The sequence below is a fragment of the Nothobranchius furzeri genome, chromosome 5 (assembly GCF_043380555.1).
Source record: "Nothobranchius furzeri strain GRZ-AD chromosome 5, NfurGRZ-RIMD1, whole genome shotgun sequence".
Taxonomy (NCBI): domain Eukaryota; kingdom Metazoa; phylum Chordata; class Actinopteri; order Cyprinodontiformes; family Nothobranchiidae; genus Nothobranchius; species Nothobranchius furzeri.
Genome location: NC_091745.1, coordinates 61,777,798 through 61,921,976, shown reverse-complemented (window position 1 = coordinate 61,921,976; position 144,179 = coordinate 61,777,798). Strand labels below are relative to the sequence as shown.

The window sequence follows — 144,179 nt, the reverse complement described above, 5'->3', positions numbered from 1 at the left end:
CATATGCTGGATGATGCCCGCACTGCCCACTCACCACAGCCATGGAATACACCTCATGATCACACAACACTATATTGGAGCAGGCGGAGGGAGACTAGGGGTCTTAGCCACCTCTGTTGTTGCTAGGCTTCCTGGGGCTGGAGGCTAGGAGGGAGATCTGGCCGTCTGGTTGGGGTCTGGGGTGGTGGGTTGCTGTGCTCAGCGTTGGGCGGGGGAGCCTGCTCATCAGCACCCCAGCAGAAAGGGTCAAACTCTGGTTACCGGTGATGGTTGTACCCAATGTGCAGCAGTACCGGGACCAGAGTGAATAGGGTGTGTATGGGGAGCATGAGTGGGTGTCCGGCGTGCATTTTTGTAAGTCTTGGGTTGTATGTGCATGTGTGAGAATGAGGGAGGGAGCGTGTGACTGTGTTTGTGTATGACTGTATATGTCAGGTGGGGCCTTTGGGTCCTCCCCTCTCCTGGAACTTCTCTTGATGATATAGATCTCTGTCCCCCCTCCCCCTGCCACACCTGGTGTGGGGGCTTGTGCCTTGGTCTGCCTGAGTGTTCGTGGCAACCGGGTCTGTGGGTTTAAGATTTTGGCATCTGCCTGTTAGATCCCAGTGGCTGCCTGGTGGGGTCTGGGTCCCTGGGCTCTGCTGGGTCCCCGGCGGGGGTGGTCGCCCCTGGGTCCCGGGTCGCTGGGTCCCGGGCTCGGCTGGCTAGGAGGTGGGAGGCTGCGGGCGGGCCTGTGGGCTTGCCGCTGATATCTCCAGGGACTCTGCCGGCTGCTGGTTGTGCCCCCCCTGGAGAGATCCTCTGTGCCTCTCGAGGGGGGCGGGGGCCTTCCTGGTTGCAGTCTCCTTGGGGTTCCTGCGTTCTGGGACAGCGCCTGGATCTCTGGGACTTGGAGCTCCCCCCGTCTCCTGCGCATCTTTGGGGGGCGGATCTGTGGTCCCTCACACTCTCTGTTGGGCGCTCCTATAGAAAAACCTTAAATAAACAAGCGCGTGTACACACACAGGTGCTCACATGGTGCTCTCAAAAGTATGGGCTTGGGCACGTTAAACACAGGTCTTAAGACTATGGTGGGCACTTAATGCGTTGTGATGTATTATCGTGATTCTTCAGTTAAGCAATATTGATTATATATATATTTTTTTTCTTTTCATCAAGTTGACGAAGTGATAGGTAGATCTTGTTGTATTGTTGTTGTGTCCCTTTTTTTGTGTCCCTTTGTTTTTTTTTTTGTCTTTTTTTTCTGCAGGTCTAGAAGCAGACTCTTGTTCATTTTTGTTTATTTTTGTGGACCCCCCCCTCCCCACCTTTTCTTTTCCTTTCTCTTTCACCTCTGTCTCCGTGTCTAGTTGGAATTACAAAGCATTCAACAACAATAACAATAAAGTTTTAAGTATCAGGCGTGACATTAAAAGCAAATGCTTTGATGCTCCACCAGAGAATAAATCTGTAAGGCTTGTCACCAGCATTCAGACATCAATTCTGCTTGCTTCACAGCCAGACAGGACACGTTAATAAAAAAATAAAAAATAAAAAATAAAAGAAGTATATCAATATTGAGTTAAGTAAAACACATTCTGGACCACAAATTACTCCACATTCTATATTGCTCCATGATTGCACTGTATTTGTACTACTGTGCAGAGGTTTGGGGCAAGCAATACTTACAAATGTTCATTATCATCCATCTCTATATTACAAAAAAGGGCCATTAGAATAATTCATAAAGCTGGCTACAAAGATCATACCAATCCACTGTTCTTAAAATCTAAAATTTTAACATTTCCAGATCTGGTGCCTTTTTTCACGGCACAGATTATGTATAAAGCAATAAATAAACTACTTCCTAACAACATTCCAAATTTATTTTTTTTGAGGGGTGAATTTAACTTAAAATATTCTTGTATCCATACAACATTAAAACGTTTTTGGATTTCTGTGTGTGGAGTGAAGCTGTGGAACAGTTTTAGTGCAGATATGAAGCAATGTCCAAGCATGAGGCAATTTAAAAAGCAGTTTAAGGATTTGGTTTTTGCAGAGTACAAGGAGGTTGAGAATTGATGATATTGTACAATATTTTTGTTGACATAATTGTGCACGGGTATGTTGCGGTGGGTATCTCTATGTTCTTAAAAGTATACATGTCATATATACTGAAACTATAAGGCGGAATGTCTGTAGGGTATTGATTGTTAGAGTGGAAAGGGGGTGGGATTAAATATGTCATGAACTCCTCCTCTTAACCTCCTCTGCGGGCCGGGCTGGCGCTGTACTCCAGTTCCCAGCATGCCTGTCACCGACGCTTCCCGGTGACGTCATCCCGCTGAGCCTATTTAAGGACCTGTCACAGCGGAGCCGGCACTCAGTCATCATCTAACGATAGACGCCAAGCCATTCTAAGACCTAAGACACTAACTCTACAAACCATACGGGAAGAGAACTTCCCACGCTGCCACATATCAGTCTCCATCCACCACTCTCTCCGCGCCTGGGTCTCATAACCACTCCAGCTCAGCCCACCGAACCTGACAGGATGACTGAGTCCCGAGTAGACCCAGCGGAGATCGCACAGCTGCGAGCTGAGGTAGCGCAGCTGCTCAGCCGAGTAGAACGCCAGGAGGCGGACAACGCCCAACTCCGTGTGGAGAACAATCAGCTGCGTGCTGTTACTGATCGCCTCGCATCCAAACTCGATTCCGTCACCGAACTGGTAGTCCAACTCTCCTCAGCCCTCCAACGACAGTCATCTGCCACTCCTAACGTGGTGGAGCCGTATCTAAGTCTCCCAGAGAAATGGGATGGGATTAAAGGATCCCCGGAGAGCATGTTGGCCGTTCTGTCAATGACTTTTGAGTGTCAGCCGGCACGCTACCCGACTTCCTGCTCTCGCGTGGCTCTGTTAACCTCCCTGCTGACTGGGCGAGCCGGTGAATGGGCGGCTGCTCTGTACCATCAGAAGTCCCCAGTCTGCAACGACTATGAAGCCTTCGTGAAAGAACTGAAGAAGGCATTCGTTCATCCCAGCAGCGAGGTCGCAGATGAGACACGCCTGCTCCAGCTTCGACAAGGCTCTCAGACCGTGGCCGAATTCACCTCACGCTTCCGGACCACCGCTGCCCGTCTAACCTGGGGTGATGCCGCGGTGAAGGCTGTGTACTTGGAGGGATTGTCACCCCGCATCCGCGAGGGCATGATTGGTCACGAGGCTCCAACCACCCTGGACCAGGCGGTGGACCTGGCTCTCCAGCTGGACCGCTGCCTCCTCACCAGACCAGGAGTGAGGGCGGTTCCCGTACAATCCCGAACTTTCCCCCGCCGTCAGGAGAACCAACCCATGGAGGAACCCATGCAACTGGGTCATTTGCCCCCCGAGGAACGGGCGCGCCGTTTTCAGGAGGGACGATGCGCCTATTGTGGGGCTCTGGGTCATCCCCGTGCAACATGCCCCATACGCCCGGGAAACGGTCCCTCCGGGTCGGTGTAGGAGCTGCCTCACTCGGAGTTTCCACTCATGCAGCTCCTCATCACACCACCCTCTCGGTCTCCTTCCAGCTGAGCCAAGGACCGGTCCCCCTGGTGGCCCTCCTCGACACCGGAGCTGCAGAAAGCTTTATCGATCAGGGGTTGGTCAACCAGCTCAAGATTCCACTCACCCTCCTCGATCATCCCGTTCCCGTCACCTCAGTGGACGGGCGCCCTCTCATGCCATATCCGATCACGCACCGAACCCAGAACCTCCGGATGACCATCGGAGAACACGTAGAGACCCTTCATTTCTTGGTCATTCACGCCCCTACGACTCCTCTCATTCTGGGTCATTCCTGGTTCCGCCTCCACGACCCTCACATCTCCTGGTCCACCAGTAAAGTCATGGCATGGGGTGTTAACTGTCGCCTTCATCATCCGTCTCCAGGATCACAGCCTAGGGAGACACCACCCAAGGATGTGGATTTAACACTCCTTCCAGGATCACAGCCTAGGGAGACACCACCCAAGGACGTGGATTTAACACTCCTTCCACCCCAATACCACGATCTGGCTCGGGTCTTTGCAAAAGAGCCTACCACCAAGCTGCCTCCTCATCGCCCCTACGATCTGGAGATCAGGCTTCAGCCCGGAACCACCCCGCCTCGGGGTCGGCTGTTCTCGCTCTCCCCGGCAGAGACCCAGGCGATGGACGCTTACATCAATGAGGCTCTCCAGAAGGGGTTTATCCGACATTCCACGTCTCCTGGGGCGGCAGGGTTCTTCTTTGTGAAGAAGAAGGAAGGTGACCTCCGACCCTGTATAGACTATCGTGGATTGAATAAAATCACCATCAGGGACCGCCATCCTCTTCCCTTAATGAGCACGGCTCTGGACGCCACTGCCCAAGCCACACTGTTTACCAAGCTGGACCTCCGCAGTGCATACAACCTCATCCGCATAAAGGAAGGAGAGGAGTGGAAAACCGCTTTCATTACACCCACTGGATATTATGAGTACCTGGTCATGCCCTTCGGCCTCTGCAACAGCCCTGCCGTTTTCCAGCGTTTCATCACTGATGTCCTCCGTGACATGCTGGGTCGTTGGGTTTTTGTTTATTTGGACGACATCCTCATCTACTCCCGCACGGCCGAGGAACACACCCAGCATGTTCGAGCCGTTCTGTCACGCCTCCTGGAGCACGACTTATTCTGTAAACTGGAGAAGTGTGCTTTTCACCAGGAGTCCACCTCGTTTCTGGGATTCATCATCTCCTCCCAGGGCCTGCGCATGGACCCACAGAAGGTTCAGGCGGTCGCGCAGTGGCCTCTACCCAAGACCCTGAAGCAGTTGCAGAGTTTCCTGGGGTTCTGCAACTTCTACCGCCGGTTTATCCGCAACTTCAGCGCCCTGGCGTCACCATTAACTTCCCTGACGAAAACAACCAATCAGCCTCGCCCTTTCCGCCTCTCCCCGGAGGCTGTTGCTGCCTTCCATGAGCTGGTCCGCCGCTTTGTAAGCGAGCCCATCCTCCTCCACCCGGACCTAACCCGGCCTTTCGTTGTGGAGGTGGACGCCTCTGAGACGGGCGCGGGAGCCGTACTGTCACAACGTGGCCAGGACTCCAAACTCCATCCCTGCGCATTCTTTTCCCGGAAGTTCTCTCCTACCCAGCAGAACTATGGGGTCGGGGACCGGGAATTGTTGGCGATAAAGTGGGCCCTGGAGGAGTGGCGACAGTGGCTCCTGGGTACCCCCACTCCTTTTCTAATCTGGACTGATCATCAGAACCTCATCCATATTCAGACCGCTCGCCAACTCAACCCTCGTCAGGCCCGGTGGGCCCTCTTTTTCGAACCTTATAACTTTCACATCGCCTACCGCCCCGGCTCAAAGAACCTCAAGGCGGACGCCCTGTCCCGTCAACACACCCAGGATCCAAGGCCTCCTGAACCGAGGTCCATCCTCCCGACCGAACGGTTCTTGGCCGCCCTGCAATGGCCCCTGGAAGCCTCCATCCGGGCGGCTCTCCCGGCGGACCCGGCGCCCCCAGAGACGCCTCCTAACCGCCTTTACGTTCCGGCCGTGTGTCGACAGGAGGCCTTGAGGTGGGGGCATAGTTCACGGCTCGCGGGACACCAAGGCCAGGCTCGTACCTTCCAGTTCCTCCGCCGGGCCCTGTGGTGGCCCTCTATGAGAAAGGACGTGCGTGAATACACCGCTGCATGTGACACTTGCGCCCGGTCTAAGTCCACCACCCAACCTGGAGCCGGGGAATTGCAACCGCTCCCTGTGCCTAAAAGGCCGTGGTCGCACATAGGTGTGGACTTTGTCACGGGGCTTCCCGTTGCCGACCACCTGGACACCATCCTCACCATCACCGACCGCTTTTCGAAGGCTGTGCATTTAGTGGCTATGGCAGGGCTCCCCACGGCTAAGAAGACGGCGGAGCTCCTCCTCGATCATGTGGTGAGGCTCCACGGATTCCCCCAGGACGTGGTGTCTGACAGAGGGCCTCAGTTCATCTCACGTTTCTGGAAGGCTTTCTGTCGGTTGGTGGGCGCTTCTGCCAGTCTGTCGTCAGGCTATCATCCCCAGACTAATGGTCAGACGGAGAGAGCAAACCAGCAGCTTGGGCGTTACTTACGCTGCTTCGCCTCGTCTCAACCGTCCACCTGGCCTCGTTACCTCCTATGGGCGGAGCTCTCTCACAACCTCCAGACGTCCTCCGCCACGGGTCTATCGCCCTTCGAGACCTGCTACGGATACCAGCCCCCTCTTTTTGACCATCAGGTGCCGGAGGTGGAGGTTCCGGCGGCTCAGGATATGGTCCGCCGCTGCCATCTCGCTTGGATCAGGGCTCGCGCCGCCATCACCCGGGCTAATACGGAGTACTCCCGACAACACTGCCGCCGCCACCGGCCCGGCCCTGTGTTCCAGCCTGGTGACCGGGTTTGGCTCTCTACCGCAAACCTCCGGTTTCCGGCTGGTTCCAGGAAGCTGTCGCCTCGCTTTTTGGGGCCCTTCCCAGTCCGAGATGTCCTCGGTCCGGTCGCTTACCGGCTGCGCCTCCCTTCCACTCTTAAGGTGCACCCGGTATTCCACGTCTCACAGCTCAAGCCGGTGGTGTCTTCTCCTCTCCATCCGCCTCCGGCCCGGGTGCCGACGCCCCGAGATGTCGATGGGGACCCCGTCTACACCGTCCGCAAGATTCTGGACGCCCGCCGCCGGGGCCGTGGATGGCAGTATTTGGTGGACTGGCAGGGTTACGGTCCGGAGGAACGTAGCTGGGAGCCTGCCCGCTCGTTTCTGGATCCTTCCCTGTTGGCTGATTTCTGGTCTCGTCGCCCTGGGCCTTCTGGAGCCGTCCCTCGCGGGGGGGGTCCTGTCATGAACTCCTCCTCTTAACCTCCTCTGCGGGCCGGGCTGGCGCTGTACTCCAGTTCCCAGCATGCCTGTCACCGACGCTTCCCGGTGACGTCATCCCGCTGAGCCTATTTAAGGACCTGTCACAGCGGAGCCGGCACTCAGTCATCATCTAACGATAGACGCCAAGCCATTCTAAGACCTAAGACACTAACTCTACAAACCATACGGGAAGAGAACTTCCCACGCTGCCACATATCAGTCTCCATCCACCACTCTCTCCGCGCCTGGGTCTCATAACCACTCCAGCTCAGCCCACCGAACCTGACAAAATAAGCTTAAACTTCTTCCTGCTTCTTTATGAACATTATTGTAGTGTGTTTCTTCTTTTTTATTTTATATTTGTTTTTTTTCTCTGTCTATTTTCTTCCTTTATTTTAATGTACCGTTTTTTTTAATATGTTCAAAATAAAGATTCAATCAATCAATCAAACCATAGACACATTGCTTGGTGTGTGTGTGTGTGTGTGTGTGTGTGTGCGTGCGTGCGTGCGTGCCTGCGTGTGTGTGTGTGTGTGTGTGTGTGTTCTGTCTTCTCGATCCCCAGTGAGACGTGGTGGATGGCTGCTTATACTGAGCCAGGATCCTCTGGAGGTTTCTTCCTGTTAAAAGGGAGTTTTCCTCTCCACTGTCGCTACATGCTTGCTTAGTATGAGGATTGCTAGTGCAATTTGCTGGGTTCCTTATATAGGAAACTTATTTTCTGATTGGCTTAATGAACTCACCTGGATTGGAGTGTTTATTATGTGAGGTGCCTTGAGATGACTCTTGTCATGATTTGGCACTATATAAATAAACTTGAATCAAATTGAATTGAATTGAGAGAAAACTGGAGCGTGAGATCCATAGGCGGATTGGTGCTGCATCTGCAGTGATGCAGGCGTTGTACCGGTCTGTCGTGTGAAGAGAGAGCTGAGTCAGAAGACGAAGCTCTCGATTTACCGGTCGATCTACGTTCCTACCCTCACCTACGGTCATGAGCTTTGGGTAGTGACCGAAAGAATGAGATTGTGGATACAAGCGGCCAAAATGAGTTTTCTCCGCAGAGTGGCTGGGCTCTCCCTTAGAGAAAGGGTGAGAATCTCGGTCATTCGGGAGGGGCTCGGAGTAGACCCGCTGCTCCTCCACATCGAGAGGAGCCAGCTGAGGTGGCTCGGGCATCTGGTCAGGATGCCTCCTGGACGTCTCCATGGTGAGGTTTTCCGGGCACGTCCAACCGGGAGGAGACCTAAAGGTAGACCCAGGACATGTTGGAGGGACTATGTCTCTCACTTGGCCAGGGAACGCCTTGGGATTCCCCCGGAGGAACTGGCCCAAGTGGCTGGGGAGAGAGAAGTCTGGGCCTCTCGCCTTAGGCTACTGCCCCCGCGACCCGACTCCATGTACGCGGATGAAAATGGATGGATGGATGGATCTTCTTTTGCTAGAAGAAAACTAATATGTTTTTACAGTAAACGTTTTATTAATCACTAATTAAATCTTTATTCTCAATCTTAATTCCTTTTTAAAGGCATAAAATATAACTGCTTTTAACGAGGTCAATTAAACATGACATAGAATGAAAGAATTAAATAATCTACAAGTTTAAACTGAGATTTTGACATGTTATGAAGTAACAAACTGTTAAATTAACACCTGATCCTCCTTGTGGTTTTAAGGAAATTACAGTACTGTTTGATAATTTTTCAAAATGAAAGCTATCAACAGCTATTGACTGGGCAATGGCTGTTGACAAATTTAAAGGAAGCAGCATCCAAGTTGCATCCTCCGTCACTTTCGATAGATCGTTAAAAAATCGGGCGTGTCTCTGTACCCCTTTGCAAGCGTTGGAGATCTCTTGCACCGACGCATAATGGCGTTGCGTGTCTCTGCACCGACGCAGACAGAGAGTGACGGAGCTGTCCTTTTGTCCCACCCACCATTGCACCTCTCCACATCAGATGTGTCTTCAGCTCAAATCTCATAAATTTTCTGCTGACACTTTGATTTTGTTTAAAGCTCTTTGTGGTTTCCTCATCACAAACCCCCTTTACCTTAACCTTGATAAAACTACCTGCAGTAATGAGGTTTAGAGTACTGTACACACACACACACACACACACACACACACACACACACACACACACACAGAGAGAGAGAGAGAGAGAGAGAGAGAGAGAGAGAGAGAGAGAGAGAGAGAGAGAGAGAGAGAAGTTCTAATTTCTCATTTGAAGGGTTTTCGTTTGTTTGTTTGTTTGTTTGTTTGTTTGTTTGTTTGTTTGTTTGTTTGTTTAGGAAAGTGGAGGCCTTGTTCAACTGCCTTAAGGTTAAGTGAGCTTTTTCCAAACTAAACAAATCGCCCCGTTTCAGTCGGTCTTGAATTTTATTCAGTTTTATTTTATTAGACCTGAAGAGGCCCATGTCCCAGTTACATTCTAAGTACTCACTGCACATCATAAAGATGATAACTTCTTCTCAGTATTCCTGCTGTTAAACATTTCTGTGGAATCAACTGAATGATCTGTTTTATTTTGAGGATTCCACTTCTGGAGGTTTGTAACCTCTCAAATACTGCAGAGATGAAGTACATTTGGTCATTAATGCTGACTAAGATGTTGTGTGTCTGTTTAATTGGGCTGGAAGAACAATCTGCACCTGAATAGTTCAAAATCATCTCATGTGGAACACAGGAAACTTAATTCGCTTGAATGAAGTAAAATTCAGTCACCGTTTGAGCTGAGAATTTTTGTCTTTTTTGGGTAGTTTTCAGTTAATCAGAATTTTTCCTGAAAGCTTTGTTAAGTCATCCAATTAAATTCAGAAATAGTTCAGCTGGGCTGAATAGCACCTTTAATGATCATGTTTTTTCATTTATCATTTCTGTTTATTCTAAAATTCCACATCATCTCGTCTGTTTTGTTCACGTCTAAAATTACCTGCAAACTCGGAAGGTGTGAAAATGGTGGCAAATAAAATCATGACATCACATGGTTATTTGTATATTGATGGCATCATTGCATAACGCTGTACACCAGTCTGGCGTCAGTGAAGGAAATAACTGATGAGCCGCAGATCTGTGTGTGTTTGCGGGCCATTAGAGCTGAAACAAACTGACTTTGTTTTTCATCAAATCCAGTCAGGACCCAGGCAACTGCCGGCCCGACCGAGAAAGGTTTATGATGGGCCAGTCGATGCATCATGATCACGTAGCATGCACATGCTCGGAACATCTCTTTCCTCACATTTGGAAGGACGGTCCAGAAAGTAGGTTGGATTTTTGCTAACCTTCTGTGAATATCCAAGACAAAGCTGTACAGGAAAGACCTAAGGGTAATCTGAAATGACTCTAGGTTAGTCGCTAGGTGATTTTGGGAAAAATAGGTTTTTAAGAAGGTCTGAAAAGTCATTAGAAATAGCAGCAAAGCTGCTACATTGGCAGCAATGACTGTTGTACACGCTATGCGAAATGCGCTACCGTGTTGTGTAATTGCGTTTTTCACATGCTGCCTCATTTATTTCATAATTGGTCAAATGATGATGCGTGACACACTACAACAAAGATATTTTGCGAACAAGATGGATTCCCCTCCTTTCTCTGAAACTTGATCCTTATAGGGACCAACTGAACCTGATCTGAGCCTCCCTGGTGTTCCAGGTACGTCCAACCAGGAGGCAACAAGACCCAGGACACACTGGAGGGACTATGTGTCACGGCTGACTGGGGAACTCGTTAGGATTCCCCTGGAGGAGATGGCCTAAGTGGATGGGTAAAGGGAAGTCTGGGCCTCTCTACTTAGGCTGTGGACCCCGGTTAAGAGGACGAGAATGGATGGATGGATAGATTTGATACAAATAGACAATTCAATTATAGGTGCAAGAAAAAAAATTGTGCAAACATAAAACCATATGTTTTAAAATGTAATTTAAAAAACACAAATAAAATCTAAAGATAAAGACTGATAGTTAAAGTGCGGCCTAAGAAACAATCACTAAAAGACCGATGAATGATGTCATGTGAAAATGGCCCCTTTAAAGGCAAACTATGTAACTTTGTCATGTTTTTGAGTCATTTTCTTGAGCTAGTTGGTCCTAAAATGACCATTACAGGATAAATTAATTCTGTCAGCCCCCTCTGCTCTTTGTGGGCAGAATACCACTTTTGCAAATTGAACCTCTCTGGACCGGTGCTGAAGTCGTGCAAAGTTACACATCTCGCCTGAAGCAGTAATATTATTGTGTTTACACTACTAGAGATGGTTTCTTACCTACTTACAAGAGTTGGGACACATTTGAGATCATGAGGCAGCTGATTCCATCTCTGTGCAACGTGGTAGCAAAAAGCAGCTTCACCCAGTTTGGTTCTGACCCGGGGTTCTACCAGCTGACTACTTTCTAAAGATCACAGCCCTGCTGAGTACAAGAAGAATATCCAACATGCATTTTAGCCCAATGCAAATGAGTGATTTACAGTATTAACCAGCAGTAGCACTTTGAAATCGATTCTGTAGTTTACTTGTCAGATTTAAGAACCGGTGTGATGTGCTCAGTTCTCTTAGTTCTTGTTAAAACTCTAGCAACAGAATTCTGAATAAGCGGCAGTTACTTTAAAAGTTTTTGATGAAGACCAGTCAAAGGATCTCCTGCTGGAGATGAACGTATGAATGAGTTTCTCTAAATCTGTTCTGGATCTCTGAGTCTTGCTATTAGATGACCCAGTTAGCCGTAAGCCTATAACATGTTGCTCCAAAGCAGGTTTCCCGGTAATTAGGCAGGTTCTTCATGCTAAAGCCCAAATAACAGACACAGTGCTGTTTTTTTTTATTTTTATTTTTATTTTTTCAGATAAATGCAAATAAAACTATTTGAAAGCACATTAAAGAACAGTTGTAATTTAATTGAATCCTTGATTGCTCATTCTCTTTAGAATTCTGAGAAAAAACTGTCAGAACTCCAACAATTGATTGGACATTTTTCAGAGATTAGTGATCTCTTTTTTCCTTCTCTATGACATTTGTTGACATTTTTGAATAAACAAAAGTTTGTTTCTATTTGGTTGTAAAGTTAAGGAGAAAAATATTTTGCAAAAGGAGAACGAATATTTTTTTCAATAGGATGTTGATGTTAGTGGAAAATGAAGTAAAAACACACAAATAAATCCCAAAAGTATTACTAGTACCTTTAATCAGCTCTTATAAAACCGCAACAACCTGGACACATCCAAACAGGACTAGCTCATTTCCCTCTAATGCCACAGTTCCTGATATGTGGAACCGTTATCTGATTTGTGAAAATTAAAACGTTGATTTCAGTTTCATTTAGGCCTATTTGTTTTCCGTCTGAGCCACAGAAACCAGTATCTCCAACTCCCGATATCCCCTATCCTGGTATCCAGCATGTTTTAGTTGTTTCCCTAACCCTACACACTTGATTCACCTGTGCAGCACCTCATCAGAAGAAACAGGGTGGAGTCAAACACAGTTTCCATCATGGGAGAAGAAGTGGAGGTGGTTGAGGAATACAAATACCTTGGAGTTCTCCTGGACAACGGACTGGACTGGAGAAAGAACAGCAAAGCCATTTACAAGAAGGGACACAGCAGACTACACTTTTTGACGATGCTTAGGTCCTTCAATACTGTAGCAAGATGCTGCAGATCTTCTACAAGCCTGCTGTTGAGAGTGTAATCTCTTCAACCATCGTCTGTTGGGGTAGTAGCATCAGAAGCAGGGACCTGAAAAGGCTCAACAGCCTAATAAAAAAGGCTGGTTCTGTTCTGGGGATGACTGTGGAACCACTGGAGGAGATAATGCAAAGAATGATTCCCCAGAGAATCAAGAAAGTTATGGACAACCCTGAGCATTCTCTTCACTAGACTGTCCGACAATGGAAGAGTGTCTTCAGTCAGAGGCTTCTTCAGTTTCGCTGCAACACTGACCGCTACTGGAGATCCTTCCTGCCAACAGCCATTGTAATATACAACAACTCTTTGATGACTTGATTATTATTATTATTCTGAGTTACTACAGCAATCAGTTTCCCTCTGGGATTAATAAAGTATTTTTGAATTGAATTGAATTGAATCGGGCTAGCAGAGGCCTGCCAATCAACAGCTGATTAAAACCAGGTGTGTTGATGCAGGGAAACAGTAAAACAAGCTGGATGCTGGCCCTCGAGGAAGGGAGTTGGGGATCACTGACCTAGAGCCTTTGAACCTGGACTAGAATAATGTAAGAGCAGAACCCGTAAAGCACTGTTTGTGATTTGCGGAGAGTGTTTTGATTTTACTTTCCAATTGTGGAAATGAAATTGCGCTAAAATGTACAAAACTGAAACGAATCTTGCCTGGATGGGCAGCTGGGTGCTCAGCACCTCTACACATCTGACGCTGGAATCGCCTCTGTCGAGTGATCAAGGACTTCATGTTTTGTCTGATTAGAACATCCTGATGGAACAAGATACAGAGCAGAGACTCTGCATTTTATACACGTTAAAGCATCTTTATCTACACATCTGCACATCTCGGCCGCAGGCTCTCTCCAGACAATATTCTCCCCCTCCCTGATCAATACACCACCAAGAAACACAGCAGCCGTCTCAAATTTGTCGTCACTTTTCTTCTCGTATTATTTTACATTGCCCAACCCTCAGCTGTCTAGTTTTCCATTTGCATCTGGTTGGATCGTCAACACGCAGCCGGGAACGCCCGGATCCTTCTGAAACTGTAAACTATTATATAAGCCAAGAGCTGATTGATACACGTTTTCATATAAGTGAAGGTAAACAGGTATTTGATTGGTTTTTCTTTTATTGCATGTGTTTATATGCATGTGTGCAAATTATCGGGGCAAGCCCAGAATCGATGGTTGTAGTAAGAGCTGTGTGTGTGTGTGTGTGTGTGTGTGTGTGTGTGTGTGTGTGTGTGTGTGTGTGTGTGTGTGTGTGTGTGCGTGTGTGTGTGTAACAGGATCGGCCCGTCTCAGCCCCTCATTAGTATTCTGGCTGTGGACACCAGAAGCCTCGGAGAGGCTCATGCAGATGAGGAGAAACCGGAGAAGCTGTGCTGGGAGCTGGGGAGGAGGCTGAGACATCTCTGCTTTTTAGCTGCAAATTTACACCATCTGTGCTGAAGCATTTCTCTGTTCAGACATTTTTTTCCATTTGAAAGATAAGTGAATCCGTTGGTCATGTTCATTTATTTTTATTAGTTTTTGGGTCCTGGTCAGAATAACCAGATAATAAATCAATAATCTTTTGTATGAAACATCACCTTCTGCTATTCAAACATGAACTAGAACAAGATTTAGACTTCATAACAACCCTGAGTGAAACTGCAGAATGACACAGTTTTATAACAGCACATGAAAAACACAACTATTTCATTTTTTTAACGTTTTCATAAACACAACGGCCAGCCTTAGAGATCAGAGTATGGAGCAAAAGTTTATTTATATATTAGGTAGATGCATTCCATGCAAAGCCGGATGTTTCAAGCCTTTTATTTTTTGTTATAATTGTGAGGATTGTGGCTTAAAGCTTATGAAACCCATTCAAAATGTCAGACAGCTAGAATATTGTGAAAAGGTTCAATATTCTAGACTCAAAGTGTCACACTCTAATCAGCTAATGAATCCAAAACTGAACCTATGGTCTCTTAGTCTAATTAGATCTTCTGACATTAACAGACTTTAGCACCATATTCTAATTTTTAGAGTTTCATCTGTAAGGTGAGAAGCTCCACTGTTCTTGGAGCTCGGAGTTGTGCTTCAGCTCCTCTTCATCGAAAGAAGTCAGCTGAGGCAGTTCAGAAATGCGGTGCATCCTCGTCGCCTCTCTATGGAGATTTTCCAGGAACATCCCACTGGAGGGGATTTTGAATCATCTCTGGCTCTTGGTTTCCCTCCTGGATCAGTTCCCTCTTGGGTAGGTGGAAGAAAATGGACAAACTGAAATAATAATCCAAAATAAAGAGAATATTTCTTATGGCTTTAAAATAAGTTTTCGTGCTTTTTGTTGAAACACCCGAAGTTATGAGACTCTCCAACTTTTAGTTTGTGGGTCAAAAGCTGGAAGAAAAGTCCTCCAAAGATGTGATTGATTCTGAAGTAGGTGTTTTTCTACAGGGAAAGGCTCTGTTGGAGAAAAACAGTGTTCCTTCTTCTCTCTTACTAAAATAAAAATAAGTGTACCCTCAACATGTTTTCTACCACTATCTCCTGACATCCTGCATTCTGAAACGTCATTTGTATTCATTCATTTGGGCAAAAAGAAAACTACATTTGTGTCCAAGAAAATGACATTTTCTTGTTTGAGAAAGTCATTTCTGTCGCATGCCTTTGGAAAAACATGAACAAGTTGAGATGCATAAAGGATTAAGTTAATTCAAACAGCACAAAAAACATCAGGTTGTTGGTTTTTTACGAATGCGTAAGAATTTATTTCTTTGAATTACTCAGGGTTTTTATTAATGCTAGGTCTTTGCATGTCACAACCCCTTCCTTTGATGCCTTGTGATTCTAGTTTCTAACAAATGTGTGTAATAGCTGCTTTTACAGCTATTTGCTATACATATGTGGTAATCTTTGTGGTTAAGGAGAAAATGATGCATAAATAAAGAAGGAAGAGAGTAAAACACTAATCCTGGTACATTTTGTAGATGCATTTATCCAAAGTGAAAGAAGCAAGGCTGCAGTAAAGATGAGTCATGAGCTGGGATCAAGCCGGCAGCTCTCTGTTTACCAGACGATCTGCTCAACAGAAGATTATTAGTAGTTTATGTAAAAAACAAGACATAGAAGTTTATAATAATAATAATAATAATGACAATAATAATTATAATAATTTTAGCAGAAAAACTATTAAACTTTCCGTTTCTAATGTCAGTTTAACTGACAACATTCATTCACTCAAGTTCATTTTGATTTTGGTCAAAGGCTCCGAGGCTACAGGTTTCAAATCTCCGTGGGGCTGAAATGGGGAGCGATGTTTGGTGTGTGTGTGTGTGTGTGTGTGTGTGTGTGTGTGTGTGTGTGTGTGTGTGTGTGTGTGTGTGTGTGTGTGTGTGTGTGTGTGTGTGTGTGTCAGAATCTACATTTTTTTACTATTTAGTGAAAAATGTAAACAGAACATTTTTTATCATCAGGTGTCTTGTGTAGATAAAATTATGAAAGGTTTTTATCAGATTAAAATCATATTATTTTAGAGTAGAAACTGAAATGTTTCAAATCAAATGAAACATTGATGCAAGAAAAATAAATATTTATTTGTGAATCTTTAAGTTGCATAAAGCTCAAACAGAATTGAAACTTACCTAATGCTGCATTAGCCATAAAACACAGTCCATGTGCGTCTGTTCTATTTACTGTCATGCATATCATCCCACCAGACTAATGGGGCCAACACAGGGTCAAAGATAGAAGATTTCTTCCTCTTTTTTCTTCATCTTTCATCTCCTCTGTCCCCCTCTCCCTCCCAGCTGCCACGTCTGCAGCTCATATCCATGTTTATAAAGAGCTGCACTCCATTATCCTAATTGAAAAATGAGAGTAAAGTGCCACTTTATCCACAATACGTGGGCCATAACCCTTCTATTTATCTGCTGCTCTGTGGCTCGCTTAGAAGTAGCAAAGAAGGATTTGGGTTCAAGCGAAAACACAGCAAAGTTTTGTTTTTACCTTTCAAACATATGTTAAACGTCTCTCTCTCTCTCTCTCTCTCTCTCTCTCACACACACACACACACACACACACACACACACACACACACACACACACACACACACATTCACACACAAACAACAAATCACACCAGTTTGCAAAGTGAAGTCCGGATGAATCATCCGCCCAATTATTTCTATGGCTGGTCTCTCAACATAAACTTCCCAGAAGCACAAATTGTTCATAATATTAATACTGGGAGCATCCAGGTCCACTCTCGATAAGAGCTTTGTGGGACAAGCTTCTTAAATCACAGCAAAGAAAAATACCCTTAATAATCCAACATAACAGGAAGCAGGAACATGATAATTGTGCGCTGCTCTTATTCTGCATTGCTATGAGTGGAACATAAAGTACAAAGAAAAAAAACAAACAGGGATTATAAAAAACAGGCAAAGGACAAACAAGCCGAGGTGAATCATCATGTTTAGACGTTCAGAACTTCTTCACTTATTTTGAGTTCAGCTGACTGAGTCCTTCAGCCAAGAAGATTTCTAAACTCAAAAGATGGACTGTTATTCGTCCAACTTTTGTCCTCGAATCTTGTTCTTTCTGTGGTCAGAGTTGGAATGAAGATGGAAAAGTAAATAAAAACTTTTGGCTAAACTCATTTACAACCCTAACCCTAACGTCAACCTCTGGCTTCATCCCACCATCACTTACACGAACACTCTTCCACATGAGGTGGAGACCCACCCCAGCCCTAAAGACACATCCCACGTGTTTCTGGTGCAGTCATAAAGCATCCTTACCTCTGCAGCTTGCAGCATCTTCGTTTGGAGACAGGCCCTGAGACTGATGGCTAATGATTTAATTGTCCCGACCACCAAAAGGCCAAGTGACCCTTGGGCAACACATTAATCTATCCCAGCCAGATGTCTTCTTTTGTTTGCCCGCTTATTCAGACAAAGACTTGCATCAGATCACCAGCCAGAAATTTCTGGAGAGAGGTTGTAAAGCTGTCAGCTTTTACAGGAAGGATGGATGGATGGATGGATGGATGGGACTGGTGTCCCCCAGGAGGCTGCAGATTCTACAGGAAACTCAAGGTGAATGGTGTCAAAGGTCAAAGCTGCACACTGACCATAAATCCTTTTTAGCATAAGGAGCAGGAACAGGTGCAGTACTACATAAATTAATTAAAGGGCTTTCAGAATGTTCTTCACTTGCTCAGACTGGGGATTTTAGAGCTGTGCCGGCCAAGGTACGGAAGCCAAAAGAGGACAAGTCTTTTTCACTCTGAAAATCTGTAATACTTGTTAACATTTTCTTACAAACCCGATAACCTGCATTAGCCACAGAAAGAAAAGATGGAAAATGATCGGGTCAGAAAAAGCCAGTTTCTTCTAAGTGACGAAAACTTGGTATTATTGACCCCGCCCACCTTGGCTCAGGACCACCCACATCAAAGAAAAAGCAGAGCGTGTCTCAGCTAGTAGACCTTAAGCCTAGTTCATGCTTTTCTGTCTGCGGAGGTCAACAGAGACCACACACCTGTGATTGGTCAGGACTCAGATTCCTTTAACTTTGCCAACAGCACCGCCATTCCCCCTAAAAAAATAAGACGAGCGCTGAAGATATATCTAGCAGCAGAATGTAGAACGTCTCACAAAATAACATCAGACCATATAAATGTTAGTACAACTGTGACTGAAGGAGTACAAAGATACGCAGAAAACTTTTTATTCGTGGGTTTGGAGGTGATGACTGAATGAGTGACAAATTTGTCACACGTGATTTTGCCAGTTCACATAATAACAAGCTATTGACTTTGTATTAGGCTATTGACTTTGTATTAGGCTTCGCTAACGTGTGACGCTTACACATCAGGTGCGGGCCGAGAAAAGCCATGTTGTTATTAGTCGGAGGTGAGATATTTGCATATCATAGATGTTAATGGAATCCCTTGCTTTCAGCCTAATGGCAACAGTGGTCTAGGGGTTGGGAATTTGCCCCAAATCTGATGAGATGCCTGTTTGACCCAGAGTTCCATCTGTCAGTTGTTGTGTCCTTGAGCAAGACACCACTCGGAGGGACTGGTGGCACCATCACAAACAGTGTGTGAATGTGTTGTGAAGCCCTTTAGAATCTTCTGGCTCAGAAAGTCTGTAAACAAGTGCAGGTCATTCATCACTCCTTCAAATAACTTCTACTTCCTGAAACAAGAGCGCTAGAGCTATTTTTCCTCAGAAAATGAATCACAAGGCATCCATTCATACTAGAGACCAAAGCAAATTTATTGCAAACCCAAATGAGACCTTTAATTTGTATTTTTAAGATAATGTATATTTAACTAGTGAATTTATTTTTAAGCAAATGTTAAAGTTTTAACTCATGTTTTTAAAATGAACTATTTAAAACTTTTAAACTTCAAGTTTGTTTTGCTCAACAGAATTGAATATGTGCAAGTGGCCAAAATGGCCACTTGTAACAGAAGGCAAATTTTTTAACATAAGAGAAATAAAAAATGTTATCTTGAAACGTGTTTATTTTTCATTTTATAGCCAATACTTCGTTTTCTCCAAAACAACAACAATAAATGAGAAATTCATCAGAAATCAGAAATTTTACTCGAGTGGCTGATTTAAACTAAAACGTCACGGATCACCTCTGAGTGTGATGATCAACAGGAGTGACTCCTCTTTGCACCAGAATCTGTTTTTTCTTTCTTTCCTTTCTTTTTTTTGGGGGGGGGGGGGAATAGAACAATTAGTTCATGATTTTAAGTAAGCAACAATATTTATATGTTGTGACATTTTCACCCTTGAACTAGACTGAATCTCTTTTAAATGACATTTTTTGTACATTTAAAAGCATATTTGAATAAAATCAGCTTTTGTTGTAAATAAATGTCTAAAGATTTAACATTTTGTGATGTTGAATTACATCTGACCTGTTATTGTACAGAATTTACTTTATATTTCACACACTGGTCTCTCCGTTAATTTTTGGAGCAAGCAGAGTTGTATAAAAAACTTTTGAACAAGAATAAAATGGATTTTGGAAACCTGCATTTTTCCCCCTCTCACAAAAACACACGGAGAAGTGGTTACATGTAGGAAAGCCACAGTTTGAGATAAAAATAAGGGGGGAAAAAACCTTTTTGGGTTCCTGAGGGAACTGTTAAATTACCTGAAATGCCACTTGAGTCAGCACCAGGCGGAGCAGAAAAATAAAAGCTTACAACATTAAAAAAAAAGGTGGAGAGAAGTTAGAAAGAGGTGAGTCCGGCGGTCTGCTGAGCGCTTCTTATCGCTGCTTGAAGCAAACCGAACAATAAAAAATAACGGCTACTTACAAAAATGCTTCTGCAGCGTTTTGTGGGTGAAGCGGGCTCCAAGTTTGGGGGACAAAGAGAACGTTAACCACAAAGTGTTGTATCTCTGACAGTGGAGAAACATTTCTGCTGCTGCTTTTACTTTTGGTACCACATAACGGGATCGACACAAACAACTGAAGCTGTTGGTTTAACATCCTAAATCGAAGCCACTGGCTTCATAATAAACAAGTTTTGTTTTAATTTTTCAAATAAAACACAACATTAAGTTTATTATAATGTCTTCCCTATTAGCAACCGCTTTTATTTATATATTTGCCCCTCTATGTGGTACATGTAGTATTTCAAAGAGATAAAAATTAATTGAATGAAACTGAAAAAAAGACTTTATAAAAATATATTTAAACCACTAACTTCCACATAAACAAGAAATATTTCTTAGCATTTTAAAAATTATTTTGGGGTAACAAATGTTAAAACGTAATATGAATTCATTAATATCCAGGTTTTAATGATTTAACAGAGTAAAGTTAATTCTTTTGCTCATCATTATTATTTCTTTAAAGAGCAAATCACCCTCAAATAAAATTATTTTTGCTGATAAACTATATAAATGAGTGGCTGATCACGCTGTAAACACGAGTAGTCAATAATTTGGTACTTTAGTGCATCTAAGTTAAAATTCTAATATTATATCTAAAACTGTCAGTGTTGTGCCCTCTTCAGGTAAAAACTCTGCACTGCATTTGTATTTAAATCTGCCATTTCCAATGGCTAAGAAGTATCATATGACGTCACATGGTACCATATGATGTCACAATGTCATTGTGAGTCTGTATTTGTGTGTATTTGTTCGCAGCTCCGCCCTCTCGGTCTGCCAAGCAACAGAATTTCTTGCATTTTTCAAACAGGAAGTGGGAGTGGAGTAATGGGCCATTCCCATCTGTACCGGGTCGGCCCGGGCCGGGTAGCGTAGGTTGTTTACATATTTGGGTGGCCTGGTATTTTTCCGGGCCAACCAAGGCTCATTCTCAGCCCTCTTCTCGAGGGGGTCTGCTTCAGGCCGACCAGGGCCAACACACCCACTGCGGACAGCAAATTCACACCTTCCATTAGAGCAAGCCTCTGATTGGTGGGTAGAATCAGCCCACATGGGCTTAAGACAAGGATGTGTGGAATCAACCGGGCCAGGCTGGGGCCGACTGGGGCTACCCGGCCCGGGCCGACCCGGTACAGATGGGAATGGCCCATAAGATTCTGGTAGGGGGTGACTTGCTCTTTAATTTTGCAGGTTTATTTTTAGTGAAGCTAATTTTTCAGATAGATTTTAGAACTAAATAATTAACACTGAAAGGTTTGAGAGATTTAAACCAGTTTTTCATTGCTTTAATGATTTATTAAATTTTTCCAAACAAAAACCCTTATTTTCCTGGATATTAAATTCATAGGAAAAAGAAAAACAGGAATAAAAACTGAGACACAGTCATGCAACCATGACAATATATAACAAACTAAAGTGATCCGAAAAATTAACCCTAACAGAATATCTTCCATATAATAGATGTCTCATATAACTTTTGTTGGTGTTTGGGGATTCATTTGAGGGTTTTATCTCTTTATTTTTACATCCTGCCTTTTTTAAAGGCCCAGTGTGTAACAACATTTGACTTTTTAGCGCCATGCAGTGTAGAGTAGGTGTTGCATCTACGGTAGCCCACACAAATCAAAAAGGCAATATATCAACAACCTACAGCTTTCACTCTAGTGATCAGGTCTGTTCTTTATAAATAGCATGAGCTTGACAGTATAACCGTTTCCCAATCTCTCTGGCCTAAATCACACAAAACATTTTACTACTACAACCAACCAGTGGTCAACTGTCGAAGCGGCAACCCCCAAACCCACTGGTGGACACCGGCAGTTAGAGATGCTGTCAAGCTGAAGAAAGAGTCCTATCGGGTCTTTTTGGCCCGCGGGACTCCAGAGGCAGCAGATGGGTATCGGCAGTCCAAGTGGAATGCAGCTCAGATGGTCATGGAGGCAAAAACCCGGGGGTGTGGGAGGAGTTTTGTGAGACCATTGAGCAAGACTTCTGTACGGCTTTAGGGCGATTCTGGTCCACTATCCGGCGCCTCAGGAGGAGAAAGCAGTGTGTTACCAACACTGTTTATAGTGGGTGCTGCTGACCTCGACTCAGGACATAGTGAATGGGTGGGCGAAGTACCTCCCCAATCCCACCGGCAAGTCTTCCAGTGTGTAAACTGAGTCTGGGGTCTTTGGATTGGGCTTTTCAATCTCTGGAGTTGATGTCACTGAGGTGGTCAAAAAGCTCTTCAGTGGCAAGGCTCCAAGGGTGGAGTTTCTTAAGGCTCTTGACGTTGTGGGGCGTTTGTGGAAGAGGTTCATAGCTGTGTGTGAAGCGCCTGGGATAAGAATCAGCTCTTCTAAATCCGAGACCATGGTCTTGAGTTGGAAAATGACAGAAAGACTTCTGGTTAGAGACAAGGTCTTGCCTCAAGTGGAAGAGTTAAAGTATCTCGGGTTCTTGTTCATGAGTGAGGGATACATGGAGCACGAGATCGATAGGCAGATTAGTGCTGTATCTGCAGCGTTGTACGGATCTGTCATGGTAAAGAGAGAGCTGAGCCAGAAGGCAAAGTTCTTGACTTACCGGTCGATCTTCATGGTCACGAGCTTTGAGTAGTGACCAAAAAAAAATGAGATTGAGAAGCTTATTGATCCGGGAGGTTCTCAGAGTAGATCCACTGCTCCTCCACATCAAGGGAAACCAGTTGATGTGGCTCAGGCATCTGGTTAGGATGTCTCCCGGACGCCTCCCTGGTGAGGTTTTTCGGGCATGTACAAATGGGGGGAGACCCCAGGGAAGACCCAGGACACGCTGGAGGAACTATGTAACTTGATGGGCCATGGAATGCCTTGGGGTTCCCCTGGAGGAGCTGGTCCAAGAGGCTGTGGAGAGGGAAGCCTGGGCCTTTCTGATGTGGCTGCTGCCCTGCGACCCGATCCCCATTAGTGCAAATATCACCCATTGGTGCATCGTGAGTATAAGTGGCATTCCCATAGCTCCTTCTAGTGGATGCATAATTCTATTGGTCAATGCTAAAGGTTTGCTACGTGATTCATTTTGCTGTGGAGGCCAGGGGAGCAAAATATAAAAGATGAAAGATCACCACAGAATAGGGCCAGGTAGAAGTAACTTTATGTACCCCAGCTTTAATGTTGAATGTACAAAATTATAATCTGCACAAAACATGCGGACATCTTTAAGGTGAACAAGATTTATCAGAACATGTTTCTGATCATGGTTAAACTTTACAACAAGGGTCCCTTTAATAACATCACTTAGTGCAATAATAAGCATTAATAAACTAATGAATAAAGTATTAACAACGACATAATTTTAACATTAAGTAATACATTACTAAGCAGATCCTCCCCTCGGCCCTTTGTCCTATCCAAGTTGTTAACAATATTGAGAACGTTACTAGAGAGACCCCTTGTTTATGAATGCTTAATAATGCACTTCATAACATTAATAAAGGGATCCTTATTGTAAAATGTTACCCTGATGATGAATTGAGGAGTTGAAAAAACAAAGCTAATTATAATATATATATATATATATATATATATATATATATATATATATATATATATATATATATATATATATATATATATATATATATATATAAGAAAAAGAAGAATATGGTGACCTTCAGATTAAACTTGTGAGAAACAACGTTTAGGAATTTTTAAAGAATTCCAAGCTTTGTTTGGTCCTCCTTATTTTCCTGGACTATTATTTATGTGTGTTTTTGATTTGCGAGCTTGTAGAAGAGAAGATTTCAGTCATTGAGCCTAAATGCTCACAAATCAAAAGAAAGCACAAGAACAGAAAAGAGAACCTTTAGGACATGGTGCAAAACTTTAATTATGGTTGATGACATTTTGTTCATTGTCTAAGAGTTCCTGATTGGTGACATTTACCTTAATTGTAATTTGCACAAAAATAATTATGTTGTGCAGATGAATAATGGTTTTGGGCACACAAGAATTAAATATAAAATCCCGTAAAGGTCATGTTTCAGTTGTAGCGGAGGCAAATTGATGATTTTATCTGGTATGACCATGAAGATGTAATAGTCTATATAAATATAAAATATTAACCTGCAAGGTCTTTATCGTAATTAATCAGAATATTCTAGGATTAAATTCAGAAGATCTAGGTTATTTGCTTTTTCAGTGATCTACCACACTTTGTGTTACTCCAAGAAAGAGTCAAGTTTATAAAAGTAAGAATTTATTTTACAAACAAATTTAAACATGACAAATTGGTTAACTATTATTTACTGTGAATGGATGGAGCCAAAGGTGATGTAGGAACCTATGTGTAAATGCGGTGTTGGTCAGAAATTCTGAATCTCGGAAAGCGGCGTCTCCGGATGAAAAATAATTTGGTTTGCTCTAAACTAGGATGTTATCTTCAGAAGCACATTCAGATGCAATCTCTCTGTGTTCTACCTCACCCTTTTGATGACCCTCATCATGGTTCCGGATGTCAAAGATGTCAGATGACCACTGGGCACCCAGGTCCGTAGATTGACCGCAAGCACCAACTTCTCCAGTCCAAAAGATATCACCGGGCAGCACAGGTTAGAATCAGCTTGTGTCTCAGGAGTAACTCTTAAGGAGTTGAACAATATCAGCTTTGTTCTGCAGGAACTGTTTGCTCATCAGCTTAGCAGGTGCAAAAAGGTTTTGACTGCGTGTCAAAATCTTTGATGGTTAAAGAGATATGCTAAAGATGGCCGGTCTAAAGCTTTCTCTTGAACTGCAAATTACTCAAAGTGATTTGGTTTTAAAGAATTTATGTCATTATTTTCACAGCCAATCAGAGGCTGACAGGTTTTAGAGATGTTACCAAGACAACTCAGAAACACACCCTCTTTGATATGGAGGCTCTGATCTGGGTAAAAGGTTAGCTATGTGTAATGGATTTAACTTAACCGTACTTGTTATTGTGGATGTGCAGGTGTGAGGACCTTGTCGTCAAAACATGGTGAACACATTGCAGGTTCTATTAGACAAACATAACATCCATTCAATGAGAAAAGATTAATGAAGCATTTCATTATACTATGATTATTATAAGTAGTAATAAACAAATGTTTATTTAATGATTATCTAGATTATAAGTCATAGAAGTAGTTTATAATCATTCTTGAATTTAGCAACTGATTCGAGCTGGATCTTCTTTCTTCTGGGGGCAGACAGATGGGACCTTGGGAAAGAAAGTTATTGTTTATGATTCAGACTTGCAGAGTCTAAATCCCAGCTGTTGTGAAGGCTCATTAAAGGGAACACATGCAATATTGTGTCTCCTTTCTGACCAGATGTTGAATAGATGGTAAAAGGTCAGACTGTACCCAAACTGGCCATTGCTGGATGCTACACAGGTCTCTTTTGACAGATTTTTGAGTGAAGAACAGTGACATCGCCAGAAGGTGCATCGTGTTCCCAGATGTTTTTTTTTTTTTATCATTTTGTTTTGGATCTGCACTCATTTCTCTCATATTGAGCCTAAATCAGGATTTCCTTCTACCCAACAAATCAGATTCTTTAGTTTAATTTAACAAAAAGTCACAGTGACAGATCCAGTTTTCCTTGAGACGGAGAGATTGGATTTTTTTTTGTCTGACTTCCTCAAACTCAACCTATTTTGCACATTTATCATGTTACACTAAACAGAATTGTCACCTTTAGGTCTGAAACTCAAATTTGTTCATATTCAACAACCTTAATTTTCATCAGCTTGGCATGAAATGCTTATTTTTTGGCAGGTTTAACCTAAAGCAGCCCCACAGTGATAGAAACCCTAATGGATTTTTGCTTTGACGTTCCTCCAGGTGTCATGTTTTCATGTTTACCTGCTTCCTATTAACCTCTCCCGCTGGCGACAGATGACTGTGGCTAACTGTGGCCATGACCCATCTCACCCAGCTACCCTCTGTGGATCACAGAAGAATAAACCAGGTCCCAGAGCTTGACACAGATGGATCAATGACAGGTTCAGGCCTCCATCGATCTGCAGACTAACAGACTGTCACTCAATCAGCACAACAGGTCTTTTTAAAGCTATAAATAGGACGACGTGCATGCTTGAAGCATGTATGTTTCTGTGAAATGGAAGAAAAAAGGAAAAAAGTCTTGTTAATTGATGATAAAACGTGTAGATGTGTAAGGTGGCCGATCAATAGGAACAATTCAGCAGCTGCCCGAACCTCCTTTCTCACCTCGGAACAAAACCTCCACACCTACTCGTACCATTTCAGCCCCGAGTAGGAAGGGTTTTCTTTTTTCCTCAAAAGAGCCCGCTGTCCTTAAAAGCAAATCCATTTCTCCCTACAAAGCAGTGGAGAGGAGAACACAACTAACAGCTGGCACTCAGAGAGCGAAGCTAATGGGATGGACTTCCACTCCTCTATAATTAACACAAACTTTAGTTTTATTCAGGAATACTCAGAAAACTTGTGCATGTTTCTGCCCAAGTCCACCAGGTGTGTTTCTGGCATTAAAATCAATGTTTCTGCTAAAACAAAAACTCCACCCAAGCCGACATATGCTGCTCTAAAACAAAACTGTTATTTTAGTGTGACTTTGTGTGATTTTCAGTAAAAGTATGTTTAATAAATAAAAAGAAAATCTGCATTAGACAATCAAATGAAACTTTCCAGGGGCCTCCACAGGGCTCTGGAGCCTCATGTGGCCCCTCGCCCCTTCTAAAGTGGCTTTTTTGGGTTGCAGCTGTTAGGTATTTTCATTTTCCCATCCAGGGTTACCTGACGGGAAAGCTCACCACGCAGGGGTTTTATTATCAAGCTGATCAATTTAACCCATACCGATTTTATTAACAATAAACCATTTAGACTTTTAAAGTGGAGAGAGAGAGATAAAATGATACACACGAGTCGGTGGTCTCTGCTCTCTCGTCGGACCAAAGCCCTCTCAAGAGAATTTATTAAAAGACACACGGAAATGACAAAACGCACACACATTTAGGGAGACAAGCATGCGCTGGCACAGGGTGTTCTTACTGATAAGCTAGGACTGGGAAGAGGCAAGGTCAAGCGCCTGTCTGTTGCCAGGGAAGAAGAAGCTGGATGAGTTTCGTTTAAAATAATGTATCCATAATTTATCCAACAGCAGCCTATAAGGTTACAGCTTTGCATGAATCATCTGGCTCAGAAATCAAACAACTATCTTAGTTTAATACTCGGGTGTGCAGCTTCCTGCCATTCTACGGCCTGCACGAATTAAAAATATTTGCATTTTCACTAAAATGTCTTTTTTAATGTTGAACATTTAGTTTATCTTCCTGATGCAGGAAACAGCTCTGCACATTTTTACAGGAGAGAGGTGAAATATTTCATATTAGTAATCATCAAATAAAAGAATATTAATCATTATGCAACCTAAAGAGAGACAGAAAGATGCATTTTTGATTCAATCAAAGTCACTTTCATTTTTATTTTTGTTTTCTGCCTCATCCTTGTTTTAGTTTGTTTCCGTTTCTCTTCTGCAAAAGCGTTTTAACTCTTTCACTTCCTCATCACAAAAAAGGTGAATCGACGGGGCAACAAGGGCAATCAAAAGTCATTTTTTGCTTTTATTTACTCTGATTTCAGAGTCTTAAACTGTGTCTCTTAGAGCTTTGCAATACTTAAACGAGTTGACAGTCGGATCATAAAAACGGAGAGCAGGAAAAACATTGGTGGGATCAAGGTGTGTGTGTGTGTGTGTGTGTGTGTGTGTGTGTGTGTGTGTGTGTGTGTGTGTGTGTGTGTGTGTGTGTGTGTGTGTGTGTGTGTGTGTGTGTGTGTGTGTGTGTGTGTGTGTGTGTGTGTGTGTGTGTTTATAGGGCATAAAAGGAGAGAGAGAATAAAAAAGTGTTGTAGTGAGCCAAGCAGAGCAGAGATGATGATTTGTGACTCCCTCCTGTGAGCCGGCGTTACCCGAACGGCCCTCCAGGGCCGGGTGAAAAGCCTCCCGGTCGTTGTGAGAGGAAATCGGAGCTCTCAGCTTCTTGTCATCATAGTTTTATTTACATTTCAGCGCCCGGGCACCACTCAGGAAAAAATGATACATGGCAGCCAGAGCATCAATATTTTGTAGTAGTGATGATCACACACACACACACACACACACACACACACACACACACACACACACCATTCTATTGTCTCAGGATGATGCTGCTGCTGATGCTGCACAAGGCTCTGACTCTGATCTTCGGCTGCAGACCTGCACAGGCGAGCAGCAGATCCAGCGCTGAGACTTTATAATAACTTCATCACTAAGAGTCTCTTTCTCTCTAATTAACTCTAAAAACTTAATCAAGGATTATTTAATGAACATGATTGCATCATCGCGTCCAACTGAGCAGCCCACTCTTCTGGGCTGCTGCACCCCTCTGATTACTTTTAAATCCTTCCAGAAAAGCTTGGCCATCGTTTGATAAGGCTGCAAGAACACTCCCCCTGCTGGGACTAAAATTAGGCCAGATGTATGATCTAAAGTGATGAATGGTCCTTGAGGACTTAATTAGTGCCTGCTATGTAATTAGCTCAAATCTGCCACATTCCCTCACAGATTTTGGAGAGCTTTTCTGACTGTGTTGCAGCTATTTTTTAGTCGGACTTGAGTGCCCCCTTGCTGGACAGGACCCAGAGTAACTCTCATATGGGACCAGATCAATTCCAAATCATTCACATTTTCCAGGTGGTCAGGGGGAACACTGAGAACACAGCTGAACCCTTCAAACCGGTGACCTTTCTTCCTGCTGAAGCGCCTGACATCGACTGAGTCGGTGGAGGATCGAGAGCTCATGAGCCGCTTCTAGAGAGAAAACACCTAAGGGAGTTCAGCTCTGACTGATTCTGATGCTGACCAAGGCTTTATTGGTTTGAAGCATTTGAGTCAAAAGAAAATAAATAATGTTGCACTGTAAAATAAAAAAAAACTTTGATTTTACGATAAAATAGCGGCCGCTGGGGTTGCCAGAATGGTACTGTAAAATTATGGGTAAACATTTTTGTTCTTTTATGGTAAAAATATATATTTTTTTGTTGTTTATATGTTTAAAAATGGTACTGAAGTCAGTATTTTACTGTAGAAGAAAAAGTTTTTACTTGAAGAAAAAACATTGAACAATAAAAAATATCTATAAAATAAAATTTGTGGCACTAAAAACAAAACGTTTTCCCACTAGAAACAAAATTCAAAGGGTTTTCCCTCATTAAATACAATCACTTTTCACTGTTCAGTTGATAGAATGAAATAACCGATTAACAGCCGTTATGGTCATAACCAGTTATAATAACTTTGCCCATTTAATTGCTGCTCACGTCGTTCAACAGTGCTTGTGTGTAAAACTGAGGCAGTCAGAAGCGTTGAGTCTGTGTTAACATCAGTATTGAATAGCAGCGCAGCCTTCGCTTGCATTCACGAGTCGGGTCGGTTCAGTCATGCCTCACCTAAATGTCGCTAAGCACACTGGGAAACAGGAAGTAAACTCCTCACACCATTACCAAATAAAAGCTGTATTTTTTAAATGAATAAATGAAAAAAACGTAGTGTTTTATTTTTATAAACTTTAAGGAAATTTTCCGTTACAAACTTGATGCATGAGTCTTTTGTGTGATTCTTCTAACTGCATTACAACTTGGTTCATTTTTTAGACAGAAAAGGGTTGTTTTGCCTTCTTTTTTGCTGACGTTTCAACTACTCCTGCAATCTTCTTCAAAGCTCACCACTGTCTGAAGAAGACTGCAGGAGTAGTGGAAACATCAGCAAAAAATAAGGTAAAACAACCATTTTCTGTGTTAAAAAAGAACCAAGAAATGCATGATGCAAGAGTGCTTTACAGTAGGATTATGTCATTTTTTTTCAAAGAAAAATGTACAAATGAGTGTTTTCACTAATTAATTTCATTTTTTCCTGTCATGGTTTTATGGTTTATCATTGTTAAATATACAGCTATTTTTTACAGTGTAGATTAATCTGAAGTCTGAGAAGTGTGTTGCTGACTGACTGTTGAGGCATCCTGAAAAACCTTCTTCTGGATTCGGATCTCAAGCAATCCCCTTCTCAAGATATTGGATACCGCAAAACTACCGATTAAACCAACTTTTGACTTCATTTGTTTCCAAACTCTTTTCTTTGCATCATTTCAAAAACACAACTAAGAATAGGTCAGATCAACTTTCATAAAAGCAAACTTTAAATCCTTTTTTGTATTTTTGGGGTGTTTATTCATTTATCTGAAAACTTTCTATGGTTTACAACAAGAATAAAAAACTAATGAAAATGTGTAATTGGTGCATTTTCTGTTTAATCAGAGCAAAGCTAAATGATTGTCCCTGAGAAAGTCGAGATAGACTCTCAATCAAAAATAGAGAAATAAGGCCATATTACAGATATAAAAATAACAGCTAAATAATGATATTAAATTGCATTATTAAGAAATTGTTTTCTCCTAAAGGTAAACATCAGCTGTAATACTGTTTACTTGTATTGTTTTAAGAATTTTTACAATCATTAATTTTTTTCTAACAGCAGATTCAATCAGAGACAAAATAAAATGTCAATAAATAAGAAGTCAAATACAATAAATGAGTAAAATAAAACACAGAAATAAAACTTTCACTGAGTTTGAGTTTCACACTTTTCCACATTTTTTAATGAAAAAGTCTTTCATGTCTTTATGGGTTTTAATATACATAATAATAATTTAATGTGGCGATTCTTTGTGTCTCAGCTGCACACGGCTCTGTGCTGGGCTGAATAATTTTCCAAAATAAAATGTTCGACAGCAGGAGCGTCCGACAGATATCCGACGGCTTTCAGTCTTAAGTGGAAGAGCAGCAGCCTCTCTCCCACTTAGGATAGTGGGCTATTTAGCCTGACAGCCATTAAATATGAATTAAAAACCACACAGGCCTCTTTTCCTTCCAAAATGTCATTACATATCTTTATGGCGGCCGATTGTTGAATAAGCAGTTTGCAGGACTCCCTGGGGGCGAGGCCGGGGATGAGAGTGGAGAGGATGGAGGCAGGGGAGGAAGAAGGGGAAGAGATAGCGGGATGGGATGGGGGGGGGACAGGTGGACTGATGGGGGGACAGAACAAAAACAGACCCAGTTTGGATGGCAACATTCAGACATGGAGGATGGAGAGAGAGCAGAGGAAGAATGACGAACAAGCAAGTTGGATGCAGCGGATGAGGCCTAATAGCAGCTAAAATGGAATCTACATTACTGGTCCTAACTGAGTGCACTACTTCAGGGGCCGGGCCCCAAAAGGAGCAAATAATAGCGCTGGCTTGAAGTGGTGCTTCAGTTTCTCTCCAGTAGATGAGGGAGATGTGTAGGGGGACATGAGATTGATGGGGGGAAGGGAGTACTTCACAGAGATACGGGCCTTCTTAGTATTTTCAGGGTTGTTAAAAATAATCAAAAAACAGGGGAAAAAAATAATAAAAAGGTCAGCGTGTGCTGGGTCACTCGTTTTATTGCTTAGTGTTTATGGCTTGGCCTGGATGCTCGGATTGCCAGCCTGTAATTACCCAACTGCAGCTCTAAATTGTGATGCTATTGTTGAAGAAATAAAGACTTCGCCATTGGTCTGTTTGTTCTTGAATACATCATTTGTTGGCCTAATAAAGCTAATTTCCCTGAAACGTATCTGATAAAGCCACGGACAATATGCATTTAATGATGTTGTTTTCACCGCCGCACTCATGTTTAACCTACAGAATAAAGCTTCAGGAGGTAACTGAGAGAAAAAAAGAATAATGAAAAAAGACCGTCATACATTCTTTATTTGCTGCATTATAATATTCAGTCAAATGCCTCCTGACATAGTGTGACTTCAACAAAAGAGCCGAACAAAAGTACGTTATAATGGCAATTGTTATTCCCCCGAGGAGTGATGTTTTTTACTTTGGGCTTTTTAAATCTGCTCTGCAATTTGACTTCAGTTTGCTGCTGGGCTCATTGTTTCTGCAGGTAACGGAAGTAAAATCACACCAAAAAATCACACAATTCTTTCCTTTTTGAGAAGAAAAGAAAACAAGCTGGGAGATATCTGTAATTTGTGAGAAAAGGTTTAATCAGAACTGATGCAGTTTTTACGTGATTCACGAAAAACACGAGGCGCTAAACCAGAACAATGAATTGCTTATTAAAAGGTGTGGAACGCAGAAAAAAACTTTTTTAATAATTATTTTTGTTCATAATAGGTCACTCTGAGTATTTCATGCAGGCTGAACATGAAAATAGTCTCCTACACCTATCTCCTGCATTAGCTGCTGATAGAAAATACACTCGGGGATTTGAAAAGCCAGACAGATCTACCTCACACTTTAACATTCATGGACTCACCCTTCTTGACTCACGATGGGGAAGGCTGTTGTTAGTTTGGCATCCAGGAAACAGCAGAGAACATCTTGACAAGTAGAAGCTAACCATAGCAGCTTCACCACACAGCAAAACTCCTCCAGTCGTACGTTATTTGTGGAGATAAAACATCAACGTTAGAGAGCAAAGGATGTCAGCAGTGTCACGTTGCTGTTAGCAACTTACAGGCTCTCCAATAATCAGGAAATGAGACTCCAAATCCTCTCACAAGCCGAGGTAAAAATGTTGGAAAAAAACAAGTGAACTTGGTGTTAATGAGCCCTCTGGTTGCTTAGAAGCACGTCAGTACACTCTGATCATAAATAGGAGTTGGAATATCTAGTCTCAGTCTAAGGATAAAATAACACGCCTGTTGAATGTAGCATTTGGTTAGGGTTAGGGTTAGGGTTAACTCTAATCAGAAAGTGGGCAATGTGAGCACACCGCATGCTCCAAAGTCACAATTGCTCTAAGAAGGTTTCACAAGATTTCCCATCTGATCAGGGAATGTTTGTGGGTGAAATCTGTACGTGTGTAGTTGTATTTTTATTGTGTTGCTAGACACCACCACACTGTAGGACCAAAACAGATTTTTATCTCATGTTTTTAAAATCATTCGACAATTTTTAAACCCTCTTAGGTGTGTTCTTGCTGTGTCTTTCTAAATCCATGCTTTCGTTCTTTTTTAAACACAGAAACAGTTTTGTTTACCTGTTTGTAGCTACAGTTTCGCCGACGGCTGCCGGCTTCTTCAGGCTGACGCTGATGGTGGCGCGTCACTTCCTTCTCCGTTTATCTGCGGGCAGCAGAGGACGTTGTCGCCCTCTACTGCCCGCTCTCCCCTCTCCGACGCAAAATAAAACTATGGAAACGCTACGTGGATGACATACTGGAAATCATACCAAAAGGTCAAACAGAAACACTAACACAACACTTAAACAATATTGACGACACGGGCAACATAAAATTCACTTATGAGTTAGAAACAGAAGGCAGCATAGCATTTATGGATATGAAAATCACCAGGCAGACCGACGGGACCCTAAACATAAACACATACAGGAAACCAACACACACAGACCAATATTTATTATGGACATCAGAACACCCCACCATACACAAAATGTCAGTAATCAGAACATTATATCACCGAGCAAACATGGTAACAGAAGAGAGAGACCGTAAACAAGAGGACAAACACATACAACACGCTTTAAAGACCTGCGCATACCCGACATGGGCAATAAACAAAGGAAAACAACAAACAAAAACAGAAAGCAAAGAACAACCCAAAAAAAGAACCAGAAACCCAGAAAGACAAGAACCAAAACCAGTGATAACCCTACCATACATCAGAGGCATAACGGAAAAAATAAGAGCAACAATGAAAAAACACAACATAAACACACCAACAAAGCCATACACAACAGTTAGAAACAGACTAGTACACCCAAAAGACAAAATATCAGCTGGACAAAAATGTGGAGTCATCTACGAAATCCCATGCAAAATATGCAATAAAACATACATAGGAGAAACCGGACTTCAACTCAATACACGGACAATAGAACACAGAAAGGAGTGCGAGAAAGAGGCAAATTGTAAACACACAAGAGCAGCAAAAGAAGAAGCAGAAAGTACAATAAAAAAGTCAGCCGTAACAGATCATTGCTTAAGAGAAAACCACATAATGGACTGGGACAGCACACGGATCATAACCACCGAACAACAAAAATACAAAAGATGGATCAAGGAAGCAATCGAGATAAGGAGACGTGGATGTGGGACCATGAACAGGGACGACGGAGTTTACACGCTGGACCACGCATGGGACTGCATCGTCGGAGAGGGGAGAGCGGGCAGTAGAGGGCGACAACGTCCTCTGCTGCCCGCAGATAAACGGAGAAGGAAGTGACGCGCCACCATCAGCGTCAGCCTGAAGAAGCCGGCAGCCGTCAGCGAAACTGTAGCTACAAACAGGTAAACAAAACTGTTTCTGTGTTTAAAAAAGAACGAAAGCATGGATTTTTAAACCCTGCCAAGTGAACTGAGTCTTAGTTTGTCAATTCAAATATGTTAAAAGTTACAATTAAATTATGTAAATACATAACTTGTTAGGGTTTGTTGAAAATCTCTCCTCTGAATCGTCTTTGTCTTTTTTTAATTCTGGAGAATTTGATAGGCCTAAATGAAAAATGATGACCCTCTTTGGTTACTTAGTGAAAGGACGTGCTGAGCTCAAATTTAAAGCTATACTAGCATAATCTTATAAGTTTTAAATTGAACCACAATACTAACTGAGAGGCTTCACAAAATACCCTTAAACTTCAAATCCTGTCCAATAATTGTATTTCAATCCCTTTACCATGAAAGTTTGCTTTGCCTTAAAGTTTGAGCGAAACACTACAGAGGAAGCCTCCAGGTAAAAGTGCATGACTGCTACCACGCAGGCTTAACAGCTGATTAGCTCCCCAGTTGCCGCACACTAAACCGCATGAAAAGTCACATGCAAATGTCACATGCAAATGTCACTTCAGTTTAAACTCTTTTGTGGCGCTCATTCCATATCTTCCCAGTGCCACAGGAATGTTAAGTTACTTATGCTGCTTTATTCTCCATTTCTGATGTTTTCCTCCAGTTTACCACTGAATTTATCCTCACATTTTCTTGAAATAAGTGCATATAAACCTATGGTCAGGAGACAATTTGTGTCTTAATGTGATTTTTTTATTTACTCGAAGTTTTGTGGACAAAAACAGTGAAAGGAAGAAAGAAAATTATCTTTTCTATAGCGCCACGAGGTGCATCCCAAAAATAAAAAAATAAAAACAGATAAAATAGTCCAATTCAGAGCTGCGTTAGCAAACGCTCGTTCACCGTGAGTCTTGCACCGCATCTTTGGAACACACAGCAAGAGTTCATTAGCCGAGCGAAGAGCCTTAGAGGGCACATAGGAATTCAGGAGCTCTTCTAGATAACCAGGGAGCCATGTTATGTACGATTTTGTAAGTAAATAGAAGAATATTCAATCTCACCCTGTAGGTCACTGGGAGCCAGTGCAGCTCAGCTAGAACTGCGGTGATGTGATAATATTTCTTTTTTTTTTTTTGGACCTTCTGAAGGCGGCCGATCACATTCTCAATCACACCAATCAAAAGAGAGTTAGCATAATCAAGCCTAGATCTAATAAAGGCATGAATGATGGATTCCAGATGTTTTTGTTTCATGATGTTCTTAGGAGGCTTTTTTCTGTGTGAATGAAAAATAAAACTGAACTTTATGGTGGCATTTATCGGTTTGACTGGTGATAGATCTGTATCCAGCCTAACCCCCAGACTGATCACTGTGGGGTGAGCATTTATAGGAAGAAGAAGGCCTGAACTTGTCATTTCATTTATAGACCTAGGTCTAAAAGCGATAGACTATCTTATCCTCATTTAAACTCAGAAAGTTGGAGGAAAGCCATGCTCAGATGTCTTAAAGGCAATCCTTCAAAGAGCTAATAGACCCAGGTTGATCCAACAAGTGTCATGACTCCCAATCCTTCACCCTCCTCAGCCTTCGTGCAGCACACCTGGTCTCATCATCAAGCCCCAGCCAAGCCCTGTTTCCCTGACTACCACAATCAGCTTCATCCACTTCACCTGCTTCTGACTCCTCAGCTCATCACTCACACCTGTTTTCTCTGCTACAAAAGAACCAGTCATTCAGTGCCAGATTATTGAAGACTTCGTGCCAGTAAATTCTCCAGCAATTCACCCTGCCTGATCTCTGCCTCTGGACCTCGTTTTTTTCCTGACCCCTGCCTGAACTCTGCCTGTCTCCACGACCTTCGCCTGTCCTCAACCTCGCCTTTTGCCTGTTCCCCATATCTGCATGTCCGATCTGGTTTTGACCCTCGCCTCCTCTCCGACTCCGTCTCCAGCCTCGCCCAACTCTGGTAACTCTGCTTCAAATAAAGATTTTTTAAATATATTTTTACTGTGTTTGGCATCTTCACGGGTCTTCCTAGTTCAGTTCTTGACAACAAGAGCTAGATCTGATAATCATCAGGTACAGATGATCAAGTAGAGATCTGTCCCCCCCCCCCCCCCCCCATTCAGATCGACCCCCGCACTTGGGCCAGAAAGCAAACAAAATTGTAGGTTAAGCATTTGAAGCTTCTTTTTCCAATTAGATTGAATGAAGCATGACGTAAACAAACACCAATTCCAGAGGCTCAAAGGTGGTTGCTGCTAGGACGCAGGATGATGAAACAAAAAAGGTGAACAACAATTACTGCATTTTAAAAAAAGACCAACGATGTAAGCAGGCTGGACCAATCTGTTTGTTTATGCATGTTGGTTCTAGTTTCAGTACATTGTTGTCAGTGTTGGGACTTACTCGTTATAAGCACCAAAGCCTCAATGCTGACTTCAACAAGTCTCATCTACAAATACGATCCCTCATGAAGTTACTACTTTACACCAGAATATAGTGGAGATGTGCAATCTTCATACTGAGCAAAGTTTTGGAGTTTTTAGAGCTTGAAAAATGCCTCCTGCCGAGAGGCTCCTAGTTGGGGAGAGGAAGAGATGCGCGCAACATGAAGAGTGCAAATATGTCACGTTTCGGTGTTGGTAGGACCCAAAATGCAGGAACCCAAGATGACACGAGGCAGGAGATGATGTAAAGTAAAATTCTTTTATTAGGATGAATGAAACAAAAATATATCCAAATGGGCTGGAGCCAAAAAAATGACAAATCCAAAGAGCTGAGCAGAAGATCAAAACACTAGAGACAACACGAGCAGACTGACAGAATTTCCACAATGGACCGACCCAAGACAAAGACAAGCCAGGGCTTAAATAACAGGGAGGAGTAATTAAAGGAACAGGAAGCAGGTGTGTGAAGTGAGGGCTGGAGGGAAGACGGGTAACAACAATTACCTAAATGGGGAAGCAGAACCAAAGGAGGGCAGATAAACACAAAACTGAACTAAAAGACTGAGGGAAGGACTCACACACACACAATCACACCCAAATACACTCACACACACTGAATTGGGGAATGGACACACACACACACACACACATGCACTCACACACACACACACACACTGAGTTGGGGAATGGACATGCACACACCCACACAAACACAGAGCTGGGGACAAAGAGGCTGGAGCTACAACTGGAGGGGATGGGAATGATCGAGTGCCTACAAACAGAAAACACATAAATGAGATGCAGACAAAGGACACATGAGGGCGCTATGAGACACAAAAGGGAATCTAGAGAGGGATGGAGGACACCAGGAGGCACATGAAGGAAGGGGCAGACGCGGACCATGACAAAATATTAGATTAGGGTGACCATACGTCTTCTTTCCCACATGTCCACTTTTCACTCTCTGTCCGGGCCGTCCGGGGGGAGGGGGGATTCCTACATTCATCAAAATGTCCAGTTTTTCATCCAGGAGCAGGGATCGAGTTATGGGGGGGCTAGATATCTTTCAGAGAAAGCTCCAATTTCTACCTATATTCCAATATTTATGGACTCTCAGCGTTGCGGGATTCTGTTGAGTGGAGAGGACGCAGAGCGCTGATCGTTGGTGTGCCCGCTGCGTCACGATACATTCTCATGTTGGCGCAACAAAACATTATTAATATTATTAACACATGATCATTCATTTCTGTTTATATCCTCTGGTACTCTGTCTTTTAATCGTTCCGCTCATCGTGTGCTGCGGTGATTTCACCTCACTGACGCAGCATCGAAACGTGCTCTCCACTTTGTGGTCAGGAGATCCCTTTGATCTGCTCAAAAGTAACTGATGAGGTGAAAAAGTAAGAATCCAGTCAACATTTTTTCTGGAGAGTTTAGAGGAGATGCAGGAAGATGAGAGACAGACAGGACAGGAAAATAGTTAAATAAAAGCAAGAAAACAAAACTTGAAAGTAAAATGTAGGTAGATTTATCTCCATTACACATTTTTACCTGTATAAAACAATAAGTTATACTCATGTCATATTTATACATCTGACACAATTCAGATCACCTTCAGATCTCAGTCACACACCCAGGGCCGTTTCAAGGCATTTTGGAGGCCAAGGCAAAACATAAAAAAGAGCAGATGCATTACATATGGAAAACAAAGTGGGCCACATAATCATAAAAATAAAAGTAAAATATAAAATGTATAAAGAGCTTTATATATTTATTTAGAAATTTAAACTTTCCAAATATAACGAAAATGTCTAAATAACGTAAAAATACGAAGGAACATCTGTTGGTCAGAGGCTGAAAAACTTGGGAACCACTGCTCTAAGTGATAAGTGAATATCGTTTTTTTAAATATATTTTATGTGCAGTTTTTTACATAGGGCTTTTGTGTTTTCTGTAAAGATTGGTATGCTGAAAATCAGTTAATGTTTAAATAAAACATGTTTTTCAAAAATCATGAGGTTTTGGTTAGTAATCGATTGGGAGAATAACAAATTGCTGAATTAAATAGTGTTGATGAGGCAGAGCTTTGTTGCCAGTGTTCCATTGCATAATGGCTTCAAACACGTATATAATAGTATTGTTCTTACGTAAAGCATTAGGTTAAACTACACAAACTCACTGAGCTCTAGTTCAGGCTCTTGCAGTAGTTTGTTTGTGTGTGTGTGTGTGTGTGTGTGTGTGTGTGTGTGTGTGTGTGTGTGTGTGTGTGTGTGCGCGTGTGTGTGCGTGTGTGTGTGTGTGTGTGTGTGTGTGAGCGCGTGTGTGTGTGTGTGTGTGCTCCTCACAGTAGTGAGAGACAGAGAAAAACACCTTAATTCAGAGGCTTATTCTCAGCTCCACAGCATCCAGAATGATAATGAATCACGTATGCGGGAAGCTGATTGAATCTGCCAATCAGAGGCCAAAGCCTACGGGTTGTGTAGCGCACCAGGCCCCCAGACTCTGGAGCTCTCTCCCTGAGCCTGAGATCAGAGGACTCAGTGGTTTCCTTTAAAAAAACAGCTGAAAACTCACCTGTTCAGGCTTTGGTGTGAGCTTCAGGTTTGATTATTCAACACTACCTTCTCCTCATTCAGCTCTTTCCACCAATTCAGCTATTCCTGGGATCCACTATTTACCTCTTTCTTATTCATTTTCTCTTTTCCTTTCCTCACTTTTTTTCTCCACAAGGTCTTACTCCTCCAAATAGTTTTATTTTTAATCATTTTTTAATGTTTTTGCTTGTGAAGCGCTACATGACTTTTATCTTAAGAGGCACTATATAAATGATATGTTCATCTTCTAAAGATAATCCTATCAGATATTTCTACCATGTGTGGTGTGTTAAGGGTGCTGTGGTCTGCTCTGAAGCACGTAAGAGCCACTCCAAACATAAAACCGGGCTTTTAAACATGTTGCATTTTCTTAGTGTGGTTTTGAGGACAAACGAACATGCAGCTTGTTGAATGTGATGTCTAGCAACCAGAAAGCCATGTTTGTTTACTCCAAAGTTCTTGCGTGATCTCGTGAGATTTCCCATCTCAGGTGTTTGTTTGTGTGCAAAATCAGTTCATGTCGTTTTTGTTGTGTTGCCTTCCACCACAAATGTTGGACTAAAACTGTTATATCTGTGATTTTTTTTATCACCACGTGTGTGGTCAAGTTTTAAAGATCGGCCGAAGTAAAAACACAGCTGTGTGAACCGGGCTTTTAGATTTTGTTTCGGGCTGCGTCCAATCACCAGCAGCCTCCTTTTGGTATTTTCTTGAGGCACTGCTGCATGTAAATGTCTTATTCTCATTTAAGAATATTCTTTTATACTGAATCTATGTAAACAAGACACTCAAAATCAAATAAAAATAAATTAAATCATGTCATTTTAGGGTTTCTTACTTCTCGTAAACCAAAAAAATGTCCAAATTTAAAATTTAGAAGCTACAAAATATGTATTTGTAATACATTTTGGAAGTTCTTTGTTACTACCTATAAAATTATTAATTTAATTGATTTTTGACATCTGGATTAATACATATTATATGGGGTCATTTGGTTTTAATCATTTGTTAATCAGACTTTATGTTTATCTCAACGTATTAGGATGCCAGAAACTAAATTCACTGTGGTGAAAATGTAGAGCGAGTTCATAAATGGACTGAATTCACTTGTTTATGTGCTCTGAACACAAAACGATGCAGGTGCTGGTGTTACTGTTTGATCGATTGATCGGCTGATTGACAAACGCAGCAGAGAAAAGGTTTTTGTGCGAAGACGCAACAGAACAGATGAAGAAATGAGCATAAAGACAGAAAGAGGAGCCGCCCGTCCTTCAGTGCCACAAATTGGATTTTTATTCCACCGTGATGGGTCAATACATCGTTCCGTCTGAAACACTATCTGTTGCTGTCAGATGTTCTTCTACACAAACAAAAGCAGCTCTTTAGCATTTAGGGGATGTCTTAAACACCTTGCATGGAGATGGAGCTTTGAGATGAGACTCATTGCCCCGTTTTTCCGCAAATTAAACCCTGTATGGTCTGATCTTTAATATTTCTGTGAACACACAGAGGTGCACAGCTTCACTTGCACTCTCCTTCCCACATTGCTCAATTTAGTGTGTGTGTGTGTGTGTGTGTGTGTGTGTGTGTGTGTGTGTGTGTGTGTGTGTGTGTGTGTGTGTGTGTGTGTGTGTGTGTGTGTGTGTGTGTGTGTGTGTGCTTTCACTCCTGTCAGTCCACTTAAGGGCCTTTGGTTTCAGAGAAGGCCATTGTATTTCCTCCATTGCCTAGCAACCATCACCAAGGCCAGCGGTCCATTGTTGCGGAGGCTGAGCACCTGAATTGCCTGCTGCCTGTTTCTACTTTTCAAAATTGTACTGTAATTTCACAAAGTGGTGTTTCAGCATTAGAGAGAAGCAGCCATGCTCCAAATTGGAGGGCTATGAAAATTGGGGTAAGCTTCATTTGGTGGTTTCACATCAGGAGCTGGTGCGAGTTTGCAAAACGCAACAAAAACGGTGAAGAAGACGCTCAAAGCATATTGTGCAATGAAAAACAAACACTTATTGATTTATATAGACTACTTAACCTATGTTTTGTGTGTGTGCGTATGTGTGTGGGGGGGGGGGGGTAAAGAGGGAGAAATGGAGAAAAGATGATTGTATGAATTAGCTGTGAGTTTGTAATTCTTTCCTGTAACATTTTCTACAGACTGATAGAGATATAAGAGCGGAACGACACACAGACAAAGGCTGAAGAGAGAAACAGGGAAAAGATATGTAGTGGGTGGGATTTTGGTGATGAAAAGAATTATGGGCTAGATTTTTCTGTGTGACGTCACTTTTACACAGTTTCCTTGAATAGCACCTGTGTGCATGGGGGCTGTCTGTCTGTCAGTCCTGAGTAAAAACATAACCGTGCCAGCAAAAACATATCTGTCAGTGTTCTCTGCTGAGCAGTGAAGGCAGACTGCTTTCCTTCTGCAGGGGCCATCGCTGGCTCCGAGGTCTCCAGATGTCCGACCGGCCCCCTTAACTCTGCATTGGGCATCATTTCGTCCAAAAACATCTTCTTCTTTTTTTTCCCAATTCAGATTTTTGTTTTCTTTTTAACTCTCTGAAAATTGTTACTTTTTTTCTCGTCTGCAGCCGACTCTTGTGCAGGTGACACCAGGTGTTTCTTTTAAAAACGGTAAGTGGAAATGATTTCTCCATCAGTGAAATCTGTGTGCCGTTCATCTTTGTGCACATCTTTGTATTGTTATGACTGGCGACCGCCTTTTTAAATGTCAGCAATTGTATTCTGGTCCCTTTTCCCAGTTTAAATTTGCACCTTTAAATAAACGTTTTTCTTCTCCGTGCTTGTCTTTTTTTAATCCGGTAGTATCGTATTTTTAATTTGAATCCTTTACCCTGCGACTGGTCCAATCTGTCTTTGCATCTCCATTATTCCATTGTTTTTGTATCAAATTGCTGCACAATCAACAGGCAACAGGTTGCAATTTTGTTTTACTGCTTTTGCAAACATTTACTCAATCCAACATGCATGCTTCAAACTGGCACATTTCTCTCTCTCTCTCTCTCTCTCTCTCTCTCACACACACACACACACACACATATTCAAGAGTAAGCAGAAAGCTCCAAACACACCCATGCATATCAGATCTGCTGCACAAACACACTCGAGAAGGAAGAGTCTGCTGACATGGCATCAGTGACGCCTAAGAAACGTCAAGTTGCAGCAAATCCTCCTGGATTTGTTTTACATAAGTAGAGATGTGATGTCACTCCTGCCTCTAAAACAGAAGAAGAGATCCTGAAATTTGGTTTATTTGGTTTTATAATTAATTGAACTGAATGGTCTGATCAGACGCCGCAGGTAAGATCATGGTGCCATCAGCCAGGCAGTTTTGATCAAATTACCAAAATCCAAATATGTACGGTTGGTGCTTTAGTCAACAAGAAAAACCAAGAAAGTTTCTTCTTTTATTTGCATCCCTGTTTTCATCGTTGTTTCAAAAACAGGGAACGGCTGGCGATCTGTTTGTACTCAGAATCAGTTCAGATTTCTACTAATATTTATGACACTGTAACATTTTCAGTGTCAACTATTATAATCAGCTGCTTGTTTTACGTTTATATTATCAGGAGGTGCAAAGTCTAATCTCACAGCCTCAACATTTGTATTCTTTCTTTTAAAAAATGATGAAAAAAGATCAGAAACCAACAAAAAAATTAGATTCTTTTTTTTAGCTGCTTTTGATTTTTGCGTTAAATTGTAGAAAAACTGTCACTATGTGGTCCATTCTCCGCTCTTATATCTTGATAACATGAAGGTGTAAAGAAGAATCACTGATTATTGTCATTTGTTTTGGGCATTTTGCCCAATTTTGGGAGTTTGGTGCATAATTAAATTCCCTGCTGCAAACTTCAAGAGAAAAATTAAAAATAAAGCATATTTTTGTGTAAATGAATCAGCACAGTTTCAGTAAAGTACCTCTATTGAAACATCAGCGTTTTTTTTTTTCTCCCTCCTCTGGCCTGCAGGGTCGTCAGCCGCCGTTCCAAGCCTCCAACCACAGTTTGTCTCTTCAGATAACCCAGATGTTGACCCCTGGCTCTGTTTCATAAACACTCCAGCAGCATCACACCCTCCAGCATCTCCATAGGTTCCCTCGCATCACTGTGTGTTTACAGTCATAGAAGCTGCAGGAGTTTTACGATTATATGAGTAATTAAAGTAATTTTAAAATCTTCGCTGCATTAGCGTCAGAAAAACAATCCCGTGAGATTAGTGTGCGTGTTTCCTTTGAGTATTTTTTTCTTGAAAAACATCCAGGTCTAATCTCACAAGGAGAAGGCCACTCAGCACGGCCAGTTCTGCTGAGAAGCTGCAGGCTGCGGCCTTCAGGGGAACCATGTGAGGACGCGGAAGAAGCAGCACCAAGGTTTCCCTCCGAGCTGCTGCTGCAGTTTTCACCCGTTGGCTCACAGTTCCATCAGATAAAGGAGAGTAACGCCTTCATGCTGGATCTTTATAGGAACACATCACCGTTCATTCAGACTGGTTGGTTTTGTGAGTCCGGAGCAGCGTGGAAGACTAGTGATTTTGTTGTTTGTCGGTTAAATTGACAACAAATCATTGTCTTCCTCATTGCTTTGAGACACAAACAGAAGCTCCAGCTGAGTGTTTAACATTTCGGAGGACCCTGAGAGCGCTTAGCCCCAATTTCCCTCTGGAGCGCAGCTTAATAAAACGCTCCTTCAAAATAAAAGTCAAGTCCTCCTGTTTATTTTCATGACAGATGAGCGGCAGGGCCTCGACTCGATCGCATCTGCACACAAACGTTGCCTTAAGATTTACAAATGGACGCTTGAACATGTGCAAAATGTTAGCATTATAAAGTTCAATCAGGATTTTTTTTAGATTTAGTCTTTAAAGAAAATTTTAAGGAATGTTTTTTATGAATTTCTGTAGTTTTTTTATCAACCTTCAAACAAAATAATACAATTGCATATAGATTTTAACATAGTTTGTGTTTGTCAACTTAAAAAAAATCTAAAATATTCTGTTGAAGTCTTTGCTGATGAATTAATGATTTTTTTCTGTAAAATTCTGTGAACAGAATTGTATTTTTTTCTCCTTTGCCTGCTGAGTCTGAGTGAGAAAATCAAAGGTATTGTTGTTTTTGTGTGTTTGTTTTGATAAAACAGGAGAAAAGTGGCTTGTTTGCAGAATTGTTTTGGTTTTGGGTTTAATTATTTATCCAGTTGATTACTGGCCTGTAATCTGCCTCTCCTCATTAATCTAATCACCTTGTCCAGACTCTGAGATCAACTCGAACGTATTTGAAGAATGAGAATATTGAACCATAACTGATGGAAAACCAGATGACCTAAAGATTAGAGGAAATGTGGGAATCGACTCCTGCTGCAGGGAGCAGAACAGATTCTTATCCGTTCATTTCATTTTTACTTTATCACTTGACCTTTGGCTTTTTCATAAATGAATGGAAACAAAAATTGATCCACCCTATGACTTTCAATCCTTTTTAATGATGGAATTCGACATCTCAGACAAGTCTATGACATAACAGTTCAAGTCCCGGTATGTTCTGTTCCAGACAGTTCCAGGATCGGGGTTTTACTGGGGTGGCAGCAGGGTCTTGGACTGATCCATCACCTGCTGAAAGAATTTCTCCATCATGTCTGTGAGGGGCTTGACCTGAGCATTGAGGTTGTCTGTCAGGGGTTTCATATGTTCCTCCATGTTGATGATGTATGGCTGGACCTGCTCCTGCAGCCTAGTGGCCTCGGACTGGACTGTCTCCATCAGAGGCTGGATCTTAACCCTGCTGTCCTCCATGTATGTCCTGTTGTAGCGGGATGCACAAAAAAGGGACAAAATTGAATAAAATGAAACAAAGTTTGTATTTACTGGTGAAAATCAGCTTTAGAAATAGAAGCATTGATTTGGTAACAGGCTTGTGTTTAATTTAACCCTGTCATGACCAAGTCGACCAGCTGGTGGAACTCGTTTTGGTCCACGTAGGGCATGCAGTCAACTTTACTGAGAAGAAAAACGAATAAGGGTTACCCTAAACCTAACCCTAGCCCAAACCCAAAACCAAAGCATATGTGGATGTTTTAAATTAAAAAGTTAAATATCACCATCTACTGTTATAACATTAGGGTTAGGGTTTAAAAAATAACAAAAACATTATTTTAACAGGTTTTTTTCTTGGTTTGGACATTAAACAGCTTACTCTCACTCACATGGGCTGTGGTTAACCTCCATGTCTTATGTCTCATATTGGTGTCACGTAGGATTTCTAAAGTTACATCATGTCAGCTGTGAAGTTTTAAAAATACAAATGTAATGTATAAGTAAATAAAGAAAAATAAAGTGATATTTTTAATGTGAAAATTGGCTGTTCTACAGTTTTTGAACACATGAATTTGAACATTTAATATCCGAACAACTCAGTGCTGCGAGGACACGTTTTACTGCAACATCATATTTTATTTAAAACCGTTTCCCAAATCAAATGATATTTCTATTTTTAAAAGATTATACTTTCAATCCTTCCTTTGTCCAAACTTATTTTTGTTGTTATTTCTGTTTTTATCATCCACTTATCATTTAATTTTTAAGGTATTGAGGTCCAGCTAATTTCAAATTCCAAGGGGATTATTAAAGCAATACTAACGTAACTTTAGGTCTTCTTTAGCTCCACTGCCCATTGTGGTCAGAAAACTGCACTTGCAACTTCAGAGTGCCGGTACGGTCCCTGTTGGACTTAGTAAATGTGGAGCTGATGCTGACGCTGGTGGAGTCTGCTTCCAGCACCTTTCCTACATGTTTTAGATCATGAACAGAGCTGGTTTGTTTGATTTAGTGATGGATCACTCCTGTAAGAACTATCGAAGGCTGAGGAGGCATTCCAGTTGTTGAGTAAGGTGTTTAAATGACGAACCCACAACGAGGAGATAAGTTTCACTTTTGGGTTCACTAAATGGACACTAGGGGGTGCTAAAAGCAAGCCAAAACTGCCAAGTGTCCCTTCAAATGCACGTCAGCCTCCTGCAGGTTAAAGGTCATCCCATGTAGATGGAGTAAAATGACCCCAGAGTGGGAGTTTTTCCTTACTGAGCAGCGTTGGTCATCTCCAGGGCCTTCATCTTCTCTATCATCTCCTGAGTTGCGGCGGAGACGCTGATGGACATGTCTTTGAACAGCTGGGTGAACTTGTCTACATCAGACTGGACATCACGCTTCACCAGCGACGCCGCTTCTGAGCCTGTGAACACACAAACTTACACTCAAAAACGTTTATTCAACACCACCTCTCAGGTGTTTCAGGCTTTTATTTTGGCCTTAAAGTTTCCTTTTTAACTCATTAACCATCAGTAACGTTGGAACTGGATCTCTGGTTCGATCCTGTTTCCATCATGTGAGACCTATTGCCAAGCTTGGCTCCGTTATCTCTTGAGGTGAAACGGAAATGTTGATTCCCGCCTTTGTTTCTTCAGGACTATAGTAATGGACTCTACCCATTTAACTAAAACTTCCTTGTTGCAGACAGCAGCTGCTAGACTCCTGACTAAAGCTTCCACATTTACTCACGTAACCCCTCCACTAATGCCGCCAAATCGGCCCTCCGGAACATTACCATGTAAGATTCTGGTTCTGACCTGGAGATCCCTCAATGGAGAAGCTCCAGAGTACATCAGTTAAAAAAACACAGCCCAAAGGAGACGGAGCCTGTTTGTCTGTGGCTCCTGGACCCCGGAATATTCTTCCTCCGGTCCTGGGATCAGTAGACTCCTCATTCGTTTAAAATTTGCTTCTATTTGACATTTTTTGTTTTTTGTTTATGTCGCAATTTTGTTCATATTGAGAGGTCCTTCATGAATCCATCATATTTTAATTACTTTAACTACACTGAAACTCCAAATCCTACATTAACAACAGATATTTGATGTTATGTGGGCTGAATTTGTGGAAACATTCCTCACCGTAGACGGCGGCCAGCACGAGAAGAGTGGCAACAAGGGAGAATTTCATGGCTGTGGATGAGCTCGACCAACCTGAAGGCAGAAGAAACAAAAGTCAGTCAAGAAAAAAGAAATTAGATCAATCAAATCATGCTTTCTGGTAATCTGAGCACTTTTGTGTCTCCGTTAGCTAAACAGGTGATGTGTTTTAATCAATATGAAGAAGGAAAAAGCCTCAGAGCGCAGCAGAGCCAGACTTACCTTAACTCCTGGGGTTCTTGGACTTGATGGTGCCTCCTGTCAGGAAGCCAGAAGCTTTTATAGCTTCGGAGGATGAGTTAATCATCTCCACACAGAGTTTAATCCCTGTGGCACGAAAAGGTCAGAACAAATACAGCGCTGGCTGAACCTTGACACGATCTGTGACAAGGAGGATGTAAAGTCCACGCGGCTCGTGACACGAGTAGAAAACACAGAGACCAGTCACTCCTGACTAGATGAAAGCGCTGATTTGATGAACTCAAGAACATTCTTCTGATAATTAAACCGAGTTGGGTTTTAGCACACAAAGCCTCACCACACACTAATCTCTTCAGACATGACCAAGTTTAGCATTTATTTGAAACTTCTGATAGTTTCTTCAGTTTGATTTATGAAAAGAGATTTTATGGTTGTTGTTTTTTAAAACAGTTTTAGATTTTTTTTGTAACTGCTCAACGTTCTCACTACGAAGTAGTCCAAAAAGGTCCTTCACTGATTTTGTTTTGATTCATTTGAAGTAAAAAGAGCTGAAAGTCAATATAATAATAATAATAATAATAATAATAATAATAACAATAATAATAATAATAACTTCTTGTTGTTGTTGTTGTTGTGGTTGTGGTTGTTTCTTTTTGGGGTTTAGTTTAGTGCTTCCTTATGTGACCTATGGGGTGAAGGGTCAAAGCAGATGCTTCTGTTGTACTGTCAAAACAAAAGTCTGCTTATTTTAATGTTGTACAAACCAAACTGTTAAGTAGATGAAAAGATAATTAACATATCCTCTGCACTGTCACCTGTAGGTTTCTGAAGAGCTGATTTGAAGCCCAGTGGGCGGCTCCCACCATCGCCATCTCGGCTGCGTCACGTGTCTCGTCACTCCCAGAAAAACCACTGCTCAAAAAAAGAAAGGGAACACATAAACAACACAACGTAACTCCAAGTCAGTCATGCTTGTTTGAAATCAAACTGTCCACTTAGGAAGCAACACTGGTTGATGATCAATTTTCTCCTGCCTTTGTGCAAATGGAACAGACAACAGGTGGAAATTATGGGCAATTAGCAAGACGTCCCCAATTAGGGAGTGGTTCTGCAGGTGGTGACCACAGACTACTTCTCAGCTACTCTGCTTTCTGGTTGATGTTTTGGTTACTTTTGAATGCTGGCGGTGCTTTCACTCTAGTGGTAGAATGAGGCGGAGTTTTCGACCCACATTGTGGCTCAGGTAGTGAAGTTCAGTCAGGGTGGCACACCAATGTGAGCTGTGGCAAGAAGGTTACATAGTGGGTCAGTGATGGTGTGGGGTGGCATGTCTTTGGGCGACTGCACAGGCCTCCATGTGCTCACCAGAGGTAGCCTGACTGTCATTAGATATGAAGACAAGATCCTCAGACCCTTTGTTAGACCATATGCTGGTGGGGTTGAGGAGATCACTCAGGAGACCATCTGCCACCTCATCAGGAGCGTGCCCAGTCATTGTAGGGAGGTCATACAGGCACGTGGAGACCACACACTGCTGAGCCTCGTTCTGACTTGTTTAAAGGACATTTCATCAAAGTTGGATCTGCTTGTAGTGTGTTAAGCCTGATTTATACTTCTTCGTGAGTTCTGCAACAGAGAGACGCACACAGAGTGTTGGACATCACATTCGAACTTCAGTTCAGGCAGTGGAGTGTTGCAAAGCAATTCCCTGCCAGGACTATAGAGGGCGGAGCGCTGTTCTGTGGTATTGTGCCACTATGACACTCGTGCATCTGGTCCCCATCCCCGATAGTGTATTTACTTTATGTGTTTTTATATTTCAGAGACTTTATAACACGGGCAAATTAGTCCGTTGTTCTCCTTCATCTCTTCATGCGATCACCACCTCTAAACCCACATTTCCCGTCGTTTCCATCCACGTTTGCTCCGTATTTTGTACTCGTTCACTCATGGGTGAATAAATGTTAATGTTTTTGGACTTTTTCCGTGAAGCGTTCTTCAATCTGTTCTGGGGCTGCTGCTAAATATCTGTTTACCCTTTAACGGAGCTACAGCAATGCTGGTGACAAATATACAGGAAGCGGCGTCCTGACCAATCACAAGCTTGCGGTGTCTGTCACTTTCGACAGATGTTTAAAATTTTGGGCATGTCTCCATCACCATCCATCACCCTCTGTGAGCCTGTCACAGGCTTTAGTCCACTTTCATTTTACATGCGACTCCAAATCCAGACCTCCATGGATTGATGTATTTGATTTTCACAGATAATTTTCATGTGGTTGTGTTGTCAGCACAGTCAGCTATGTAAAGAACGAAAGTATTTAATAAGAATATTTCATTCAGTTGAATCTAGGATGTCTTATTTTTGTGTTCCCTTTTTCTTTTTTTTAGCTGTGTACAAAAATGGAGCTGAGAGCAGGGCCGTGAGGGTGGGCGCAGATGATTGACACCCATCAAACTCTAAGCCGATGTTGCTATGGGCTAACTGAATTAGCTTAAAGTATTAGAGGTAGGCAGGCACTTTTAGCCACAAAACCACCGTTGACACTGAGGCTGAGGTCTTCACGTGAGTAAGCAGTGGGTTGACGCTGACGGATAAAATCTGCTGTCTGTCATTCAAATGGACACACACCTAATTTCAAGCTTTAATTACATCTAAATTGATGAGTTACAAAAAATCCACCCCCCTCAGAGTTGTCATGACCGTAATCTAGATCTATTACACCTCAAATGTTTTTTGTACCAGGATGTAAACATGTTTATTTCTGCTGTGAAGTTGGCATTTTTACCATGAGAGTGAATGAGAACTGCTCCTTTCTGGAACCAGCCCCTAGTGGATGGGGGGGGGGGGGGGGGGGGCTGCAATTTTTGTCCCCTCCCTGTTGGCTTCACTTTTGCCCCTTGATGAAACCATCGTTTTAGTGATTTATACACTGAAGGCCAATGTCGATGAACTCTAATGAACCTTTTATTGACACAGTGTTTATTAACTGATGACAAAGTTCCCATCTACTCCCTCTTATCAGAGGTTACCCAACCATCTACAGCTGCTCCTGATAAACGTGTTACGGAGAAGAAGATATTGTGAACTGATTTCATGCTGCATGACTGGTCAGCTGGTGGTTTTTTCAAACCATATCATACTGTACCATACCATATATATTATACCATACCATATATGCCATACCATATATACCATTCCATATATACCATTCCATATATATCAAACCATACCATATATACCATATATACCAAACCATACCATATATACCATTCCATATATATCAAACCATACCATACCATATATACCAAACCATACCATACCATATATACCAAACCATACCATATTATACATACCATACCATGAATACCATACCACATATAACATACCATAAATACCATACATACCATACCATATATACCAAACCATACCATACCATATATACCATTCCATATGTAACAAACCATACCATACCATATATACCAAACCATACCATACCATACCATACCATATATACCAAACCACACCATATTATACATACCATACCATGAATACCATACCATATATAACATACCATAAATACCATACATACCATACCATATATAGCAAACCATACCATACCAAATACACCATATCATATATAACATACCATAAATACCATATATACCAACCTATACCATACCATAAATACCGAACCACACCATATTATACATACCATACCTTATATACCATATATACCATATACACCTTATACACCATACATACTATAACATACCATACTATAACATACCATACTATACCATAATATACCATAACATATATATCATACCACTTTATTTATAGAGCACTTCACACAAGACGTAAATACTTAGCGATGGAGACAGCTTAATGGGACTAAACAGGAATAAACATCACCTATAACATCCCAGAATGATTTGTTTCCAGTCCTTTAACACGTTTCAAGGTCATCATGTATTCTGTATGTATTCTCTCCCCTTTTTGCTTTGTCAGAGGAGTGGGCATCACTATGACAACCATCTGCTTTGGTAATTTCTGATATTGTGCAGTTGTCCCCCTTTGAGAACAACAGCAAAGTGTCAACGGTCCTTGAGAAAACAAACAACTTTCAGCCAGTCGCCCTCTCAGCAGAACGAATGAGGATGAAGATAATGGTCACCAGGAGGTGGAGGGATGTCTCCATCAGCCCAGGGGGTGGGGTGGGGCGTTCAGCTGGATGACAGAAGAAGTCTCATACTGATTATGAGATTTCATTCTCACTTTTCACCCCATCTACTCTATAGTCTCAGACTCCAAACCAAACTCCTTCTGTCCTAAAGCATCCAGAGGAGCATCAGGGTCATCAGAAACTTGCCATATCTAGCCTTGTTCCTGACTGCCGCTCCCTGGTGGATGGTCTACAGGTGGCAAGGACCAGTAATATATCTCTATTACTGTTATTTTGTTGATATAATAATCATTAAAACCGATAATTATATATTGTTGTGTTAACTTTAGTCAGTAAGTAATAAAAACTTGATTTTTTAAAATATTATTTGAGGCTTCAAACGCTTAAGGCCTATCATAACCTCGGTTTTTTTTACCCACCAATACTATTAGATCAGCCATTCATTTTACTTTTCATTATTAAGTTACACAATTTTATGCATGCGTCATTGGGATGACCTTGACTGTTTTCAAAGGTGTCTGAACTTGTGTACTGTCGTCTCTGAAATGCAAGTTTACGGCTCTGACCACTAGAGGGCGACATTGTTGTCTTTTATGAGAGAATTTTTCTGAGCACAGAGAAGGAAGTTGTCTGAGAAAGCCCAGTCCAGACACTAAAGACAAACATGTTTCCACACAATGATTCAACTAATGCTCTCACACAATGCTGATAGTAAAAGCTGCTCCTGAATCTGAAGAAACTCGTCTCACACAGTGACTTTGTATTGTTGATAGTTTCAGTAGTTTCAGTGAGACAGTGACATCCATGTTCTTGTGTCTTGTACCTAGGTGATGTTTTGATCTGCACTCTTGTAACAGAGGTTCATCTTAAGAGTTTTCTTTATTAAATAAAATTCATATTAAAATAACTCGTTTATTTATAAAATATAAATATATTAGCTAACTGATCATTGGGCAATGGCTTCATATTGTTCACACACACACACACACACACACACACACACACACACACACACACACACACACACACACACACACACACACACACACACACACACACACAAACTGCAGAAGTTTACATGTTACTGCTGCAGTCAGAGAATACACTGAAGGAAATATAAATATCAACAATAAATAAATAAACAAATAAATAAATAAATATTGGGTGACATTGGGGTGATCACCCCAAAATCTTGATAAACCACACTTTTCACGGCTGAGCCGTTTGTTTTGATGTAATATTTGTGGTGTGCACGCTGCCTTTCAAGTCGCATAAACAAACAATAAACTAACGAACAAACAAATAAATATATATATATGTCTTGGGGTGATGTTGGGGTGATAAACCCAAAATAATTAAATACCACACTTCCCGGCTTCAAGGCTGGTGTCCTGGTGCAGCCACAACAACCTGATGCTAAACACCCAGAAGACAGCGGAGGTTGTTTTGGACTTTAGGAAGCACACAGCCCCACTTCCCCCCATAACCCTGTCTGACACTCCCCAAGTTGGTGGACTCATGTCGCTTCCTGGGCTCCATCATCACCCAAGACCTCAAGTGGGAGCCCACCATCACCTCCATCATAAAAAAGGCCCAGCAGAGGATAAACTTCCTGATGCAGCTGAAGAAATTCAACCTGCCAACACAGTCGATGTGAGGTAGTTCTACACCGCAGTCATCAAGTCCATCCTCACCTCTTCTGTCACTGTGTGGTACACAGGAGCCACCACCAGGGACAAGAAGAAGCTGTGGCATGTTGCACTCTATGCTGAGGAGGTCATTGGCTGCAAACTCCCCTTCATACAGGACCTGTACTCCTCCAGGACATTGAGGCGTGCTGTTGGAAAACAGCTGACCTGTGTCACAGTGGACACAGTCTTTTTAACTCGCACCCATCTGGCAGGAGGTTCAGATCCATTCAGACCAGAACCTCTCGCCACAAGAACAAGTTCTTACCCTCTGTTGTTGGACTCATGAATGACAATCCTAGGTCCCACTCCAGTTGCTTGGTTCCAGTCACATGACCCTGTATTGTATTTGTTGCTACCTGAACTGATCAGTAACTACACTGCCTTGTATAGTAGCATTTCTCTAATTATTGTCACTTAAATAATTATTTTATCATGATATATTTTTACTTCCTATATTTGCTAATTTCTTATTTTTATCTTTCTTTTTGCACCAAGTACCGCAGCGATTTCCTAATGTTGTGGTTTCTTGCACAAATGGAAATAAAACCTTATGATTCTGATTTTTGTCTGTTTTATCTTATTTTGGTCTATTTTTTTTCTTTTGCAAATCAAAATAAAAGGCGCTATAAAAGTGCGTGTCATTTATTTATTTTTTCCAAATGCGAACTCATTCGCGATGATTTGTCCTTTTGTCTCGATGGTCCACAGATCAGTAGGTTGCGCTAATGCACGTAACGACGTCCCGTTGATTACATTAAAAATAGATAAAATCATCTAGGATGCTTTTACAGCTGATGCATTAGTATTTTTGTATTACCGTAATTTCATCTTTGGACTTCATCACCAGTAATGTATTTTGTCCAGCTTATCTGGAAAAACAGCATTGTTTTTACTATCCCGTTTGTTTTAAAAGATCTTTCAGTTATGTTCATTTTTTAACACCAGAAACATGACAATTTAAAGCGCTCCAGCGCGCGTCCCCGACACGCTAGGGCGCGGTTGTAGGTGTGGATGGTTTTATACACGAGCCACATCTACTAAGTTGTTTGTTTATTGATGAAAACCTTTTTCTACAGTCACACTAACAATAGGAAATAGCGCCCCCTTCAGGTACGGAAGTTTCATGGTGTGGATGTGCCCTGTGCCCACGTTCCGCCCCATGCTTCAAGCCGCAGCCAGGAAGATCTTCTCACACTCAGAGGAATCATGGCGGACGTACTGGACCTTCATGAGGCGGGAGGCGAAGACTTTCCTATGGATGAGGATGGTGATGGTAATATTATTACTTATGCGTTAAGCAGTAGGCGCTGCTTAATCCAGGTGTATAAATAATGTCGCGTTGATGTTTCTGTTACCACCAGATTAACAACCGCCTTGCTACGTGTTAGCAGGCCCAAGCTAACGAGATAAAGTAAGCTAGCTGTTGATTCATTCGCTCTGCGCGAGTTAGCAGCGTGGCTAGTTGGTTCAAAGTATATGGAAACCACGTCTAAGTTCGGTTTTAGTGTTTAAATGTTCATGTGTGGGTGTTTTGCTGCTAATGTAGAGAGTAAACCAACGAACGGAGTTGGCTAGCAGCTAACGGATAACAAACACACACTTAAGGTTCCTATAGTAAGTAGCTTGAACCATAAAAAGTTCAGACTTTTTGAAACTCGATTTGTTTTCTCCCATTATTAAGCTTCAATGTTAATTAGGAACGTGTTTTTTAATCAATAAGTAACATATTTTACACGACTGAATAAAGACGATGTTAAAAACAAATGCACAAACGGCATATTAAAGAGTTGTGAAGTTATTTCTTAAAATGTCTTAAAATTGAAACTACATTGAGTTTGTATCATCATCATTGAATTTGCCTTCATCGCACAGCATCATCTTCAGGCTTTAATTTTATGTTTCTGTCTGCAGACAGCATCCACAAGCTGAAAGAGAAGGCCAAGAAGAGAAAAGGACGAGGCTTTGGTTTAGGTGAGCTAACAGTTTTCAGCCATGTCCTTTTAGCCGGGATCACACAGCGTTTTTCGGTCATCACACAGGATTGCTCATGTCACACTGAGAGAACTCCAGTGGGATGACACACTGTACTGTGAAAGGTTTCGGTGAGCCAGACTGCTAAACGTCATGCACCAGCAGGACACACTACGTCTTGAGCGCATCCCCTGAAGGCATACTCAGTAAACAGACAGCTAATCAAAACAAAGCTGAAAAGAGTAAAAATAAATAAATAGCAGTAGGGCTGAAACGATTCCTCGAGTACCTCGAATAATTCGAGTACAAAAAATCCTCGAGTCAAATTCTCTGCCTCGAAGCTTCGTTTAATTCATGTTTAATTAATTCATGGCTTTGCAATCGCCCGTGGTCATGTTTCACCCGGACCGAAATAAGTGACGCACATACACACTGCACTGAATGCACACGCGAGTAGCGAACGCAACTTAACTTTCTTTTAAGCCATGGCGGACAATGTGGACCCCGGTGGAGTGTGAAAAAGACACAAAATGTCAAAAGTGTGGGACCATTTTCACGTCGTAAGGCGGAAAACGTACTCCAGTGTAAATACTGTAAAATGGATTTAGCCTACCACAACACCACATCCTCCATGCTGCAGCACCTGACCAGGAAACATCCACATGTAAATGTCACTTCTGCAAGCGGACTCGGAGCCTCTACAAGATAATGCATTTTAGCCTGTATTTCTATATATTCTGCGGACACTGTGGGACTTTTTCATTTGTAGCACTCAGTTTCAGCTCACACCGTACGTCTGGTAGCAACACGTCGGACTTAAAATGTGCTAAAAATAGCAGTTTTTACAACACCTTGGACTTTTTACTGTGTTGTTATTGATGTCCGTTGTCCCTCAGGATTGCTGCAGGAGGACAGGTATTTATGAGTGGCGGAGGAAAACGAAAGAAAGTAAATAAATGTTTTCTGATCAGTATAATTTGACATAACCACGGCAAACATGCTTTCGACAATCCTTGTTAGTGTGAGACAAAAAAAAGTGTAGAAATTAAAACGAACGTGTGTTAATAGGGAAAAAGCTGGCGAGACATGTTTGCGCATGCACCGTGAGCGGTTCTGGTGCTGTTTGGGTCGCAGCCGCTCGCATTTGTTTACTGTGAAGTAAAGTTGAAGTGCTGAAGTTTTGAAAACTAATTTTGAATAAAACTTGAAGAATAACTGGCAATTGCTTTCTCATTTCAAGAGGTCTTTCATATTTTATAACATGCTATTTGATGTAATGCTTTAAAAACGCAAAAGAGTAATTAATTAGAGTACTCGATTAATCAATAAAAGATTCGATAGAGTACTCTGTTACAAAAATATTCGATAGCTGCAGTTCTAAATAGCACCACCATTAAGACTTGTTTTTAGTCAGCTCATGGCCCATCTAATCTTCCTCAAAGAGGAAGGCTCATTTTTGAAATCATCGCTTTGTCCTCACACTCCAGCTCTGGGTCTCCTTTAATCTTCCAGCTAAACAGCTGATCTGTCTGCTGGACATACGTCCCTCTCACCCTCCTTATACATAAAAAACCCACTAAACTACAGAGAAGTAACAAACTGAGATCGCTCCAATATCTAAAGTTTTCCCATGAATTCTGTCTCACTGTTCATTCCTCAGCTCTGCCCTGTGACACCCCACTGTCACCCACATCCTTCTGTCCCTCAGCAACAAAACGCTACTGAACCATTCCTATTAGTTGAACATGTGAGATTTCCACCAACAGCAAAGGGATCTCATGTTTTTGTGGTTTATTTTTTATGTTTGTGAGCACATCATCTCTCACAGACCACAGAATAACAGTTTTCACAATTCAGCTGATTGTCTAAAAAAGGTAGTTTAATTATTTTCAGTGTAACTTAACTTTGGCTATTAATAAAAATAAAAACTGGTGTGTAGTTGAGGGCTGCACAATTATGGCAAAAATAATTATCATGATTATTTTGACTGAAAATGAAATAGATTATTCATGACTATCATTAACATAGATTTTAGTTGTTATTTATTCAGTCATAAAATTGCACAGGGCGCAATCAGGAAAAGAGAAATAAATGAAAAAAGACAGAAACAAGATAATCACACACACACACAATCCCCGATCCCTCAGGTAAAAGAGCCAACACACCTACTTATAGTTTATAACCAAAATTGTGTAGTCCTACCCAATACAGACCTAATTTGATGTAAAAACTACTGCAAAGACTGACAAGGGCTATACAGTGCAAACATCTGTAATATAAAAATAAATGGAAACATATAAACATCTGTTGTGGAGAAGATCTACAACCTAATAATTATTTAGTCTTGTCAGCAGAGGTGTGTGTGTGCGTGCGTGCGTGTGTGTGTGTGTGTGTGTGTGTGTGTGTGTCTGTGTACAGCAGCAATTCAATTCAAGTTTTTTTTATATAGCGCCAAATCACGACAAGAGTCGTCTCAAGGCACTTCACATAATAAACATTCCAATACAGGTCAGTTCATTAAGCCAGTCAGAAAACAGTTTCCTATATAAGGAACCAAGCAAATTGGATCGAGTCACTGACTAGTGTCAGTGACTTTACAGCAATCCTCATACTAAGCAAGCATGCAGTGACAGTGAAGAGGAAAACTCCCTTTTAACAGGAAGAAACCTCCAGAGGATCCTGGCTCAGTATAAGCAGCCATCCGCCATGACTCACTGGGGATCGAGAAGACAGAGCAGGCACACACACACACACACCAAGTAGTGTTTCTATGGCTGCATTGTGATTTCTTAGTAAATACTCTATTTGGTGAGAGATAAGCTTTATTGTATTTATCCTAGTGAATCTATAATTACACGGATAAACTAGTAGTAGCACATTCAATGTCAAGGGAAGTAAAGTGTTATCAGGAGAGATAATGATTAAGTGGTTAGCAACAGTGTTCAAGACGATGGCCCCCTCCATGAGGCCACCACAGCTCAGCAGAACATCATTGTAGCTTCTTCTGGGGAGAAAAATACTTAGAGAAAAAATAAAGTTAACAGTTGAAATTGCAGGAAATAATACAGTTAAAGAACAGATTGTACAAGAAAGTAATAGAGTGTGGAAAGTGGTCAGTGTGTCCTCCAGCAGTCTAAGCCTATAGCAGATAACTCTGGATAACCTAGCCTTTTTAGATGGAGGCATGTTGGAGGCAGGGCAAGGGAGAGTCGTCTTGCCTCCTTGCACGATGCAATTTGTTGCTCAGAGATGATTTGAACAATTATTTGTAGCTCTGATAAAATATAAACCCTTTTCATATACGGGTCGCTGTGTCTTGAGTTTACTTACCTTGTAAAATAGATGTTTTAGCGAGTGAGATCCATCGAGAAAGGTTTATGATTAAACAGTCGACACAGTACATGCGCACTTCCTTCCCTTTCCTTATGTTTTGCTAACCTGCAGGAAATATCAACGACAAAGTTCCACAGAAAGTAGCCAAGCGTTATCAGAAATGTTACTAAGTTGTTCACTAGATACTTTCAGGATAAGAAGTCAAGAAAGGGGTCTGAAAAGCTGTTAGGAATAGCGACAAAGTCGCTAAGTTGTCGACCGTGTGTGAGGTGCACTTAATTTGTATCTCAGAGCAGTGCATAAGGGAGGAGCAAGTAATTGGCCCATTTTGTCTTTATTATTACTCAAAACCCAAATCATAATTGTAATTAAAATTTGATTAATTGAGCAGCCCTAGTGTAGTTTGTAATCCGCATCAATTGAAGCCGAAGCTCAGAGAAGCAGAGTGTTGCTGTGAAATCCCAAAGGTGTGTTTTTGTTGGTCGATTGCAGAGTCGTAGGTGTTCGAGCAGTGCTTAAAGACTGTTGGAGGCTGTCTTTGGTTGTGAGACGGTTCAAAAGCTGTCACAGTGCCAGTCGCACTGAATGTCCACAGCAAATCCTCCTCGCGTTCACCGTTTATTGTCACGATTCTGCTCGCGATGAGGGATTTGGCCGAAAATTGCACAGTGTGAACTGAGCATTGGCTCTCCCAACTGGACCCCACAGAGCCTTTTGTTTTTGTATTTAATGTATTTAATCCTTTTTGTTGTTGTGAATTCCAGAGGAGGGAGCCAGGTCCAGAGCTAAAGAGGACTATGATACAGTGGAACAAGACGGGGATGAGCCAGGTCCTCAGAGATGTAAGTTCCAGACTTGCTCTCTACGTGTTTTCTGCATCATTGTTCACGCTTGAACTGCTTATGTTAACTTTACTTATTCACAAGCACAACCCTAATTGGAACAAAATTCTAGACTGCCTCTTGAGTTTATTCTATTAAACTTGCCCTTTTGCTGCAACTCGATAAGTATTTTTAAAAGTCAAAATTGTCATTTTACAGTAGATTTTTGTAGTGTTGCTTCACTGGTGGCTGCTTATTTGAACTGAGTTCCTTTTTTGTGCAGCTGTGGAGGGCTGGATCCTGTTTGTGACCGGTGTACACGAGGAAGCCACTGAGGAAGACATTCATGACAAGTTTTCAGAGTTTGGAGAAATCAAAAACCTGCATCTCAACCTTGATCGTAGAACAGGCTATCTGAAGGTAAGGACAGGAAACCACAAAGCTGTCAGCGAATTTGTGTTTCACTTTTTGGCTTTTTTGATAGAATAAAAATGTAAATACGTAGTTTCTGTTGATCTTTGTTTAAATAATTTTGTTGCCCAGGCATGTTTTTTAAATTAAATGATCAAAGATACACCAAGAATTCCTAAGTGATAAAGACTTAAGTAAGAATCAGGATATTATTCTAGCACTACTTCCCTTTAGCTGTTGGTACAAGTCTTGCCGATAAATGTGGTATTAGTGGGGCGACGGTGGCACAGGAGTTAAGTGCTCGCCCCATAATCGGAAGGTTGCAGGTTCAAGCCCCGCTCAGTCTGTCGCTGTCGTTGTGTCCTTGGGAAAGACACTTAACCCACGTTGCCTGCTGGTGGTGGTCAGAGGGACTGGTGGCACCAGTGCTCGGCAGCCTCGCCTCTGTCAGTGCACCCCAGGGCAGCTGTGGCTACATCGTAGCTCATCCCCACCAGTGTGTGAATGTGTGTGTGAATGGGTGAATGACTGATTGTGTTGTAAAGCGCCTTGGGGGGTTCCAGGACTCTAGAAGGTGCTATATCAAATACAGGCCATTTACCATTAGTTAACACTGGGGTTGTGACCAAAATCTTCATGGTTTTCGGTATTGTGGTATTTTTTTAAACGTGTTACATTTTCAGACAACTAAATAAACCCTGTATATCAGGAAAACGTCCTTGGTTTGTGTCCTTCCAGTGAGCTTTGCAGATTTGGGAAAATCATCGGGAAGTTTTTCGGGAAGAAATTCATAATTATTCTCGGAGAGAGACCAACTCTTATCTGCCCCTGGGAGCCCCGTAATGCATAGCGTCATTTCAACATGGGGGTGTCCGTGACACTGTTTATATGCAGGTAGCGGCGCTGCGGCTGCTTTATATAGCGACTCATTGCATTCTCCCTCAACCCAAATCCTCGGATCACGCATCTTAGCTAAAACGCTAACGTTAGCTTGCCTTGCGTTGATTGTAGAGTTGTGGGTGATGGTCACGCAGAAGTGTCATGAGATTTGAAGCGTTGCTGCCATTCACAGACACCTTTTCCGCACGTGCTGCAAACAGGATAGCCATCTTCTATCAACTGTCCCTCGGCATTCTTCAAATATCCAAAAGATGCCTGTACTTCCCACTTTGTCTTCTTTGAGGGATAATAAATGTCCTGAACGCTGCCGTCTCCTCCTTTGGCCATTATTTCAGCTTTAGATTCAAGAAAGTTTTGGTTGTAAACAACAAAGCGTGCATGTGCCGCTGGCAACTTCAGCAGATGATACGGTGGCTGGTAAGGGTCACCGCACCTACACCGCAGCCACGGTAAACCCACTGAGATAATATAGTTTTTAAAAACAAGACAGTTGTTATTATTGTCAACTTTTTTACCAGGGTTTACCGCTACACCGGTTACAGTGACAACCCTAAACAAGCTGTAAGGAAGAGTAGTTCAGGTAGATGCTAATATCTTTCTCAGCCACAAGGTGGCAGCATTGCCTTACTTCGGTAGTAATCTCAAATCATGAATTTGCATTTTCATTGGCCATTTTTATTGCTGGTTATTTGGTGTTAAACAGAATGTTCGTGCATTATGTGTTTAAAGACTTAAAATTCATAATCAATTTAAAAAATAGCGCTTTACGCTTCAGTGGTCATGCATCCATTTAGGGTTGTCATGGTATGAAAATTTAACCTCACGGTTATTGTGACCAAAATTATCACGGTTTTCGGTATTATCGCTGTATTTTTTAAACGGTGTTGCATATGTTCAGAAAGCATTGATAGTCCTGTTCCACACAAACTGAAATAGTTTTGAAAAGGTTTAACAGTGTTTATTAAACCTAAAATAACACAAAGCCTTAGCAAAAGTGCAACTTTTCACAAGTAAAGGAACAAATAGCTTATTTTTCTGGAACATGTTACAGTAGTCAGTGCAGGTTTAAATTATACAAATCCAAACATTCAAAACATAAACAATATGTAAACAAATCAAAGAAACACCACTTGTTTTCTCATATACTTGTTTTCTTCATTATCAAAATGAAAATCTAAAACTCCAGTCCACACTTGACTTGAGCACTGTACAAGTCAACCTTAAAAAATATGTATTTAAAATAAATAGCCACTTTAAACAAATTACTAAAATAACTACCACACTATGTAATCAAATCCAAATGTTCAAGTATAAATGGCATTGAATAAGTAAACAAATCAATGACAAGGAACTAATTGTATATTTCTCTTCATCATCAACAAATAAGATGCTTCATCCAGCAACAGGGTGTCCGTGACACGGTTTAAATGCTGGCAGAGGACGCTGCGGCTGCAGTATATAGTGACTCGTTGCATTCTCCCTCAACCAAAAGTCCTCATGTCATGCATTTAAGCTAAAATGCTAATGTCAACTTACCTTGCACTGGCTGTAGGGACGTGGGTGATGGTCACGCAGATGTGCCATTAGATTCGAAGTGTTGCTGCCTTTTGCAGACACTTGTTTCCTGCACGTTCTGCAAACGGGATAGCCGTCTTCTATTAACTGTCCCTCAGCATTTTTCAGAAATCCAAAATATGCCCATACTTCCGATTTAGTCTTCTTTGAGGGCTGATGGATGTCCTGGGCGCTGCCGTCTCCTCCTTCGGCCATTATTTCAGCTTCAAAGTTTTGGTGCCGTTGAAAACTAAAAAGTGCGCGTGCGCGCCGCGGGAACTTCAGCTGAAGCGACGGTGGCTGGTAAGGGTCACCGCGCCAAAACCGCGGCCACGGTAAACCCACCGAGATAATTTAGTTTTTTAAAAACTGGACGGTTATTTTTATTGTCAACTTTTTTACCGGGGTTTACCGCTATACCGGTTACCGTGACAACCCTACATCCATTCACACACACCTTGTACTCCTCCACACAACAATGCTACAATAGCAATGCTACAATATTTCATGCACTTTTAGAAATTTTTGGGTTTAAGAGACCATGGATCTTTAGAAATCGTTGTTTTTAAATATAATTTATTTATCTATATGATTTTTGCACCAATATTCAGGGCTATGCGCTGGTGGAGTATGAGACATACAAAGAGGCACAGGCAGCCATGGAAGGTCTCAATGGTCAGGATCTGATGGGCCAGACTATCAGTGTCGACTGGGCGTTTGTCAGAGGCCCCCCCAAGAACAAAAGGAGGCAAGAAATAAAAAATCTTTTACTGTATGAATGTGAACTCAGCACAGCTTTTGAATGTTGCTATAAATAACATTCCTCTAATTGTTTTTCCATTACTTTTTATTCAGTCAGTTAAAAAAATGCCAACAAATGTAATCTATCTTCTTTATGTAGTGGAATACAATATTTATCTTTTTTTCTGTTTTTTCACAGGGGTGGTGGGCGACGACGTAGCAGGAGTCCAGACAGGAGACGGCGTTAAAAAGAAACTGTTGTGTCACATTGACAGGCGTCTTCTCATATTTTCATTATTAAAAATCTTTCAATCCCTTGTACAATATTTTTAAGTTACAGTTTTAATTTACACACAGCAACCCTTGATGAGAAGGGAATCATACAGAAATAAATTGGGCTAACAGAGTTTGCAGTTTTTTTTCTATGATACTGTAAAACAAGAAAAGGTCGGTCTCTCTAGTGAGGTTTTGTGTTACATTCATCATTCAGATTGATTGTACGTGTTTATGGGTTCCAGGGTTTCCTCAAATGTTTGCATTTTACAGTGATCTTGTGTTTTTATAATCTGAGGAATATTAAAGTTTTAAATCGTATAACAGCTGTGTTGTGTGTTTCTTGGCATCATTAATGACGTGTGGTTTACATCATCCAGGATGACCTCACTCAGCCAGTGAGGCCGCCCCAGAAGCACCTGCCACTTTTGCCCCTGAGCCACACTCATTGGCTGCTGGCAAGAGCATGTTTCACACTGCTCTCATTTGGTGTTTACTCTACTGGGTAAAATCAGTCAAGGTCCCTGGGTGCTGCCATTGGTTAGCATCCCTGCCCTTTAGGCTATCCCGGTTCTGTGATTGGACTAACTTGTTAGAGGGGCGGGCTCACGCTGCTGTTGGACGTTGTAAGTGGTGGAGGAATTACTTTGTCGTTAGTGGTCCGGTTAGAGATCCTGTGTTAACAGCTACCTGCGAATATGTTCAAAAGTTAAAAATGAGTGATTCTGAATTTAAATCCCCTTTTTACATGTTCGTACTCCTCGGGAAACTTAACGGGACGACGAGAACATCTGTGAGAGCGCCGAAGGTAAGAAGTAAACGGACACTCCGGCTGCTAGTAGCCTCGGCTAACGCTAGCTTCTGATTAGCCTGGCTGAAGCTAAATGCTGCGCTTCGAGCTGCTAAATGGAGAATTCCTGACGTGTCAGCAATCAGTTTTTATGCTCATACGTGACGAGCCATGGTGTTATTTTACCGATCGATAAAGTTGTGTCTGAGCGGAGCATCAACCTCTGCGTTTGAACGCCTCAAATGCGTTTATGTAAGCATGTGTATTGTTCGGTGATGTTTCAGAGAGTGGTCCTAGACTCCTCTGAAGCAACATTTAGGACCAACGTCAGCCGCTGGAGCTGTTTGCAAGTTTCATTTTAAGTCTGGAGAAGAGCCGTGCGCTTCAGAAACGCCCATATTTTCTCTTTTCTTTAAACCAATGACAGAATTACTTTAAATGCCATCATTTTCCTCTGGAAGGACTGGCAGTCACGATCCAGAGCAACAGAGGTCGGTTTGTGGGACTATTTCAGGTGCGTGTGATGTAACGTTTATTTAAAGCACCAGCTTAGCGGGAAATTACCAGAAGTCGGTGTTTACACCTCCTCACGTGGATTTCCATCCTACCATCAACACCATGGCTGGGTAGTGGTTAAACTGATCAGGGGAGATTCCTTCATTTCACCCCAAATCTTTGCTGCCATGGTGATGACCCTCCTGAGCAGTGGGTTCACTGCCTCCTTTAGAAGCCACCACTGGGTAAATTTCCATCATTTCCAAAAAGCCACGATGAGAGGATTGAGTTACAGTTTGTGTTGAATTATTCACCTGTTGTAGTTCTGGTGCCTTTTGTGTGCAGGTTGGTGGAAAACAAAACAAGTAGGGCACAGATGCAGTTACTTTTTTTCTGCTCCAGGCATAATGAGTAGAGCAGCAATAACCTGTGATCACCTGCTTCTTCAAATAATTTACCCATCATACGATGTTTGATGTATTTCTAAGGAACTAAATGAGAGAAACAGACACACCCCCTCTTTCCAGGCTGGACCGTTTGACCTGCTGCATTGTTCATCCTACTGGTGGTTTTTGCAACTCACCAGGTTCACTAAACTTGTCATTTCTGGGATTTGTGATTTACATAAACTACATGATGCTATTCAAAGCGAGTCATTACTAGACAAATATTTGGCTGTAGGCTGGCACAGTTACCTTGCAGCTACAAGATTCATACTTTTCTGCATGGAGTTGGCGTGCTCCCTCCATGCATGCATGTCATTTCCTCCCACAGACCAAAGAACATGCATTGCTTTGCAGAAAGAAAAAACGTAAACAAGTCATTCATCTCATAAGTAGATGTCACAATAAAGCGTGCAACGCCTTCAGCAGGCATTTAAAGTTTGGCGTGACGTCCGTCTGGTCCAGATTCCTAACCACAGAGATCTGAAATGAAAACAAAAGCTGTTTGGTGCCAATTTGCAACCCATGCAGTAAATGCATCCAAATATTGCAGCTTATTTGCTTACTGAGCTGTTGCAGTTATGTTTTCTATGAGCCATTTGGATTTGATAGAGCCTATGGTTAAATTCTGATGTTAGCCCAGATTTGAACGAGTGAGGGAGGTGGAGTGTACAGTGGAGAATACAGTCCGTATTCTGATGCAAATGTGTGGCTCAAACATTTCCACCTATCTAATATAAATCTCCACCAGTGTCCAAATAGACTAGGGTCAGCATTTTGATGTTGTCCCAGCAGAAAAGGACACAGGAAAGTTGTGAAAATGGCACGTTGTATCTGAACTGTTTTCTGTCACACCGGAATCCACATACACATGCAAACTAGAATGAGTTTCACTTTATACTCCTGTCACAGTGTTTAAAGTGCTCTGTAGTACTTTCTAAACTACATCTGTAACATTTCTTTGATGTGTATATGATCTGGACGTCCTTTGTGAACGTTGTGTTTGACTAGCTAATGTAACCTCGCTGCCTCAGCAACACAGCTTTGAAAATTTAAATGTGACTCTCCCTCACTGTGTGCGCGTGTGTGTGTGTGTGTGTGTGTGTGCGCGCGTGCGTGCGTGTGTGTGTGGGGGTGTGTTATGGATCCAGTGTCACAGAGCCAAGCCCAGTCCCATAGGATCTCTAAAGCTTGGTCAAATTAATAAATGAGTAGATGAGAGCTTCTTTAGGTCAGTGGGACAGATGCATGAAATTATGACAGGTTTGTGTGTTTGATCACGTGTGCAGGCAGCAGCAAGCTGGCGCTAGCTCTGAACCTGCCTTTTATGGGATTTTGCAGATATGATGCATCTTAAGATGCAAACAGCTCATGCTTTTATGCACATGTAAAAATCTTCTAAAGATCAGCTGTGATATGAAGGAGTGCATTAAGTGTTTGCACTGCCACGGCGAGATCAATATGTGGCTTCTCTCTGAGAGTCCAGACAGCAATTGAAGACTCAGAGGAGCCCCACCCTCCCCGTCATGGTGTGTTACCTGCTGGTCTCGTGGCACAGCACTCGCCTAGCGCTCAGAATGGTTTGTGTCGTGGTGGAGAAACCCGGAGTTGAGGCGTCCACCTTTCCTGGGTGATGTGGGATTTAGTTAAGGAGGTCAGGGAAGAAGCAGCGAACAGATCAGCACAGCTTGAGTTGCCACTTTCACAACGAGTGGTGATACCGAGAGGTCGCTAAGTGACTTTTCTCCATGAAGCACAAAGTAAAACTCATTGATTATAGCTGCTAGAGCTGAGCAATAAAATGGGCAACAATCAAACTACAGAGAAATTCAGGTCAAACGCTAAAATGATGGTTTTACATTTCAGTCATATTTTACTCTGAGCACAGACTGCAAATCTATCCAATTTTGAGGCAATTTTTGAAGAACACTCCCAAACTGCAAACTATTGTTCGAGTTGCTAGTGAGGATAAAGACTGAGTGGCGACACAAAAGCAGGACAGCAAGTGGAAGTGGATTTGTGTTATCTTGTTGACGGAGGCTTGTTGTAAAAGACAAAGATCAAAACATCGGAAAAAGTTTTCATTTCTATGAAAACGATGAAGTTGCCCAGATAAATACGACTCCTCCGCTTGTTCACTGTGATGATTCTTTAATATGAAATAGAAACGTGACACATTGATTCATTCTTTATGTTTTTGATCATTGCAGCTGAGATCCTGTTCTGCAGTAGAACCAGGATATTACAGAGTAGACCTCTTCTGAAGAAGTTGGACCCAAGAGGGTCAGTTTGTCTTAATTATTGCTGGACAATAAACATAAACCAGATAGTGGCTTGAGGATTGCTGGAGAAAATTAGTATTGTAAACTATTTTTACGTAACTATTAATTCAGTTAATGTTTCATTACAATTTGCATGGTGGTGGTGTAATGACGTGTTGAAAATCAGAGTTTTATCAAATTGATAAAAAATAAATAGTTGTGGTGTCACTATAGCTTGTCCGGACAAAAATAGTCAATATTTGACAAAACTGTATTGTAAGTACTGCATTGTATTATGTTTGATGTTAATCAAAAGTTAATAGGCGTAGCTAAAGAAACTAGCCAGTGTTTATGATTTAGCATGCTGATTATTAGTTGGATGGGACACATTTTCCAAATCGTGGTTCATCTTTCTGAAATGTTGAAACTTAAATTAAATAGTTTCAGTTTTATTCACAGTTGATGTTGAACTGATGAAGTTTCTCAGGATTCACTCTTGATTTGAAATGCTAGCAGAATGCTAATTGTTGTCGTTTTACTGACGATTGTCCTGGGATCTGTCCTAAACCACGCGGCAACATGTTCATGCTACTGAAATCAAAGTTTCTATATTAGAAGTCTGACAGATGCAGCCAAATAATAGTAGTAAATAATGCTAATAGTCATAACAAAAGTTGGTTTGTAACAGAGTAATAGGAAACACATTGTCTTAAAGACCAAGTACACATCTGTTGTGCTCTCTAGTATAAATGAATGCCTTTGTGAGTCCATCTCTGTGGGGAAAGGAGCTCTAGCACTCCTTTTTCAGGAGCTAGAAGTTAGCACATTCAGAGTTGATCAGAAGACGACAGGATTTGGAGAGTTCTAACAACAGCAACACAACTCTACCAGACTGTTTGCTTTGCGACGTTGATGTTTCATCTCCACAAAGAGCACAAGCCTGATAGCGTTCTGTAGTGTTGTGGAGACACTAATGCTAAAGCTAATGGTTAGCTTCTATAGTCTAGAAAGACTATGAACCTGCTGCCTTATGCTATAGTTGTTTTAGATTTTTTAAATTTAAATAAAAGCAGATTATGATTTTATAAGAAATAACTTTATTTCACTCTGACATGGGACGGGTTTACAACACAATTACCTTTACTGCTGATTTTTATAAAACTCTGAACCAAGTGTATTGTGGTGCATTAGGGAACACTGTTGCCTCGCAGTGAGAAGGTTGCTGGTTCAAAACCCTACTGCAGCCTTTCTGAATGGAGTTTGCATGTTCTACCCATGCATGCTTTGGTTTTCACATACACAAATATTCATGTCAGGTTAACTGCCTGCTCTTAAAACGGTGCACTCCGTAAGTGGCGGTGGGTATACAAAATAAGAAGTGACAGGTTTGAAGACCTCATTAAGCAGTTAGATTGTCTTATAAATGATCATATAAGGAAGCTAAACGATTTTAACAGTTTGTGGTAAAACATTTTTGGAAATGCAGCTGGTGACCTTTGAGTCAAGGAGGGGAGGAGCGCCGTTTCCGGTGCAGACTGGAGAAACTGTTCTGCTAAAACCAGGACAGTAATCCTGCACATGGCCTAATGATGAGCCTGTTATATACGATGACATCGCACAACTAGTGACGTGAGGTTGCACGTTCTTGTGCACAGCCTACCGCCACCTCCCCGCAGCACATTGGGATTCACATGAGCGTTAGCGCCTCCGGCCTGCAGAGACTGGTGCACAGACCCAGCAGGGTCCGCTTGGCTTTACATTCAGCCTGATTTAGCAGAACCTTTAGCATTAGAATTATGATAAAACGCTAACAGATCGTGGATCAGTTTTGTTTCTGACATTAAAGTGTGTGTTTCATTTTAGCGATGGAACAACTCCACTTCATAGTGGCTGTTTAAATGTCTGGTATTCCTTTAGGCTCCTATGCTCTGTGGAGTCATCACAAATGCCTTTTAAATGTGACTTATGTAATAACTGGAACAATATTTTTAGAGTAGTCCAAAGTGATATTTTGGCAACATCACCACACTTGTGGCATTAAATAATCTTAATGAAAGGTTCTATCTAAGAAAAGCTGTTAGTCATCGTTGACATTGTGATCAGTGAGTGTCTGTGTGACAGCCTCTGTTTGCCTTTCACTTCTTAGAAAATGAGCTTTTACTGGATTCTTCTCAGGAAAATTGATCGTAAATGTAGCTCATTGGATTGAAAAACTTAAATGTAATGACTGAAATCAGGAGGGTTCTCTGTTGGATGTTTGGTTTTATTGAGCAAGCTGGAAAACAGTTTGTGCTTTTTAGGAATCCCAACGATTTCTATTCATCTAATTTATTTCTCTGCAGTTGTTGCACACATTTGGTTATGTAGTGTTGAATAGTTTTCCTTCCACAGACTGATAATTGGGCCAGCATTGTTCAGGTGGATGTTAGGGCTTGTATTTCTTCATTAAACAAAAATGAGTCTGCAGGCCGATGGAGCCGAAGGAGGGCTTCTCACCCACAGAGTCTGGAGTTTAGCTTGGCAGCTGTCTGGAAAACTGAAACCAACTCCTACTGTTCTCCCAGTTATCCCTCCATCTCCACGCTGCTGTTCTTTAGAGGCAGAACATCTAATGCAATTACTTTTTCAGTTTCTGTTTTTTCAGTATTCAACTTGCTAACAGCAGTGCTTTGGTGGTAGATCTGGCCAGATTTTTTTCAATGACTGAGAGTAAAATCCTCTAATTACACATTCTGTTGTTTCAGTTAAAACTACAGTTAAGTTTAAGGGAGTAAATGTTTTTCTGGAGTATTTTTGCCATATTGCTTGAAATGCTCTTCACATACTGATGTGTGTGTGTGTGTGTGTGTGTGTGTGTGTGTGTGTGTGGGGGGGTTCTGGTGTAATAAGCCCAGCCCAGTCCTCCATGCTGGATCTCCGGTCACGGCCCCAATTGCTTCGCTCTCTTAAAGGGACTTTACGGAGTTTTGAATTTTTATGCTCGCGATTGCCCCCAAAGGCCAAAAGCTTAACGGCAGCTTCAATAGTAGGCTCGTGCACGAGGCGCGCATGCTGTACGTGTACACTCCTTAACGAAAATAACAGCTGAGACAGTCCCTTGTGTGTGTGTGTGTGTGTGGGGGGGGGGGGGGGGGAGGACAGGAGAACGTGCAGCTAATTAAATAATTTGGTTCTGTACCTTTCTCTTCAGCACAGCTGACAATGGTTTAAGATGGGTCAGTCCTCCTGCATGCTCAGATCATTCGCTTCTCTTGCTTGAAAAATTGTTCCAAAATGAAAGTTGAACCCATATCTTTTTTATCTGTGAATTCAATGCCGTTCGGCGAGTCTCAAATAAAATTTTGGGCATCTTACTGTAAAAAAAAAAAAACATTAATGTAAAAAATAAACTCTAAATAAACTTATGTTCACATCCAGAATCGAACCCAGGACTTCTGCACGGGAGTCCGACGTCTTAGAAGAAGAAGAAGAAGAAAATATCATTTCTATAGCGCCTCTCAAGATAAAAATCACGAGGCGCTTCACAAAAACAAAAAATGTAAAAATATAAAAAGCATTTAGAAAATGTTTGAAAATATATTTAAAATGAGCAAAAAGAGACAATTGTGATAAAAAATGTTAAGAAGGAGAGAGAATAGGAAAGCAGGAAATCAGTGGTTCCTGAGGAAGGTGGAATAGGTGGGGAGAGCAGAATAAAGAGAGAGTGGTGAAGAAGGTCATACAAAAGCCAGCTTGAACAAGTGAGTCTTCAGCTGCTTTTTAAAGGAGACCATTGAGTCCACTGATCTCAGGCTCAGGGGAAGAGAGTTCCAGAGTCTGGGGGCCACAGCAGCAAATGATCTGTCACCTTTGGTCTTTAGCCTGGTGTGCTACACAACCAGTAGGCTTTGATCACTGGACCTCAGGGACCTGCTGGGGGTGTAGGGACTAAGAAGATCACCAATGTAAGATGGTGCTTGTCCATGTAAGGCCCTATAGACCAGAACCAGGATCTTGAAATGAACCCTGAAGTTGACTGGCAGCCAGTGAAGCTGGAGGAGAAGCGGGGTGATGTGGGTGTGTTTGGAGGACTTGGTCAGAAGCCGAGCACAGGCATTCTGAACCACCTGTAGACGGTTCAGGGAGGTTCTGCTCAGACACGTGAAAAGAGAGTTACAGTAGTCTAAGCGTGAGGAGATGAAGGTGTGGATAACTGTCTCAAGTTCAGAGCGGGACAGAATGGGACTCAGCTTAGCAATGTTCCTGAGATGGAAGAAGGAAGAGCGAACAAGAGAACTGACATGAGGATCCAGGGTGAGAGCTGGGTCAAAGGTCACGCCAAGATTCCTGACAGAAGGCTTGGTGTGAGAAGCAAGCTGACCAAGAGAGTCTCTGACTTTGGGAACCAGCTTGTCTGGGGCACAGATGAGGATCTCAGTCTTATCTTCATTCAGCTGTAGAAAGCTCCCAGCCATCCAGGTTTTGATAGTCTAAGCAGGTGTGTAACAGCTGCAGCTTAGACATCTCATGGGGCTTAAAGGAGATGTATACTGTAGCTGGATGTCATCTGCATAAAGATGGTCGGAGATTCCTTTGAAGGAGCTCAGCATGTGCTGAAGAGGAAGCAGATAGAGGAGGAAGAGCAGAGGCCCCAGCACAGAACCTTGTGGGACACCATGGGTAAGAGAGGTGGTGGAGGACCTAAACTTGGAGACGGCCACAGAAAAGGAGCGCTCAGAGAGATAAGAGGAGAACCACTCCAGAGCAGACCCTGATAGGCCTACCCAGTCTCTCAGCCTCTCCAGTAGCAGGTGATGGTCAACAGTGTCAACGGCTGCAGTCAGGTCCAGCAGGACCAGAACAGAACAGTCCCCTGCATCACTGTGATTCAGAAGGTTATTAGAGACCCTAAGAAGAGCTGTTTCGGTAGAATGAGCTCTACGAAAACCTGACTGGAAGCTATCATAGATGTTATGTTCATCAAGAGCAGCTGTGTGTTGTTTAGCCACAGCCTTTTCAAAGATCTTGGAGATGAACTGAAGTTTAGAGATGGGTCTGAAGCTGCTATGGAGAGAAGGGTCGAGACTCTGTTTTTTAAGAAGCGGGTGGATTACAGCGTTTTTAAAGTAAGCAGGGACCTGACCAGAAACCAGAGAAGCATTAATTATAGAGAGCACGCTAGGACCAATGGACTGAAAAGCACTTTTAAACAAAGATGAGGGTAAGATGTCAAGGGGGCATGCAGAGGTCTTCATAGAGTTAACTAGTTCGTTTCATAGAGTTAACCTAGTTAGCTTACTAGGTGAGCTAAAGCGCCAGTGACGTACATTGTATCTGTAACATTTATATCCTTGATGACAGCTGAAACAACGTTCAAAGAAAGGTTCGGAGCGAAAATGGCTATTTTGTTGCTAATTTGCAGGAAATATCTAGAATAAAGTTCAACAGAAAGTAGCTAAGGGTTAGGGCTGCTCGATTATGGCAAAAATAATAATCACGATTATGGTGACTGAAATTGAGATCACGATTATTTAGGACGATTTTTCTATTTATGTTGATTTTATTTGTTTTTATTCAGTCATAAAATTGCTCAGGGCACAATCAGGACAAAAATAAATAAGAAACAAGATGAGCATTAAAATAACTCCTGATTCCCAGTATAAAAATACCAATATACTTATAGCTCATAGTTTTTGACCCAAGGCTATAGACCTTGGTTTAACTCATTTAAGTCTAACCAGTACAGACCCAAATACCAATATCTTGCAAATACTGACAGCAAGAATTATACAGTGGCATTTATAACAAACAAATGCAAATAAATTGATGTTCACAAAATGTTGCATAACATTTATTGAAGTCATGTCAAGGTGCTGTAGGAGAGTGCACTAGCACCGTGTCCTCAGAGCCGGATTAACGCAAAGGCAAAGTAGGCACGTGCCTAGGGCCTGATTGGCTGGATGGGGCCCAGACAGAGGAACAAAATTATAAATAAATAAATTAAAAATTAAATGTACAAATGTCCTATGATAGAATTTGTAGCTAGGACGCCTATCTACAATTTGTTTCAATAATTTATCAATTAACTAAAAATAGTGACAATGTTTATCATAACCATAGACCGTTTCATTGGCTACGTCACATTAAACCTCTGGGGTCCATGGACAAGTATACGCGTCTTTTGAACAGGTCTGATTTGGGACGCTGTAGCAGCAAGACTCCGCCTCCCTGGGTTTCGGTTTCAATTCAGCTTTAAAAATGAGATTATAAACTACACCCCAGTTTTTAAATTTTGTTAATAGGCAACGTAAAAGCGGAGTTATACTAAACTAAAAAATGACCTATTTTTAGACAATCTGATAACTTGTCAAAACAGCAGTTTAGTAATCCGTGAGCGGGAATGTGCTTGTGAACATTAAAAACCCACAAAAACACGAGATCCTTTTGCTGTTGGTGGAAGTCTCACATATTCAGTTGATAAAAAGCATCATTATGTAGCTGAGAGAGAGAAAGGAAGGCTGCACGAGTAAAGAGATGTGCGCAAAAGGAGCCACTTCGCGGGGAAAGGAGTGGCGCGACCGGAGTAACAACAAACAATTAGACAGATATTGACGGTAAACTTTGTATTTTGAAGCGATCCGGACAGATATATTGTCTCTGCAGTTTAGTAGGCTTTTATTAGGCTTATATAAAGGAGGATGAGAAGGATAAATGTCCACCAGGCAGTTCAGATGGTACGGCTGTTTTTTGAACTGGAAGCAGAGGAAGTGGACGGAGACTCACAGCCGGAGTCTGAGGCAAACAGCGAGGATGTTGATGATGATGTGGCAGATCCATCCTTCCTCATAGAAGAGTTGGGTCATGATGAGGTAGAGGATGAAGGCAGAGATCCAGCTCCTCGGAGATCCAACAAGAGGAGTGGGCGGCGCCGCGCAACTGTCAGATCTCGGCGTGAGACGGAGCCACTCTTCTCTCTCCAAAATCCATGTATATTATTGCCAAATTAATAAAATAAGTATAAATTCAGATAGTCCAGGTTGTCCTGAAATTAATGATACCCCATAAGGCAATATTTATTGTTTTTATTAGAAAATACAAAAGAAAAACCAAAATGAGTCAAAAATGGTGATTTACACTCTGGATCCCAGAGAGCTAATAATTTTTTTAAATTAGTTATTTGCTATATTTAGTCATATTTTTTATAAATGTACAGTCTAGATTACCAGTCTAAATGATAAAAAACATTCGTCATAAATGTTTGTTGGTTTCACAGTAAAATAAACAACTTTTTTCCTATTCAGATTTTATGTTTTTGAGTGATTTAAGGTCTAATATGCAACCCCTTTATGTCCAAATATAAAAAATAAGTATAGATTCATAAAGTCCAGGTTGTGCTGAAAAGATTGATACCACATAAGGCAGTGATTATGGTTTTTATTTTGGAAATACAAAGGGAAACTCACGGCAAATTACACCCTGGACCCCAGAGGGTTAAGGCGCCACCCAATTAAGGACGTCAGAGAAGCGGTCAGAGTCAGAGCGGGACACAACAAAGCTAGCAGGTGTTTTTGAGTAGGCTAACTTTCACGATGCTTTCGGATGTGGCAAAACGTAAAAAAAAAAAAAAATGAAGAGGAACTAAAGAAGAGACAGCCGGGGGGGGGGGGGGGGGGGGGGCTTTACAGAAGTTTCTGTCGGGCTGCTCGGGCAGCCGTCCGACAGCTGTGAACCTGCTCGAGTCAGCAGAGCCAGAGGCTGGGCCCAAGTCAGACCCGGAGGAGACACGACCCGAAGACGCAGTGGAAGATGCGGCGGAAGACGATGTAGCGCCAACGCCGTCAACATCAGCGCCTTCACAGAAGGACAAACTGGAAGAACAGCAGCCAGCCAGAAGTGAGCCCAATATAGTCTTACAGGAGCCTCTAGACCCAGACAGGGTATTAACAACTAGCTACCCATCTGATCCTGCAAAGTGGTACCAAACTGATGAGTACTTTGCACTAAACTATCCCTCTCAAAATATTGGATATTCTTCTGCATCACAGAGGAAATCTGGAGACATAGACTGAAGCTTAACCAAGGAACATTTCTTTAGACGTGTTTCTGCTGTGATTGAGGCCTGTGATGCTGGAAGGCTGAAGGTTATCCCGGAGTAGATAATGCTAAATGGTTTCCTTGGTAAGTGTTGCTGGTTTTATTAATTATTTGTCAAATAATGTTATTAATGTTCAAATAGCAAAACAAGTTCACACTCAGAAAATTGACAGAATTTCTGATTCAGCAGAGGCAACAGCCTACAACACATGACTTATTTTGGCATACAAACAACCAATTTGTAACCAAAAACTAGGCTATGTAAAATGTGAATGAACTTTTATAAGTAAATTTTGTAAGTTTCAGATTTCAATTCATTACATAACATCGATGGAGGGGGGGGGGGGGGGGGGCTAAAAATGCAGCCTGCCTAGTGTAGTCCATTTATTTAATCCGGCTCTGCGTGTCCTCAGAGAGATTAGTTATTATTTATCAGCATGAGGAAGTTATTTCTACCTTATTTATAAACTATTTATTCACAGGTCCATCAGTTAATGTAATAATTGTCCCAACCACAGCTGCACCCCCACCCCCCAACCTGCTCTCACAGCAAACGGGGAAAGCTGCATGTGTGTTTAGCACGCGCACATTTAGCCGTTTTTAGTGGCTCAGAATTCCGCAGGTGCGGTGTGTGTGTCACTCACTCTGGTTAATCCAACATGGAGCCGGCTCCGAGAGCCGTTTCTTTAGCGACCGACACATCACTACATCATTCCCTTTCCTAATGTCCTGAAGAACGGTCCAGAGCGCAGGCCGAGTGTTTAGCTAACCTGCAGGAAATGTCGACGACAGTTATCCAGAAAGTAGCTAAGGGTTACCAGAGATCCATGCTTTCGTTCTTTTTTAAACACAGAAACAGTTTTGTTTACCTGTTTGTAGCTACAGTTTCGCCGACGGCTGCCGGCTTCTTCAGGCTGACGCTGATGGTGGCGCGTCACTTCCTTCTCCGTTTATCTGCGGGCAGCAGAGGACGTTGTCGCCCTCTACTGCCCGCTCTCCCCTCTCCGACGATGCAGTCCCATGCGTGGTCCAGCGTGTAAACTCCGTCGTCCCTGTTCATGGTCCCACATCCACGTCTCCTTATCTCGAGAGAGGGGAGAGCGGGCAGTAGAGGGCGACAACGTCCTCTGCTGCCCGCAGATAAACGGAGAAGGAAGTGACGCGCCACCATCAGCGTCAGCCTGAAGAAGCCGGCAGCCGTCGGCAAAACTGTAGCTACAAACAGGTAAACAAAACTGTTTCTGTGTTTAAAAAAGAACGAAAGCATGGATTTAGAAAGACACAGCAAGAACACACCTAAGAAGTTACCAGAGATGTTTCTGAGGTGTTCGCTAGGTACTTTTAAGATTTAAAAAGTCAAGAAGGGGGTCTGAAAAGCTGTTGCAAATAGAGTCAAAGTCGCCAAGTTGGCAACACTGTAAGGAGCGCTTCATTTGCTACTCAGGGCAGCGCAAGTGGGAGGAGCAAATAATCGGCTTGTTTTGTTTTTTATAATCGTTCAAATCTCAGATCGTAATCGTGATTAAAATTCGATTAATTGAGCAGCCCTACTAAGGGTCCTCAGAAATGTAGCTAGCTTTGCCACTAGGTGTTAAGAACAGCAACAAAGTGGCAATGCCTCTCTCTCTCTGCTGCTAAAGCTATGGATAGCAAATGCTACGGCCTATGCCTGAGCGTGAACTCGCGCATGAAGCAGCCTGCTCGACCCGAGCAGCTCTTTTTCTGTGATTTTATAGAAAAACAGGCAGTCACAGTAAAAATGCCAGGGCTTATTCTACAGGACCAGGGCATTGCAAGAGAATGTATGAAGAAGAAATTTATTATTTCTATACATGTTTTGGCTGTCAAACTTCCATAATGCCTCTTTAAAGTGACAGTGTGTATTTTCCTTGGCAATAGGGGACAGTAGACACCTAAATTGTTGCAAGTAAGCTGTATTTTTGTGTTGGAGTAAGACCTTACCAACGGATCCCCATTAGGATTAAAATGCCATGGGGAGTGCAAACTTCAGCAACATGACAAGCACATCAGACTCCCTTTGATCAGTGGCAATGAGTAAAGAGGTAAATGTGTAAACAACATTTATGAATGGTAAAAGTTTTGTCACCTTTTGTAACAAATCAGTAAATCCGTTTTGTCCTTCTCTGTAGAAGGAAAAATTGCATCTAATATGGCATCACCATATTACTTAGACCCACCCCCACATATTTTAGACCTGATTTTTATGGTTATATGTTAAAAAGCCGCCAATATTTTTCAACAGCTGGGCATCAATGCATTCATTTTCAACAACTTTATGATGGATATTTCCACAGATTAACAATTAAAACTACACATTGTCCCTTTAATGGTGCAGTCCACTGAAAAAAATCTTTTATTAGTTCTGATTATAATCTGTCGCTCTGAGTTTTTTATGCAGGCTGAACATGAAAATAGTCTCCTACACCTATCCTGCATTAACTTCTTATAGAACATAGACAGTGAAACTCTAGGATTTCAAAAGCAGTGTGACATCTCATTGTCACGTAACATTCATGGACTCACCTAACTTGACTCGAGAAGGTTAAGGCTGAGAATGTCTCGGCCAAGTAGGTGCTAGCTGTTAGCATTAGCAACTGCACCACACAGCAAAACTCTTCTAGGCTTGTGTTATATGTTGAGATGCATCAACATTGCAAAGTAAACTGGGTCAGTTGTAGATTCGTGTTGATGTTGGTCAATCAGAGGTGAGACATCCAAATATCAAGAAGTAAGACTCCAAATCCTGCTGTCTGAAGCTCTCCTCTGATCTAGCATCCTTCTAGATCCTGAAACAGGCACGCCAGGGCTTTTTGTACCCCGAGTACAACTTATAAGGCATTCATTCCTACTAGAGGCCACTGTTAACGTTTTGATTAACTGAGAGAACCCCACCTTCAAACCTTCATTGGGCACAGAGTCCAGACTTCTGACTGGAGAAGTCCATCAGAAGACTGGAGGTTCTGCGGCTGTTAAGGTGTGTTACATTAGGAATTATGACAGAAAAGGTATTTACAATAAGTTGAAAAGATAAGATTAAATTATTTTCTCGTGGCTGTTTGACAGAACCTGTGTGTCCGAAATTCTTCTGTATTTTGGAGGCATAGCTGGGGGAGGGAGGGGGGTGCTTTGAATTGTGTTTTTTCAGAACAGGGCTTGCTTGAACAGCTTTTTCCAGTGACTCCTACCCTACATTTATGCTTTTGTTGTGCAGTGATGGGGCCAATTTAGTGGGACTACTGTCTAGGGCTGGGGGTAAACGATTATTTTTAAAACGATTATTCTGACGATTATTTTATCGAATAGTCGACTATTCTAATGACTATTTAGAAAATTAATCTAACGATTATTTTTCTATTGCACAATTAACAAAAACCAGAAAATCTCAAATAAATTCCTCAAAAAAATTGATAAATTCTTACTGTAAGAGAATAAACACTACAGGCCTTCCATTTTGTATAACACTGCTTTTATTGTGTTGGTTGGTTATGTTCTGGTGACGTGTAGAACTTGGGAGTGCAGGCTGCTGCCTGAGAGGTGGTAGACGATGGAGTGTCTCCATGCTGCTTTGTTTTGGTCACTTATGTGCGTGAGGCGAGTGGTGTTACGGGTTAAACCAAACTCAGGTGATATTTTACACTAAACCGAAAACCCACAACACTCTAAATGTAATAAAAGGGAGATCTACACCACAAAAAAGATGAACTCTAAACCAAAACGTAATAGCTTATCCCAACGCAAGAAGCTGTTAGCGAAGATGCTAACAGTAGCTTTACCAATGTTAAGTTCAAGTTACCAAGTTTAACTAAACCAAAAACACCCAGCAGCAAACAGACCAGCACAGAGGAGAGACTGCTACCACCAAAACAGCTCTCCTCATGTCTGAAAGAAGCTCCTTTATGAAGGGAGAAGCGCTCCCGGTGATGTTCTACATCTGCGGTAGAGACGGAGCTGCGCATCTGACCCCGGAAGTTGTTGTCCGTTGCCAGGAGACGAAGGCGGGCAAAACAGGAAAGGAATCTAGTAGTGGACGGACATTGTTCCGGGTCTTCGGTATTTGGCGGAGATGTTAGTGAAGGCGGAGAAGAGGGCGAACTAGAGGAAAAACAGGCAGATTCCTCCTTTATTTACAAACTCCTGGGGATGCAACAAGTGGGCGCGGTGCGTCGACTTCCGGATCTGACGTCGACAAATTTTTAGAATCGAGCCGTCGACTTCGTCGAGGCTTCGCTACAGCCCTACTACTGTCCTTTTTCCAATATGCAAGACAGGGAAAGAGAACAGATTTATTGGTAAAAGGTCAAGTGGACTCTGCAGCTCTAGGTCTCCGTTCTGCTGTTATTGAGCATTTTCTGGTTGACAAACTTAAAACAATATTTTCTGGCATTAAATTGGAGTCTCTTGTCAAAAATTGGACATCCAAGCAGCTCTTTATGTCAAATGTTTTGGGATGTGTCTGACTTTCTTGTCTTCAATTACTTTGTTTAAAGCCCATGTTGGGGATCCATGCAGCATGTCCTAAGTGCTTAGGCCACCCAGCCATCCAAATTTCTATTAACATTTAATCCTGTTCAGGGTCGTGGGAGCTGGTGCATTTCTACTAGTCAACAGGGGAGAGGTGCAGTCTGTCCTGCACAGATCACCCGTCCATCACATGCAGTTGAAGGACCCCGAGCCGATCTTGCACGCAAGCAGATCCTGTACCGACACCAGATGTTTGTATTCAGACACAAAGGTGTTAAGGACAGAGTCCCGAACATTTTAGTTTTTCATGGCCTGTCTGAAGTGGGCTCAAGTGATGCCTGGAAGGCTGCTTTGCAGGGGTCTGCTTCATGTGGCTGTTAATTAGCACTCCTCGAGTGGTGATCATTGGGCCGTGCTGCAGCCATGTGCCCCGGGCACAGATTAGGAACCTCTTAGGCCAACTCACTGGACAGTCTAGGAGCAAATACAGAAACAACAGCTGCGGCAGGGCCCAATGGAATCTTATCTGGATCTGGATTATTTTCCCAAATTCAACTTTTTATGCTGTAATTTTTTTACAAGTCCACATCTCCATTCTAACCACATTTATTAACCTAAAAAGTGTGTGATTATAAAGTGAATGAAAAATGATTTAGATCACAGAAATTAGGATTCAAACACTGTTGTTTAAATATACACACAAAAAAAGTGCTTTTGCAAGATCTTAAACAATTTTATTCATTTTCTCACCAGTATCAGCTGATGGAGGGCTCTAGTTTCGTTGCGCCGTTCATGTCAGCAGACACGGTAGGGTCGGGGAGGGGGGTTGGGCATGGCGCTTAGCCTGGCAGGCCGCCAGGTTTATAAAGCGCTGGGGGAAACCCTGTATTATGGATTCAGCTCCCACAGGAACGGTTGGCAGCCAAGTGTCAAGCAGCTGGAAGCAGCTCCTCTAGATCCTAGACCATGGTCTTGAGTCGGAAAAGGGTAGAAGGCCTTCCCCGGGTCAGGGACGAGGTCCTGTAAATAGATGCAGGAGTTTCAGTATCTCTGAACGTGGGATCGATAGGCAGATTGGTGCTGCGTTAACAGCCCGATCTGTCGTGGCGAAGAGAGAGCTGAGTCAGGAGTCATAGCTCTCGATTTACCGGTTGATCTACGTTCCTACCCACACCTATCGTCATGAGCTTTGGGTAGTGACGGAAAGAACAAGATCATGGATACATGCGGCCGAAACAAGTTTTCTCCTTAGGGTGGCTGGGCTCTCCATTAGAGACGGGGTGAGAAGCTCTGTCATCCGAGGGCGGCTCAGAGTAGATCCGCTGCCCCTCCACATTGAGAAGAGCCAGTTGAGGTGGCTCGCGCATCTGTTAGGATGCCTCTTGGGCACATCCCTGGTGAGGTTTTCGTTGGACGTCCAACCGGGAGGAGGCCTAAAGGAAGACTCAGGACACGCTTGAGGGACTATGTCTCTCGGCTGGCCAGGGAACGCCTTGGGAGTTGGCTGGGGAGAGGGAAGTCTGGGCTTCTCGGCTTAGGCAGCTGTCCCTGCAACCTGACCCCAGATAATCGGCCGAAAACGATGTCTAGAATATGTTATTTATGTGTCAACTTAGGTGTTTACTGTGTTTTCTAGTCAAACTACAAAAAACATCAAGGGGTGAATGGACAATGTTTATGTCCAGAGTTCATTACGTTCACAGAAACCAGACAAGTGTACTTGACACCACAACCTGACCCAAATGGACAAAGCTTTTCAATTATTTTTCTAAAAGAATAGGCCATCCAACAAAATAAAACTGCACCTTGCTTTTAAAGGAGAAGAAGCAAACTAGGAGGAGTCTGTCATACTGGTAATAGTTAAGTAAACCTTTCTACGTTATCAGGCGTCTCCTGCTAGCTTCCTGCCTCTCCGTCTCTGATGTGTCTCCGACTGTCAGCGGTCTTCACATGAATTCTTACACGTTCGATGACGAAATTTACAAAAAAGTTTTTCTCTAGATTCATAAAAGTCTCAGGGTAGTGTTCTTCCCTAAACTTTAAAGCATTGTGTTTTTTTTTTTCTTTTTCTTGATGACATTGGTGTTTCAGTGAGTCTTTTTGCCACAACTGACTTTTTATTTTTATTTTCAGGATGTTAAAGTTTGTTGCTAATGAACTTTAGTTTGTCTCATCTGTAGAGCTTCCAGCTGCTCTAAAAGGGAGTTAACTGGCTTTCCAGCCCTCAGATGTTTGATTATTTTCCTAAGTAACCTCAATTTCCACCACAGGAAGCAGAGAATCATAAAAGATTAGAATGTGAAGACTTGTGAAGTTAAGTTTTCATAGTGTGTTTTTATTTCCACACCATCTGTTTCTACAGTTATCCTTAAAAACACCCCCTCCCAAAAAAGTGTTACACTAACATTTCTGCTTCAGAGGCAAAGTGGAGCAGTGGTTGTGACAAAAATATGGAAATCACAACAATAGAATTGAGCTCTTGTTTGTTCCACCAAAACAGAGGTGTAAACAAACACACAACCATGTGTTTTGACAGATCTTGTGGCCATGAACACACACAGCCAGGTTTTGGTAAAACCAGATATCCTCCCCCGCCCATCTAGGAATAAAAACTAGACTCCACACCAACTTGTTGTCAGCAAAACCATCCAGTGCATAGTAAAACACATTCATAGGCATGCTAAGCCTGTACGTAGGTGGCAGTTGTATTGATAATCGAAAAATTTTGATATAATTTCAAACAAGATGTAAAAATATACAATCAGTGTAATTCTAGAGTTAGCAGGCGCAGCCATCTCTAAGCAGTCATTACGTGTATTCTCACATGTTTGCTTGATCAGGAAACCTCTGGGTCATTATTCTGTCCTAATCATTGCATTTGGCTTCATGATTTTTAATTATTTGGGGATGTTCGTTCATGTTTTAGCAAGCCTTTTCACAGTGGTTCCTGACAGAGATTTGTTTATTCCATTCCTCCAGGAAGTTACCAGCTACACTGACAAACACTGGCTAACTCATGCCTTGTACACCTCATGACTGCCATCAGTCAGTGGGAGAGGATCACAAGTAGACTCCTGAGCATGTAGTATTAACCATGCACCACATTATTATTATTGTGATAGTGGAACACACAGCGGTCCCATTCTTTTGACTGGCTTCCTCACTTATGGTACAAACATGACATAACAAGCAAAACCACATTTGCAACAGTGAACAAAGTACTAACTAAGAACAACAACTCTGCAAAATAAACATTCATAAACACCTCAAAATAGAACTAACTAATTAAAAACATGACCACAATGCACCTCGCCCACTGCAGCTCCTGCAACTCTCTGCAGCCAATCGGCCGCTACCAGTCCAACTGTTAGAATAAAAGGGTGGAGTCTACAGCTGCTGTGGGAGTTCAGAGTTAGATTTCCAGGAGTTATTTTGTCCAAAATGACACCTACAGCGTTGATTAGGAAACACTCCTTTTTAACACTGGGTTTTAACTCTCATGTCAGTGTTACATATCAACTATATAACTCGTTTTAGTGTTAAATTAACTATTCTTGGTGTTAAATTGGACCAACACCAGAAAATTAACACTTGAATTTGCTGTGCACCGGTACGGAGAGCTGCCGATCTGCAGATTAATGTGCTGATGAATTTATGTATAGTTTCTCAAAACAGCTTGAAGAAAGTTAACTATTAAATATTTTACAGGAGGAAAAATACTGAGCTATATATCATATATTGAAATTCAGCTAAAAGATATTGAGATTTAAGTTTTGGTCCATATTGCCCAGCCTGTAGGTGGCCGTAGTTCCCCAAAGGGTCTGAGTATTTGCCAAAAAAATTTCTTGGATGTGGAATAACAAGGTGGCAGTCCATAATGCTAACAATGGAGAATTTGCAAACCTTGGTCAGCGTTTTTTAAAGAAACGTCTTTGGTGCTGTAGTGCTTCACTTTTGTGTGGATGACACATTTAGAGTGATAGCTGTCTACGTGTGTACAAGGCCTGAGTGATGGTAGTAGTTTTCTGCTGTGGAAGACGGATGGATGAATGTAGGGCTGCAACAAACGATTATTTGGATAATCGATTAATCGGATGGGGTCTCGACACGATTAATCGATTAATCGGATTACATGGGGAAATTTTTAAAAACTGCTAGGGAAACGTTATTTCTCTCCTTCCTTCACTCTATTTAACACAACATTATTAGAAAACAGTTCAATAGCAGAAAAACAACATGCCATCACCTAAATTGTCTTATAAGGTGTATAGACAGAGACCCTAAGCTACATCTATCTGTGACCTAAAATGCTTGGTCCAAGTTAAACAGCTTAAGGGCAATTCTCATCTGTTTTGTTTGATCTCATCTGTTGACATTTATTTTAAATGTAATTAAACATAGGCTGTGAATTAATCAAAATTGATCACTATTTCCAAAAATGACTGAAAAAATACCAAATAAAACAAAAGTAACTGAATGCCATCTTCCTTGCGATGATGCCCTGGGCAACTGCCATAAAGTCACATCAAGAAATGCTGCTGATCATTCCAATGATCCCAAATAGACTCACATTAGGCCACATGAAAGCAACTGAACCCAAAAATATATTAACCAGTATATAACTGCACTCTCACACAACACGCCTGCAGCAACAGTTAGGACTCCTCCCTCCCTTTTAAAAGCGTTTTTGCTTCTGAGGACATTGTGGTTGTAAAACCACATGCTAGTAGTCTGGCCCCGGTGTGATCAACCAGTTTCTGCGGGAATGTGACGGCGGAACCAGGGCCAGATTAACACTTTGTTGTACCCTGGGCAACAATATTCAAGGGCTCCATCATCACGACCCGAGGATCACCATAATGTGGTCACATACAGAATATTTTACTGTAATATGCAGTAAATATACTCAATACTTGAATGCCTGACAACACGTAACCCGCCCAGAGTAACCTTTGACCCACCTCGTGTGAACTGACCAATGAGGACAGGGTCTTAACTTGAGGCCCTCTCTTCATTGGTCAGTCTGCATGAGACTGACTCTCAACTGACGTTCAGTCGTAGGCAGCGAAGCGTTTCTGTGCAGTGCAAAAGCCCGGGTGGACAGTTTGTTTAATGTAGGGTGATCATATTTCCATTTCCAAACAAGAGGACAGGGGATCTGTGCCTATGACGTCACACTATGGCAACGCCACACAAACCATGTTGGGACCCATTTTTTGTAAGAACTAAATTAATATCAGATTCTGCCAATAAAAGGGCTCTAAAACAATTCTTATGTAAATATTTTGCATATTTAATGCAAAATCTAATTTTTCTGCTTTAGTGCTGCGACAAGGTTTTATTAATAATAAATTATTATACCTTTTGTTTTACTACAGCATCGGTAAGCTTCCTGTGCACATATTATTAAGGATGCTTGTTTCAGCTGTGAGATTAGACGATAGGATCAATGAAAAAATAAGTTGTCACACACTCCATGGAAACTTTCAGAGAATCCACAAATAGTGGCTTTCAAATGGTTTTGTTACTTTTTGCAAGTTTATAAAAGAAGCAGATGAGACAGCATGTCTGATAATTTAGTTTTTCATCTGATAATATTAGAACATGTCAGTAATGTCTGAGGGGCTTTTATAAACACCATATAACTAACACTACTGGAGAGGGCATGAATTACACAGAGGCTTCTGGGGAGCCCAGTTATTGGGGGGGGGGGGGGGGGGGGGGGCATTTTGCCTTGGCCCCCAAAATGTCTTGAAACGGCCCTGGGTGTGTGACTGAGTTTTGAAGGTGATCTGAATTGTATCAGATGTATAAATATGACATGTGTATAACTTATTGTTTTTTACTGGTAAAAACATGTAGTGGAGATAAATCTACCTACATTTTACTTTTCAACACTTTGTTTTGTTTTCTTGTTTTTATTGAACTATTTTCCTGTCCTGTCTGTCTCTCATCTTCCTGCATCTCCTCTTAATTCTCCAGAAAATCTGTTGCCTGGATTCTTACCTTTTCACCTCATCAGTTACTTTTGATCAAAGGGATCTCCTGACCGCAAAGCGCAGACAGAGCGCGTTTTCGATGCTGCCTGAGGTGACATCACCACAGCACAGGTGATGAGCTCCGCAGTAGCGAGCTTCAGGCACAAATAAGACAGAAAATAGAGAACATGTGCAGACAAGAACGATCGTGTGCTAATTATAGTTTTTTGGTTGCGCCACTTTGAGAATGGACCATGCGCTGGAAGCAGCTGCCTGGATCGCAGCGCAACAATGCGGAACCGGTTCGCAGCAGCGCAAGTCTGCCGGCTCTCCCTCGCGCTGATCTGCCGGCTCTCCCTCGCGCTGATCTGCGGCTCTCCCTCGCGCTGATCTGACTTGCTCTGGTCTGCGCGCAACGGCGGGCTTGAGGGGGGGCGCTTTTGGAAGAGTTGTGCGACACAACGAATCGATGACGCAATTCATTGCCAACGCTTTTAGTAATCGATTTTCATCAAATTTATCGATTCGTTGTTGCAGCCCTAGATGAATGTAAACTGGAAATGTCAATAAGAACTTTTAATTATTATTTGACAGTTAAAAGCTGTTGTATCTGCTGAGCTTAAACCCATAAAGATGTTTTATACTTGCAGGGATTGAATTAGTCTTACCCATGCTATCTTTGGCCTCGGTGGAAATGCAATAGAATCATGATGCTAGTCTTGGGCGGTATACCGGTTCATACTAAAAACCGGTATTCATTTTGGTGATGATATGAATTTTTCACATACCGCTATACCGGTGAATGGCCTAGACAACGTACAGAACGTTCATAGTAGGAAAGTGTTTCAGCGGGGACTCATTTCACTGCTACACACAAACACCACAGCGTGGTGAAACCAAGAATGGCAGCTGGCGCGAGCTGTCACGGCGACATCAAAACTTTGAACGCGGTAGAACTTATTCCTAAAAGAGGAGCCACTTCTGTTGTTTAGAGGTTTTTCGGGTTTAAAAGTTCGGACGTGGAGCAAACAACTTTTATATGCTAATGCTGTCGAGCAACGGTGGTAGCCGGCGGGGGTAATACCAGCAACTTGCTTCATCACCTCAGCCAGAAACACGTCTTAGATTACTGAGAATGTCTCAAGCTTCGATCTGCACCCTCCACCTCCAAGGCTAAAACGGCTAGTAGCAGTCAGAGACAGACATCCATTAAAGACGCGTTCGCTAAAGGGACTGTATATAAAAAAAGCAAGCGGTGGGTCGAGATAACCAACGCAATATCGTTGAATGTGAAATCATAAAGATGGTTAACTGCACATATTATATGCAAAATGTGTTCAATAAAATAGTTTATTTTGACTGCAGTATTTTATCTTTTTAGTTGTTTTTTTCTTAACTGATTTCGTTTGACAATGATACTTTGAAGGGTTTCTGCCTTTCCCTACCTGTGACTGGACATGGAAAAACTGGTATTCTGCACATGAAGGTAAAACGGGCTATTTAAGGCCAATCTAGTGCAGTAATTATTTTCTTATAAAAATAATCTGAGTAATCACGGCCTTGTGAAAAATACCATCAAATACTGTAAAACCGATATAATTTTAAAAAATACCGTGATATGACATTTATGCCATACCGTCCAGGCCTACATGATGCTGCCCTAAATGTCCCAGGGCTTTGAAGTTCTTGTTGTCTTAACGTTCCTGTAGACCACATATGTCAGAGTCAAGGCCCGCGGGCCAGATGCGGCCCGCGGAGCATTTTTATGTGGCCCGCGAGATAAATATCAAAAATATATCAAAACTGGCCCGCTGGCCGATTTTACCGCAAAGACTACAACTCCCACGAGGCTTTGCGGCGCCAGCGCGGAGCAGACGCGCCCCCTCCTTTGTGTTTTTTCAGCGCCGAGGCAGTCAGAGGTAGTTGGGTGTCTGCAGCTCCGCTGTCTCGGACAAACTACACTCCTCTCACTCAGCGCCGAGTTCACTCAGCTCGTTTTCTGACGTTGAAGCCCAGAAACGGAGATTCTAGCCGCTCAGTAATGTGTTCACAACTTAAAGAGAAAGTTTTCAAACTAACTTCCAGACAGAGCTGATATAACTCCAGCGAACAGCGACACGCTCAAACCAGCACGACTCTGTGGCTGCTGTCGTTGTGTTTCTTCCCTGACACACAACAACGCGGTCAAGCTGCTCAGACATGTTCATCAGCACAGACCTATGAGAGCAGCTGTTGTCATCTAATGTTGTCATTATTATGATGAAGATGAACAAAACAACAGGAGTCTCCTCCTCAGCTCAGGTCAGCCCCATGATGCAGGTATCTGGCTGGAACAGGTGAGCATCACAGTAAACCAGTGGAGCAAACTGAGCTTTAAATATGTTGGTTTTATGCTCTTTTTCTGCTCCAAAACATGAAAGTTAACAGGTGAGATGTTGCATTTTCATTTAAGATAAAATGATATTTTTATTTTGTTGTTGGCACGTGAGCAAAGATTTAACCTACAGTAAACAGGAAGTGGAAAGGCTGCAGATAGATGAATAGAATAGAAAATCCCTTTATTGTTCCTCAGTGGGGAAAGCTAGACGTCACAGCAGCGATCACACGTATTACAGGAGAAAAAAGGAGAATAAAAAATAAGAAAAATGAATAAACAAGAAAACATAAATCCTGAATAGATTTAAAAAATGATGAATATACCACAAGTAATGAATACCACTGATGCCTTTTATTTAAAACTGACTTGCTCGTGTGTAATTTGGTTATTCCACATTCAGTGTTAATGCAGAAATATTTTTGTTTCCAAATTTAAAGGTTCAAAATTGCATTTATGTTGATAAAGAAAATGTGCAAATTTGCCGTCACTTTTTCAAAAAATATTAAGTTTGGCCCTCGACTCCGTCCCAGAGTTTCATTTCGGCCCCTTGTGAGTTTGAGTTTGACACCCCTGCTGTAGACAGTCTGAAATAGACTCTCGCAGCTTTTTAGACTCTTGAAGTCATCTGAGGTGTAAAAACATTTCAGCTACACATGTTGTCTTAAGGTCCAAGGCCAGTTTGACATGTGATTGTTTCCTATTGGAGGCACTGACTGTTCCACTGATTTTATCTCTGTTGGTGTTTAAATCTAAACAAATCTGTTTTTAAACTGATCCAGTGCAGATCTGATGGTTCGTGGATGCATCAATAGCTAAAAGGGAACTACTGGTCTGTGTGACCAAACATCTCCTTTAATAGATTTACTAATGAGAGAGTTATTTGCTCTGCCTCACCGTTTATTCTCATATAGAATTAATCTGTATGGTATGCGTGAATCAGATTTTGTTATTTTAATCTATGAATGCTCTGATATCTGTAGGATACTGAGCACAGGTGTGTCATTCTCCTGAGTTGCCGTGCTCTGTCATGCCTACATGGGCAACGATAACCTCGTGAGATCAAGGCGACTGCAGATTTTGGAGCAATTCACTGCAGTTGCTCTCCACCGGCTGCAAAACCTAGGGTATGATGGGAAACGCCTGGCTCTCACCTGATCTAAGATCTGATTGGTTCCCATTTTGATTCTAACATCTGGTGGTAGAATGCAAAATGTTAGTTGGTCACATGTATTCTGTAAATCATGTTATGTTGATGATGACAACTATACAGGCCATAAAGAGAAATGTGTTTTGTTTTCTTTTGCCACGTTTCCTATAAGCACACTAAATCTACAGCTGATAACCTTTACTTATTACAGTCATATCGTCGTATGCGCATGTCTACGATATAATATCCAGAAGCATGTGAGGATGGGTTTCAGTTGCTAACAGGCACCAGAATTAAAATAAAAAATTAAACAAGTATGAATGCTAACGCGATATCTTCATCCATCATCACCTGTGAGCTACATGTAGGGAAATCTGTCCGACTTAAACACTGGCTTTCAGCCACTCCCTCTGCTGCTTCCGTCTGCTCTCTTATCTTTTCCAGGCGAGGCGCTGCTCAACTCGAACAAGGCCAACGTCAAGATGATCTGTATGGAATGCAGTTATGCCACATAAACATGTTTGGGCAGTTATTTTATGTATTTGTTTTATTTTTACATATATTTTATATTAGTAGATGAAATTTGACTTAACTTGCCGCCTCAGACCGTCCTTTATACCAAGAATGACTCATTTTTGGGACTCTTATTTCAAGGAGAGTTACTGTTTGTGTAAACAAACAATTAAAATACAAATCCATCTTTTGCATTTTCCATGTTGAACCAAACAACGGCTTAGGTCGAGCGCGGTTTCTCAAACCTGGTTGTAATGTCCATATTTAGTTTTTATCCAGGCTGACTAATAGACTGCAGAATGTGGAAAAGAGGATTCAGGTTTTGCAGATGTTTGCTTGATAACTGAGAAGCATTTGGCTCAAACCAGTACCAGTACCTGTGGCATGGCCTCAGAGATGGGAGGCATGGTGTGGAATCTCTGACATCAGCGGTGTGTGTGTGTGTGCAGGCAGGGTGGTGTCTTGTGAGTTCTGCACAAACACCCACAGCTAGGCTAGGCCCTCATCAGGGCTGAAAAGTGGCATTTCTGCTGAATCCACCTTCTTTAAATGTTGCCTTCTTGGTTTTGTTGACACTTCTTTGCAGCGAGAAAACGGGTTAGTGCTTCTTTTTTTTTGTCTCTGCAGCTGCATCCACAGTCGATACACCCTTCAAGGAAAAAGCAAATTTTAAGCTAATGGGATAAATCCAGTCCTTTTACAGTTTAAGTGTCACTAATAACCTTTTGGATTCTCTGTTCAGCTGCGGTTCAGTGGGTTTTATTGATTTCTCTCCAGTGACCAGTTTACTAGTGTATTTCCTTTTCCAGGGAAAGGCTCACAATTCAGTCTTTCGAGAGGTAAGCCAATTGCACCTACAAACGTAGGTTCCTCCTCATTTTTTTTCCATTCAGGAGCCATTTAGTCTTAATCATCATGTTTTCTTCATGTATATTACTTTAAACTGTATTTATGGCTTTTAAATGAGGAATTAATTAGTTTAAAGTGTCGCAGATTTGAATCAGACCTCTGCACCAGCTTCACACTGGCAAGGGAGGATATCTGCAGTGCAATGGTTCTGCTATGCATCTTATGCAGTGCTTTGTGAAGTGATGTGCCTACACGGTTCTTATGTCTTCCTATACTGGAGCCACTTCTTGAAGATGGTGAAGAAAATAGTTGAGATCTTTCATGTTTTACAGTATTCGATTATATTTTATCAGTGTTCCTACACAACAAACCATTTCCTATAGAAATGGACCAGCTGTTTGGAATAATAGATTGAACTTTCCCTGTCTTCACTGCTTTGTTGCACAGGTTTTTATCCAGAGCTTCAGGGGAGTCATTTATAAGCACTGTTTTGTTGCAAACAATATATTAAGATGCATTGAAGACTTTTGGAAATATTCAGTGTGGACAGGTATGATACTTTTTCTGAACCATTATTGGAGAACAAACTGGACAAACTCGAAGCATGTTGGTGTAGATCAGGGGTGTCAAACTCAAAGTCACACAGGGCCAAAATGAAACTCTGGGATGGAGTCAAAGGCCAAACTTAATATTTTTTGAAAAAGTGACGGCAAATTTGCACATTTTCTTTATCAACGTATATGCAATTTTGAACCTTTAAATTTGGAAACAAACTTATTTCTGCATTAACACTGAATGTGGAATAACCAAATTACACACGAGCAAGTCAGTTTTAAATAAAAGGCATCAGTGGTATTCATTACTTGTGGTATAATCAGCATTTTTAAAATCTTTAAATCTTTTCTCACGGGCCAACAACAAAATAAAAATATCATTTTATCTTAAATGAAAATGCAATATCTCACCTGTTAACTTTCATGTTTTGGAGCAGAAAAAGAGCATAAAACCAACATATTTAAAGCTCAGTTTGCTCCACTGGTTTACTGTGATGCTCACCTGTTCCAGCCAGATACCTGCATCATGGGGCTGACCTGAGCTGAGGAGGAGACTCCTGTTGTTTTGTTCATCTTCATCATAATAATGACAACATTAGATGACAACAGGTGCTCACATAGGTTTGTGCTGATGAACATGTCTGAGCAGCTTGACCACGTTGTTGTGTGTTGGGGAGGAAACACAACGACAGCAGCCACAGAGCCGTGCTGGTTTGAGCGTGTCGCTGTTCGCTGGAGTTATATCAGCTCTGTCTGGACGTTAGTTGGAAAACATTCTCTTTCAGTCGTGAACACATTACTGAGCGGCTAGAATCTCCGTTTCTGGGCTTCAACATCAGAAAATAGCTGAGTGAACTCGGCGCTGAGTGAGAGGACTGTAGTTTGTCCGAGACAGCGGAGCTGCAGACACCCGGCAGCAGGCGCTGGAAAAAACACAAAGGAGGCGGCACGTCGGCTCCGCGCTGACGCCACAAAGCATCATGGGAGTTGAAGTCTTTGCGGTAAAATCGGCCAGCGGGCCAGTTTTAAATATATTTTTGATATTTATTTCGCGGGCCACATAAGAATGCTCCGCGGGCCGCATTTGGCCCGCGGGCCTTGAGTCTGACATATGTGGTGTAGATTCTGCCATCTAGAATGCGGCGATCCAGAGTTTATTTTTAAGTGACTGGACCTTAGTTTTCATCCCTTCCTCAGCCATCCATTAATCAACATCTTTCCCAGCTGTAGCTCCCGTGCTATGTAATGAGACAGTAGCCACGTTTACATGGCGATTATATTTAATCGCATTGAATGCCCAATCAGATCAAAAATTCTGCATGTAAACATGTCAATCAGGATATTCTGATCCGATTCGGCCCGATCGGATTGAAATTTCAATCCGATTGAGAGAGGTGGTTTATTCCGTTCATCATTCCGATTGACGTGCATGTACACAGCCATTCGGATTGTTGGGGTAAAATAATGCCCACTGCGCATGTGTGCAACAGCGAGCGGGCCTCTCCGCTGTCATTTGGACTGCCTGACTTAAAAAATGACGGCGTAATTGACGAGCGGCGGCTTTTAAATCCGACGACAAGCCGTCCCCGTTTCAGTAATATTTAATTCAGAACTTGCATTTTGTGGAAGTAAAATAAAAATCTGATTATTGCACAAATCATTCGACAAACATGTTCAAATCTGTACTGGAAATACGCAGGTTTATTGCAGGGGCTGCAGCGCACGGATCCCCGTTTCTGTCAGCTTTGAACGTAGCAGCTTCAGCAGCAGGTGATGGAAACGCGCTTGTAAAGAACACAGGATAATATGGGTTTTACAGACCTGATTGGAGGCTGATGTTGGATAGGAAAACGTCCTTGGTTAAATACTCTGGACGACAGTAAAGTCCGTGTTAAAAGCACGTAAACACAGATGACCTGAGATGCGGTTCGTTAATGATGAACACATGCTTCTAAACTTTCTGAACATCCTCTGTTATTTTGTTTGAACAGATTTTTCTCAACAGTTTCAGCTGATTGTCACATGTTATTAATAATAAGCCACAACAGAGCTCAGTAATAAAACATGAGTCTAACCCCCCCACCCCACCCACCCCGCTCTGTGCCACAGCGCAACAGCACAGCTGTCACTTCAGACCCGCGGACCAGCTGATCAAGAGGCAGAGACATAACCCTCCCTTATTTTAATCAACAATAAAATGCAGCAAAGCATATATCTGCAGTTATTCACTGAAGAAAACGTAACTTCTATGAGTTAAATAAAAATATTAAATTGAAGAAATGGATCAGGAAAGCAGGAAGAATAGTTATTTCTGTTTTTACATTTTTCATTTCGTTTCATGGCGTTTGTTTACAATTTTTCTTTCGGGAAAGGCAACTCTGCGCATGCTCAACCTATTTAATCGGATTAAATGCTTTGTGCATATGTACGCACTGCATGATCGGATCATTTCAGTTCGTGTCCATGTGAACAGAGATTCGGAAATTCCGATCAACCAAGATTTCAGTCGGATTGAAGAAATTTAGCACATGTAAACGCAGCTAGTGTAGTCTGGCTGAGCTCAGTCAGCTAACCAGATTAGAGCGCTCCACAGAGGAAGACCGCTGACCGACACCCTTTGTTGTTTAACAATGAGTTAAACGGACAAGATAAAAAAACAAGATGGGAGAAACAACCTCATCTGGATCCGTTATCCTGCGATTCAACTCCTGCACCTGGCTTCAAACACTCACCATTAGGGTTTTTGCAGATTTATTTAGAAATTGTTAGTATTTAAAAAAAATTCAATATTTTCTTTGTTTGTCTTCTGCAACTGAAACATTCAGAAACTCAATGGATTTTTGAAAATGGGTGTTTTTCTTTTCAACAGAAGTCTGATATAAGCATAGAGCTAAGTGAGTATGGCAGTGGTTCCCAACCTGGGGTCCGTGACCCTTAACCTGGCCAGCCACGCCAATGCTCATTTATGGGAAGCAAAGGGCCTAGTAATGCTCCCATTCAAATAACTCCACCCCCTGAGAATTTTAACCAAGCCAATCAGCGCTGAGCAATGTACGTCACACACCGCAATGCTCTGTTTCTCATAAGTAATAAAGATGGCATCTGAAGCGGAGTTCGCTGTGGCTCTTTCCTCTGTTCTAAATGACTTGGACATGTCTTTAAAACCAAAACAAGAAGCAGCGCTAAGAACCTTTCTTATAAAATGTTGCTGTACAACCTGTTCAATGACACCAAAAATGAATCTAAAGAAAGATGTGTGCGCCCTCGCCAGACGCCATCTTTGACTACATCTAAAAAACGACATTGTTGCACCATACATTCATCATTTCTGCCTTTTTTCTGATTGGTTGTCTTTGAGCTGGCTAGTTCTGCCCCTTATGGTGCTCTCTGTCTCTGAGTGTCCAGATTCGTTCTCTGTGTAGTATAGACAGAGGGCGAGTCTGGCAGGCCAGGCTACGTGACCCCCCCCCCCCCCCCCCCAATGGCGCCCCAAAAGGTTGCAGGGGGTCTCCACAATTTTGTGTGTGCTGAGGCTGTGAGGTTACCAAGATTACATTTGTTAAAAAAAAACATTGATGTGTAATTAAGTAAAGTAATTAAGGTGTGTCTAAGGCTGGACAAGAGTTCAATAATGACATATCGATCAACAGACATGTGGTGCAATAGAAAAAAAGTGGATCAATAAAAAGGTCAATAAAGTTTTTTTTCCATTATAGCCTATCAGGTAACTTCATATTAGAGTCATTACTTACACCTAGCCAATCAAAAACACAGGCCCAAGCACGCTCCTTCACCAAGCGCTCCCCTCTCAAACCTAAACGGACAGCAGCGTGACTCAAAGATGTTGTAGCAAGGAGAGTTGGAAGAAATGGTCCTGATAAAAGGTTACAGTAGTTTACCTGGGTGGCAATATTTTCATTCTTATAAGTGTAACAAACAACAGCGATTTGCAAAATTAGCAGAGAATCGATAAAAATCAAGTCTGGTAATGCAACCAACTTGTTTTATCATAATGTAACGGCATAAAATGGCCAAGGCTCCACTTAAAATATATTTTCTACATTTTTAGAAAGTTTTCAATAATAGTTAATATTGATCAATAAGCTTTGTTTCTATATCGTCTAGCCCTAGGTGTGTCCTTTGATGTTCTTGCCCAAACAAAGTTCTTAACAGAAAAAATAAACACTTGCTTTGTACGATTAAAGCCTCAAGGAGCAGATGGAAAGCCTGATCCCACCACCTTTCATGTCACTTTAGAACGTTTGCTGAAAAATGAGCTCTAGATAAAACCTGAAAATAATGCACAATTTTGTAAACTTGGAACACGGTGAGTTACGACCACATCCAACTACGTGAATATTTATAAAATAGCTGAAAGAAGCGCTCGCCACTGACGAATCTTCCGTATGCAAACTCTGAGAACTTTAAGTCCAGCGGATCCTGAGAGATTTAACGAACACACACACCCAGGCAAAAACATTATCGTCCCCTTTTGGCAGCAAGCAATGAAAGTTGTCAAGTTGGCAAATACATAAAAGAAATTGTCAGTCAATGCTGTTGTGATTTATTTAATATTCAGAATTGGATAATGAAACAAATGCATTTATGGTTCTGACAATATTGTGACAAAGTTCCCATTTATTATTTTAGCATGACTAATCGTAATTTACCAAATTTTATACTACTGTAATTTCCAGTTTGGTGTTGTCATGGAAACAAAGTTTGTGAATCACACCAGCCCTACTGAGTTGCCTGTGTTCCAGTTTAAATGATTGCTGCTCTAGAGTAATGGATCAGCGTTAAAGTCGCCTGTTTGTTGGTCTCCTCCTGATTGGCAGAATGGAAAGTTTAATCTGGATGGTATAATTTTCCGTGTTCCCTTCCTGTTCCTAACATCGACCACATTTATCACTCCCAGTGCAACTACTCCCACTGGTCACATTGCCTTCCCATGTTGTCTTTGTCGTTAATCTCATTACTCATATGGTTTTGTTGTAGCGAGGGTGGAGAGGGTGTGAGATCACAGGAAGGCCTTATGTTATTGAACTACAATGGAACTGACACATTTGCAGAAATGCGCATGAATCATTTCCTCTCATTAAAGGCAAACAGAACATCATTCATCCTCATTTGGTTACGTTTAATCGCAGAAACTTCAGAAGAAAGAACTTTGCTGTTGGGCAACTATTCTAGGAGAACGTCTTCACCTCTGAGCCCAGGACCTTTTATTATCTTATCAGATAAATGATACCTGATTAAAGCGGTGAATCTTCCATTGTTGAACTGGTCCCAGAGTTTGATGACCTGGTGTCTCTTATGGAAACATACTGTGTGAATAACTAGAGCAGATTCTTTAATAGTCATGTAGAAGAGTGGGTTTAGGAAAAGGCACTGCCCCTTCATGTCAGTGTTAATTAACTCAGGATGGACTCAGTGTTTCATTACCGACAAGCCATTTGTTCCAGACTAGTTTTCTGTACTTTAACCTGATTTGCTGCATCAACACAAAAAAATCTTGTAGATTTTTAGTTCTTGTTTTTGTGCTGCCAAATGAATAATTTAATCCCTCAATCAGTTAGAAAATCAATAAATACAGATTACATTTACTGACATTATTGTCAGAGATCATTTTTTCAGGATAGTAGACTGTTATATGAATGAGTTACACCATAAAAGTCCAAGATTTTTAATCTTGTACAGCGCTTTGAGTTGCACTCAATGTATGAAAAGCACTTCATAAATAAAGTTTAGATTTAAAAATGGATTATTTGCATGCTTATTTGATCAGGATACCATTTCCATCTCAGAATAATCATACTCTTTTAATGTAAAAAACAAACAGGAAACTGACAAGTGAATATTAACTTTCTAATGTAGTTAGAGCAGAGAAAGGCGGATTTAGTGAAGGTTAAGTGACATGGCTCGAGTTAGGTTGTGGCCTTTTTTGCTTTTCCATAGGAAGTTACATAATTTCCAGATTGTGATTTATTTTAGAACTGTTGCAAAACATAAATAAATAAATAACATTTTAGTTGTCAGAGTTGAAATCATGATTTATTAAAAGGATTGCTCAGTGAGTCGGGAATCTGAGCTCGTTTCTCCTCTTCAGCCAAGAGTACAGCAGGAAGGCAGTGGTGCAGCTCGTCAAAATAATAGCGTCACGTGACACCCGAGTTCTTCGTTTTTATATTATGACTTGCTTTTATTTTCACTAGGTATTTCCATCCTGTGGTTGCATTTTCTAACAATATTTAGTCAGAAATACAGGTCCTTCTCAAAGAATTGGCATATTGTGATAAAGTTCATTATTGTCTGTAATGTACTTATAAACATTAGACTTTCATATATACAGTATTAGATTCATTACATACAACGGAAGTAGTTCAAGCCTTTTATTGTTTCTAATATTGATGATTTTTGCATACAGCTCATGAAAACCCAAAATACCTATCTCAAAGAATTGGCATATTTCATCCGACCAATAAAAGAAAAGTGTTTTTAATACAAAAAAAAGTCAACCTTCAAATAATTATGTTCAGTTATGCACTCAGTACTTGGTTGGGAATCCCTTAGCAGAAATGACTGCTTCAATGTCATCTTTCTATGTTCAAAGTGGCTTTTGTATGACCTTCTTCACCACTCTCTCTTTATTCTGCTCTCCCCACCTATTCCACCTTCCTCAGGATCTAATGATTTCCCTCTTTCCTGTTCACTTTCTCTCTTTCTTAGCATTTTTTAATCACAATTGTCTATTTTTGCTCATTTTAATATATTTTTAAACATTTTCTAAATGCTTTTTTATATTTTTGCATTTTTTGTTTTTGTAAAGTGCCTCATGATTTTTATCTTGAGAGGCGCTATAGAAATGATACTTTCTTCTTCTTCTTCTTCTTCTTCTTCTTCTTCTTCTTCTTTTTCTTCTTTTTCTTCTTCTTCTTCTTCTTCTTTTTCTTCTTTTTCTTCTTCTTCTTCTTCTTTTTCTTCTTCTTCTTCTTCTTCTTCTTCTTCTTCTTCAATGCGGCGTGGCATGGAGGCAATCAGCCTGTGGCACTGCTGAGGTGTTATGGAGGCCCAGGATGCTTCGATAGCGGCCTTAAGCTCATCCAGAGTGTTGGGTCTTGCGTCTCTCAACTTTCTCTTCACAATATTCCACATCTCTATGGGGCTCAGGTCAGGAGAGTTGGCAGGCCAATTGAGTACAGTAATACCATGGTCAGTAAACCATTTACCAGTGGTTTTGGCACTGTGAGCAGGTGCCAGGTCATGCTGAAAAATGAAATCTTCATCTCCATAAAGCTTTTCAGCAGATGGAAGCATGAAGTGCTCCAAAATCTCCTGATAGCTAGCTGCATTGACCCTGCCCTTGATAAAACACAGTGGACCAACACCAGCAGCTGACATGGCACCCCAGACCATCACTGACTATGGGTACTTGACACTGGACTTCAGGCATTTTGGCATTTCCCTCTGCCCAGTCTTCCTACAGACTCTGGCACCTTGATTTCTGAATGACGTGCAAAATTTGCTTTCATCTGAAAAAAGTAGTTTGGACCACTGAGCAACAGTCCAGTGCTGCTTCTCTGTAGCCCAGGTCAGGCGCTTCTGCCGCTGTTTCTGGTTCAAAAGTGGCTTGACCTGGGGAATGCAGCACCTGTAGCCCATTTCCTGCACACGCCTGTACCCGGTGGCTCTGGATGTTTCTACTCCAGACTCAGTCCACTGCTTCCGCAGGTCCCCCAAGGTCTGGAATCGGTCCTTCTCCACAATCTTCCTCAGGGTGCGATCACCTCTTCTCGTTGTGCAGCATTTTCTGACACACTTTTTACTTCCCACAGACTTCCCACTGAGGTGCCTTGATACAGCACTCTGGGAACAGCCTATTCTTTCATAAATTTCTTTCTGTGTCTTACCCTCTTGCTTGAGGGTGTCAGTGATGGCCTTCTGGACAGCAGTAAGGTCGGCAGTCTTACCCATGATTGCGGTTTTGAGTAATGAACCAGGCTGGGAGTTTTTAAAAGCTTCAGGAATCTTTTGCAGGTAGAGTTAGTTGATTCAGACGATTAGGTTAATAGCTCATTAAGAGAACATTTTCATGATATGCAAATTTTTTGAGATAGGAATTTTGGGTTTTCATGAGCTGTATGCCAAAATCATTAATATTAGAAACAATAAAAGGCTTGAACTACTTCAGTAGTGTGTAATGAATCTATATGAAAGTCTAATGTTTATCAGTACATTACAGACAATAATGAACTTTATCACAATATGCTAATTTTTTGAGAAGGACCTGTATGTGGTCTGATTACTAATGGACTTTTTCTGGAGAGAACATAATTTTTATAGCAGATTTTCAGAGTTGATTAAATTATGGGGAAAAACAATTCAGGGCCACTGAGACTGGCTAACACGATCAGCCAGACAAAGATGTACATTTTTAACATGCAGGCATTATTTTAATGTTCTTTCCTCTGTCTGTTATTTAAAGTTGTTTTTTAAGGTTGACATTTAAAATCAGCTGCGTCAAAAGACCAAATTAGATGCTGTTGTTCTTTGGTTTAAATGGAGAAGTAAACGTATAAAATAAGTTTAGTAAAATTATAAATGTGTCTTTCTAAAGCACTTGCCTCACTGGAAGGGGACTGTTGACAAATAGTTGGAAATGTCAAATTGTGAGATGTTTTTGCACATTTTTAGTTGGAGTCTGCTTGGAGCGTTTTTTTTTTCATTTACATAAAATATCAAGACTCAGAGGTCTTGTATCCAGACACGACCTAGTGAAACTCATTCATGTGTTCGTCGCCAGAAGGCTGAACTACTGCAATGGTCTTTTGACTGGTCTTCCCAAAAGAACTGTAAAACATCTGCAGTTTATTTAGAAAGCTGCTGCTAGAGTCTTAACAAGAACCAAGAGAATCGAGCACATCACCCCTCTTCCTAAATCTCTACACCGGTATCAGCAAACTACTGAATCAAAGGGCTTCTGTTAGTTTATAAATCACTCAGTGGCATGGGGCCAGAATACGTGTCAAATCTCCTTCCAGTATATACGCTCAGCAGGGCTCTGAGATCCTTAGGAAACAATCAGCTGGTAGAACCTCAGGTTAGAACCAAACAGGGTGAAGCTGCTTTTAGCTAATATGTTGCTCAAAAATTGAATCAGCTTCCTCATGACCTCAAATGTGCCCCAACTCTTGAAACGTTTAAATCAAACTTGAAAACTTTAATGTATTCATCAGCCTTTGAATGAAGAAACATTAGTTTCTTCTGCTGCACCTTCTGCACTGTAATTGCTCACTCTTAAACTTACCCCCAAATTCCACTACCTCCGCTCCGCTCCGACACGAACGCCAGAGCAAAATCGGTCCCGTTGTAGTCAATCAGAGCAATTCCACTACTGCGGCCGTGCTCCGGCAGTGCGGCGCCGTGCGCCGCCCTCTGTTCCGGCGTCCGGCAAAAATAGAATCGATCCTATTTTTGCCGGACGCCGGAGCACCTCCGCAGTAAATGGACAGAAATCACAACCGCCCAACAGGAAAAGGAGCAAGCACAACTTCCGTTTTTCACAATAAATCGATAAACAAAAGGCGTTTTTTGTTTCATATGCACAGGTTTAACAACTTTTAACAACTATCAATGGCGGCTGAAGTTTAAATGCACATAAGTAAGCCATAAATACAGTTTCCACTATCAAAGTAGTCACACTTTGTTGATCCAAACACTGCTGATCTCTCAACACAAATGATGGGCAGATTAAACGGTTCATTTCGATGCTTCTCCCACACAACGGGTGTTTGGATCTAACTTCCGCATTTATTGCTCAGACTGTATTGCAAGATCTCGAAAATCCCGCGCATGCTTGTTTGTCCACCTCAGGTCTCCGCACCGGAGCGGAGCCGTTGTAGAGCGGGTACCAGTAAAAATTGAGTTCGGAAGCGAGCGGCTGCGGAAGGCGGGGGCGGACCGGAGCGGAGCGGAGGTAGTGGAATTTGGGGGTTAGTCTTTTTTTCTGATTCTTAAATCTGAAATAAATTAGTGTATTTAATTTGGTCTAAATTTGTTTGTGTATTTTAATTGTGCTGTTATGTAGATTTTAAAGTTCATGCTATTTTCGCTAATGGAAAGCACATTGTATTGCCTCTGTGTATGAAATGTGCTATACAAATAAAGCTGTTAACATGTTAATTTGTTCACGCTTTTTATGGTATGGCCGATAGCACCTCTTTTGAACTAGGAGGCATTACAGATACCTGTGATGACACTATTCAAGAACAAATGTTTGTTAGATATTAAAAAAAAATTGCTCTAAATTTTAAAGACACAGGAGAAGGGACCTGTGGCTCCCCATCATGAACGCTTTAAAATACTCCTTCATAAATGCTGTTCACCATTTGCCTTTAACTGTCAAATGCCAATGAGATCCTGGCGCCAGTTATATATTAATTTATCTAAAGAAACGGTTCTCTGGATGCTTCTCAAGCCCAATGTTTTCACTTCTTCACTGCGGCAGATGTGTGGTTAGATGTTGTGGTAGTCTAAAGTAGTGCATCTTCAGAACAGGCAGTGATTTGACCCTCCCAGGCCCACTGAGGGCTGACGCAGTATGCCGCGCTGACCTCCTGTCTCTCTCTGTGATCCAGGCCAGTCTCCCAAGCCCTCAGCTCAGCACCCACATGTTGTCAGCAGCTCCTGTTACGTAAGCCTTGCTGCTAGACAAAAGCTCCGCCATCCCAGATACAAATCACTGACTGGCCTATGTTCTGTTAGCCAGTGATCCACACGCAGTCAATTTAGTTTAAAACCTGTTCTTGCTGGCTGAGAAATTAAAAAGTGTTACCATCAATGGAATGTTGGAGTTCATGAGGCTAAAAGGTAGCCTGGCCTGGCCTGGTCTGTTTAATTCTGCACAGAGAACTATGCCTCCCATCAGGAAGCATGAGGCTGGCTGGTCAGACTAGCTAAAAGGAGGATTTCTATGTGTGAGATCTTACGCCTGTGGAGTCCATTAGCTTTCATCTGAGAGATGACAGTGTTTATGTTTTATTTGTTTAGGAGGCACTTTTATCCAAGGTTAAGCTGCCATGCATGTTTCTGGTCTGTGGGAGGAAAGTGGAGTACCCTGAGAAAACATGCCTTCATAGAGAGTACACGCCAACTCCATGCAGGACGGCAGCTCCATCTTGCATTGCCTTTATGTCCTACTACTTTATTACTCGTGTTTTCTGAAGACTTACAGGGGAAAAATCAACCATAACAGCTGAATTTTTCCATAACAACAATTTCAAAAAAAAATCTGCAAAAACCCTGATGGTGAGTGTTTGAAGTTTGTTTGAGTGGAAGCCAGGTGCAGGAGTTGGCTCGCAGGATAACGGATACAGATGAGGCTGTTTCTCCCATCTTGTTTTTTTATCTTGTCCGTTTAACTCATTGTTAAACAACAAAGGGTGTCGGTCAGCGGTCTTCCTCTGTGGAGCGCTCTAATCTGGTTAGCTGACTGAGCTCAGGCAGATTACACTAGCTGCGTTTATATGTCCGTTTAACTCATTGTTAATTTCTGCTGCTCGCTGGTATCAGTTTGTTTAGGCTTGATAATCTTTTTAACCCTGACTGTAACATTTTGGAGGATTGAGACATTTTACAGTAGCAGAAAAGTAAAGTCTCTGCCACCGCTGTTAGGTTCCACCACCAGGATTACTGTAAATGTGAGACGTTTGCCCATGTTTTCATGTGTTTTCTGCTCAGAATGAGACTTGAATTGCAAGTTTGGAAACTTGTCTTTTACTTGTCTATATTCTATAGAATATTGCTTTTGTAGGAAAGACATGTTACATTTCTGTATGCCTGTTAGTCTGAATACGATTAGACATCCATTAAAACATTTCACAAACTGTCTAGAAAGCCTAGTTACTGTTTTCTTTTTGTTTTTATAAAATGTGGAAATCGAGCATTCCTAATCTCAGCATTAATATTTCCTAATAGGGGGGTAGACAGACAGATATACTGATTGGCCGATATATCTGGCCAGTATTTATTGTGTTTATTTAATATATCTGCATTGATCGATATTTGTCCTTAGTAAAGCCTATTTAAAGTAAGGCACATCCTCGGGCAGCTCGGTGCTTTTGCTGAATTTAATTAAAATCTATATTTATTAGTAAATTTATATATATTATAGACTGCTAGGTGGCAGCAGTTTTTACTGCCTTCATTCCGACGGAACGATGAGATGTCGTGGGAATTCCGGATGGAAGTGTCTTGGAAGTGTATGGTCTGAGCTTTGCAAGGAAATTCAGACCTAAAAATGTAAACTTCGACATTGCATCATCCCACCTGTATTGAATCATATCGCATCACCAGATATATACTCCCCTACTGATTCAGATAGCTGCTGATAAAGCTGGTTATTGGCTGAGTTAATCATCAATTAGTAAAAAGAAAAAACAATCATGGATTCACAGAATCTTGCTGCAGGAATAGACATAGTACATTTCCTATTGGCTTTTTTGTGTGAGTGTGTGGGAGTTTGTGTGTATTTATTGTAGGAGTTTGATAACAAACTTGCTCATGAGGTCTTTGTCAAAACCCAGTATTTTCTACATTTCTGTCATTCTGAGTAACTTCAAAGTTCCTGTTCTTACACCAAAGCAGTGTTTCTTTTACAAAGGCGTAGCCGTAGCAGCCCGCCACGGCTGAAATCCTAGCGCCACGCTTACATGATCCCAAATTTGATTTACTTTTTATTTTTTTGCGCTGTTTCCTGAAGAAGCAGTGGGAACTACTCTGTTGTTGCTTGTTTTGGTGTACTCACCTTTAATACTACTTATTAAAATGCAGCAGTTGCTGGATTGGTGCAGTTCAAAGTGGAGTGCATCAAATAAAACAATATTAACATAAAGGTAAGACGTGTCATAATTTCACCCCCCCCAACCACCACCACCACCACAGCTGGAAAAATTTCTAGGGGAAACACTTAGTGTGTTTACATGCAGCCAGTAACCCTTTTAAAACCCGAATATTCACAATAACCCGGTTCCGCACGGCCATGTAAACACCGCCAAAACCCCGGATATGCTCATAACCGGGTTTTTAAAAACCCGGTTACTACACCTGGGGTAACCCTTTTCTAACCCGAATGTTTGGTCATGTAAATGCATATCGGGATATCCCCATCAAAGCGTGTGTTCTGCGCATGCTCTGTTCGCAAGGAATCTTGGTCTTTTGAGTAGCGAGACGTCTTGTATGCGCCAGAACACCGGAAGTAAACAACAAGTTGGGAGCAACGTGGCAAGTCGCGGCACAGCACCACACTTTTGGAGTGATGAGAAAACCTCTGTCTTCATCGGTCTGGTGAAAAGTATGAACATTATGTCTTATGCTTGTAAACGGGTTATTCTGATCAACTCAGAAACCCGAATACCGACCTTAACCCGATCATAACCCGGATATTGGCTGCATGTAAACATAGTCACTGCCAAAGTGTTTGCAACTAGCTGAGATCAAAGAGCTGAGAAGCTGTGGGAATGTTAACACCGTTCTGGGCAAATTGCTGAGTTGCTGACTTTGCAGAGAAATCCACAGAAATCCACTGCTGGCTGAGAAAGCCAGCGTCTGTGTGGCTTATTAAAGATGAAGACAAATAAGAAACCAGGGTGGTAGGGAATTGAGAAGGATGTTGGAGAGATGTTGGAAGAGTAAACTTGTGACTCATCAGATGCAGTGGAAAAGACTTGAGTGAGTCACGCCAAACTCAGAACACTGGGAGGTGGAGGAGTCTCAGGATGGAGCGGAAGAGATGACTGTAGATGGATGAGGAAAAATTAACAGTCAAAGCTTGATTCGGATGAAAAGATGACTCTGGTAGATGTGTAATTATGTGTTTATAATTGCGTTATATTGTCAATTTTCGTACGTTAATTGCAAACAAATACAAAGAAACGGTAAAAACAGCATATGGCAATTTGGTATTCACACCATATGCTCCAGCATTTACTTTATCAATGTTTCTTAAATTGTTTTAACTTATGAACTGATTTAAAGGTGCAATAAGTAAGAATAAAGTAAAAAAAGACACCCTGTGGTCAAATTTGGGTCTGCTTCACACATACATTACACTGTAATATCAAGCTGTTGCAAATAAAAAGTAGCCTGAGATCCTTTTAGAACGGACTATTTGATTCCAATTCACCGTTAGCATTGTTAGCTCAATGTTAGCCACTAGCCTGCTTCACCTGATATTGGAATAAAATGAAAGATGCCTTGGCTTCATAAGGGTACAAGAAATTATTTATGAGTTGCTCTTTTTACTGGCTTTGTTTCTTTAAACAACTTTGGAGCTTTAGTCGACTTGTGTCAAATTACAGCATTAGCGCTACAGCGTTAGCTTGGCGCAGACTCTGCAACCTCATGGGCTCAGTGATTGTAAACAGTGTCTATGTCCCTCTTTAATTTTTCTTTAAAGGAACAATACTGACAGCCCCCCCCCCCCCCCCCCCCCAAGCTGGCTGAGAATGAAATCTGTTTTAGTGTAACGTTCCTTCTCACTTGCTTGAGACGTTACTCTTTTGTGATTATTTCGGTAGAATACTTACATATTGCTCCTTTAAGATGCAATGCAACAAATCTGTGATGTTTAAAATCTGCTTACTAAGGATTCAAAGATCCTCAAATATTGTGTCATACGCTGAAGCAATTCTCTTTTAATAAAATGCATGTAAAAACAATAAATTAACAATCATCTTAGATATAAACAAATGTATTAAGTGTAGCTGCAAAAGTATTTTTTTCTCGTTTTGTACTTTGCTAAATATTTTAGATTACAGCAGCGTTGGCATGAAATGTGAAATCTGGCTGAGCACCAGAAGATTGGTTTTAACAAAGTTGTTAGGATGCAATTAGGAAATTTAGAATACCTTAACTATTATTGTTATGAAATATATTCATGTTGTTTTTAGGTTGTTTTTTTACAGTAAATGAACAGGTGTTTAAGACGGCAGGAAGAGGAACTTAGAGAATGTTGTACTTTTTTGATGCCTCGGAGAAGAAATGTTTTGAAATTTAAAATAACATCAAGTATTTACAGGTTTTTTAGACTTGGCTTCAGGCCTAAAATTTCAATCAACACTTTCTGCGTTTCACTGTTTAAATGACTACATGAAAGTGTATAATGATTAATTTGTCGTGAGCTATTAATGGAAAACCTAAAACAACAGGGGGCATCTGGACAGTAGAGAACAAATTCATAAATCCCAATTATTTTCTTTTCAAGTTCAATGACAAAAAAATAAATAAACTCACCAACTCAACAAATGTTAACGGGATACTTTGCAATTTTTTCATATTTTTTAATCATTTTCTGAAGCCAGTATCTGCTAGAATGACCCTTTACAGGGCTAATGAAATGTCACTCAAACCCCCACCACCCTCTGTGGCCAAAATACCACACTTTCCACTTCAGAGCACCGGGTCGCCACCTTTGCACTTCTGCTTACATACCTGGCGCTGCAGTCTGCTTCCAGCACATTTCCTGCATATTTTAGATTGTGATCACAGCTGATTTGTTTGATTTAGTGATCAACTGCTCATGTAGAAACTATTGAAGGCTGAGAAGACATTTCAGCAGTTAGATAAAGGCGTTAAAAAGATGAACACACAGCGAGGAGATAAGTTTCACTTTTGCTTTGATCATAGATGATTAATAGTGGACACTAGTGGGTGCTAAAAGCAAGCAAAATTGCCAAGTGCGCCTTTAAGTTCTAATAGGCAGATGTTTCCTGTTCTTCCATTAGAGTTTATTGCCTGTCTCATCAGAGATGATTTCACATTAAGTTATCATGGTTTACTAGTCTCCAGTTTTAGACCAAACAAATCGAAGCTGACCTATCAACATTGTTTTGGAAGCCTTGCATGTAAAAATAGGCCCTGATGTTCATAAATCTAAAACTGAATTACTTGTCATCCCAACGAAACCATCCATACGGCACAATATCTCAATCCAAAATGATTCCCCATCTCTGGCTCCTTCAAAGGCAGTTTGAAACATGGGTGTTGTGATTGATGACCAGCTGACCTTTAAAGATCACGTTGCCCCTGTCGCTCGTTCATGCCGCTTTGCGCTGTATAACATATGAAAGATCAGACCGTACCTAAAACAATATGGCACCCAACTCCTGGTGCAATCTACTGTCATCTCCCACCTCGACTACTGCAATGCTGATCAGTATCTTACCAGTTCTGGGAAAATTGATGGAGGGAGTGATGTTTAAACAGATTCAACATTATTTTAGTGTGAATGGCATTTACTCTGATGTTCAACATGCTTACAGAGAAGGATTTTCTACCAGTATGGCACTGACTACTCTTACTGATGAATGGTTGGGACAGATTGATAGGAAGCTGCTGGTGGGAGTAGTGCTTCTGGATTTTAGTGCTGCATTTGATATTGTGGATCATGAAATTTGACTTTTGAAACTATCAGCATATGTTTTAACAAGACTGCTATCAATTTTATGAGTAGCTACTTGAATAATAGAAAACAATGTGTTATATTTAATGGTAGTCTGTCAAACACTGGCACTCTTTTGTGTGGGATTCTCCAAGGGAGTTGCTTGGGTCCTTTATTATACAGTATATTTGTAAATGATATGTCTTTTGCATGCAGTGAAGTGCACATGACTGTATATGCAGATGATACAACCATATCTGTTTCAGCTTGAAGTTTAGTTCAGGTCAATGTTATGCTTCAACAGGAGTTAGTCTATCTCTGAGTGGGTAGAGGGAAATAAGCTAAAATTGAGCCAAGTGTATGCTATTAGGCTCTAGTAATTTGGTAAGAAAAAAACACCAGTTAGACATTTATTTACAGGGACAACAAATTGAACAAGCAAAAGAGGCCAAACTACTGGGCATAACATTGGATCAATCAATGTCATGGACTACACATGATGATAATATTGTAAAGAGAATTAGTAGGGGCATTTATGTAATTAGGAGCAATGCTTATTATATGTTACTGGAGACCAGAAAACTTGTTATACAGTCTCTGGTTTGTGTCGTCTGGATTACTGTTCAGTTGTTTGGTCCAGCGCAGCTTAGACAGACCTTGACAAACTTCAGAGAGCTCAGAACAGAGCTGCGAGGTTGGTTCTTGGTTGCCCTTTTAAAACTAATATCCACTGGAAGTATTTTAGTCTGTCATGGATGAGTGTAAATGACAGACTAGCCTGCAGCCTGGTTGTGTCGTTACACAAAATCTGGGTTTTACATAAACCTTTTAGCTTGTTTACAAAGTTGTTACCAACCTGTGAGCGGCACGGTTTTAACACAAGGAATTCCTCTCATTTTATCTTTACTCTTCCATTGCCAAGAGCCAATGCACTTAAAAAAACAGTCATTTACAGAGCAGTCACATGCTGGAATATCCTGCCTCCTGAACTAATAACAATAAATGTTCATGATGCGTTTAAAGTGAATCTCAAGAAATTTTTAAAACATAAGCTTATATCAGACAACAGTTACAGCTATTTCAATTAGATTAATAGGTTTTAGATTTATAGACTTCAATTAGATTATAGAATTAACACCGTGACATTAACACTTTGTTATTGTTATTGTCTTATTGATTCATTGATCCATTTTTAAATAGACTTTTTAGTGCTTTTTTATGATTTTGTTTTATGAGGTTGATTATAGGAGTTTGTTGTGTTTTTCTTACATTGTATATGAAATATTGTACTATTAATCCTACAGTGTCCATGTGATATTGTAAGTGTTTTCTTTTTGTTTTTGTTTCTTTTAACAAGTGGACCCCAGGAAGAATAGTTTTCACTATTGTGAAGACTAATGGGGATCCTTAAATAAACAAATAAACAAATGCCCTTCTACCTGGTCTTCCAGCTTTTACTGTGAGACCTCTTCAAATGGTCCAGAATGCAGCGGCGTGTCTGGTCTTCAGTCATTCCAAAAGAGCACATGTCACCCCTCTATTCATTGAGCTCCATAGGCTACTGCTAGCTGCACACATCAAATTGAAATCGCTAACACTAGCATCCAAAGTCCTGGATGGTACAGCTCCCATCTACCTGAATCTTCTTACAAAGATTTACGTCACGGCCCGGCCGCTCCGGTCATCGAAGGATCGTCGGCTAGCTGTGCCTACACCACGGTCGGGACAATCCTCTTTTCATGTATCGTTCCACAGATGTGGAATGAGTTACCAAGCACTACTAGAACAGGGGCTTCCTTGTCGATTTGCAAGAAAGTCAAGCTAACCCAAGCTCTTCAGAGAGCATCTTCTAAACTAGCATCCTCCCAACACCCGTCCCCCACTCTACTGTACACTCCATGTTTTCTTCCCTTTATGATTGCTTATGCTGCCTCACTGCCACCTAGGATTGACTGAATAGTGTTTGTTAACCTCAAGGGCGACCTGCTGGCTTGATTATCACCTGTAAGTGGCTTTGAACCAAAGCGTCTGCTAAATACATAAACATAAATTGGCCCTAGAAACACCTCTGCATGTCTTGCTGCTAACACTAAGGGTCACGGACTCTTTAAACATGTTTCTCCTCTTTGAGCTGTCTCTTGTGAACTCTGGCCCTGACAGACACCTGTTTACACAGAATTTAATGTTGTTGTTTTTTTGTTGATTGTCCCTAACCGTACATCCTCTGACTCTGGGCTGTGTGACTCGGGCCTTCTGTCCGCCCAATGCATCGATTGCCCTCTGCATCCTCTTTGTCAACATCCCATTGATGCTGACTCTCGTTTTCCTTCAGCCTTGATAATGCCTTCACATTGATTTCCACGGCCGACTGATGCAACCCCCAGTCCCCTTTGAACTGATGCTGAAATCTGAGGAGCGGAACAAACTAATCGATTTCAGAGCAGCCTATTGACGGGATTACTGGTGTCCTTCTCGTATGACACAGCCTAAAACTAGTTTCCTTATCATCTATATTCACAATAGCATGAAGAAATGGCAGAAAGATTCAGTGTAAATGTGCCAACATCATCTAGATAAACATGACATGTTCTTAGCTGTTTGCAGCACATTCCAGTAAAAACTATGGTGTCTTGGACACCTGCTTGGGTTTTATACAGGCTCTTATAATCTGGTTAAGTTTGACAGGTGACACCTGATAGCAAGAAAAAGCACTGGTTGATTCAGACTTTAAATTAGTCATGAGCATTGATCCTGGCAGCTTTGTTGGCTTTTATTTTCTTGTTTTTTTATGAACTTCAGAAGGTTTCATAGAAATGAGGAAAGTCAGGAAATGACTCATAATCATCTCTCATTCTCCATCAGCTGTACTTCTTCCACTTAAATGGCTGCAAAGGATGATTTAGATTTTAATTTTCTTTTTTATTATTAAACAAATAATTCAGTGGATATCTGCTTCCTGTGGGTCCAGGTCAGGTCTTATCTTACCTGCTCAAGTCAACCTTCTCCGTCTGATTCACTGTTGCACCTACGTTTGGGTTTATCCTCCTCCCCCACACGCAGATTTAGCTGTAGGGGGCGAGTGCAGCCTTGGCAAACAGTAAAAGGATCCATATGTTCATGTCAGCAGCTGTCTAGTGAACATTCTATTGATGATGCATCAAAAATAAAAATCTACAAGGATGATTTAGTTTTAGTTGACGTAATCGCTTATGCCGATGAATCGTTGCTCTCTTTCTGTGTCAGTCGTAATTGCATCATTCATGTTTATCTGTTTTCATTTTGATTTAATTAATGTTTGTGTAAATTGACACATTTAAATTTGTTTTTTAATATTTTTTCCACTCTACCTGGGGACAAAGTGCTTGATTTAAGGTTTTTATGTTCACTCTTTAGCTTCGGTCAGTCTTCTTTGTCCATTTCCTGTCTTTTTCAGGTGTGGCTGGTCAAGTAGTTCCTCAGAGGACGGCTCTACCTCCTCTCCTGCTCTCTAGTCCTGGGGACCAGAGTTTGTGATAGTTTTTCTATATATTTATAAAAATAAAAAAATTAATGCCCGGATGCAAGAAGATAACTTGTGAGTTCATGATCACATGACCGTGGACATGGACGCAGTCCTGTCCGACTTTGTCCGTTCAACTGGAGCTGAACCAGGATTGGCCAGAGATCTGCTGGAAGGTGAGTCAGAGAGCAGTAAAACCTCCACAGCCATGCAGACTTGGAGCAGCGACACATGTTTACCCTGCAGAAAGTTAGAGATCATGAAATATAATCAGTCAGATTTAATTTTGAATCCCTTCGTTTCTCTCACACCTGATGGAATCCAGGCAGCGGTCTCCACCCCGGCTTCTTGTTACTGTTACTTTAGACTAAAGTACTATAGGGAGTTATAGGTAGGAGCGAACGGAGATTCTGTTGCCTAGCAGCAGTTCGAGTTGCAGATGCAACAGGCAGAAAATGCAATGCAGTTGCAAACATATTTACCAAGTGATTGAATTTGCCACTGGCCTTTGCATGAGATAAGATGCTCCGTGGTTCTTTGACTTGTGATAAATATTTAAACTCATCATTTGCATGACATCAAAAGCAGATCCTGGCCGTCATGTTGGTCTGGTCAACTTGGACAGATGTTTTCTCCTTTTCCTCTTCTCTCTACAGGCAAGAACTGGGATTTTACTGCTGCACTTAGTGACTTTGAGCAGCTGCGACAGGTGCACGCAGGCAACCTGACATATTCATTCCCAGAAGAGCGAACATATCAGGCTCCTGAAAAAGAGATGGCCAGGGTGGGGCGCCCTGTGCTCCACCGCCAGGACGAGGTGGTGCAAGGTGAGGCCAGCACGGAGGGGGAGGGTTCATTTCTACTTTCAAAGTGTTGTTTATTCAAGTTCACCTGTCGGCAAAAAACAAGACAGGGTGTCGTGAATTAGGGTTACGTCAGGCCATGCCTCATAGGAAAGTGGCTGTTGCTTTTCGGATGTAAAGGCATCGCTCTTTCTTTCGTAGTTAAAGTACCTCAGTGTTTATTCTCTTTGTTGATGCCAGTTGTTGTCAAAAACATAATTATGAAACACAATATATTTAATAGGCTATCATAGTTGCTTTGTTTAGTTTTTTTTCTCACTGTTTTTATGTGTTTAAATATTGTAGTTGTAGTGACTGAAAGAACGAGATCGCGGAAACAAGCGGCCGAAATTAGTTTTCTCCGCAGAGTGGCTGGGCTCTCCTTTAGAGATAGAGTAAGAAGATCCATCATTCAGGAGGGGCTCGTAGTAGATCTGCTGCTCCTCCACGTTGAGAGCAGCCAGTTGAAGTGGCTCGGGCATCTGGTTAGGATGCCTCCTAGACGCCTCCCTGGTGAAGTTTTCCGGGCATGTCCAGCTGGGAGGAGACCCAAGGGAAGACCCAGGACACACTGTAGGGACTATATCTCTTGACCGGCCAGGGAACGCCTTGGGATTCCCCTGGAAGAGCTGGCCCAAGTATCTGGGGAGAGGGAAGTCTGGGTGTCTCGGTTTATGCTGCTGCCCCCGCAACCCGACTCCAGATAAGCGGCTGAAAATGGATGGATAGATGGAAATATTTTAGTTTTAGAAGTAGGGCAAAAATTTGTTGGAATTCCTCTTCTTTAGATTTAGCCATTTTTCCAACTTATAAAATAGCTAAAGGGCAATTCCAAGGTTAGGGTTAGGGCTCCAGCGCTAGCATACGACATTACACATTACACACTGGAGAGTGATCCAGCATGTAATGAGGTGTCTACGTATACTTGTCTTTAAACTAGTCTTATGCTAGCACTGGAGTGCGCTTCCAGCACACAGTTCTTGCATGTTTTAGATTTTGAACACAGCTGATTTGTTTGAATTAGTGAAAACCACTCCTGTAGAAACTGGTGAAGGCTGAGGAGCCACTTTACCATCGACTAACATAGTTCCTGGTAAATAATATGGCCAACACTGATGAAAGATCCTGAGAGGATAAATCGTGACCACGGGGAAAAGCTGTAGAGCGTCGGTAAAGGATGGTTCGACCATTGTTCCAAGTAGTGATGACGGTGTCGAGACTCTGCAAGGATACACGGAGCTCAGACAGGGATGAGAAAAAGCATCAAATTTAGAGTGTTTGACAGGTGAGAGGAGAGCTAATGTGGGTGGATGATTGGGGATGAGCAGGATGCGACCACTTACAAACATATTTAGACACAAATACGAACACAGGGAAAGTAAAAGCAACATTCTGCCCACAAGGAGCTGTGATGGCTCTATAAAGGGTCATTTTAGCCCCTGTTAGCTCAAGAAAATGATTTAAAATATGAAAAGGGTACTTAGTGTGCCTTAAAGGAGTGCTTTCATAGCGTTTTTGGCGTCTGATCACATTTGAACTGGCCCAAGACTACCTAGACTCTTCAAACCTGGACTAGATTATTCTACGCCAAATGCTGCACCATTAAAACCCAGTTTTAATACATCAGACCAGTTTATGTTGGTATATGGCAATTTTTTATAAAAGCTGCTGGGTTCCTTTTCTGCATTCTGCAGAGATGCCTGGATAAAGCTGTAGCCTCTAAATTAACTTGAATGATTAAATAATAACAAATGAAAGTGCAATTTCATCATCATAAGAGTTTGTTTGAAATGTGTTTCCAGCATTTGCTTTAAAACTGCCTCCTGTTGTTTCCCAGCAGCCACAGAGAAGCGGCTGTCCAGGGGCATCTCTCATGCCAGTTCAACCATCGTCTCTCTGGCCCGCTCTCACGTCTCCAGCACAGGCGGAAGCAGCAACGAGCCGCTCCTGGACACACCCTTGTGCACTTTCCAACTACCAGACCTCACCGTGTATCGCGAGGACTTCAGGAGCTTCATTGAGAGGGACCTGATAGAGCAGTCCATGATGGTGGCCTTGGAGAATGCTGGTGAGAAAAACTCTCCATTACTATTAATCTGATGTTTTGGTTATTTTAAGTGATATTTTAACAATAGTTGTTTTAAGTAAGTAGTAGGAATCAACCTGGATACCTACAAGCACTGGTTCGGTCAGAGGACTTCTTCCTGTTTTTTGAGACTCCGCCCACTTTGGGTGATCTGTGGGTGTGGCTCTTAAATAACTGACTCAAAATGACTTAAATGTCCTAATTACTAGGGGTGTAACGGTACGCCAAAATCATGTTCGGTTCAGTGTTTTGAAGGGCTCAGTTTGATAAATTTTTGGCACAAAAAATAAGAATTTACAGAATCTTTATTTTGAAAAGCAACCAATTCAAGAATTTTTGCATAAAGTGAATTAAAACGATCCATTTAGGTGATATCTTAAATAAATTGCCCTCTTTATAATGAAATACATTTGTAACATTTTATTAATAATAATAATAAAATGCTGTAACTACTAGTTAGGACCTGAAAACTTTTAACACTCAGCACAAACAGCTTCAGCTTGAACATCAATAAACTATTCAAGTTTAAAGTTTTTGGCTAAAAAGAAAAGCCTATCCACATTTTCTGAAGAGATCAGTGTTGGGCAAGTTACTTCAATACTGTAATGCATTATTTATGAATTGTTACCCTCATTTTAAAGTAATCCATTACATTACAAGATTACTTATTTTAAAATGTAGGACATTACACAACTTTTGCATTACTCTAAGTTACTTTTAACAAAACAACTTCAGTATGAATTTGGTAATCTGATGCCCGGTGAACTCGACACATCCGGTGGAAGGTGATGTGGTGTCTGAGCTAGGACTGCTGTTAAAAACAGTTCTTTAGAAGGATAGAAGCAACAACAAACTGTACACCCAGCATGCTGCCATCTTAGATTAACTGAGCAGAAAGTGAGGTGGTGGGGGCCCCAAGCCTATTTAGCCTTGGTCCCCAAACGCCTTGATACGGCTCTGGATGTGGTACTGACTTTTGAGGATAATCTGATTCTATCACATGTATAAATATTAAAAGCTTTTCACAGGTAAAATGTGTATTGGGGATAACTACCTTTTCAAGGACTTTCTTTTGATTTCTTGATTTTATTTGAATAATTTCCTGCCCTTTCTCTCTAACCTTCCTGCATGCTGCATCTTTTCTCAGTCTTCCAGAAAAACAGTTTCCTAGATTTCCTACTTTATAACACATGGGCAGCGCTCCAGCAGCAATGAGTTGAAATCACCGGGGCACAGAATATGAACTCAGCTGAAGCAAAACACATCAGAAAAGTACAGAAATACCAGAGAATATGGACTGATATGAACGATCGCAAGTGGATTATTTTGTTTGAGTGGAGCAATTTTGTGAATGTTACAACGGCCGAGTGCAGGACGCAGCTGGAGTATTTGAGCCGTTACCGCTGCGTCCTCTCTGCCCGCAAAGCTGAGTCCATAAATGACGTAATATATGCAGATACTGGATCTTTTTTCAGGCTTCTAGCAATTTAACGCATCTTGAAATTACTGCGTTACTGACAACTGTACCGAGTACATATTACCATTTTCTTTCTTTGTAATGCCTTACATTACCACATTACAGCAAAAAGCAATGTGTTACAGTAATTAATTACTTTTATACCGTGTTACTCCCAACACTGGAAGAGAGCATAGATCTGGTTGCAGTGACGGTATCTCCAGCATTAGAGATCAGCCTTTCACTTGGAACAGAGGTACAGTAGCTGGAATAGAGAGGCAGCGCTTTGGTAGTTTTGCAATGTGTGGGTATGAGGCCTCATTACTTCTGCACCACAAAATTGGGTCAGCTTCAAAGGAAAGGCGCCCTGAAGTTCTGATTTCTTCTTGGTCCTGCTTCAAAAGTGGTTCCTTACTACTTCCCACCTCTAGGGTTAGGTACCTTTGACATTTGAATCGATCCGGTACTAATTTCCGGTACCTACGAATCGATACTGGTACTTAACGGTACCAATTTTCGATACTTTTGAGTGTTTATTATTTTAATTCTCTTTTATAATTAAATATATATTTTTCTCAATATATAACAATATTTGATATATATCACGATAAATAACATTCAACTGTTTGTATTTTAACATCGTCCTTGTAGTTTTATAAGCTGATAATTAAACTGAAGCAAACATCTTTACTGTGAACTAAATTTACTGTGTATCTTCATTCCTTTTGCCGTCTTTTTTCATTTGATTTTTCCTACTGGGAAGTTAGAATTTCCGAGGAGAAAGCGAACGCACCATTAGCTGATAACAATGGTAGCAAAGGAAGCTAACATACCAAGCTAACGTTATCTTAAACAGTGTATTTAGCTGCTGGAGCAGATTAAAACGATGATGCCTCACACTTGGATCGTTGTCACTGGTTTTGTCTTCACCCGTCACATTTAGTAAAGTGAAGCCAAACTTTAGAGCGCGTTCATGTTCTTCTAGTTGGGAATTCGGAGTTCCGAGGAGAAGGCGAACGCACCATTAGCGAAACGGAAGCTAACATATCAAGTTAATTATATTTACCTACCGGAGCAGATTAAGATGAGGATGTCTCACTTAGATCGTTGTCGCTGGTTTCATCATCACCCAGTTACCCACCACATTTAGTGAAGTGGACCCAAGCTTTAGCGTGCATTCTTTCTACCATGCTGCTCTGTTTACAACTGGCTCGCAGCGAGCGACGACATAACGCTCTTGCGCATGCGCAGCTGTCTTGGCAAGTTCTCGTTATGATGGACGGGTACCGAAACGAGGCACCATTTGAAATTACGTGAATCGGTGCTCGGTTGGTGCTATGGAATTCGGTCGGTACCTTAAAAAGTACCGAATTCGGTACCCATCCCTACACCTGTCCCTGGAAAAGTTCACCAGAGTTCAGTCATTACAGACTTCTTAGTTGGAGGTGATGAGGTGGATGTCCCAGAAGATGAGGATGCTCCAGCTTTTATCTTGTTGATGTCCTCTGTCTGCAATTGGAGGTATATCCATATTTTCATTGAAAATAAAAAGTTTATCAGATACAATACCTGTTCTTCTGTGCTGATTATTTCTGTTGTGAGATCAGTGAATATCCATCATCGTCCACATAAGACAGGGCTTTAAATCTGGGGTCTAGGGCAGTTGGAGGGTCCTCTGGTTTTGGTGCCACAGAGTGGAGAACAGTGGTTTTTCAGTGGGAGTATCATTGACACTGGTGCCCGTGTTTCGGTGCTCATCAGAGTTGTAATAGTTTTCAGAGGTTTGAGCACTTCAATAAGTTCCTCTGCCATGGTCACTTCCCCATTATTGACTGCGTAAATGCTTTTGATCTTGAGAGCTTTTTCCTTAGAGCTGCTTTCTGTTCAAGGTACTGTTGTGTCATCTCACAACTAGGTGGGTGGGAACCTCCTGAAAGAGTGAATGCTTTGGAACATTGAGCATTTCTTACTTGCTCTCCAGTATGAGGGCAGAGGGTGTGAATAAATGTCACAATCTTTCTGACTTTGTCCAATTATCTGGATACCTGGTTAATGGCTGTTGCTTTTTGGGAAGCTAAGTTGATGGTGTGAGCAAACCCACCAATCTGAGGGCCCAGTCCTGCTTCTTGTACTGCATTTGTGATGTTGCATTGTCTGTAGTAACAGGAATTGTAGTCCCAAGCCTCTCCAGGTTCCATTCATGCACCGTTTCCTTGAGGTGCTCCACCAGACTTGTGCTTGTGTGCTCTTCATAAACGGACCTCATTTGTTTAAATGCTGACATTAGTGGTAGTTTCACAAGGTTGCTTTTCTTCTTAGTAGAAGTGATATTCACATTCGGCCATTGCCGTTTTAAAGCTGCTTTCCAGAGTTTTCTCCTTTCAGAATTGATGTATGATTTGTCAGAAATCCGTAAAAGTGATTGTCTCATCATGTACTGTGGTATTATGTAAGCAATACGTCTATTTTTATTTATTTTTTTTGCTAAGCACGCCCCCTGCCCCGCAGAGCTCCATGCAATAGGAAACTGAGCGCTGACCAGAACTAACCAATAATGTTAGACTACTGCTTAGATGCTTCAAATTTAAGGAGTACCTCAGCTGATGCAGAGTTGATGAACTTTTCACAAACAAGTAAGTCTCTAAAATATAAATATATGAGAACAAAACATGACATGAGAATAATACTCGTAAAACAGCGTGTTTTAGCTCTGTTTGTCGGCTACAGAAGCACATTTATAAACAGAAATGTTAAGTCGCGATCTTTAAAAAAAACAGAGAAATACGTTTTGTGTAATATGCTTGTCAGCCACTAGATGGTGCCATTGGATAAGAGAAATACTCTGGAAAGAAGCTTTAAGTGTGTTAGCATATTCGACCTGCCATATACCCAATCTCCGTGGAACAATGTCTGCATACAACTTTGAATTTATCTACTTGTCCATCACCGTTATTAATTTTAACAGTAAAGCCAAAGTGTTCCCAAACAGGAGACCATAGTGGGTTGGGAGGGTCTTCGAGCTCTGAAATTCTCATTTGCTGTTGCCATGATGGCATTTACCTCATTGTGCTCGTGCAGCTCCACTGTTCAGCCATCATGCATCACTTAGTACAGCGTCCATGCGGAAACTAGGAACTTTTTTCCCACTGCACTTGAATCACGCAAATAAAAATGCATTTATTTAATGAAAAAATACACAGAAACTGTACGAAAGTGGACTGAACCAAACATGCCGAATTGAAACGGTTCAATACATCCCCATGAAACATTATGCCCCTACTAATTACATATTAGCAAAGTGACCACATATCAACCTTTCCTGCTCAGTGAGAGTCCAACTAGAAACGGTCTCCTGAATGCGACGGACCATAATCAATGCAAAAGGAGGAATTAATGTCCCGGCTCATTTAGATAATGGAATATTTTTATGGTACTTAACTGAGATGTTTGCAAACTCATAGCTTCTTTAGACTAAAGCCACTAGCATGTTTGTTATAATGTTCAGTGCTTAAAGATTGGGATCCTGAGGGGATCCAAGATGGTCTGATGCTGTCCAGCTGTAAGTACGAGGCACTCGGGGCAGGTTGAAAATGCTGTTAGATCTAATTGTTAATGCGTCTGAAAGTGCTCCAGAGGGGGTTTATTTTATCAAAAGGGTGTGTACAAATATATCCTGGGTCGCATTACAGCAACTCTACAGAAACTTTCCCTGCAGCACGTTTTCAGTTACCTGCAACGGAATAGTCAAGAATCTACTGCTCATCTTTTCTGTCGACTTCTGACAGGAAGTGCCCTAACAGCTGTGATTGCAGCACTACGGGGTCTTTGTCAGAAGACAAACTTCTTGCTCATGTGTGTGTTTAGATCTGAGTTATGACTCAGAATTCTGAGTTGGTACTAATATGGTCCGACTATCCGAATAAAGCTCAGTGTTTGGCAGAAATGTCCCTAGAATTAACCCAGGTGTCCTTTCTGTGGAGACCGTCCCACCTGGACCTGTTCACTTAACCAGATCTAATTTACCACCTGAAGCACCTTACTTTCAGAGGTGTTTCAAACATTTATTTAAACTTTTTAAAGGCTTAATTTATTGTTCCTGTCAGTGTTCATTTCAACAAGATATTTTTTTATTTAGTTAAAGTCTTTAGTCTAAAAAATTTTCTTACTTTAGTCATGATTTAGTCGTCCAATTTGCCTTTATTTTTAGATCAATAAAACATGGGTATTTTTCTTCTTCTGACATTTTCAACCTTGGTAAAGGAAAGGTAATACAATTCACATTTCACACTTTGGATAAAAAAATACTCTATTTATAATTGTTTTAATAACAGTAATTAATGGAAAATACCAAAATGCACACTGACAGTTTGACATTGTGCCTTTATGCCAGTATAAAGTCTGTATGATGTGCAGTAATATTTGTAACATGACAGGAAATGACATCATACCATCAAAACAAAAGGTGTTACTCTAATAATGCAAGGACATAAACTAAAGGTGAGAATTGTTTTCAGGTGTATTAATTTGAGATTTCCTGCACTCATTTAAAAAGGTGGGCTGCCTGAACCTTTTTTTTTTTCTTCACAAAATCCCTACTAGACCATCGAATGTTGATCATATTGGTTTTAGCGACGCCACAAAACGTGATTAAACCACCGTTCAGTTCGATTCAGCTACAGCAATCCACTCCTCTCCCACCTCCGCTTGCTGCTACCGCCATAACACCGTTAAAACCAGGGGAATCCCTTGATGTGTGCTCGCCAAGCAAATACTTTTCAGATGGTAACATCTACCGCTTTTCCTCCCAGACGTGGACATGTTCTCCTTTTAGACGTAAATTGTTCAACTCTTACCAGCACAGACTTCTATATATAGTATGTCTGGTTGGTTACCGATAACTAGTTCAAACACCGGCTGGCTCTGGACTCTGATTGGTTCTTGTTTCTGCCTGTTCCATTTACTGATTGGTTCTTTTTTCGGTTCTTCCATATTTTTCTTTTTCTGATTGGATTTTCGTCACTGTCCATTTTTGTTGTCGCCTTTTATTTGTCGATATTATTATTAATATTCTTCATAATTTAGTTTTTGCAGAAGTACTAATTTAGGATTTCGTTTTTTCATTTGCAAAATGAATTTGTCACAGAAGAAAAATCAAAATTATTTCATCAACAAAAGGAACACTGTTACACTGTTGTACAGCACTTAGGTGATGTTGTTTTTATTAGTGCTTTATACACTGGATTTGTTTCCTCTATGAAATATTCATTCAAACTGATCTCAGTGGATCTTTGCTAGTTTTTGTAATCCTGTTAAAATAAACACCGACTTTAATTAAAAGATGATAATCTGTAGTTTAGGACTTTTTTTGCTGTCTAGAATTAGCTCTAACTCAGCACCTGGTCCTTATTTGTTAAACTCTGGGATTTAGGATTTGTTCTTCTGCCTGCAGGACGACTGAACTGGTGGACCAAAGTTGTCCCAAACTGCCAGAGTCTGCTGCCTCTGGCTACGAGCGGGGATGGAAACTGTCTGTTACACGCAGCCTCGCTCGGTGAGTATGGCACAGACGCCGTGCACGCTCACACCCCATTAGCTTTCATAGAGCTGCTTTGTTGGTTTAAACGCTAATTGCACGGTTACAGTGCGTGTTAACGTACTCATTATGGCCCTCGTAGGAGTTTTAGGAAATTAACAAGGCTCAAACTGATGAGCATGCATGATTTCAGACCTTGCACTGTTCACTGGCTTAACCCTGCAGGTATGCTTTTATTGGTTTAAAGATTCATTTTTATATTTTAGTACACAAGAACAAACATAAGTTTAAATGTGCTAAAACGAACAACACGGCCTGCACAGCTTCAGATTGTAATCATGTTTTAGGTGTGCTGAATCAGCTGTTTTTGTGTGTTTTGACCCTGATTCAGGAATGTGGGGCTTCCATGATCGTGACCTGATGCTGCGGAAGTCTCTGTACGCGCTGATGGATCATGGGTTGGAGAGAGAAGCACTGAAGCGCAGGTGGAGGTGGCAGCAGACCCAGCAGAACAAAGAGGTCAGTCACATCTGCCCCAGCTGATCGGGTTGGTTTATTTCTGATCAAGTTTCAGATCTTTACTTCCTTTCTGCAGCAAACAAGACACATCAGTTAGACTACAGCAGGAAAATATTTCAAGCCCTCATTCACTCGTTTTTTCAATACACATGCTGTGGTCTTTGTTGTTATTTGGGTAAAATAAGCTGTGGTGCTTCTGTTTCAGGAAGCAGAAGTTAGCTGAAGAAGTGAGGGGTGGAAAATGGCTGGATTCTGAGACATTTCAGCAGTTAGATTAAGGTGTTAAAAAGATTAACGCAAGCAAGGAGATAAGTTTTGCTTTCGGTTCTACTAAACGGACACTAGGGGGTGCTAAAAGCAAGCCAAAACTGCCTAGTCTCCCTTTAACTCATTCACTGCCATCCGTTTCCAGATCAGAAAAGCCCTTAGAGTCACAGAATGTTGTGTGCTAGGATGATGTCAACTCCAAAACTAACAAAACAATTAGTAGACTCACCCCTTGCATCAGGAAGAATCCGCGCGTTTCGAGCGTTATCCGTTCTTTTATAATCCGTTGTCGAATTGTGATTAGTAGAAGCTTTCCCGGTTTGCACCTCACTTTTTTTTTACAGCAACGGCCCAAAACGATTTAACACATGGATTTTCTGCTTCATGATCACGTGACGTGTGACGTACGCAGGTGAAGATCAACTTTAAAGCTGGGGTGTTTTTTGTTACGGTGCGAGGGCTCGTTCCGACGCCCACACAGTAATGGGCTCGATACACAGGAGGCGACATCACCTCACCTCCATTCATTTTCAATGAGACATGCACGACAAAGCGATAATCGCGGGTCCCCCTCCTACTAAGTGAAACGCGAAAAAACGTGTGTGAAATTTTGCGCTCGTGCACGTGTCGTGCACAGGCAACCCAGCAACGTGATCCCAGAAAGTTGAAATATTTTCTACTTTCCATCGCTGTCGCTCAGACGAGGACCAATCAACGGAGGTTTCATTCACTGACCAATGAGCGGACAGGATGCTCCGTACATCTCCGTTTCTTTCTCTGGTTTGTAATATGGGATGAACCCATTCTCTGTTTTTTTTTTATATATAGTAAAATCAGAAGTAACCCCCAAATTCCACTACCTCCGCTCCGCTCCGACACGAACGCCGGAGCAAAATCGGTCCCGTTGTAGTCAATCAGAGCAATTCCACTACTGCGGCCGTGCTCCGGCAGTGCGGCGCCGTACGCCGCCCTCTGTTCCGGCGTCCGGCAAAAATAGAATCGATCCTATTTTCGCCGGACGCCGGAGCACCTCTGCAGTAAATGGACAGAAATCACAACCGCCCAACAGGAAAAGGAGCAAGCACAATTTCCGTTTTTCACAATAAATCGATAAACAAAAGGCGTTTTTGTTTCATATGCACAGGTTTAACAACTTTTAACAACTATCAATGGCGGCTGAAGTTTAAATGCACAAAAGTAAGCCATAAATACAGTTTCTACTATCAAAGTAGTCACACTTTGTTGATCCAAACACTGCTGATCTCTCAACACAAATGATAGGCAGATTAAACAGCTCATGCCGATGCTTCTCCCACACAACGGGTGTTTGGATCTAACTTCCGCGTTTATTGCTCGGACTGTATCGCAAGATCTCGAAAGTCCCGCGCATGCTTGTTTGCCCCCCTCAGGTCTCCGCACCGGAGCAGAGCCGTTGTAGAGCGGGTACCAGTAAAAATTGAGTTCGGAAGCGAGCGGCTGCGGGGGCGGACCGGACCGGAGCGGAGGTAGTGGAATTTGGGGGTAAGATTTCGTATAACTCTAGCGGCACCTTGTGAAACATCATATCTACCGCTTTTTTAAACTGAACCGCTTAAATAACCTTAATTCCCTCCAACCTGACACAGCCAAACAAAACAACGGAAGATTTGATTTCGCCATGGAACAGAATGTGTCGACGGCTTTGCCGCTAGCCGCTGCCGCGGGTCACCTCCCATAAAAGCGACAGCGACAAATTTCGCTGATTGCGGTTGTTTGTCGCCTCCCGTGTGTCGAGCCCATAAAACAATGCAAATGATGACTTTAGTCGTTATTGGCAGCGAACGGTTTGATTTAAAAAGATGACTTTAGTCGTCAATGGCAGTGAATGAGTTAAAATCCGTGCTCGGAAGAATACGATCTCTGAATTTGGACAGAGCCATTCAGATTCAGAAAACCTTATTTGTTCCCGAGTGGCAATTTAAGGCACAAGTTACCATACTATAAATGTTATGTTGTCTTTTTGTGTGCTAATTTTGATTACTGTTGTCAGGCAGCCATCTTTAATTACGTTGACGACTCCAGACATTGATCAGTTGTACATCAAATAATCAATTTCATTTGATACTGGTTAGGGCTGGGCAATAAATCGAAAATGTATTATCGAAATTTGTGGCTCTTATCGAGATAATTTTTCCCATGTCAATAAATTGGATAATACAAAAATAAAAGATGTTTGTAGGTTGGCAACATTCATGTCCATTCAAGAAGCTGTCCCATCCCGTAAAAATGTGACTCAACGTAATACGTGCGACAGCCCCATCTAGTGGACAACTTTTGTGTCTGCACATACCTGTAGTTATCGTTCATTTATTGTTATCGAGGTGAAATCCTAAATATATTGTGATATTGATTTTAGGCCATATCGCCCAGCCCTAATACTGATACAGTGATCAGATGCTGCCAACCTACTAAAACTCATCGATATTGTTTAACTCTACAGTTACGAGTGGTGTTGTCTCCACCTCCACCCATAGATGCTGTTTTCTTTGACCTGTCCTCACAGAGCAGTCTATTCTCCACACTCGACCACACAAACAAAGCCTTTTTACTGCTCAGGATTGGTTTTATCCTCCATGAAAGTGAGCTTTGCAGCACTGCCAGTATGTTGTTAGTAACGTGTCGGCAGACGGCGTGCACACGCCCACAGAGGAGATGCCACATGAGTAGCTGTTTAAAATTCACTTGTTCTTTAACAGCCACCTCTGAACAGTCCTTCGTCAAATTACTAAAACCAGAACTGCTCACTGGGTGAAGGAGTGTGGTTTGCGATGGAAAACATTATGTGAATATCTGACTGCTGCTGGTGATTAAATTCTGGAAAAAATAATACACAGGCTGTGTATTAATGGATCCTTTTTCCGTGTGCGGTGCTGTTGCTGCTGTATGAGTTTGCAGAGGCTCTAGGGCCAGTCGCCAGCATGCAGCCTTGTGGTCAGACGCTACAACGTCAGTGCATGCTTTTGTGACATATGACACTATCCCTCTAAATGGCAAACCAGTGCACGTGTGTCCTTCTTCTCTCCTCAGTCTGGTCTGGTGTACACGGAGGAGGAGTGGCAGAAAGAGTGGAATGAACTGTTAAAACTGGCCTCCAGTGAGCCAAGAATCCACTACAGCACCAACGGCACCGGCGGGTAAGGTCTGGCTCGGGACAATGCGGTGACTGTTAACCCACAGCACTTAGTCACAGCCTTGTTTGTTTTTCCATGACCAACCAACTGATCAGATATTAGAGGTCTGTCCTCATGCAGTCATTCTGTTCATCACTGTGACGAACACTCACTCGAAATGTAAAACCGATTCAGTTACAGGTTGTGTTAAAGTTTCCATTAGTCGTCACACACTGGTGAAATTCATCACCGTGTTTGACCCATCCCCGTGGGGAGCATTGAGCTGCAGCTATGGCTGTGCACGAGAACTATTTCGTGGTTTAACTCCCAATCCAACCCCTCAAAGCTGAGTGTGAAGCAGGGAGGCGTTTGGTCCCATTTTTAAAGTCTTTGGTATGATCCGACTGGGATTTGAACCCCAATCTCCCAGTCCCAGGGCGGGCACTCTACCGCTAGGCCTCTGAGAAGGTACTTTTTTTCTTTCTGAAAATAAAATTTTTATTTGATTTGTGATTTTTTTTTTCAAATCAAGCTTCAGCACTATGTTCATAATGGACAATAACATTTACAAACACCACAGGAAATGACATCAAAACATTAAAGCAGGCCTAGAATTTCAAAACATTATAAATATTACTCATATGAAACATGTGAATACAGCAAGCTCGGGGTGTCGAATGTACCTAAAAGCATGTACAGTCTCTCACCTGCTTTCTTATGCAAATGAGCAATGTTGTAAAGGTCGCTGATGAACTGCAGCAAGATATGATGGGAGCTGTGACTTGTTTAGACAAACCCCCTAAAATTTGCATGCCCCAACTCACTTCAATGTAAACATCAGACAGGGTAACTAACCGCAGTACAACACTGGGCTGAGCTACTGCTAATGCTAGCCCTGAGCTACTGCTAATGTGCCTGTTGGATGAGAGGAAAACATCCAAGAGGAATGTTGGAGCACATGCATAACATTCCAGGATGTACTGGGAATATCCAGCCTTTGAACAAATGTCATATAGATCCATAGTTTGCCTACTGAGTTCTCTAGAAACTGAACACGATGGTTCAGAGTTTCTAGTTTCAGGCAGCATCATAGAGCATTTGGGGTGAACAGGTTATGCAGCTTATTTCACCTTCATTCCTGGCTGAGTGGGCACGATAAACAAGTCTTTCCATTTTAGGGTTTTATTATGTGGTTGTGTTTGGCTATTTGTCAGGGCTCCTTGGCCATTTTGAGCCCCAACAAAGTTTTATGGAGGCTCAAAAAAACAGTTTTAATAAGTTGACATAACAGATCCTGAGTCAGGAAAATTGCAGTTTTGACAATCACATTATCTGAAATTGCAATTTTGAAAACTATAGATTGTTCAGCAGTAGCTTACATGTTAAGATGAATACAGGTTTTATTTTTTTAAATAAATCAACCGCTTATCTGTTTCAGTTACAGCATAAACACACATCTGTCTGTTTTTAGGGCTGAATCTTCTGACGAGCCGGTTTACGAGAGCTTAGAGGAGTTTCACGTCTTCGTCCTGGCTCATGTCCTCAGAAGGCCTATTGTGGTGGTGGCTGACACCATGCTGAGGGACTCTGGAGGAGAAGGTGAGTTTGGCTGTTGCATAAAGAGATGCAGACCTCCATGCTGATGACTTGCTTGGGTTGTCTAAATAAACAGATCTTTAGCAGAATTGGTGCCAATTTGTGCTGCAAAAATACAAACAAGCAATCTGTTTCATCAAACAATAGTAACATAAAAGGAGATGTTTTGCAAATCTCACCCTTTGCATCTTTTTGTGCTGTAACGTGGGTCTCTACTGACAGAATGAGCACTCCAAACAGAATAAAAGAAACTTCCATCGGTTTTCTGTTAGTGTTTGGTTGTAGGAATAATTTCCTTCTACAAGCCCGATTGTGACAATAAGGAAAATTAAAGCAACACAAAAGAGTTTTTAACAGTTTAAGCTATTGCTTTCAAACTGATTTCAGTGGTTCTTGAGCCATAAACCTGAGCAAATTCACATTGGACAGCACTCTGCTGATCAGAGACTGTACTCAGTGTTGTTGTTCAGGTTGGAACACTAGTGGGAGCTCTCTTCCTGCATCATGGCAAAAGCTGTTTACTGTGCCGGTAGCTAATGTAAAGGCTTGCAGTTATCTTTTTAAGTTTGCTAATCGTTATTTAAAAACACAAGAAGAAGAACTTTGCCTTTTTTTTTTGTTGGCATCGTAGCAGTGCCTGGAAGTAAAGTAAGAAAGTAATGTCTTTGGAGGCAAAGCAAAGAGCTAAACTAGAGTGAACAACAGCACGGCCTGCACTAGTTTTAGGGAGCTAAAGAATGCTGCAATACCACGGATTGATGGTGACCTGGCTTTGTTGTTACTGGAGTAAGTAGTGTTTGCAAAAGCTTTTAAGCTTCAAATTTATTCCCATTTAACTGTGGGTATTTCCAAAAGTTGTCCCCTTAAATGCGTAGCAACTGTAAAATGGTCAGAATGATCTTGTAATTGTAAACGTCTAAAGTAAATGCAGGGTTGTATTGCTAGTCTTGAGCCACAACTATTTTTTTCATATTTTTCTTCAACATTAATAACTGTTCTTTGGTCTGTAGCTTGAACCAATTATTTTGCGTGGCCGTATATTGACACATCAAATAAGCAATGAAATTTAAAAAACAGTGAAATCTCACATAACCAACTCCTCATGGTCTGCTTCTCTCACACACACACACACACACACACACACACTGCAATGCCTGATAGTTTTTTGTCTTTTTTTTTAAGAACACGCTTTAAACCATATAAGGTTTTTGGGCTAAAAGCTTTTTGGGAATCATATTTCTAGTGTGAAAAACTTGATTTTTTTTTTCAACATTATGGCAACTTTTTTTCCTCTTTAAAATAAATCTGAGATATTACCCTTTTTATGACCAATTATTTATATTTTAGTAGTTGCTGTTTTTAACCTGAACTATTGGATGTCCTTTGTTGGTAACAGATCTGTGCTGAGGGGACCTTCTCTCTCATTTATTCCCCTCTGTGCTCTACTGTAGCTTTTGCTCCCATTCCATTTGGAGGCATCTACCTACCGCTGGAGGTGCCAGCTGTCAAGTGCCATCGCTCCCCCCTGGTCCTAGCATACGATCAGGCTCACTTCTCTGCACTGGTCTCCATGGAGCAGAAGGACAGCTCCAAAGAACAAGGTGAGACATCATCCAACAATCTACGTTATTCTAAGAGGGAATCATCAGAGCTTTATTCTGCTGTCTTTGCTGCAGCTGACTTCATCAGGATATTACCACGACTTGTGAAATCAAGTTCCCATAAAACAGTCCAACTCTTTTTGTCTCCTAGTTGTAATTCCTCTTACCGACTCGGAGCACAAAATGCTGCCTCTGCACTTTGCTGTGGATCCTGGGAAGGACTGGGAGTGGGGAAAGGATGACACTGACAACATGATGCTGGCCAGGTAACGTTAAAATAAAATTACAACAATCTGACATCCCGTTGTAATCTAGACGTTCTTCGAAAGTGCTCTTAAACTTTTTATAGAGCACTCACAAACAATATAAATAAACGTGTAAATCTCATGTGTTCACTGGTGTGAATGTCTGGAGGCAGCTGTCAAGGTCAGGATTGACCTCTGATCCCAGATCAGTGGCACTCACAGTAAGATTGGTTCTAAACACCTTCTGTGAATTAAGCACCAGGAATACCGGCGTCGTGGAAAATTTTCGTCTAACTCAGCAGCTGATGTCAGACCTCTTATTTAAAGGAGATAGTTGGAAAAGAAGTGGCTCCTAATCTCGTTTATAACCCCGGTTTCACACTGAACGCATCAGCGGTGCGCAACGGCAGCGGAACGTCACTGCTTCAAATAAAATGCATTATAATCTATGGAGTGTTTCACACCAGCCTCAATGCAGCAATTTTCAGGCGCGTCCCAGAAGCCGTGCGCCATGCCGCAAAAGATATGATCGGGTTCTATTTCTGCCACTAGCCCCTTCTGAGGCGCGTCGATTTCCACAGTTCACATAGGGTTAGACAGGAAATCACACACGGTTTCAGTATAAAAGCCCTGGTAATTTTCCAAATAGAAGTACTTTATTTTATTATTTTTATCCAAATAGAAGTACTTTATTTTATTATTTTTACCAAAATAAAAGATCTTTATTTTATTATTTTATCAAAATAAAAGTACTTCAGCGATGCAGTTTTAAGTAAATGAAGCAATGGCTTATTTACTCCCGGTATCGTTCCAGAAGTGCAGCAGTGGGTTTTTTGTGGCATTAATCCTGACAGTGGAGAGGAGCAACGTCAAATCAATCAAATCGTATTTGACATAAAAAAATTTAAGTACATCAAACTTGTATAGGTAGCGCTTTTTAGGACATTCAAAGATGCTTTCATGCACTCTCACATTCACACACTGCCAGTGATGGTAAGCTACTATGTAGCCACAGCCACCCTGGGGCAATCTGACAGAGGCGAGACAGCCATTTGGCGCTGTCGGCCCCTCTGACCACCACCAACACAGGCAAGTTGGGTGAAGTGTCTTGCCCAAGGACACAACAGCGGAATCGACCCTACTCTACCACCTGAGCCACTGCTGCCTCAAAAGAGCGGTATCAAACATCATTTCCTTCTTTTTGGGTTAATGACGGACTGCATAAACAAATTATGAGCTTTAAAGTCTCGAGGGATTTTGTGATCTCACGAGTCCAGCAAAGAGCACAGTGAGGAAGCCGTACAGCGGGCCAAGACTCTCCCGGTGTGAAATGGGCCGCTTTGAAGTTCACGAGCAAATCGTTCCGCTGCCATTTTACGTCTCTGATGCTTCCAATGGGAAACTGGGGTAAAGGTCATGAAGTTAAAAGTCCTCTGGAATAAAAACGCACCAGGAATACGGAGTATAACACAACTTTTCTTTCTTTCAAATTTTTTTTTGTTCACTGAAAACATTTTTTTAATCATTTCTGATAATAATCAGTCACTGAGTTTTTCATGCAAGCTGACCATAAAAACTGCCTGCCACACCTGTCTCCTGCATTAGCTTCTGATAGAAAATAGACGGTGAAACTCTAGAAAGTCCTGACAGATCTATGAAACACTTTAACTCGACTCGTGACGGGGAAAGCTGTTGTTCGTTTGGAGAATGTTTCTACTAGTAGAAGCTAACCGTTAGCATTAGCAACTCCACCACACAGCAGAACTCCTCCAGGCTTGCGTTATTTGTGGAGAAAACTTCAACGTTTCAAAGCAAACAGTCAGTGGTAGAGTCACGGTGCTGTCGCCAACCAGAGGAGAGATGTCCAAATATCAGGAAATAAGAGTCCATATCCCGCCATCTGAAGCAGCGCACCGGATCTCTTTTTCCCCAGAGTACAACTCACAAGACATTCATTCCTACCAGAGATTCCTGCAAATGTATTGATTACACGAGTGTTTTTGTCGGCATTCATGACTAACCAATCCTCCTTTACTCCACATCTATCAGGGGTCTCCTTATGGGTTTCCTGGATTATAGTCACCGAGAGACCTAGGGTTGCTTAAAAAAGATTCACAGACCTGTCTCTGATGGAGATTTTGCCCTAACTCGGTTATTTTTTATCCTATTTTACCCAGTGTGGCGCTTTCTCTGGAGGCCAAACTCCAGATGCTGCACACCTACCTGACTGTCACCTGGTTGCCACTTCCATGTGAGGTAAGTCCAATCATCCAGAAACAGTACAAAAATGTATAAGTAGCAGTACAATTGTCTGTACTCCTGAGTTTAGGATGGTGAGTTTGCATTGTTGTTGCGTTGCCCTCTGGCAGCTGTGCCAAACACACATGAGAAAACAAACTGCAGCAGGCTGTTGGTGTCGGACGGCTCCGCCACGCTAACACTGTGACAAAGCTCCTCTAGTGTCCCATGTTCGCACCTGGGAAGCTCAGAAGAACAAACTTCAGGGTGGTGCTGCGGGGACTAGTGGGGCTTCAGAGAATCTGGTGCTGAAATGTAATTTAAGGAAACTGTTTACTGATTCTACCGGATGTAGAAAACCACAGATGTACTGCTGAAACGATCTACATCCTGCTAAGAGCTAACGTTTCTGATGCAGGTCATCCCAACATTCTGAAAAATAAATGTTTTATTTATTTTATTATACCTGCAAAGTCCATGTTTTCATTTTTAGTTTTGTGTTTTCATGAGCTGAAGTTTTAAATGTGAAACCTTGTTTTCCTGCAGCAAGCTCCTCTGGCCCAACCGGAGTCGCCCACAGCTTCAGCAGGAGAGGACGCTCGAACGCCTCCCGACTCAGGGGAGTCAGACAAGGAGTCGGTCAGCAGCAGCTCCAACGGCAACGGAGACACGACCACCACCTCAGCGGTAAACGGGGGTGGATCTGCGGCCAAAAACAGCACCTCGTCCTCCTCTAGTTCATCCAGCAGTGGATCTGCAGGGACTGGGGGGAAGGACAAGACAAAGAAGGACAAGGATAAAGACAAGAAGAGGGCAGACTCTGTGGCCAACAAGCTCGGCAGTTTTGGGAAGAGCCTGGGCAGCAAGCTGAAGAAAAATGTGGGCGGCTTGATGACTGGAAAGAACACCGTAGTAGGAGGTGTCAAGCAGGAGGGCGGGGAGAAGAAGAAGGGCTCGTTTAGGGGGCGGAAAGGCAGCAAGGACAGCTCGCCTTCCACCCAAGCCTCAGAGGATTCTGGGAAAGGCTCTCCTTCCTCAGGAAGTGAGCGGCTCATCGGAACGATGAGCAGCATGAGCAGCAGCGGTGGGAGCAGCACCGAGAGCGACAACTACAAGTACAGCGCCGACGTAAAGGTGAGTCTGGGAATCCTGCGGGCCGCCATGCAGGGCGAGAGGAAGTTCATCTTCGCCAGCCTCCTCACCACCAGCAACCGGCAGCCCTTCCAGGAAGAGATGATCCACCGCTACCTCACCGACGCAGAGGAGCGCTTTCGGGTGGAGCAGGAGCAGCAGCGCCGTGAGGCAGAGCGGAAGGCCATCGCCACCAGCCTCCAGCCTCCTAAGAAGGATGTAGTTTGTGCTTCGGAGCTGAGCTACCGGCCCTACGAGGCCAAGGAGGAACTCTGTGAGACCTTATCGCCTTCCTTCAATCCGACCCCTTTGAGTCCCTCTATGTACTCTGCTGTGGTGCCCATCCCTCGCCCCTCTTTCATAGAGCAACCTCCTCCCGCTGCACCTCCTCTGACCCAACACCACGTGCACCCCCACTTAGACACTCGCCGCCAGCTCGCTGGAGGCTCTCCAGCCACCTCTTACCCTGGCCTGCCCTCGTACGTCACTCTTCCCCGACACTGCCCCACCACACAGGGGCCCCCCCACCCCCAATACCACAGTTCCCAAGGCCCCTCCTCCCTGAGCCCGTCTCGCTTCATACCTTCCTATCCCGAGTTTGACCCGCCAGATTATCCCGGCGCCGAGCTCGCCGGTGGGGGCTACACCAATGGCTTCCGGGACATGAGCTCCATCCTAGACTCTCGGAGCGGACAGCCCCCGATCCGACACTACTCGCTGGGCAGCGCGGGCGGTCTGTCCAGCCGCTGCCGGACACCCAGCTGCACCTACTATGGACACCCCGAGACGGGGAACTATTGTTCCTACTGCTACAGGGAAGAGCTGAAGAAGAGGGAGACGGAACCGGCCATCCACCGGTTCTGAGCGGACCGCGTGGCGGCTTTACTAAGAGTGGCCTTTCTGTGTTTCAGTAAACTAGCGGCGAGACGCAGCAGTGTCCCTCCCCATGATTACAGCTGTGTCATTTCCTGTTGGATGTGATGTCACTAAACGAGGGGGAGGGGGTATCACATGATAGACCATAGAATAAACTAACTGCACTTCTGTTGTATTTTGCTGTGGCTCTTATGCAGGTGTGTGTGTGTGTGTGTGTGTGTGTGTGTGTGTGTGTGTGTGTGTGTGTGTGTGTGTGTGTGTGTGTGTGTGTGTGTGTGTGTGTGTGTGTGTGTGTGTGTGTGTGTGTGTGTGTGTGTGTGTGTGTGTGTGTGTGTGTGTGTGTGTGGACTACAGGCTTTCCTTTGTTCGAGTCGAAGGCCTCGCTGCTGTCTCCCCCTAGTGGAGAGAATGTAAATGGCAGGACAAGTACGGAACACTCATGCACATATTTCCACACCACATCAGACACTATGAGCAGTTACGTAAGCACAAACCAAAAAGGCACAAGCGTCTCCACCGCACCTGTTCTCGTGCTTGGGTCTGTGCACAGACCTGACATTCATGTTACTGGATGCTTCTGCCACCCCTGACCCCTGGAAGCATCACATCTGTCTTCTCAAACTACCGATTAATGCTAGTAATTCTAATCTTTTGCTTATTTCCTTTAACTTATGGCTGGATTCTGAAGAGGTCAAATGTCAGGAAGCATCACAGGTTAAGGCATCCAGGCTAACTTTAGTCTTCCTGCCAAATTACAATTCAGAATTTAGCTAATTAATTCAGATTCTGGGAATCTGCAGGCTTTGTCCCAATCAGATCTGTAACTAAAGCTTTCTAACAAACAAACAAATTATACACAAACATAATTTAAATTTTTTAGCAGATTAGATGCAACAAAGCTGCTGCTGCTGGATTAAAAGTCATTGTCAACAAAAGAACATTAACTCTGAATGCATAAAGCAATAAAATAATCAGCATTTGTGACTTTTGTCATCAGAGCAGCAGTAGATCTGAGCATTTACAGGTGTGTGTGTAATATGTTACAGGTGCGTTGATGAGACGAAGTTTCGTTTTCAGCTAGAGGTGCAACACTGAGCTGTTTTGGATGCTCTTTGCATCAGCTGAAGCAAGTATGTCCAGTCCTGATCCTCCAGGGCCACATCCCTGCACGTTGCTCCAACACACCTGACTTTAGTCAGCTGGTGATTAACAGGCTTCACACCTGCGCTGATCAGGTGATTCACCTATTAAATCAAGTGTGTCGGAGCAGAGAAACAACTAAAACATGCAGGATGGAGGCCCTGAGGACCATGGGTGGTGACTTCTGAACTAAAGGAACAAAAAATAAACATTTAGACCAAACACTGGGGAAAAAATACAAAATGTTCACGTGAATTTTTGTTGTTTGTCTCCAAAAAGGGAAAAAAATGTCTGAGTTGTCTGAAATTTTTAATTTAGGATGTTTATAAGATTTATTTATTTTAAAAGTATAAAGTCCTTTTGATTTGTTTACAATAGCAGCTGTTTTCGGTCTGGTTTCAAGTGATAATTTTTGTACCGTCTCACAAACGGAATTCTGTTGCGTGTTTATTCTGGGTTCCATTTCTCAGGCTGAGGTCGATCTTTGTTTTGGAATTTTGTTCCACCAAATCCACTCATATGTTGCACAGTTCAAGCACTTTCCCCCGATGTTCATGCATATAGATAGTTACGTTTCTATGCCGGTCTCTGCAGACACTCCGGTTTAGTTCACTGGGAATTTGGTGCACAACCAGGAGAGTTTTATTTAAACTTAGACTGAAGTGTTCCTGTTGGCCTTTTAAAGCGTTTGCTCTGCTTGCTTCACTGCCTGCAGGTTTCTCTACTACTGAACCCAGAAACTAACTGAAATCCTGCAAAATTTCCCATTTTCACTGAAAGTTTTCCACATTTCTTTTCATGCGAAGCTCAGAGTTGAAGATTAAATTTGTTGAGTCTTCCGTGTTACTTCAAACTGACTATTGTTGTAATTACGGCTAAGTTAGAGCTGTAATTATCTCCCTATAAAAAGCCGTGTTGTGGACTTCAGTTGGTGATGAGCTCTAGTTAGAACAATTATGTTAATTTAGTTTTTCTTTGAGGTTGTTAGATAAAAGCACAAAACGGTATGCAATCCACTGCCTTGCCCACTAGAGGGTGCTGTTGTCTTGTTTGTTTTGACAGGTTGGCTCTGGTCCTGCTGCCCGTCACACAACTGCTAACAAAACACACCAAAACCTTATTAAAACACTGTTTTATTACAAAAGGTTGCTAAACCTGTTGCTTATATATCTGCTGCAGATTGAAATTTCCCCATAAATAAACATTTGCTGTGTGCATGTGTGTTCGAATGTGTTCATATGTCACTTTTCCCTTCACGCGGGAATAAAAACTTGTTTTAACTACAGAAACGTGTCCGTGTGCTTTCCCCTTCTCCAAAGTAATAGTTAGCTTGCAGGCGGAGTTTTTATTTTATTTTATTATTTGATGAAGCAGACAACCGTCAGGCTGCAAACATGTTTTTCTATTTAACAAAATAAGAGCGCTTGAGAGGTTGTATATATATGTTCTGAGTTATTTTTGTAAGCCCAAAGTTTTACAGTGTTTTTAAAAGGGTGAGATTGTATTTTGTTTAATATTCTGGAGAATAAGCTTGGAAGAGCCTGGATTTGGGGAGGAGTTACGGTTAATTATGACCCCCAGATGGGCCTTTTGTTACTCGAGGCTCTTTCAGTGCAAACTAATATCCTCAATACTGACCTGACGATTTGAAAATATATATATTTATAGTGGGATTTTTTGTTAAATCTGTTTCCTTGGGAAGTTTAGTCGACGTGATTTGGATGTTCTTTCTTTCTGACGTGACTAAATGTCTCACAGTCGGCTTTTTATTTATGGCTGTTTGAATCTGTTTCTTTGAGTTTGTGCGACTCTGAAAACCCGACACAATCTTACTGGCCGACTCTGCTCATTTCCCTTAAAAGCAGAAGAGAAATGGCTCTGGATGAGGTTTTTGTGACCCAACGTATATTTTTGTATATTGTACTACACTGTCATTTTTGTGGAAGCCGAACCCTACAAATATGGAACACTTGGATTTGCATGGGACTGGAACCGTTGCATGTAAATCGCGAACCATTTTACCAAATTTGTGCATTATTTGAACTTGTTTATTTTTCTTAGTAATTTGTTTTGTTACTTTCTGTTTTTTCTCTGAAGCCCTAGGGCTGTGTGACTGTGCAATCTGGATAGAAAGAACGTCAGATTAAGTGTTAGGTTATTAATGATGATTTTTTTTTTTTGCACCGTTTGAATAAATTCTCATCTTATTTGAAGGAACTAAAGTCTCTTGTCTTTATCTGCAAATTTTCACTCCGCTCCGATTATCACTCAGGGTCTCAGGGGCCTGATGTGTGTCTCCATCAGTCACCAGGGGAGAGGTCTCCTGTCTCACAGGCACACACTCACAGCTATAGGCAAAATTAGTCTCCAGTTAATCCAACATGCATATTTTTGGTCTGTGGTAGAAAACATGCTAACTATATGCCGAAATGCTGTGGCCAAGATTCGAACCTGCAACCTTGCAAAGCAACCGGGCCAACTCGACCGTGCAGCCAAACTTGAATAAGACTCTTCTCTCTGATGAAAATACTTGACTTTTAAGAAAAGTCTAAAATAAGAATAACAGAAAGGTAAATAAGCAGATTTGTGTTCATGTGTGTCTCATCACTGGGAAATGTGGGAATTTCCACTTAGAAAAAAAGCTCACTGTGGTGGATCAGATTAAAAAATCCCAAAATTTAATTAAACCATTAATTATACAAATTATGTAAGTACTGTCCTTAAGTTTTTATCTAAGAACCTGTTATTTTTGTTGTAACACCACACACACACACCCCAACTATCAGGAAACGTTTTTTAAAGGGAACACACTATTCTAAACTTACCTTTTCCATCCTTTTGTGCAGCCACGTGAGTTTTTACTGCCTCTATAAACACTTTAAACATGGAAAAAGATGTGCATTTGTTTTCTGCCAGTGTTTGGTTTCAGGAATCATTGCCTAAAGCAAACCATTTCAAAAAGTCCCTGTTTGTGATGTCACAACAGGGAAAGTAGACTAGAACCACCACTCATGCAAGAGCAGCTGCTTTAGAGTAGCAGCAGCTCTACAATTATATCAGAGTTTCTCAGCTAATAGCAGCCTGAGTGGGGATGGGTGGGCGTGGCCAGCTACAACTTGTTTTCTTAAAGTGACAGAACCCTGAAAATGCAGAATAGCACTGCTGAAATTGCTTTATGTGAGAGTGATTTAGTGTAAAGAACTTCGATTTTGATATTGGCCATAGAACTAATACAAATTTTAAAAAGTCCTCTTTAAATCACTTTGTAAAACAATAAATGAAACATTTGCTATGTTAAACACCAGACCGTTTGTCACATATTCAGCTCTAAAGTCTAATTTGTTGTCTTTGTGTTTTAGCTTAACATTGCTGCATTATGCATCAGTGAATAACTCCAGCTCAGATGATGCAAAGGTCCTGTGTCTAAGACTGTTTTATGTATCAGAGAAACCGGACCCCTAATGCAATATTGAACAGTTTCCCATGTGGTTGAACAAATCCAGACCTCTCTATTATAGTTCACTTGGACTCCGTCCCCGAACCTGTTCAGTAGAGTAAAGCATCACTCAGGATTACTCAAACTTTCCCTTTTCTTCATGGCGAGAAATTTCCTTTAAACTGCTTGTGACTTTCTGGAAGAGGTCGTCATTATTACGAACTGTTTTGGACAAGAGAGGAAAGTTTCCTGTATGGACTCCACAGAGGATCAGAGAAAGGTAGAGCTGATTCTTCCTTTAAACACACCTGCAAACTGGTTCCTCATCGTCTGATCAGGTGTGGAGGTAGTGGCTGCATGAACATCTACCACATTTATGACAGATGTTACAAAAATAAACAATAAATTCAAAAGCAGACAACAAAGACAAGGCTGAAGCTGCAGCTGCAGCCCTCATCTTCTTTTAAAACCTGAAGTTAAAAAATGTAAAACTAGAACAGGTAGTAAGTAGTTTTATTGGATGCAAAATATTTTAAAAATTCACATTTGTAAATTTAGATTTTAACTATTTTTCTGTTTCAGATTTAATGCTGTAACATTAGCACATATAAATCAAAGAAAAGCAATTAAATAGTTCTCTTTTGCATTTGTTTACATATATCTGGGGTAATAATTACTACATTGTTAATGAAATACAAAATGTATTTTTTAATCATTGCAGTTTTTGCTACCTGTAAAATCTAATTAATAAATTATAAGACATTAGTTAAAAACATTAATGGCAAACATTCCATTCCTCATTGATGCTTTATTAATTTCATCAAAATTATTTTTAAATCAAAAGATTAGGTTTGATTGCATGTTAAGTCCTACAGAAGCCTTGAAATGCAGGAAGAAAAGGAAAAAAAATTGAAAATTTTCCCCCTATTTTTTATATTAAAAGTTTCGTGACTAGAATAAAGTTGAATCGGAATAGTTAGCTGCTGTGAAGGCTGGATAAAAACAAGCTCATTTCATGAGTTTCAGATGATTTAGGAATATTTTGAGGTAAACACTCTGTACAGTGTTTGTTTTAGACTCTTATTGTGAAGGATTAAAGGAAGTCGTGGACAGACTGCTGTAACTGATGCTGCTGCTGAAAATATCTCACATGCTCGATCATTATTACAATACGTTTGCTGTGGTGTCCAGTATAGGTTAATGTCTCTATGGGAAAAAACTCTGGCGCTCCTGTTTAAGGAAGTAGAAGTCATCCAGAGGAGAGTGGGGCAGGAAAAAGCAGGATTTGGATTCTTAAGTCTAGTTTATGCTACTGCGTTTGCGTTCAAGCAGAGACATGCAACGCCATTATCCATCCTTGCAAGGGCTCTCTAGCAGGCTCACAAGGACTGACCATGGGGCTGACGGAGTTTAGCCACGTTTCTAAACATTCGTTGAATGAGACGGACAAATTTGTCCCTGTCAGAATGTCTGAAATACAAAAAACAGTATAAAAACACAATAGTAAATGCACTATCTTGGGCCGGATACATAACATGATACCCCAGAACAGCAATAACCTCTGTTGTCCTGGCGGTGAATTACTTTGCAACACTCCCCAGGAGACGGAGAAATCCAAGAGCCAAGCATCTGTCAATGCGTGTGCGTCTCTCCCTTGTGGAGCTGATGCAGAAGCATACTCATTATGACAAAAGCAACATGACTCTTTTGCTGCCTCCATTCGATATGCAACACTGATGTTTTATTGCCACAAATAATGCAAGCCAATTCTGCCATGTTGTGGAGCTGCTAATGCTAATGGTTAGCTTCTTCTTCCTGCTCTGCTCTCTTCTGGCTGCTAAAACAACACAGCCTTCCCTGGTTGCTAGCCAAGTTGATCGAGTCTATGAATGCAAATTTATAGTAATCATTTTTAGAAGACACACCCATAGGCGTCATTTTAACCGGGGACGCCGGGGACATGTCCCCGGCAAAATTTGTGATTGGCAGCTGTGTCCCCCCCCCACTTTCAAAAAAGCCTGCTGATGAGGATTTTTGTTTTACCAGCTCAGATCTTATACCAGGAGTCGGCAACCTGTTCCCATCAAAGAGCCATTATTACCCATTTCCCACAGTAAAGAAAACACCGCAGCAGCCGCGGCGTTGTGGGCGGGGCCTAGCCTCAGACAGCAGAGAGCTGCTCACAACAGGTGACAGCAGCCAGTACCGGGCGGTCGCTCGCATGAGCGTCGCACCCGTGGGGGATTCAACACCCACACTTTTCCAGCTGTTTTGCTCACCTCCATGCATTTCTGGTTTCTTTACGTCGCACTTACTCTGTTTGCCTCATCTCCTTCTTCACCTCCCGCTTCTGACAGCCGATGTCGGGTTTCCAGGAGAGCAGGAGAGGGAGGGACGGAAGAGCTCGACTGAATTCATAATTTTACATCTTGACATTAGCTGTACAAAGTCTGAGTTTGATCAAGTGAAGAACAACAATTTGCAGAGGTTTATAACTGGCGCGACGCCAGGTTTTCATTTTTGGGTGGGCCACGGTAATTTTAGACGGACCTTAATAAGCAGAGACTTAGTGAAGCAGGCAGGTCGCGCTAGAAAATTTAGTTTAAAAAGACGTCATGAATGTGTTCCCCCGTCATTTTTATTTCTAAGATATGAAGTAAAAACTCACAATTTAATTTTCATTCATTGTCAGTAATATGTAGTCTGCACCCGTGCGTTAAGTGGACCATCTTCCAGTAAAAGCAAAGCATCCAGCCCACCTCTCCAAATGCGTAAAATGTGCATCAGCTGCTAGTTAGGCGCGTCGCGTGCACCATCAGCTACGTCAGCCCAGACAAGAGCAGAGCAAATAGAGAAAGAATAGAGGATAATTCTGTCTGGATGTGGATGGAGATTACATTTTACAGCAGCCTGATCATCATTTAAATACGTAAACCATCACCTGTCTTCTAGTCCACGCTATCAGCATTATTTTAATTGGTGTGTGTGTGTGTGTGTGTGTGTGTGTGTGTGTGTGTGTGTGTGTGTGTGTGTGTGTGTGTGTGTGTGTGTGTGTGTGTTTTCCACTTCAAACAGTGGTCTAACCAACCAGACCAGCGTGTCCAGCAACACATTAATGTTACAATTAAACTTGATTAACCCCAGAGCCGTGCGCACTGCACTGTACTGACTGTAAATGAGGGGGAAACGATTTAATCGGATCCTTTACTCTTCAACATGGTTTAATGTAAAGTTTCATTCAGTACAAACTTTAGTTACACCAATCTAACGAGACAGAGCCTGGATTTGTATTCTGAACAGTTTAAACGTGTTTAAAACGGAGACATGCGTGACGCATCTCTAATTCGCACCTGCTCCGCTATTATGGAAATTAAACTAACAAGATGAATAACATGAAATTATTTTAGGCACAGACAACATCCCCCACACTTTTGAAAAGCTTGCAACGCGCCTGGTCGCTCGTGTACGTCAAAGTTATCTTTCATAAGACGATAATCAATAAAACGATTTATATAAAGTGGATCCAGAAGTTGTAGCCCGTCTCTGCTACAATATTTTGATATTTTTCACCCTGTTGGTGGTTTTACTGAGCAGGTGCCACTTTTGTCCTATGTTTCTTTTTAAAACATGTTTAGACTCTTCAGAATACAAATCCAGGCTCTGTCACGTTTGATTGTTGTAATTAAACTTTGTAGGTGGGGAAGGTCAGAAAGCAGCTCAGAAGCGCCAATGATTACGCACAGACGCGTCAACCTGGTCTCACAGTAAGACCGGGTTGGAACTGTTCAGGTTTACGCAGACAATCTTTACATTTAGAATTAGCATACAGATGTAAAATTAATGCAGTAAAATATAAAGCATTTTATTTAAATATCCATTCATTATTTTACAAGCACAGAGAGCCGCATCAAATGGATGGAAGAGCCGCGGGTTGCCGACCCCTGAGCTAGCCTACTTTATTGTCCCCAGCAATTTTCAAACCCCACTCAAGTGTATGGTTATTGTCCCCAGCAATTCTGAAAACAAACTGACGCCCTTGGACACACCATGCCGGCAAATCAGCGTAATACTGCCGCCACGGTGTGTCTTATGAACGCGCCATGGCAGCATAGTAGTGCGGGAATTTTGTGGCACTTGTGCTGTCACGCTTGGTAGTAATATTGCCGCAAAATCTGACTCAGGCCCGGAGTGGCTAATCGGGAGGGTCTGGAGAATTCCCGGTGGGCCGCGCGATGTTTGGGCCGCATGGGGCCGGTGCTCTCGTTTTTGTTTTTTATCATTTTATTTTTATTTTTTGGTGCCGGTGTTCAGTCATGGCACTGAGGCCGCCGGGCTGATCACATACGCTCCTCCCGGCTGTCTCTACCTGCAGGCTGCAGCTCGTTTTTTCCCCCAGTATGCGCCTGTGCGCACCACGTGACCACGCAGTTGACGGAAAGATGGAAAGTAGAAAGAGCAAGGGTGGCGCGGAGAAGGCAAGAATTAAAAAGAGGAAAGCGTTGGTAACAGATGCAGCCAAGGCCGGATTAACCATATGGGCAACTGGGCAATTGACCAGGGCCCACGAACTCTAAGGGGCCCAGGGCAGCAAGCGCACGAGCAAAATACTGTAGGCATGTCTGTAATCTCCCGCATTATATTAAACTAGGGTGACCGTATGTCCGGTTTTCCCCGGACATGTCCACTTTTCACTCTCTGTCCGGGCGTCCGGACTGCGGGTTCTTGTATTGATGAAAATGTCCGGCTTTTCATCCAGGAGCAGGGATCGAATTATGGGGGAGCTGTATATCTTACACATCCAGGGGAGCCGGAAACAAGTTTTCTATCTATATTACATCATTTATGGACTCTTCTGAGCAGAGAGCACAAAGAGCGGCACAGCGCGTTATTGCGCAGCGATCCAGGCAGCTGCGTCCAGCGCACGGTCCATTCTCAAAGTGGCGCAACCAAAAAACTATAATTAGCACACGATCGTTCATGTCCGCACATATTCTCTATTTTCTGTCTTATTTGTGCCTGAAGCGCTCTGCTGCTGCGCAGCTCATCACCTGTGCTGCGCGGTGCTGCGGTGATTTCACCTCACTGACGCAGCATCGAAAGGCGCACTCCGCTTTGCGGTCAGGAGATCCATTTGATCTGCTCAAAAGTAACTGATGAGGTGAAAAAGTAAGAATCCTGGCAGCAGTTTTTTCTGGAGAGTTTAGAGGAGACGCAGGAAGACGAGAGACAGACAGGACAGGAAATAGTTCAATAAAAACAAGAAAACAAAACTAAGTGTAAAGTAAAATGTAGGTAGATTTATCTCCACTACAAGTTTTTACCAGTATAAAACAATAAGTTATACACATGTCATAGTTATACATCTGATACAATTCAAATCACCTTCAAAACTCAGTCACACACCCAGGGCCGTTTCAAGACATTTTGGGGGCCAAGGCAAAATGACCCCCCCCCCCCCACCCACCCCATAACTGGGCTCCCCAGAAGCCTCTGTGTAATTGTTACCCTCTCCAGTATTGTTAGTTATCCAGTGTTTATAAAAGCTCCTCAGACATTACTGACATGTTCTAATATTATCAGATGAAATTGAAAGCCACTATTTGTGGATTCTCTGAAAGTTTCCATGGAGTGTGTGACAACTTATTTTATCATTGATCCTATCGTCTAATCTCACAGCTGAAACAAGCACCCTTAATAATCTGTGCACAGGAAGCGTACCGATGCTGTAGTAAACCAAAAGTTATAATAATTTATTATTATTAAAACCTTGTTGCAGCACTAAAGCAGAAAAATGAGATTTTGCAATACATATGCTAAATATTTACATATGAATTGTTTTAGAGCCCTTTTATTGGCAGAATCTGATATTAATTTAGTTCTTACAAGAAAATGGGTCCCAACATGGTTTGTGTGGTGTTGCCATAGTGTGACGTCATAGGCACAGATCCCCTGTTCTCTTGTTTGGAAATGGAAATATGATCACCCTATATTAAACAAACTGTCCACCCGGGCTTTTGTGCTGCACAGACGCTTCGCTGCCTATGACTAAACGTCAGTTGAGAGTCAGTCTCATGCAGACTGACCAATGAAGAGAGGGCCTCAAGTTAAGACCCTCTCCTCATTGGTCAGTCCACACAAGGTGGGTCAAAGGTTACCCTGAGCGGGTTACGTGATGTCAGGCATTCAAGCATTGAGTATATTTACTGCATATTACAGTAAAATATTCTGTATGTGACCATATTATGGTGATCCTTGGGTCGTGATGATGGGGCCCTTGAATATTGTTGCCCAGGGTACAACAAAGTCTTAATCTGGCCCTGGATGCAGCTAAATGTGCAAAAATGAGCACCTTTTTTTCTCAAACAAGCTTGCGGTCTTTAACTTCAAATGAAGATAAAACGGGTAAGGCAAGTCAAGATGTTAAACTTTACTGGCTGCAAATCACCATTCAAGTTAATTAAGCATCAATAATGAATTATATGGCATCATGACATAACGTTATGTAATATAATTTACAGTATGATGTGACTGATGCCACCAAACTGTCTTGTCAGAGTCAAACACAAGATCCTGTAGGCCTAATAAGCACCAGGCAGAAACCCACAATTCCAGAGCGGACATGTACTGGTAGGATTACTTATTGAGTCAGTGAACTGAATATTATTGAAATTTATATGATGAAAACTATCCTGGCTCTATATGAAAGTGTTCTAAAATGCTAGATGATTCAGCATTGATCAGAAAGCATG

At 41.9% G+C, this 144,179-nt stretch overlaps 3 protein-coding genes across 5 annotated transcripts; 2 read left to right on the top strand and 1 right to left on the bottom strand.

Annotated features, from left to right (window-relative positions):
- Positions 1-44,832: 44,832 nt before the first annotated feature.
- LOC107379146 (type-4 ice-structuring protein LS-12) lies at positions 44,833-47,637 on the bottom strand. Its single transcript, XM_015949749.3, has 4 exons — positions 47,556-47,637; positions 47,316-47,387; positions 46,447-46,597; positions 44,833-45,169 (listed from the first exon to the last, which is right to left on the bottom strand). The coding sequence occupies exons 2-4, from the start codon at positions 47,362-47,364 to the stop codon at positions 44,941-44,943; spliced, it is 429 nt and encodes a 142-aa protein (XP_015805235.1). The 5' UTR covers positions 47,365-47,387; positions 47,556-47,637; the 3' UTR covers positions 44,833-44,940.
- A 6,888-nt stretch (positions 47,638-54,525) lies between these two features.
- rbm8a (RNA binding motif protein 8A) lies at positions 54,526-63,740 on the top strand. Of its 2 annotated transcripts, none has more exons than XM_015949748.3 (6): positions 54,526-54,679; positions 55,324-55,383; positions 59,481-59,558; positions 59,821-59,957; positions 63,014-63,150; positions 63,343-63,740. In XM_015949748.3, exons 1-6 carry the CDS (start codon positions 54,619-54,621, stop codon positions 63,389-63,391), a joined length of 522 nt encoding a protein of 173 aa, XP_015805234.1. In that variant the 5' UTR covers positions 54,526-54,618; the 3' UTR covers positions 63,392-63,740. The 2 variants fall into 2 exon arrangements, with proteins under 2 accessions (XP_015805234.1, XP_015805233.1); XM_015949747.3 differs by having other exon boundaries at positions 54,527-54,685.
- A 139-nt stretch (positions 63,741-63,879) lies between these two features.
- otud7b (OTU deubiquitinase 7B) lies at positions 63,880-136,211 on the top strand. 2 transcript variants are annotated; one of them, XM_015949746.3, is made up of 12 exons: positions 63,880-64,224; positions 111,250-111,491; positions 111,972-112,142; positions 113,998-114,225; positions 121,149-121,250; positions 121,624-121,751; positions 125,085-125,191; positions 126,639-126,766; positions 128,215-128,364; positions 128,516-128,630; positions 130,787-130,865; positions 131,394-136,211. In XM_015949746.3, the coding sequence occupies exons 2-12, from the start codon at positions 111,407-111,409 to the stop codon at positions 132,840-132,842; spliced, it is 2,742 nt and encodes a 913-aa protein (XP_015805232.3). In that variant the 5' UTR covers positions 63,880-64,224; positions 111,250-111,406; the 3' UTR covers positions 132,843-136,211. The 2 variants fall into 2 exon arrangements, with proteins under 2 accessions (XP_015805232.3, XP_015805231.3); XM_015949745.3 differs by having other exon boundaries at positions 63,882-64,224; positions 113,995-114,225.
- Positions 136,212-144,179: the final 7,968 nt, after the last annotated feature.

Bases quoted from the DNA above. Each gene is read 5' to 3' on its own strand.
- otud7b (XM_015949745.3), top strand. From the start codon at position 111,407: ATGACCGTGGACATGGACGCAGTCCTGTCCGACTTTGTCCGTTCAACT. The intron at 111,492-111,971 runs GTGAGTCAGAGA...TTCTCTCTACAG, and splicing joins GGCCAGAGATCTGCTGGAAG to GCAAGAACTGGGATTTTACT. The intron at 121,752-125,084 runs GTCAGTCACATC...TTCTCTCCTCAG, and splicing joins AGACCCAGCAGAACAAAGAG to TCTGGTCTGGTGTACACGGA.
- LOC107379146 (XM_015949749.3), bottom strand. From the start codon at position 47,364: ATGAAATTCTCCCTTGTTGCCACTCTTCTCGTGCTGGCCGCCGTCTAC. The intron at 46,598-47,315 runs GTGAGGAATGTT...GTGTGTTCACAG, and splicing joins CGTGCTGGCCGCCGTCTACG to GCTCAGAAGCGGCGTCGCTG. The intron at 45,170-46,446 runs GTAAGGAAAAAC...CCGCTACAACAG, and splicing joins GAGATGACCAACGCTGCTCA to GACATACATGGAGGACAGCA.
- rbm8a (XM_015949747.3), top strand. From the start codon at position 54,619: ATGGCGGACGTACTGGACCTTCATGAGGCGGGAGGCGAAGACTTTCCT. The intron at 55,384-59,480 runs GTGAGCTAACAG...TGTGAATTCCAG, and splicing joins AGGACGAGGCTTTGGTTTAG to AGGAGGGAGCCAGGTCCAGA. The intron at 59,958-63,013 runs GTAAGGACAGGA...ACCAATATTCAG, and splicing joins GTAGAACAGGCTATCTGAAG to GGCTATGCGCTGGTGGAGTA.